Source organism: Alligator mississippiensis, chromosome 1 (assembly GCF_030867095.1).
Source record: "Alligator mississippiensis isolate rAllMis1 chromosome 1, rAllMis1, whole genome shotgun sequence".
In the NCBI taxonomy this organism is placed as follows: domain Eukaryota; kingdom Metazoa; phylum Chordata; order Crocodylia; family Alligatoridae; genus Alligator; species Alligator mississippiensis.
The window spans coordinates 154,094,363-154,202,209 of record NC_081824.1 but is presented as its reverse complement, the minus strand read 5'-3'; the positions used below and the strand labels follow the sequence as shown (position 1 = coordinate 154,202,209).

At 41.8% G+C, this 107,847-nt stretch overlaps 1 protein-coding gene and 1 long non-coding RNA gene across 7 annotated transcripts; both read right to left on the bottom strand.

The window, feature by feature from the left end:
• Window positions 1-369: 369 nt before the first annotated feature.
• LOC132244489 (uncharacterized) lies at window positions 370-20,383 on the bottom strand. Its single transcript, XR_009455951.1, has 2 exons — window positions 9,888-20,383; window positions 370-5,804 (listed from the first exon to the last, which is right to left on the bottom strand). It is a non-coding gene; the product is annotated as an uncharacterized LOC132244489 (long non-coding RNA).
• Window positions 20,384-29,871: 9,488 nt separating this feature from the next.
• Window positions 29,872-105,166, bottom strand: MTR (5-methyltetrahydrofolate-homocysteine methyltransferase). Of its 6 annotated transcripts, none has more exons than XM_019479749.2 (33): window positions 105,059-105,166; window positions 98,606-98,817; window positions 95,488-95,577; window positions 94,420-94,489; window positions 93,374-93,466; window positions 93,165-93,271; window positions 92,223-92,282; window positions 90,687-90,781; window positions 83,238-83,338; window positions 81,509-81,570; window positions 79,908-79,975; window positions 78,532-78,611; window positions 76,131-76,243; window positions 73,441-73,581; window positions 72,440-72,625; window positions 66,326-66,505; window positions 63,376-63,492; window positions 63,155-63,295; window positions 58,657-58,746; window positions 57,909-58,061; window positions 56,064-56,165; window positions 53,304-53,404; window positions 50,615-50,682; window positions 49,530-49,650; window positions 45,366-45,447; window positions 41,983-42,081; window positions 40,132-40,207; window positions 37,763-37,918; window positions 35,599-35,795; window positions 33,751-33,951; window positions 32,878-33,070; window positions 31,663-31,775; window positions 29,872-31,508 (listed from the first exon to the last, which is right to left on the bottom strand). In XM_019479749.2, the coding sequence occupies exons 1-33, from the start codon at window positions 105,093-105,095 to the stop codon at window positions 31,422-31,424; spliced, it is 3,792 nt and encodes a 1,263-aa protein (XP_019335294.1). In that variant the 5' UTR covers window positions 105,096-105,166; the 3' UTR covers window positions 29,872-31,421. The 6 variants fall into 6 exon arrangements, with proteins under 6 accessions (XP_019335294.1, XP_019335293.1, XP_059571667.1 ...); XM_019479748.2 differs by having other exon boundaries at window positions 98,606-98,820; window positions 105,059-105,164; XM_059715684.1 differs by lacking the exon at window positions 105,059-105,166 and adding an exon at window positions 99,630-99,768 and having other exon boundaries at window positions 98,606-98,820.
• Window positions 105,167-107,847: the final 2,681 nt, after the last annotated feature.

Sequence of the window (107,847 nt, the reverse complement as noted above, 5' to 3'; positions counted from 1 at the left end):
TAAATACAGCTCTACACAACTCCTTCCAGAAAACACTATCTGATGAATTGTGATATCATACCATGACTCTCCTAGGGCGGGAGTCAGGAAACCGAGGAAGCAGTACACAGCTCAGGTGTGGAAGGATTATGCATTTCTTCCCATCTGAGAGTTAGTGTGAATTTCCACATTTTAGAAAGGGGCTAAAGAGCACAAAAATAAGGATTGTTTGGGGATCCAGAAGGAAGGCAAATTGGACTGGGTAAATTATGAGGGGGGGAGGAGGGGCTTTAGTAAAGAAAGTTAAGTTTAGGACAAGAATGTACAAACAGATATACAGGGACCAAAACAGTACTGTAGGTATATTAAACACACCAAGCACAATCTACACATGCTTTATTTTTTATTTTCTTATATTATAGAGCTGAAGGCAGTTCTAGCTGGTATGTGCCTGTATGTGTATATAAGTGTGTTTTTATATGTATATATAGTCACCAACCAGTAAGCCAGTGTTTCTAGCCAGCTTATTCAAATATTAATGAATGTCATATTTACATATATAAATATTATATTGATAGCACAAATGAAAAGTTATAAGAATTCATGTCATTTTTTATAAATCTGTAATAACTCCAACTGTATACAATTCCTGTGTATTATTCCAGTGTTGTAGCTGTTTTTACATTTGCCCGAATGGAAAAATTATTCAAATACTTTGCCAAAGGTCACAGAGCATAGCCATTAAAACATTATAAATTTCACGAGCCTCTGGCTAGTACAGCATACAGCTGCTTCTAAGATGCACAAAGTACTACATTCGTGCCCAAGTCCAACTTCATTTGTAGCTGGGTAAGTAGCCTTTACTTAGCTAAGTTAGCTGTGTAAGTGGCATTTTGTCTACTTATGCAGATACATACTCTCCAAGAAGGTATATAAGTCTGTGTAAATCACAACATAGCAGAGGAAAAGGAAGAACTCATCCCATGTTTCAACCCAGTATGCTAGTAGTTAGGCATTTGCCCAGTGAGTGAAAGACCAGGTTCTAAATCCTCTTTAGCTGAAGAGCCTGTCACATTTCCAGCAAAGTACTGTAACCTTAGACAGAGCATTGCCAAGAGTACCCTCCATGCCACCACCTGAAGCTTGCCCTCCAGACAGCTGCTAGGGAAGGACAGAGATGACAGTGAGATAGTTTCATTTAATATGTTGGTTGCCACTGGCTCATTCAGTTGGACCAGCAAAATTCAGGCCAGGTATCATAACTTCTACAGACCTGCTTATCTGACTTTCCATTAAGGCTGAATAGATCCTCACTGGTGCCTCTCTTAGATTATGAGTAACATTTTCTTTTTCTATTTGCCTGGTAGCAGTTGATTGCTTTGTTTTCAGGTGTTGTGTTGCATCCTGTGGAAAGTAACTGCAGATTTCTGTGCACAGTGAGCAAAGTGCTTTTTTCATTTACTTATGGTATCATTCTCAAAACGCACACTTAATCAAGCACAAAATATAGAAAAGGGAAAATATTCAACAACTTCATTAGCCATAGTGAAGGAAAGCAACGCGCTGCTAGGTTTAATAGGAGGCTGGCATAACCTGATCTCAAGTGTGGAGGACTGAAACATATGGATGAAGGTTTTTTTGCAACTTTTTCCTCCATCACTAACTCCTTTTTTTCCTGTTTATCTTTCCATTTTGTTTTGGCAGGAGCTTTCCTGTTCTTCTCACACTACAGGTTCCTTCAATCTCTGAAACATTCTTCTCTCCCAGGGAAATAAAAATCAAACCAGAAACTAAACACGCACTTAATTTCACAGTTCCAGTTTGTAGTGATGTTTTTTCCTTGCATAACCTCCCTCTCTAAGCTCTGCTTATTACAAGTAATGGTAAACAGGAATAGAAACATACACAGCTTTATTTTTTGCCAAGTGAAAAAGCAGTTACAGGGATTTATGTATACCACCTGAAGCATGTTCTTAGGTATAGACCTAGATACAGCCCTGGATCATGAAAGGCCATTGTTTTGCTTCCTTATCCTAGAAGTAGTCTAATCCCCATTATACTTCAGAGCAACCTTGACAGGGCTGTAAGAGATGTCCTGGTCCTCAGCTGGGCCTGGGAGAGACTGGATATAGATATATCTATACAATATACAATATTTAGAAATTTGAAAAATTAAAATTAAAATTTAATTTAGTTACAAAATATTAGCTTCCACCATACACATGAAGCTAACTGTAGACTATAGCTGTAGTCCACAGTCAGCCACTCCTCAGGCAGAAACTTGCCATAATCCTGGCCCTAAAAGATTGGCAAAAATCTGGCTCTGCCAAGATTGTCTAAGCTGTATCATGTTTATAAACAGGCCAAAAAAGTCAAAGCTGATAGCACTGCTACTATGCAAAAACAACAGAAAAGTTTGGAGTTTTGAATACAAAGAGGAGCATCTTGCCTAACGCATCATATAGCCTAACACATCAAGCTAATGTTCGACTGCTGCATGGAGGAAATAAGATTAGGAGACACTGGTGCAGTGCCAAAGCTGGGGCTGGCAAAGAGATGTTTGTTGGACCTAGCCTCAGTCATGCACTGAAACCAGTTCATGACTCCAGTATGGGTGTCTGCCCTCCCACCACACTGCAGTCTTGCACAGCTGGGTGGGGGAACAGACTGGAACTGACAATTGACATTCCCAGCCCCTGCAGCACACCATAGACTTCAAAGGCTCTGGTGCTTGGGATACATTTTACTTAGATTGTGGTAAACATTACTGTGCAACTGCCCAGAGAAAAATTAACTTGTAGTAATGCTTACTACAATCTACCTAAGACGCACCCTAAGTGGAAAGCGTGACAAGGCACACACAAAAGATAGACAAAAGAACAGCAAAGATTTTTAAAAAATGAAGCTCCCATTTCTCTTATTGCTGCTGGAAAAAGAAAGGCAATCAGGCACTCAAATAGTCTTATTATTCACTCCAAGATTTGGCTAATTTGTACCAGTTTTCAGTAGAGGTGATCACATCATCTGATTCCTCTTACTGGTCTCAGTTATGACATCTCTCAGGATAAGGATGATGAAAACCCAACAGAGTAATGGTAGATATCAGGAGCCCAGGAAACAGTAGCAGTGACAGCCTATCAGTCTAGGCATCATTTTAGCATCAGTATCAAATTTTTGCTTGTGAAACTAAGGACCCCAGAAAGACATGATGGGTGGAATAGCTCATCTTTTCATCGTTTTGGCCACTAATTCATTCCAAATTCCAGCAAACCCATTTTCATCCATCGATTGGAGGCAAAAATGTAGGGGATAGGTAGACCTGATCTTAACACAGTCTTTGGGGTTGTACTAGTGGGTCTTTTTGTTCGGATGAATTCAGTCTTTTATTAATATTTATAAACAATTTTACACAAACAGTCAGAGTTGGCCTTTTGTTATGCTGAACAACTATTAGAGAATATATTTGCACCCAAGCTGTAGTCCAGAGTCAAGGATCTTGCACTAAGAATGCCCCTTCTTCAGACTTCAGAAATGTGTATATAGGACTTGTTAGCAAATATTGATTTCACAGGTAACATAGATGAATGCATGCTATTGAGACTCAGTGGTAGCAGAAGTGAAAAAAAAATTCTGTCAGGTTTGCAGGGAGAAAAAAAACCAAGTGTGGCCATCATGTTTGATTCTATTACAAATCTATCAATATTTGGGCCTTTCCTTATAGGGCTAGCTTCTGTAGTCATGTAATTATCCAAGAATTTCATCTCTCATTTAAAAAAAAATTCTGATCCTGAGAGTTCCAGTCAAAACGTGACCCAAGCTCACCCTAAAAGCTCAGTAACAAGAAAGCAATGAAAGCTTAAAAACTCAAATGTTGTTATTTAAAAATAAAATATGAACGGGTATGTTTTTTATTTGTTGGTGATATTTTGAGTCCCAGCTCCAGAATTTTTAAATTTTATGGGAGATCCATAAGAATCTGGTCTGCTTCTTAAATCAAATAAAAATGAATGACTACTTCTTTTTAGCAATAAATCCTGGGGCAGAAACAACTTTAGTCCTTTCTGAGTTACAGTGCAAACATTCATCCTACATACACACAGGGGAACCAGGTTAGAGAGGTCTGAGATCTAAGGTAGAGGTGCGGAAAAAGATGCCTCCATCAGAACAAATAACAGAATATTCCTGCCTCTGGAAGCCCAGCAAGTCAGTGAAAGGAAAACAAATTATTGATTTACTTGGTATAGCAGATCACTTAAAAAGGAACACATAACCTGGTACATAGTTTTGTTTTCATGCAAGAAAGTATTTTCTGTTTATTAATTATTCTAGCAGTAAAGCATATTATAGTGCTAATGTGATAGGTCAATGAGAACTTGAAAGGACTAATGGAATAAGTTACTGTTAGACTAGAAGAATATTTTCACTTAAAATGGAGATAAATGGGTAATTTCCTTTGAGTAGATAACAATCTCAGTAACTGAATCTTTCAGAAAATGTGAAAAGTCAATTTATCTTGGCTCTTTCAGTCAGACTTGCTTCTTTCTTGCATAAGAGATGCTATTTAAAGTTCTTTGGAGATGTTCTGGGTCTACGCTGCAGCCTACGGAACCTAGAGAGTCGAGAGCTAGTAAGTGACCCATTCCATTCTCTGCTAATACAGTATTAGAGCCTCCTGGGTTTATATTAGTGTTTTGTTGCAACTCAGGTTTTGCCAATCACCTTCCTTTGGGTATTTATTTTACAGCCTAACAAATTACACCATAGGACCATCTTTTAAACTGTTATTTAGCCCATGCTCTACTAATTTCCATTTCTGTATGCTAAATATAATCTATTTCTGTTTTGAAGCTTACACCGTTCAGATAGTGTGGCTGATTCTCCAGGATGTGCATTATTATTTGTTTCTACAAAGGGCTGCATCTTGTGTCTCTTACTCCTTTCAGTGACACTACTATGAGCAAACGCTGAAAAAACTAAGGTCTTTATGGACATGGAAAGTCCAAATTATTTATGGATAATAAGCCTACATTTTATATGCAAATCAAGATACAGAAGGGGATGAATTTACATGCACACGCAGGCCAGACTATGGACCATTTCACTGAGCATGCATCTGTACCACAAGATAAATTAATGTTAAACATCGCACACACTATGATAAAAGTTATATTCCCAAGTGTGTAATTTCCCAAAACATAAAACTCTAGCTGCAAATGAAATATTTCCAAAGTGCTTTCTCTCTAAATAATATTTCCCAACCTAAGATGACATTAGCAAAATAAGTACCCCTTGATGGACTTGAGTTTTTTTAAAAAGAGAAATCAGATTCAGGGGCTGTAAAATAACTGTGAGGCAGAAAAAAGAGACACAATGCAGCAGCTACATGCAGCCATCAACTAGTCTGTCTGGAAGCAATCTGTGTGATAGGAGCTTGGCAGAAAGCTGGATGTCAGTCATTTGCTGTAAGTTTTCTCTCTTAAAAATATATTTCTGGCTTTCATTTCTTCAACGGGAAACAAATATTCCTACTAGATGAAGGAGACATGAGATAGACACTCACCACTCTGCTCAAGCTTTGAATTTTTCTTCTCTAATCTTGCAAGGGAAATGCTCTTTAAGATATTCTTTATGTCCAGTTCAATTTAGAGCACACTTCAGCCTTATAGCTAATACTTCAGCAGATGTGCTTCAGGCCCAGTGATGCTCAAGGTTACTTAGGCTATCTGTTTTCTCAGAAAACTCCAGCTGCCATAGAGAGGGATAAGGCTTTCTGTTTTTACTGGGTTCTTATGGTGTGCTCTTCAGTGTGGTAGCTGAGTGCCCTGCTGAAGAAAGAACATAAACAGGGAAAGGAACATGTAACAACTTTGGCCCCTCTTTCCCTCCCACCCTACAAAAAATTGTATGCTTATGAGGTTGGAGATACCAACACCTGTGTGCTACTCTTGGCAGGCTTGTACAACCACACCTAATGAATTAGCTAAGCAGAAACTTGCCATTGCCATCTACCGTTCTCCTAGCTGACCTGTGACTCCCCATGTGGGCACACAGACACATCCCTTCCCACATAGGTGGAGAGAATAGAAAGGTCCTGACTCATGTAATCTTCTTGCTCTTGGGGGAAAAGTTGACTGAAAACCCTGTGTGGGACAGGCTGCGACTGCAGGATTAGGTCAGAAGAGAACCTGTAGGGAAGCAGCAGCAAAGACCGGACGTAGCTCTCGGGCAAAGGTGCAAGAAGTGATCCTAGCCTGGAAACATGCAAACTGTAATAAATGATTAGTAGAGGACTGGGTCCTTTCCCCTAAGATCCCTGCCTCTGCATTGGATTGCCCCATATCGTCCAAAAAGAAATGTCAATTAAAAAAACCCCATAAATTGCAGACATTTCTTTATGCTGCCGTACCAATGATGTTCTCAAAGACTCTCTTTCTGCCTGTTCTAACAGGAGAGTCTCTTATGGACCTTCATCTCAGGCCCTGGACAAATGAACACAGACATATGCCTGCCACTGGAGGTAGTCACGGGCAGCGGAAATAAGAAGAGGGAAAAGAAGTGTGAAGACTGGCTTGCTTATTGCAACCAGAGCAATACAGGGAACAGCATCCAGGTAAGAGCCTAGGGGCCACAACTTAATCCCTGGCAGGCAGCTTGCAGCCCCCAGACTGCGAGTTGGACAGCCCTGGTCTAGTCTTTCACCCTTTTGTTTTTGATTCTGTCTTGTTCTCTGTTCATTCTAGCCAATACATTTCAACCCTAATCCTGAAACAGAGTTCACCTAAGGGCCATCCTATGATACAGTCAAGTGTAACCTGACCCTATTACACAAAACAATATGGTTGATGATGCTGTTCACCTTCTACACGATACCTATGTTTGCAAACTGAACCCTTCAAATGATGGTTTATTCAGTTACCAGATTAAACAGTGTTATCATCAGCCAATTGTCCAGGATACAGATGTATTAGATAGGAAGATGCAGTAACAGATTCCATAAACACTTTAATTTAAGGAGCCCCAAATCCATTTTTTCAATTACTATACAAACCTATATACCATACTCTCATAAGTAAAAATATGAAGGATCTAGAAGCTTTGCATACCGAATCAACAAACGTAGCAAAGAAAATTGGGCTAGAAGTGACCATGGATAAAACATAATAGCTGCTAGTAAATAGGACAACAGTAAATCAGTGATTTCATGTAACAATAAATAATACAAATTTTAAGCCAAGAGAGTTACTTAAAGTATTTAGGCACTAAGTTAGCACAAGGCGGCAACATTAAGGAAGAAATTAAAGGAAGAATGGGAGCAAGAAATAAAACCTACTTAGCACTGCACAAGCTCCTGTCATCCAAGTTCATCTCCAGGAAAACTAAGCCTCAAGTTTGTCAGGCCATATATAACTGATGGCAGTCAAACCTAGGTTGTCTTTCAAGCCAAAAAGATACTACTAGAGCATTTTGAAAAGAAGATTTTATGGAAACTCTTTGGTGCACATAACATGAGAATATTGCATAAAAAACAAAGAGTTTTATCAACTGTACAGTGAACCAACCCTGACACAGGAAATCAGAGCACAATGACTACAATGCCTAGGCCACATCAAAAGAATGGAAGCAATCCAGATACACTGTGCTCTTCAAGATGCTGAAGAAAAGAAGGCCACCTAGATGATCAAGCTGAAGATGGGTATGGGGGGGGTATACACACACGAACCTACCCATATCCTTCCTCTATGTTTTCTTCTCAGATGGCATGTTTTCATATACTGCATACTTTAGAGTCCCCCATTCCCCTAATCAGTATTAATTTGGGTCATATTAGGAATAAGTTTTATTCCACATCTGCTTGGAATATTTGTCAGGCTCATATTTTAAAGAAATCAAAGGCCTAACAATGCCTTTACATTTCTGACTGTTCTTTATCGAAAATGCAAGAATCAAAACATCTAGACTGACATCTAGTAAAACTCACCTGCACAAGATTGAATTTTTTATTAAGTAGCTTTTCCCACTGGGATCACTGTCCAGTTATGGGCAGAATGGTAAGGATCTGATTCTGTCCCCAGTGATGCCAATGGAAAAAGCTACCAGTGAGTTCTGTGGTAGTAAGTAGGAAAGAGATGTGTTGAGAATAGAGTGAAAAAGCTGGACAGAAACACTTTGTGGGTAATATAAAGATTCTTCTCTGTGAGTGATACTCAGGCAAAATTATTTTAAAGATACTTTGAGGTATCCTACTTCCAAGGTGGCCATGGTAAACTGAACAATGTGATGAACACATTGATCATAGGAACTAAGCTGTCCTGAGCTTGGATGGGAGATTACTGTGGAATCCAAGGTGCTGCAGATACAAGCCAAAGAGCTGTGGTCAAACACTTGACAATAATTGATCAAGAAACTGAATGAACAACAAGACTTAATTCAGCCCTATCATTGCTGTAGAACTGAGGACTCTATACATTCCTCTTCAAGGCAAAAATAGTCATCCCCAAGTTAATTTTCAAATCAGTTTTCTAAATTACTTGAATGTGTATTTGAATATGTACAAATTGAAATTTGCTCAGTTACTATCTTTTAATAGGCTTTGACCTATTCATGAGCAATATTAGAAAGCAAAGGGGTCCAGTGAACCAGAGTGGAAAAAATGAGCACTTCTGGCCTCATCTCTGACAAATCACTGGCATCAGCAGCTCACTACTTTGATCCTAAATCATCCTGTTCTTCCTTTTTTGTTTTTGAGGAGTGAAAATAAAATCCAAATTTACAAAAATGCATTGTATTCAAACAAGCAAAACCCAATGAACAATATTTTTCTACTTGTAGCCCAGCAGATGGAATTGGATAGTTTGATGCTTCTCTCACACTGGTATAAAAATAAACTTTATCAACTTAGTGAACATTTTCTAAATTTATATTGGCCTAAGCAATATGAGCAAAATGAGGCACAGTGTGTGTAAAGTATTGTCAACAATTTTAAATATGGTCCTTCAGTACCTGATAGGTTTATAGCCCTCTCTTGAATGTGCTGTGCTCTCAACTCCCAATAAAGTAGAAGATACTTGCTATCCATCAGGGTGAGGTATCCAGACTTACCATATTTTCTCACACATAACACACCCCAGATAAAACTACCTTGCTTTTGGAGGAAGAATGTAGAAAAGATTTTTTCAGAGTCATGGCCAACAATGCGACAGAGTAAGATCTTGTGGAAACACAGTGTCCAGGAAGGGTAGCATCCCAGGGTAGCATCCTGGGTAAAGCAGCAAGAACTTCCTAGCATAGCAGAAAGGCACTGTGGACAGCAGTATTCTTCACGCTGACACAGTTTAGCTTTCGTATTAGCCCCTCCTATTATTTTGTCAGCTGCTTTTGTATTGATCAGGATAGCAGGAGCTATATAAAAATTGTCTTGAAGGAAATACTACCCTTTGACTTTGCAGCTCTCTCTGTTTGTTATATAATCACACTTAGTTTCTCTTGGATCATAAAAAGGAACTATTAGAATGGCAACCTATTCTTTATCTTTATTCTCAAAATACAATCATTTCAATTATTTGTGAGACGAAAAACTTGATACCACCTCATTTTCTCTGGTATCATGCTGTGGTTGAAAGTAGAAAAGCAAATAACACTTTAATAAAAAGTTTTAATTTTACATTCTTCCCACCATGACCCCTTAAAAAGATTCAAAATCACATTAAACAGATTAAAGTAGCTGGAAAGGAGTAATGGCCCTTCACCTTTCTGTATAATTGAGCAAGAATTGCCATGAATTAGACCTCTTCAAGGTATGTGAGACCTCTTATAGCAATTATTCCTTTATGGCTTTTGGTGTGTCCTTTTTTATTAGGCTGAATGGAAGAGACTTTAAAGAAAGAGTTCTCGCAGCTACCAAAATTTACCTTTATAATTCCAGCCCCATTTTAGTGGTAAAACAGCACTGACTTGTAGGCAGGTTTCTGTCCATTTACCACAGCTAGACCTTAATGTAGCTCTAGAAAGTGAGGAATACAAAATAGCAAAGTTGTTATCATCTTCAGGTGAATTCATGAAGATAAAAATCTTTGATAAAACTCTCTGTATATACTATACTTCACATGCACACAAAACTAAGCAAACGTTTTTATTTTCTGACATTTGACACAAACTGTGGAATTCAGATGCTTGATATGGTGGCAGTGCTCTGCAGTCAACTGCCAGGATGTTGGGTCTGAAACAAAGCATTTTCACTGTTGTGGCCCTACTTAGCTATTTGAAATGACCTGCGTGGGAGTGCTGTGTGGGAGGGGGAGAGAATTGCAGTGCACAGATGCTGGAGTCAGCTCAAATAGTAACAAATCAATATTCCTGAATGTATCTATTTATTCCAATTCTAATCACACACTTAAAGGAAGAACAGAAAATATATTTGGTTATATGCAATGCCATGGGAAATTTTTGTTGTAGTATCCCAGCTGGCAAACCCTTACTAAGGATTTCCCTTCTTTTCTGTGCTCGATGTAACATTTATTCATTTAATCCAAGCATGTGTATCTACTCCATCTTTAGCAGGCATTAGATATCACAATATTTATCTAGGGACCAAATGCAACTTTAAGGTAAGCTCAACAGTCATGGAACTGAACTCTGCTTTAGCTGTCCTAAATTTCAGCTACTGAAACCTGCATTTCCCCTGCTCTTCTTTATGCTTCCTTTCCTTCCATTTCTATTAATTGTAGGCAGGTGTCCTAAAAAATGGAACTGCATTCTGAAAGCTCACAGACTAGAGCTCAACATGATCTCCTTCAGCAAGTTGCTCCATTGATTAAGACCTGATACAACATCTCATCTCCAGCTCCTGAATCTAAGTTGATAGTACTTTCAATCTACGTGTTTTCCTGTGAGTACTGCTGTGTTCTGGATGGTGGATAGGGAGGGAGGTACTCTAAATTAATCAGGTCAAAGGCTATTGAGAACCTTGAAGATAAGCATCAGCTTCTTGTCTGAAATTAGACAGTGTTGATGGTGCCTGAGCAGAGCAGTATGCCAGTTCTGTTAAATTCATGGACTTTTAAGACCAAGTATGATCATTTTTAGTGAAATGCCTGCTTGAAAACTGGTGGTTGAAACAGAATGCATTTTCTACCAAGATATTCATACTTGCTTTAAAGACATCAGCTGAGAACTTGTGAGCTGTTCAAGTAGTTAATTAATTTTGCTGCTCAAAATCTGCATCCTGTTTCTAATTTGAATCTTACTGACTTTGGCTATATCTCTGCAACACAATTCTTTTGGCACTTCTGTGTATGCCAGGATGGTGAAGTGGTATGATTCTTCACAGACACAGTGGCACTGGCAGACGCTCATTGTATAGATGTAGGTGTAACAGCGAAACCATCTTTTTCCCCATTGTTTTACTATACAGGCAACTCCCGCTTAGCGCTCTTAATTGGTTCCTGAAAAACTGAGCGTTAAGCGAAACGAATGTTAAGCGAAACCGAAACTATTTGATGGCCCAAGATGGCGACCACAATTGTTTTTAACGACCCAAGATGGTGACCGTGAGTGTTATAACAAAACTCACTGAGTGCTAAGTGAAATCAGGTATCAATTTTAAATGAGTGTTATAGAGAAATAGTGCTAAGTGAAACAGTGTTAAGCAGGGGTTGCCTGTAACAGTTCCAATCACAGACTTGTTGATATGACTATACTGTGCTAGGAGTGCTTTGCTGGCATAGCATGTCGGTGTTCCTATGCCAGAAAAACACTCCTGGTAGACATGGCCTCCTTCTTCCCGATGTGTTTACACAGTCCAGACTTACCTCAAAGAACGATAAAAACCATTGGTACAATATAGCAATAATTTAGAACAACAATGAAGTACAGCCTCTCTGTGGCTGAACATGGTGGCAGTGGTTTAACAGTCCAAAAAATCACTGCGTAGTAGTAGTTTAGGAGAGGAACTAAATAATAACATATCAAATTAAACTCAGGAGGGTAGCAGGGAAAATTTGGGAAGGGCTAATATAATTAACTCTGAGTAGAATTTGGCCAGGAAACTGGTATGAACATTCCTGTTCTTGTGAAAGCATTGTGGGCTTCTTAATGACAACAGTTGGTCAGGAGCTTGCTTTCATATGTCATCAAAAAAGCATCTTTCCCTGCAGGAGAAGAATTTTACAAACTACTGATTTTTATCATCCCTATAGTTTGCCCTGCAACTTGTTTAGCAATTTTCAAGCCTTTTGTTTTTACTGCTTGGGACAAACTGAATGTGACACAGAAGCAAAAGTTTTAGCAACCCCAACATTCCAATTTATGAAGTATTTTTTCTTTTAATTTTACGATTTCCCATATGTATTTCTATTGCATTTCTAATTCACTGGAGACCGTAATGTAAAATCCATCCTTTAGCTCCCTGTTATAATACTGAATAAATACTTAATTCATGGGATAAGGATAGATGAAACATCAATTGATCTTTCAATCAAAAGTCTAATTTTAAACTCTTGACTTTTGATCCAAGAGATATGGCCTCATTCCCTCAGGTTTCAAACAAGTATTTCTAAAAACTTTAGCAGTCGGTAGAAAATTTATTTAGTTCAAGATCAGTTTACCCATCCTGTTGACATCAATTCATCCTGAAGTCTCTACAAAAAACAAGATAGCGAATTTCAGTGCTCATGAAGATGATTCTTCCATAGCTCAGCTAAACCAAGCAAACTGGGCCTTTCCTGAAACCTCCCGTTTTGAGTGAGGGTTTTTCCCAACAAGTCAAAATGCACTAAAAAAAGCAGTTAACTGGATTTATTCTACATGTGTTCTAAACAAGATTTAAAAATAGGCCTCTGCTGGTGAGAATCCACTGGATGAATCCACAAACACTACATCTTCCTCAGTCTATCTTGTGCAGCAGTACAGGGTTGTAATACAGTACGCTACTATCAATATAAACCCCTCCACCTTCCACTCCCGGCAGCAGTTTGTGGGACCTAGTAAGCATTACGACGGAGTGCAAAATGTACTCATCTATGTTTCAGAAGTCAGATCCTATTTGCTTATTGGGCACTTCAGTGGATTTAGGCAACTAAATGCAATTCTGTTCTATCATGTTCAAGCACCTGAAAACCTGTTAGTTTGTTGTGACAGGTACCTAACAGCTCACAAAAACACTATGTGCTTTCATAACATACCATCATCTGGTCTTTAAGATTGAGTCATAAAGACTGAATCACCCAATTTTTGCATTAAGTTTTTCAAGGACCAAGCAGGTTGGAATAGGATTGCATTTAGGTGCCTAAATCCACTTTTTATTCCATCCAGGAAGAGCACACACCAACTGCTGAAGCTTCCTTAGCCTGACGAAGGGTTTTTGAACCCGAAAGCTTGCTTAATAACTATTCTCCAACTATTTGGGTTCGTCTAATAAAAGATATCAAATTCACCCAAGGAACCTTGTCTGCCTAAATCCACTTAAGGCACATATAGGTGAAATAGAATCTGGCCCTAAGTTTACTCAGATATAGCGTTATCTATAGAGCAGCAGGCACGTGCCTATCCAGAAAGCCCAGCTCTTTCCCAAATACTGTTTTCATTTTTACTCCTCCACAGGGGCAGAAGGTCCCATGGGCTAGATCAAGGTAAAGTGAATGAGACCACTTGAGGTACAAACAAAATACTGCTTACACTCCCATATATGCAGGGGAGTGAAGACAAGCCTGCTGTAAGAATTAATCAACCATAAGAAATTACAGGGTTTGGTTTTAGTTCCCTTATGGGGAGAAACGAGGGGGCAGAGGGAGCTGTGCTTAGGTAAGCCCTGCTCAAAAATCCCAAATTTGCAACTAGACCCCTATTCTACACTCCCATGAGGAAAATAGTTTTAACATAATCACAATAAGTTCATGGGTTTTTTCACACCAAAAAAAGCCTTTAAACAGGAGGTGATTCTTAACCCTACCTGTATTGGAGCTGCCATTCTGCTACTCTATAGGTTGGTAACTCCTAAAGAGTAAGCTGATAAAAATATAACCTGCATAAATACATTTTGTCATAAGAGCATCTCTCTTCCGCATGTCCCAATTTGTCACTCTTAATTCTCTGCTAAATTCAGTTGAGTCCAAATAGAAAAAAAAGACCCAGGAGGCAGTTTTGTATCAGGGTTAGGTCAGGGTAAGGTCTCAGTTCAAGGATGCGGTTGGGATTCAATGAGATCAACATGATTTCAGGGGCTGTTTTTGCAAGTTTCCTTTAGTAGAATGAAAAAAAGGAAAATAAATAGTATGATCAGCTCAACTTAGGGGCTTTCTATCATTTTGGGCAGAAATTACATGAGAATGGTTGCACTGAATAAATATCAACCTCATTTAGAATGGATTTGGACAATGGGTCCCTTCTAGTTTTGGATTTAACCTGAAAACAATACCAGAACGGTCAAGTTTGGATCCATGGCTCTTAATAATTCTACAGCCTGAAATTCAAAGGGTGCATTATTCGGTACTCAAGGGGTTCCTGAGTGCATTATTGTTTTAATGCACTGTTAAATAATAAAACTACAGAACAAAATATATCTTTATGGTAATTTCATTTGAATTAATGGTATTACTTCAGGGATTAGTCTGGCCAACTAAGGCACCGAAAAAGCATGTATAGTTTACAATTCTGTATGGAGAGAGCCAATTAACAACCTATTATTATAACATACTTAGCATTAGACAGAAATTAACATACACCACCTCTAATATTGAACAAACTCACGATTTAAAGAGAAAAAATGTTGTGCAGCATTGTGCTCAAATTATATTTCGAGGTGAGTACCAATTTAAAATTAAATGGAATTCGAAATACACATCAGAGAATAAGCATTGAAGAGAGACTGTAAAGATGATGAGATGTGTGTGTGGAGATAGGTTATGCAGTTGGTAAGCTATATATTGATTCTTTTCCTGCAACACCTTCATACTCTCAAAGATCCTTTCTGCTGACTAGGTTCAGAGGTTCAGTCTGTATATGGAAAATACATGCAGTGGTACATGCATTAATGTATTAGCTTACATATCTACCTGATTTAAACGCATCACATTAGGTGGCAGGTACTTTTGAAGATAAAACATGGGGTTTGCATTATCCACTGCAACTCCAAGAAATACAGGGATAACGAAACAAGATGCAGAAAAACAGGAGTAGTTCTTAACTAAAAAAATACTTTAAACGGATGGAGGATAAACTGTCACCACTCAGGGTATGAAGCTGACCTGTTATGCCCCTGATTATATGATTAGTACCTTAGTGATTAAGATATGGACCAGAGTTAGTGTCCTGATAAATATCTCCCATTAATTACCCCTTTTCATATAGCATTCAAATCCTTCAGACAATCAGAAACTGTAGAATTTAGTTCACACCTCAGTAGAAGACAAATCATCCTAATTAGCTTTTCTGTTATAACAGAAGCTGGTATTTGCTCCTGTTTCACAAGCAATACTGGAGCAATTGGGAAAGATACAGAATCCCAGCAAAGCACATAAAGACTTATAAATTGTGCATGCGTGAATGGAACAGCACATAAAAGCTACAAACTTGAAAGTTCAAAATTGATTTTCTCTCTACATTTAAAAGAATATTCATGCTGAAAGCATTCGCTTGGGGCAATTAATAATACAGTGTTCTTCCAGCCATTTGTAACTAAGCACGAGGATATGGCTATCACAAAGGCATGCCTGTAAAATAGATATTTATGAAATAAATTTCAAGACTATTTTCCAAGGGAAGCAGAAATCCATTACCCAGATGCTGATTATATGTATGAAGGAAATGTGGGGTTATGAAGCCATAAGTTTGCATGCCTTTTGAACTGCCTTTTGATAAGTTGACTGAGGTGCTCTAGGTTTTATATTCAAAGCTAACACCTTATACAATGAAATACATGTTAAAAATACTTTTTAAAAAATGTTATCCAGTAACCTGGGTACTGTAGATGTATAGAATCTAGCCATATACACACAACATGCTTTTTTTTGCATGTTTTTTTTCCCTCGGGTTTTATTATTTGAAGTACCTTACCTTTTAGCAACCTTTCAGAGCCACCTTTTAGCAACCTTACAGATACCTAAAGTATCTTTTAGAGATACTCAGCTATGCTTTGTGTCTAGTAACTCCCTACCGTTTTAACAGCACATGTTCATAGATTATAAACCAAAAATATGTCACGTACACAGAACCATTGGAATTCTCTGCCACATGAATATTAATTTATCTAGCAAGAAAAACATGTCTGTAGTTTAGGTATTATTCTGGCACCTCCAGTCTAACTAGGTCTCTGGATAAGTAACTGATTACATTTTCCTTTTCATGGCTGTATTCCTCTACAAATGAAATATATGTAAACTTTTCTGTAAACATGGATGGACAACACAAGCTGAAATCCAACTCAAGAAGCAGCTCTACATTTCTATTGCATAAAGGAACAGTGCTAAAGTAAAGTGTGAAGTGTTAAGTGCTCTATATGGGGATGAACAATCCCTAACATACACGCTTGGTGGTGCCAAACTGACTAGCACCATGACTGAAAGGGACCTAGGCATAATAGACCATAGTATGAATATGAGCCATCAGTATAATGCTGTAGCCAGCAAGGCAAATAGTACTCTGGCATGCATCAACCGTTGCATCTTAAGCAAAACCAAGGAAGTGATTCTTCCGCTTTACTCGGCATTGGTGAGACCATAGCTGGAGTACTGCATCTGGTTCCAGGCACCACACTTCAACAAGGACATGGAAAAGCTGGAGAGAGTCTAGAGAAGGGCACCTGTATAATCAGAGACTTGCAAGGCAAGCCATACAAGGAAAGGCTGAGGGACTTTGGTCTCTTCAGCCTAAAAAAGAGAAGGCTGAGAGGGGACTTGGTAGCAGCTTAACACTACATCAGGGGAATACATCAAGGGTTCGGCAAACAATTGTTCACCAAGGCACCTTTAGGGAAAACCAGGAGTAATGGCCACAAACTCCTGGAAGATAGTTTCAGGCTTAACATTAGAAAAAACTTTTTTACAGTTCGAGTGCTCAGACTGGAATAAACTCCCTCCAGAGGTGGTGCAATCGTCTACCCTGGAAATCTTCACGAGTGTCACAACCCAGTGATTTTGGTGCCTCGGCACGGTGGAATTTTCCCGCCACATGAGAGCCTCTTGCAAAATAGAGGTTTTCTGTTGCAGCAGAAAACCCCCGGTGCAAGAGAGTTCCCGCCATTCGAATGCAAATTTGTGTCCCGCTATTGGCCAGCTCTAAATTATGCACACGTGGCGGCTAGTAATTGGCTTGCTAGCTGTTTCAAAATTCACGTGACTTCTGCCCAAGTTGGAGAACTTTGAGCACACTGCAGAGTGCCTCTGAAGAGATCTGACTCGTGGCTGAGCTGATCGATAGACTGATCACCTATCGATTCTTCTCCCCGTCGCCGAGCGCAATCCCAGACGTATCCTTTTCCCTGCCGGCCTGATTTGTAGATGGACGTGCTGGCCTGAGCCCTGCCAGCTGGAACAGCTAACGTAGTTGTTCAGATGACCGGACCGTTTTTGTTGCAACCGCAAGCGACGTAAGTAAAGTTTTACAACCATAAAGCTTTCTCGGCCTCTCTATTCACCAGCCCACCCGACGGACGAGTAATTATTAAATCACCTCGAGTCGGCTTAGGCCGTCCGAGACAACGAGGAGACTGGATGGTCACCTAGCTGGGATCACATGACCCCAGTTGTCTTTCCTGCTTGGTGCAGGGGGCTGGACTGATGATCCTACGATGGCCCTTCCAGCCCCTTACAAGCTATGAATCTGCTTTTCCTCCTTCTACTGAATTCCTGAAATAGATCTATTTTTAATTTTTTTAAATAGTGATAACCAATTTATATGAAATGGAACAGACTTCTCAGAAATCTGTAAGGGTTTCTCAGTTCATTTTACTATTAGGTTTTCATCTCATGTCAGCATTAGGAAGGAGATCAGACATTTGGAGGTGGGCCCAGAAAATGGAGTTCCAAGTTTAGATTACAAACTCAGGAACCTAACAGCATACTGGGAGTACACTGTTAACAGGAGTATCATATGTAAGCCACAGGAAGTGATTCTTCTGCTCAATTCAGCACTGGTCCAGCTTCACCTGGACTACTGCAAGTTTTGGGCACTGTACTTCAAGAAAGACATGAACAAATTAGAAGCCCAGTAGACAGCATCAACAATAAATAGATATCTAAAAAACATGCAACATATAAAGTAAGAAAGGGATAATTTAGCGTAAGAAACAGAAGACTGAGGGGGGGATTTGATAAAAATCTTCAAATATGAAGTTTTAAAAATAACAGTGATCAATTATTCTGTGGCCACAGAGGATAGAATAAGCAATAACAGTTGTAAATGGCAACAAGGGAGGTTTATGAAGAATTCTGTAACTATGAAGGTGGTTAAGCGCTATAATAAGCTACAGAAAAGCTGTGGAATCTTCAGCACTGGAAGTTTTTTAAAAGCAGGTCAGGCAAACGCTTAGTGAGATGGTTTAGATATGGACAGGCCTGCCTTCAGCAAGGATTTGGATTAGACAATCTCTTGCTCAGGCTAGACATCAGGAGGCACTACTTCACAGTCAGGGCAGCCAAGATCTGGAACCAGCTTCCAAGGGAAGTGGTGCTGGCGCCTACCTTAGAGGTCTTTAAAAGGAGGCTTGATAACTACCTAGCTGGGGTCATTTGAGCTTAAACTTAGTAGGGGTCATAAGAGCCCTATGTTCATTCATGCCCCAGGCAGGGGGTCAGACTAGATGATCTGCTCAAGTCTCCTCCGACCCTACTTTTTTGATTTTATGATGAGGTACCTTCCAGCCTTGTTTTCTATGATCCTAAGGCCTTGGGTTTGGATTAAGTCAAGCAAGCTGCTCTGACTGGAATGCTGGCCTTATCTTGATTGGATATAAAATATATTCCTTTCTACATTGGAGCAAAGGGTAGTAGATTTTTTTTTATTCTTGCCAAGGTGTGCAAGTCTATTGAGTCCTGTGCTCCCGAAGCTAGATTACTACTAGCACCCAAGATAACTAATTGAAAATTAGCTTTGTGTCTCTGCACGACACTGCGGTCACTTCTGTGGTGTGTAGACATATTCTAAGTGCTGGCTGCATCCACCTTGTCCCAAACACCCTCATCTATGGTGGCTGCAGGTACAAACAGATGTTACTATTCAGTATGTTCTTGTTGCCAAAAAAAAAAAAGCCAGCAGCATACTGAGTTGTATTAACAGAAGTACCATTTACTGATCAAGAGAATCTATCCTTCCCCTCCTTTGCAGCACCAGTGAGGCCTGGAGTACTGCAGCCAGTTTTGGGCTCCACACTTCAAGAGAGCCTAGTGGAGAGTATAAACACATTTTACAAGGCTGAAAAAACTATGATTATTTAGTCGGAGAAAAGATAACTAAGCAGTGGTGTAACTAGGGTGAGATGACAGGGGCAATATCCCTGGGTGCTGACAGGCATGGTGGGGGCAGGGGAGCACAAAAAAGGTGATTATTATCATGGCAACAGTGGCAAACAAAAGCTGCCACTACCCCAGGTGCCCCGCCACGTTGTTATGCTGCTGCAACGAGGTAGGGAGGGGGGGATTTGATAACAGCCTTCAAACACCTCAAGGGTGGTTATAAAGAGGCTGGAGATGCCCTGTTGTGGCCACAGATAAGTCTTAGAATCTCAGTGGGGTTAAATTGCAGCGGAGGAAATTTAAGCGGAAATTTAGGAAGAACTTTCACACTGCGATGGTGGTTAAGCATTGGAACAGGCTACTCAGAGGTTGTGGAATGGAGAGCCCACATCTGTAACAAGGTGGTCTGTCCCTTTAAGAGAGAACAGTCAGCCCTGCAGGGAAAGCCCAGCTGTGGGGCACTGACTAGGCAGGGAGCATCCTGCTAGGAGATTAAAGCTCCCAGAAGAGCAAGCAAAGGAGGAGGAAACAAGCTGTGAGCAGAACAGCTTGCTACAGGAAGGGGCCAAGCTGCTGTGCTGGGGCCAGAGCCCAAGTGCCCAGGACCAAGCACAAAGGCTGTTTAGTTTATTTGGTTGTTGGCTGCTTAAATACTATGCTTTATTTGGGAGGACTGGTGGAGGAGCTCTTCAAGAAACACAACCCCAAACCTGGAGAACCCACCAGGCTAGGCAACCCTAACATCATTGTAAATCTTTAAGAGCAAGATAGACAAACTCTTACTGGTTGTCAGGGCTGACGCTGCTAGATGACCTCCTGAGGTGCCTTCCAGCCTTGCTTTTCTGATGCTAAAAGGTATGTGCATGGGGAACACGTGCACAAAACCAGAATCTGTGGGAACAGTCACACAGAACTAGGGACTTGCTCAGGAGATCTGTGCCTAATTTATCAGGAACCTCAAAAAGCATAGTGATGCTGCCTTGGAATTTAGTTCTACTTGTCGCCACCTGCCTCAAGCAGTCATTCAGTCATGTAAATCAAAGGAGGCTTCCTCAAAATTGTCTTTTGTCCCTCGCTGCAAAGATGAGCACGGCCGTTGAGATCAAACTCGAAATCATTTATTTGATAGATTCTCAAGCAGGGGAGAATTTTGCAACTTTGTGGCCACCATTTTGCTGCAGGAAAGAATGCAACAGCGTACAGGGAGAAGCTCAGTTTTGCTTGACCAGGCAGTTCAAGACCCGCTGCTACATGTGGGACAAGCATAGGCACTATAGCTACTGTAATTTAACTAGCTTTGCTTTTGTAGATTCTCCCTTGGATCCTGAAAGCAGAGCTTCGTAATGGAGGTAAGAAAGCATCTTTCAATCCTAACAGGTGAGGGGCACAGCAACAAAAAGTAGAGGAGGCTGACAGAGAAAAATGGCAGTCTAAAGGTAGTGCATGAATAGCCCCAGAAGGTGCCCTCTGGGAATGATCCATTTCAGAGTCTGATGTTTGGGAATCCCCAAGTGTTGAAGTTCCCCCAGCAGAGAGATCACAGCAGTAATCTGACTTGCAAAGTGTTCAAGCACAAACCGCTCCTGAAATGGAAGGGATGAATGACAGCTGGAATCCCAGCAAGTGCAAATGTCTGGTCAAGGTGCGGTGCAGCAGGGGCAGAAGGGAACAACAGAGAAGGATGAATGTATGTTACAGCTCTTGAGGAATAAACAACCTCTTTCAAGACAGGAGAACTACTCCTGCACCTTGTTATATTTGTTTGTGACCAAGTTTTATCTACAGGCAAGTGACAGACACACTGGGGAGAACTCAAAGCAGCACTACAGGTTTGGTTGGAACAGGGAAAGGAAGAGATGATACCTGAAACTATCTTTAACATTTTAACCTGATTACCGTCTTTAATATTTGTTACAGCAATCATGCCCCAATCAAGTGTCAAGACTTCATTGTGCTCAATGTTGTGCATGTACCCATACATTCCCCACCCTCAAGAGCTCAGGCTCAGATCGTCAGCTGTGATGTGTATAGGCTCAGCTGTTTGCCCTCATGGAGCAAGATGTATGCTTTGGGCGGATCATACAACAAAGGACAACTGCAGAAACAACAGAGATGTGAGGAATCCGAGATAAAGAGGAAGAAAGTTGCAATAAGTCACAGTTGGAGCACACTGGTTGTCCAGCCACTGCTGGGAGTACTGTGGACATCATAACAGATCTAAGCTTGGAGGAGACAGTTAAAGGATGAACTGCTTCTGCTGACATTCACACTTAAAGGATGATGCTGGATAAGACACAGTGGAGCATGTTAGGATGTGTGGGTGGAGCAGTGGCAGAACTGATACTTCAGAAGCATGTAAGTGGTAAGAATAATGGATCTTTGGAAGACTATACACTGTGGACATGAAATGAATCTGGGAAACGCTGCAGATCTTTGAATCAGGTTTTTGCTCTAGTTTAGAATCCAGGTAATGGCTGATCCTGAGCAAGGTTTTTATTTAAACTAAGGGGTGTTTTAAAACTAGATCAGAGAGGTTGACTCATGGCAGTGTTTTCAGTCTGATCTTGACTTTCTGCATCTGTAAATCCTTCTGTCGAATCAGGAGGCTTCTACACTTTCATCAATCAGGCTACAAACAGAATCAATAGCTGTGCTACTGGTTTGTATTAGGAAATCACTCCCAATCTCTCATTAGATGGATGGTTAGAATTGATCATACTGGGCCTGCGGTTGGAAAGTCACATCTGCTATAGGCTTGATAGGATACCACTTTCTGCCAGATAAGAGTTTCAGGATAAGAAGAAAAATTACTTTTATAGCTCTAGCCTTCCATTTTGAATAAAACAGAACTGCTGTGAGAGGCTTAAAGGCACAGTGTGTGAGTTTACTAGCTGCATTTATACGTTTTGATAGCTGGACTTTCTATGCAGCTCCAAATATTAGGATTAGGCTTGATCCAGCTCCTGTTAAAATTAATGGTAATTTTTTTCATTTGCTTTAAATGGGAACTGCCATGAAATTAGAGCAACCTGCTACATGCCAAGAAGAATATAGTGCTCTGAAACCAAGGTGACAAACTAAGGTGAGATTAGACAGATAAGCTCATCAGGACGTAAATCAGAGGTGAAAACAGTCATTTAGAAATATGCAAAAATACCTATGATCTAAAGGTGACTTACCCAAGTGGTAGGCTTACCACCTAGTGTACTCAGAGAAGTGCAACACAAGTGAAGTTCAAAATATTCATGTTCCATTATCACATGGTGCCTTATAACTTTGTTAAAAAAAATAACTTTAAAAGTATATATTTGAATCCAGTTAGTACTAACATGCAACACACACATTTTAAAACTTACTAAAAAAACTGTCAAAAGTCTGGAAATGAACAGTTTGACTACAAGCTGTGTGGAGCAGGGTCATCTTTTCATTGTGCAATTGTAGGGTGCCTCCTCAGACACGTCTCTAGTTCTCCTACTTGGTATTACAGTTCTAATATCCTAATAAATGTAAGAACCTAATCAGTGCTCCGCTGTCCCAGTATTTCCTCATTTGCTCTCACCACCTGATTTACCTGGCTCATTAAAACCTAGTATTACCTCCTAAAGTTTGCAAAAGAAGATAAAAATAAATAAATGAGATTCCAAACATCTCATTTCTCACCCCAAAAATTCTTAGCACCATGACAGCTAAGTAAATTGTGTGGTGCTCCATAAAATAAATGAAAAAGCAGCATCTATGGAGTCTTGTGAGAGGTGACAGCCGTCTTGGAAAAAAAAGAACATGTGGGGTGGAACCAGCAGGGATATAGAAAGCCAGAGATAAAGGAACCTCAACCAACTTCATTGTAAAATATATTCTTTTTGTGGAGGGAGGTAGGACTTGAGGAGAGTAGAAGACCAGCTGGGAAGAAAGATAGTTTGTTGGTGGGGGAAACGAGTCAGTGTTTGAATGGAGCTAATCTACCATCCGTACAAAATCTTCACTTAATATTTATCTGATGAGAGGAGACAGCATTCAATGAGGTCTTGGTAGAATTCTTTTTTTTGTATTACATTAAGTTTGCTTCTCTTGCTGTGCATTTAGTAAAACCCAGTATTTCTCATCAACACCAACTGCTGAAGTGAACATGCAAGTCGTACATCTTCCTCTGCCCTTCAATAATGGGATACAAGTCCTTGAAGCAAGTACGTATATTACAGAAATTAAGTAGGATTCACTCATTTTTTGCATGCATATTTATTTAATACAGGACTGTCCAACTTCTGGGCAGCTGGGGGCCACACATGGCACAAACAGGAATCCCAGGGGCTGTTTGCTGCATGAGCAGCCCCCCTCCCCACCTCCTGGTTTTCCCCTGCCACATGGGCAGCACTGTGCATTCCCTCCTCCAACTATCCCTATGTGCCAAGCAGGCAGCCCAGCTCCCTGCCAGCTGTGCAGAAAGCCTTGCTCTCCCCCCTCCCTGACCCCCACCCCACTGCACATGCTGCCCACCTGCATTATGAGCAGCCCAGCTACTGCCTTTTTCATGTGCACAGCACAAACAACCTTGCCCCTCTGCGGTGTACACAGCTTAGGCAACCTGGCTGGCCTCATCCTTGCGGTGCCACCTTACCCTGCCCCCAGGAATGGCGGCAGAAACTAGGAGGGTGGGGAAGCCCAACTACTCTGGAAAGCCCAAACAACAGTTGTAATACTTGGATTTAATATGTAGACATGGTAACACTTCCGTGGGTCACAAGATTATTGACTATTGGGTTGATTCCTCCTGTCATTTAAGGGTCTGGAATATGACTATTCACCAGTTCCTGCTATTTTGAGTAACGTGGTTTCTGTGTTTTGGTTAGATAAATGATTATGAAAGACAAAATGTAATTGATAGCTACTGCATAACCATAAATTATAAAGCCCTAATTGGGTGAAGCAGCTTTTGTGCTGTATTTAGCAAAGCATCTTAGGAACAGTTATTTCCTGAAATCAAAGCAGCTGGGCACAGGCAAGACTTAGGCAATGGTTTAAAACCCAACATGATTTATGACAATAGCTAGAGTACACGTTGTACTGGCGTATCTGTGAAGAGCAGTTTGTTAAATGAGTTCTTTCTTTCCCTGTCATCTGCAGTTTTTTTCTTATCTGCTTTCTGCAACACCACTTCCATGAATTGCAGAAAGATATGTACATGTTTGTTCTCACACAAGGTCAGAATAGATACAACATGTGGAAGGAATCCATCAGCCACAATGAACTTTAATTCACCTCTTTAGAATCAGTATTACACTTCTCAGGCACTGCAGTTCAGCATAGATTTACAATTAGACATGCACAAGTTAACAAGAAAAACTCTAGCACATTTTATAGGCATCTGGACATTTGCTAAGCACTTTGCTGGGGCACAATTACATTTTATTTCATTGTTTGCAGGGTAAAAACTAAAAAAATATTGACAACAGGTGGCACTCAAAGGCTGCCATAGAGCTTTGCATAACATCTGCTCACCTGAACGTAGGTTTATGGCGGGGGAGGAATATACAGACTCTCATATACAATGTATAACACAAGAAAAGTAAAAAACTGAGAGAGTGAAGAAGTTCATGTGGGGCAAAAAATAAAACAGAAACACATTATGCTTTCACTCCATTGAAACGTTATACCAGAAGTCATTTAGTTGGTCTTTGGGTCTAAAATTGTTATCTCAATCTTGCCTGCACTCAGCTATTTTGATTTCAGCAAAAGTTGTATTTCTATACATAAAGAGCAAAGTATATTTTTAGCTGACAGTGACCTATTTTAGGCTACGAAAAACAAATAGTGACACCCATGAGAGTCCATTTGCATCTGGTTCAGGATACTCAGTTTCAGATAAAATGCCTGCTGAACACTGCACACTGCTTTGTTGCACACACAATTTGCACTCACATGGAGTTCTGGGAAATTTAAAGGTGAAATTATGTTTGCACAGCTACAATCACATTTAGTGATTCAAAGCTACTTAAATGTATTTGATAATGTTAGAGAGATGTTGTAGGTGGGATGGCTCAGGAATTATGTGAGACAAGGATTTCTTATGGTGATATATCTTATTGGACCAACTGCATAGATGAGACAGAATCAGACAAGCTTTCAAATGCAAGATCTGTAACCTACTTTAAGCTTACAACAAGCTAAATATGAAAAATACTTGAAAAGGCACATTTTTATACGGCTGAAGTTTAAGCTTTTATCTCCCTGACTGCCAGTTTTTGTGAAATCACAAATCACGGTTTTTGAGATCAAGGTATTCCTGCTTTCATTTGTTGCATGTAAGCAGAATTTCCTTGAGGAGCAATGCTGTATTGAACTAACAATGAAAATTTTCCAGCCCCAGTTCTAAAACTTTATTGACTATATATCTATCCACTAAGAATAAAACATGTTAGTTAAACATAACAATTAAGTCATTGGTGGCCTTCTTATAACTCCAGACTGCACTTAAAGAGAAAATGTCATCATAGAATAACTAAATTATCACCTGTCTAGAGAGGTTTTTAGAATGTTTATTAATTAGTAAACTAGCCATATAAATGAATACTTCAGCTAAATAAGACAGTTTGCAATAGCTGGGCTCTCAAGAAGTTAGAAAGGTTCAGTTCAAGGTGATGCTGGCTACATTCTCATCTGGAATCGATGTGGAATTCACAGAAGAATCTGTGCATTTAGGAAAATCTTTCCAGTCAAGCAAGAAGCTAAAGAAACTGTTCTTGCTCTCACCCTATTTCACTCCTATGAGCTTGTGGCAAGTGGCATGTTGATACTAGGTTTTTTTTATTTAGCTCTGATCAGCACGCCCTTGGAAGACTGACTGTGGACCAAACAATCCATCCTTTATATGGAACTGCACTGATTCCATCCAAATCAAATCAGGCTACTACTCTCAGTGTGAAGTCAAGCATGAATATACCTGTGCAGGTCTGGAACCTCATTTTGTTAAAAGGAGCAGCAGGACTGAAGCCCTGAGGCAACAAGGCACTTACACCCATGCTTCAGTCCCACCAGTTTGAACAGGAATTAAGCACGCACTTAAGTGCTTTGCTGAATAGGCACGAGATATTTATTTTAAAAGTAAGTACTGACAAGATGATGCATTGACCTGGCAACCTGACAAGAAGGGAAGCCCATTTCCAAAATGCCTCAGCCCTGGCAATGGGATTTTACCATGAATTGAGACCTGTGGAAATAATTACCTCTGGAAACAGCTGAGAGTGGTTTTGCAACATTGCTTACTTTGCACAAGCAGCACCAGATGTAATGGTGGATGTGACTGAGACTCAGCATCATTAAGCCTTGTCAGTACTTTGTTAAGTGACAAAATTTAAATGTATTGCTTAATTAAATCTCATTACTGCATGTTATTAAACATGAACAGTCACCAGGTACTTTCTTACCAGGATGAGTGTGCTGTCTTATTACTGTTTAATAAACTCTGATTCCATTTAAATGCAAGTGTAGTTATAACACATCCTTCACCTAGCCAACCAGACAAGACAGCTAAGCAAAGCAAATATAAGAAGTGCTAACAGGAAGATAAACTCCCAAAAGCAGACTTATCATCAGGGCCGGCAGAACCACTTATTCTTCAGGTTGCATAACACTTCCTATTAGAAGACTTTATTTTCAGCTGCTTGTAACTTAGCTAAATTTGAACAATGCTTGCTAATTTTTCCCAAGCAGGATTCCATGTATTTTTAGAAAAATGTGAGCTAATAATGGAAATGATATGTTGTTTCCCACTGCTTAAAAACATTCTAGATATCTTCTCTGTGGGGTTTGGTTTGGAGCAGGGTCTTAAAACATACCTAAAAAGCAGGTGGATTTGGCTGCCTATATACATGCTTGGGGCAGGGGGTTAATTAAAGCGGTTCCCATACAGCTACTCTAATTAAAACGGCTCACTGTCACATGTATTAGTTTCTCACGTGTTTCAAAAAGGCTACAAGGACACTTTATTTGAAACTCATTTGACGAGGTTTAGATAAAGTGCCCCCGTGACTATTTTGAAATGCATGAGGGACTTAATATATGCAAAGATGAGGCAGCACTGGAGCATTCCAATTAGAAAGAAGAACAGACTCATTTAATCAAGTCTGATCCAATGTTTCATAGTTCCATAGTTATTAGGGGCTAGAACGGACTTTACAGATCATTGGGTCCAGTCCTCCTGTACATGGGCAGGAAAGAATGCTGAGATCAAATGACCCCAGCAAGATGGGCGTCAAGATGTTTTTTGAAGATCGCCAGAGTGGATGACTGTACAGTACCACCTCTGGGGGGAATCTGTTCCAAACCCTTGGCACTCAGCTTGTAAAGAACCTTTTCCTTATGTCTAGCCTGAAGCGATCCTCAATCAGCTTGTGCCCATTATTTCTTGTTCTCCCCTGGGGGGCCTTGGTAAACAGATGGCTCCATCAAGCCCTAATGTACGCCTCTGATATACTTATACGATGCAATTAAGTTCCTACCTGTTTCTCTTCTCCAGGCTGAACAATCCCAAGTCCCTCAGCCTCTCCTCATATGTCTTCGTCTCCAGGCCTCTAATCATGAGTGTGGACTCTCATCTGGTCTCTCTCAAGCTTCTCCACATCCTTCCTGAAGTGCAGTGCCCAGAACTAGATGTAGTACTCCAGTTGCAGTCTCAACAAGGCCAAATAGAGCAGGATGACATCCTTTGCCTTGCTCAAGATGCCTCAGTGGATGCATGCCAGTGTTTGGTTCGCTCTGCTAGCTACAGCATTGCATTGGTGGCTCATATTCATTCAGTTGTCAGTCATGACACCCAACTCTCATTCGGTTGTGGTGCTGGCTGGATTAAATTATAGCAGGTTGAGGTCTGCCCAATTCATGAGCCTGTCCAGTTGTGTTCAATTGAAATGCATCGGAGCACATCTATAGGCACCCTTTATTTCCACAACGTTCACCGATATTCTTGTCAAGATCTACCACAATTTGGCCAAGTTTTAAGCCATAAGGGGGGAAAGAAATATATGAAACAAGATGCCACCTAGTCCCAGAAGTGTGGGAAGAGCACCAGCCCCAGAGGCCAATGTAGAGGGTGCCAGAATGATGCCATCTTCCCCACAGTCTCTGCTGCATCTGGATCAGACCTGCCCACTCTGGTCAAAGTAGCCCAGCTGGAGAAGCTCTATGCCTCCCACCTATAAGAGCTGTGTGCTGGGACACAACAGGAGCAGCCCTGTACCACCCAGTCCTAGAAACCAAGCTGCAGCAGCCCTGCACTGCCCAGTCATAGGAGCTGGGTACAGGGTCTCATTAGGAGCAGCAGGAGTCTTTGAGTCCTTGGGGCAGGTAAGACTCTCCTGTGGCTGGGCAGTTCAGGGTTGCTCCAGCTGAGTGTCTAGGGGCAGGCAGTGCAGAGTTAGTCTGGCTGTGTGGTAGCACCCAACTCCTACAGCTGGGCAGTATGGGATTTCTCCAGCCAGGATCCTATAGTTGGGGGAGAAGCGCTAGTCCAGAGGTGGTCCCCTTCCCTACCAGCATTTTGCCCAGGGTACCTGAATTTATAGTTGCACCTCTGACCTGACCTGTGCAAGCCAGCACTAGGCATGCTGCAACCCAAGGTGACAGTAGCAGTCAGGCTCTCCCTGTCAGGACTGTTCCAGGCTAAGATGGGGCCAGGTGCTGAAACAGAGAGCAGCGACTCTGTTGGCAGGCATGCCTTGATTCAGAACCAATTTTCCAAGTTCAGGATAAAATTCCATTGGAGGAGCTTTTTTTGAGGACACAGCCCTGAAATTTAAGACAACTGGTCACTTCAATTCCAGGAGGCTTTGCCTCTTCATCCTAGCACTGTAACCCCTTAATTACTCCTTCTTGGGGCTCCTCCAGAGCTACCTATTTGGCCCAAGTCAGACCCCAACCCTCTCCCCCATCACTTCTTTGTCCCACTTTTAACACATTGCACTTCATTCAGGTCAACATTTCGGCTCTTTCTACAGGAGACTGGGAGTCATGGTAAAGGGGAGAAATCTTGATACTTGGTGAGGTCTTTAGTGGGAAATAAATGGGGAACAAGCATGGGTGAAAAGCAAAACTGGGGAAGTGGACAACTGGAGACCAGCTGACGAGCCAGGGAGGGAAAATTGGGATTAGGTGGGATAAAAAGCCTGCAGAATGGTATTGGAACAAGGAGCCAGGACAGGGAAAAGACAAATCCAGACTGGATGGGACAGGGTTGAAGGGGTCAAACTGAAGGTAATGGGGGGAGGAAGGGGGAAGGACTCTTCAAAGTAGAGCACACTCCCTTACTGAGACTCACCTGTCCTCTGATGTCAAAAACTTGTGAGCCGCACTGGATGAGCATATGTTCAGAGCAAACTTCCTTGCGTGCTTTTGAAAATACCAGGGGGCTAGCTATGCCTTTTAAAATTCAAATTCAAATCTCATGAGGTAACGGGCATGACATATTACACACTTTGTTTTATTTTACAAAAGCTTGAGATTTGACAAGGATATTGCAATGGGTGAGCTTAGTATTTATTTTCTAAAATTCACATATACATCATTTTTTGAGGTCTTTTTAAAAATTAGATGAGGACAGATATGGGAAGTCTCTAGATTAATACGAACATGTTATGAACAATGTACTTAGAGAAGGGCATTTTCCTTTACAATACAGGCTGTTTCTTGACGGTTAAAAAAAACAAACAAACCCAGAAATGCAGAACTCCATTTTCCATGTTTCATTGAAGTTAGCAATTAGACACACAGCCCTAAGCTAGACTAATGCCGATGCCGAACATTATTAAAAACAATTTATAAACAGTTAGCTTATTCAACGTTCAAAACGTATCTGGAGACTAAGTTTGTAGCCTTAACCGTTGTCTACATTTGCAAGGTAGAAATAAGCACAGTAATTAGATCCAGTACCTTGCCAGGTAACACTTTTTGGCCTATTTGTTTACAAAAGCAGTAACGGAGGAAAAAAATGGCAGTCTTTTCAAAAGGCCTTTTGTTCTTTATCAGTGCAGAATGGTATGGTTACCACTATTTTGAAATCCATGCCCCCAACAACTTAACCATTAATAGGACATTGAAGTCAACAGCTTATTTTGTGTGTGTCCTAAGCAATGCTTCACATTTATCTCGTGCTCTTCAGCTCCAAAGGGTTGTATGAGCACTAAGCAAGCCTCACATCATGTGAAGTAAAAAGTTTTATCCCCATTTTACAAACCTGGAGGCAGACAGGTTACTTGGTTTGCTAAGTCACAGCAGAAATGAGCTAGAATGTGAAACCAGGAAGATTACCAGACCACCAGTTCTGTGCTCAGTCACTTTATGTAATTCTCTGTAATTATGAAGTGGCTTTGAGATTGTTGCAGAACATCATGTTACTCTGGTAGGTATAGTAACAAACACAATCAAAATAGCTTATTCAGTACTGGTTTTAGGAATCAGGTATACTCCTGCATACAGGGGAAAAATAAGTCTAAACAGAAGCAAAATAAGTTCCAAGTTGTTCCTTACCCATTAATGCAAGTTGTCTGTTATTTGTTATATACTCTTTACCCCATTTTTGCATTTTGACTCAATTAAACCCATTTAAAGGCCAAAAGCCAAATTCTGTGCTACTTATAGCCAGTAAGAGGATCATAAATACTTATCCCAAGCTTAATTTGCAAGTCAGTTTTTAAAACCTTCACCATGGTATCCCTTCTCTCTCATGCCACACCTTGCCCAGTTACAGTGCTCAGCAAAGAAATATATATATATTATGTCCTTTGATAGGGTATTTCAGTATCAGCCCATCAACAGAGGGCATATTTAAATATTAAACTTCTTTGTCAGAAATTAACAAAATCATAGATAAGCCACCAATACAACAAAGCCAACAACTTCAAAGAACATTGGGAATATCCACAAAATGGATGCAGGACTGTAAGCCCAGCTCAACACTTTTCTGGAAAACAAGCCAGCTGGAACGAGACAGATGCTTGCTGCAAAACATTGTTAACCTAAATCATATCCCAGAATGGGTCCAAGCCATTTTTCAACCTCAGTCACAGACAAGTTTTTCCTCAATGCATAATCTTCAACCTACAAAGGAACAAACAGGAGGAAGATTTTAACACACTGGGTGTTAAATCTCCAGATTTCAGTGTTTTCAAAATATTCCAGAAACAGCCCGTCCCAAATGTTTCATTTAAATCAAACAGTTAGTAGCTCAGCCATACAGTGGGATCCAAATTACCTGATCTTTACATATTTTCCCAACTGCAAAGTATTTGGATTTGGGGTTGGCGAAGTAGAGACCAGAAATGGCAGATGCAGGTGTCATTGCAAGCGATTCAGTTAACCCAATATCTGAGAGCGAGAACAACATTTTGTTTAGTCACCAATAATGGCAGGCCTATTTTCTGCAGTCTTCTTTTTCAGCAGATTGGAAATTCTACAACAGCTTTAGGCAAATTAAAAAAAACAGGGTTTTTAACAGAATTCAACTGTGAGGTGAACACCACAGTTGGTTCCATATTCCTTGTGGGGGGTTTTTTACCTCACTCCCAAACATTTGCTTTTCAATATGCTGCAGATTTCTGTATCAGTAATGCATACCTGCAGTACAGAAGCTAATTCTTTTTCCTCTATTTTTTTTTTTGGGGGGGGGGGGGGGGAAATAATGATCTTGGATATTTTGACAATTAGGAAGGAAACAGCTGGGGCTCTGGGAACCTGAGAGGGTAGCTTGGGATTTTGTGTCTAGCAGCAACCCTGCCCTAGCATTTAAAATATCAACATGAAATCTAAGACTTATTTGCAGACTGGGGCTACGTCTACACTGAGTTGGACAGCAGCCAACACTAGCAGGTCACTGCTATACACACTTCAGTCAGGTCTAATATGATCAACTATGGTGCCAGAATACAAAATGTACTTTTGAGAAGGAAGTCACTGCCGACGAAACTATGACAGCCAGTGGAAGGTATAGGAGTGTTGATGCTGACTGATGACAGAAGCCTTACTCTACTCAGCAGAGGTGGAGCAACTGTTGACAGACTAAAAAGTGTTCTTCCACTGCAGAGGGGCTTTCAGTGTGAGCGCACTCAAAACTCTGTTGGCAGAATTTAGTAGTGCAGACTGTGTGTCACTTGCATTAGTTTATTTGGAAGGTTTGCTTACAACCATAAAGATATTAAAAACATGTTTAAATGCAAACTGAATTCTGCTGACAAATCTGCTGCTGCACCACAGGAAAAATATTCCACTGATAATCTTACAGGGGAACCCCTTCTCCCCACCCCCAAAAACCCTCTGTGCCTGTGATTAAGCAACCTATAAGGAAAAATAAGTGACAGCAATCCTGGCAACTAACACCTTGATTTTTGTTTTATGAATATCTGCACTGGATACTGTCACTGCTCTAACTCTCCGTTTACATATAAAGATGACAAAAATATGTTGGTGGTACCTGTTGCTTCTTTAATACTTGCAAGTTTCCACATGGTGAGTTTTTCAGTGTGGTCAGGCTGGCTGGGATACCCAGGGGCTGGGCGGATTCCCTCATACCTGATCCTGCGCAGATCTGCAATATCCAGCTGTTCATCGTTGCAGTAAGCCCATAATTCTTTTCGGACCCTTTCATGGAGCTCCTCTGCAAACGCCTTGGGAAACAAGGCAACCTTTTTTAATTTGCAGAAGCTATTAACAGCAACTTGCTCCAGGCTAACAAGAGCATGGTCTGTTTTTACTGCTTTATAACTTGTAATGGAAGTTACTATTCTATCAAGAAGAGAGCTAAGCTGTAAATTGGACTAATGTAAATCTCATCTTTTCTTGCACAACCTGTAGCATCCAATTAGCCATGGCTGGACTCAGGACAAATTCCCAGTGGAGAGAAGGCCTTAGATTCAGTAGGTCAAATGGTACCCCTTCAGTATGCTCGTACAAGTACTAATATAAACGAAAGCCCTGCAAGTGTGCTGAATGGTGGAACTATTGAGTCCTGTGAGGGCACAAAAAAGATAGTCCGATTCAAAGTTCCTGATTCACAGATACTTTTAAAAAGGTAAGGCAAGGAGTTTAAAAATTGTCAAACCAACCAAAATAGTTTTGAGATATGTGAACCTAAGAAGCCTTTGTGATGACAAGGTCTAGAAAGCTGTACTGTATCTCTAGTACTGCTGTCTATGTGGATTCTTCCCATGACATTCACGTTTTCAGATTTAATGCACAGCATAAACTGTAGGTCTTGTAACATTTGGCTTTACAGAAGAAGGTGAAGCATTCACTTGTCAAATGAGCTTCATACAAAGTGCACATATGATTTGTAATAAAATGTTACCTCTGCTAATCGGTCTCCCAGGGCTTTCACCATGATGCTGTTATAGTCATCACACTGTTTCTCAAACTCTTTGCACAGTTCATCTACCCCAAAACAGGCCACAGCAAACAGGCCTAAATAGTCATGAACTCCAGAATCCAAGGGGGCGATGAAGTCAGAGAGACAGTAATATGGATCTGTGCAGGCAGAGTCCTTTTCTGCCTAAAGTAATAAAAATATTGAATAAGAAAAGAGAATTCCTTTTAAGTCAATTCTCCATCAAATACAAGAAATATGTCACTTTACATTCCTTAAACAGAAGGGAGATAATGTTTTAAACTGCAAGTACTTCTAGATACAAGATAATCCTGTCAGCTTTAGGAGAAAAGTATTATATTCCAGTCCTAGATGCCTGATGTCTTTCAGCTGTTTGAATCAGAGATAAAAAAAAAAAAATCTCTTTTTCAGATCTGTGCTGTGGATCCCAAATCAGATATTGGTATTCTCCTTCCAACAAAGGAGTTTTGCTCATTGAGGAAGAACATAAAGCAGAGGAGAGAGATGCTGTGCTGGGCAGATCTCAGGAGAATGTTGACCTCAACTTGAAACTAGCAATCATGAATACTTCCTATTGGGAATAAAAAGCTATAAAACAAGAACAATCCGGCCCCTGTGAGATTAGAGGGATAGGCTGATAGAGCTAGTCCACCTCTCACATGTAAGATTCTGTATGAGAGATGCTGATATGGGACATACTCCAAAAGGGTGCTGACCATGCTTTTGAAACAATTCAAGCCTTAGTCACTACAAAACATGTTCAAAATGAGTATACCGTTTAAGTTTTTGTAAGAATTTTATAAAGTGTTCTTGAGGAAAGGAAACAGCATTGTACCTTTCCCAGAATACCAATAGAAAAACCATGGAAAGAGGAAGAACACCAGAATAACAATCATCCCAAGGGCTACAAGAGGCACAAATTGCATACCAAGGCCTTCAATTAGCATATCACACACAGCAAAGGAATTGGCTTGTAAATAGACACATGCATCTTGGAAATGTACTCAATTAAGGGAAGGAGTAATTTTATGTATACCAGTTTATAATCTCTGCCTCCAGTAGTCATTTCACAACAATATTTTCAAATTTTTAAGACCACCTTTGCCTATTACTAATCTAAAACTAGAGTAAAATCAATGACAGCATATGGGGAAGAGCAAAACAGGTTATAAATGAAGTGCTGTCAAGGCACAAGATAAAATAAAATAAACAAAAATAATTTCTCCCCTTCCACACAAAAATATCAGATACACGCTTGGTTTTCAGGTGGAAAGTGTCTATCAAGCTCCAATACAATGGAGAGAACCCTGTGATTTACCAGAAATGTTGAATGGAAGTCATGGGAGATAAGTATTCTGTTCTACTCTGCACTAATGAGACTTCAGCTGAAGCATGGTGTTCATTCCAAATATTTAAGTTATGAAAAATATAAGTTTTTAATTTCAACTGACAAAATTTCTAGTACAATGCAGAATCCAGGGACCCCAATACAGACATTATATTTTAAAGATTCACAGCATCAGAATGCCTTAGACTACATATTGAAGCATAAACAGAAAACATCACCTCAAATCGGAAAAGATCAAATCTAAGGATTGTTCTGGAACAAAATAAAAAAAACCCAACACAAAATTGTTTTACCATTTACAGATCTAATTATTAAAGCAAAGAATAAAAATAAAGGAAACAGAAGCATTAGGAAGCAATTACCCCATCAAATAATAGCAAACTTCATTTTCAACATGTCCTATCTACAACACAAATTAGTGCAACAAACTTTACATTTAGTCAGCACATACTTCATCTTCCTACCTGTTGTCTTAAGCCATAAAATTTAGCTATTGGTTCTGCAAACTGCACTGCCTCTTCTGATGCATATAAATAAACATCATCTTGAACACTTTGAGCAGGCCAGAACCCTACCAGGCCTCTGGCTCGTAATTTCTTTTGATTAATCAAAGTTTTTAGCAGATTCTGAGCATCATTATAGACTCTTTTGGCTTCTTCACCTACAGAAAAATAAACCCAAAACAAAAACAAGAACAAAAAACCCAACACAATTTAGGAGCAATATAGAATCACAGACCACAGGAAGGCATCTAGTCCAACCCCACCACTCAAAGCAGGACCGGCCCCAACTAGATCATCCTAGCCAGAGCTTAGTCTAGCCAGATTTTGAAAACCCCCAAAGATGGAGCTTCCATCACATCTCTGGGTAGCCTGTTCCAGTATTTTCCTACCCTCCAAGTGAGAAAATTCTTCCTAATATCTAACCTAAACTTCCCTTGTTGCAACTTGAGACCATTGCTCCTTGTTCTGTCATCTGCCACCACTGAGAACAGTCCAGCTCTATCCTCTTTTGAAGCCCCCTTCAGGTAGTTGAAGGCTGCTATTAAGTCCCCTCTTCCCTAGACTAAATAAGCCCAGGTGCCTCAGTCTTTCCTCATAAATCATGTCCCCCAGCCTCCTACACTTACTATAACTAAGTTATAGTACAACTTCATACTATACTTATAGTATGCTTACTATATAACCAAGTTATAGTACAACTTAAATGCAGCTTCCAATCTCTTTTTCTGTTGATGAACATATTTTTGACAGAACTCTCCTCCTCTTATATTCGTCTATGTTGCTAACAAAAGGTGTCCAGTGTGGTGCATTTATTAGGGCTGTGCGAAGCTTCGGTCACTAATTTGATTCAGCAGAGATTCAGTCAAATCTGGTGGCCGAACCTCCGAATCGAATCAGGAGACCCTTTAATCTCTCCAAATCGAATCAAGAGAGATTCAAAAAGATTCAACAATTCGGACACAGACACAGCTGTGTACATTTTTCCTACATACCTCAAGGTACCAGGCGACTAGTGAATGCTGAGGCAGATGGAGCATCCCACAGGAGTGCAAGGGGGGGGGGGGGGGGGGTCTGCAGCTTGCTCAGCAGCAGTCCCGGAAGTGAACCAGAAGCACTTCCAGTCCACTTCTGGGTCTGCCAGGGAGCTCACCGGGGGGCCCCCGCAGGCTTGGTGACTAGTGCCTCTGGGGTTTTGGGGGGGGGGGGGGGGGGGGGGGGGGGATATCCTTCCACGGCTGATCACCGAAGCAGGGAAGGCTTTCCAGTGTGCTCAGTGGCAGACCTGGAAATGGACTGGAAGTACTTCCGGGTCTGCTGCCAAGCATGCAGGGAGTCCCCCTGCGCTCCCGTGGAACGCTCCATCTGCCCCAGCATCCCAACATTCACGAGCCACACCTGGTACCTCGAGGTATATAGAAAAAATCTTTTAAAGCTGTGTCTATGGCCGAATTACTAATTCTCTGAATCAACATCAAATCTTCAGATTTGGATTTAGCCGAATTGAATTGGGACAGTGATCTGAATCAACAAATCGAATCACTGTCCTCGATTAGGGCTGAATCCGAACTGAATACGGCCTGTTTTGCACGCCTCTGGCATTTATGTAGTTGTGACATTCACATTATGTACAAGAGATGCAGATGCCAAAATACTCGTACAGGCAAGAATGGTAAAGCTGAGTGATGGCAAGAGGCTGTAGTGACAGCACTTGCATAACCAGTGTAGCAGAAAAAGAACACCAAGTTTCAGAAGTTCCATATACGCTTGAAGCTTTATGACATATTTCAAAGTACTTTGGAGATCATACCTATTAGCAGTCATGGCTAATAGTATTCTCCAGCAATGAATACAGATATATTATGGCCTCTAATATTTTTCCACCATCAAAAATGTTTCCTTTATTTTGACACAGGGGCCAACTCTTTAGATGGATGTCAAAAAATTCTCACCAACTTTCCTGGGCCACCATTTTAAGATTCAAAATATTGCTGCTATATGTTACAACATTTCTCAAATTTAAGTTGCCCACATACTTTTTTTTTTTAAAAATCTGTGTATTTCTATACAGTTAGAAAAATATCTAATATCTGTCTGCATTTCCCTTTGTGAGTATTTCAGTACTTACCTACTACTTTATCATTAAAGATTTTAGGAAATCCTCTATTGGGGTATTTGCCCCGAAGTTGCCACACATCAAAAAAAGGCTTCCAGTCAATATATTCAACCAGCTTATGCAGATCATAATCTTCAAATACTTGAGTGCCAATGAATCTAGGTTTAACTGTAGGAATTCAAAATACCATTTGTCATTAAAAAAATGGTATACTTTTTTGTGCGTCTTTTGCCTATGCAATGCAACAAGTGAACACAATTTACCGTTTTATGTAACCTAGTTTTCCCTTTCCCAAAACTGCACCGTTGAACCCTTACTACCACAGGAATGCTACAACAAAATAATGACAAGTGTCATCCTTGTAAGACTGTCACGATAAACTGACGTCAGTCTAAGCACTGCACAGAACAGAGGTTGGCAGTCTATGGCCCACAGGCTGGATGCAGCATGTGAAATGCTGGGTTTGGCCCACAGCAGCATGGGGTATTGGTAGTATGCAGCTTGGCCCAGTGCATCACCCACTCCTCTCACTCCATGCATTGCCACCGATTCCCTCCTACCCCCACAGTAATGCTTCACAATGACCCACTCCCTATGTCATGTGCTACTTATGGTTGCTGTCAAGTTTGACCCTCCCCACTGCCACTGGGGACAGAAATCTGCTAAGTGTGATGGAGACAGTGGAGGTGGCAGCAGGTAGGCCTGGGCATTGTAAGGGCAGCAAATGGTGGAAGAGTGGAAGCCCATGGTGTGGTGGCTAGGTTGCAAGCAGTGGCCTGCTGCTCTAAATGGTTGCCAACCCCTGGCCTAGAAGATCATGAGGCAGTAGTATAACTGGGGGTAAGCAAGCAAGGCACCCACTCCAGGCACCATCTTTGAAGGGGTGCAAGAAGGGCAGCTGCCACAGCTACTGCCATCACCCAAGGCACAAAGCTTCTAGTTATGTCTTTGTTATCAGGCATTAAAATCCACTTATGAATCAGGTTTCTGTATTGGTCTGTCCCAAACAGTATTGATTTGCACTTAAATTGTGCTGGGCTTGAAGTCATTTTGTTGACTGCAAGAACTAGCAGAAGGTAATGGATGAATTACTGCTGCTTCTGATTTATTGCAAGTGCTTTTTATATTCATGGTCATGGGGCCTAAACCTATACTTATACAGAGCCCTGACTGTCATTAGCACTGAGTGCTGCTAAGTTTCAGGACAATTACAAAAGTGGTCAGGAAGCTATAGAACTTTTTGAATTTCCACACACCTGTACTGGATTGGGTATATGTAAGAGCAGAAAGGGGAACTGCCATGGTAGAACCAATGGCTATACAACTGCTTCTTTCTTACCCTTCCTGCTACTGATACTGGGATGTTTACAGAGATTAGTTAATGAAAATTAAGTACTGCATTTCAGCAGCATAATTTACTTGTGAAAGGAAAACCTATTATGAGGCATGGTATTTCTGGGAGAAAAAAGAAAAAAACAATGCCATGATATGAGGCACTGGTGGGACCCTCATCGGGAATACCATGTTCAATACTGGTCATCCAGTCAAGAAAGATTCATTTGAAAATAGAACAGGTACAGAGATGAATTATTGGGATGTTTGGAGGAAAAATGGAGAGCCATACAAGAGGAGTCTACAAGAGCTTACTGTTTGAAGTAAAAAAACAAAGACCTAAAGGCATTATGACTGCTCTCTATGAAAATATTATGGGGTATACACCACACAGAGAAAAATAAATATTTGGATTAAAGAACAAACATTGGTACTATCACCAAGCAGTTATAAACTGTTGATGAACAAATTTAGGCTGAAAATTAGAAGGAACCTAATCAAAGTCATGAGGTTTTGCAACCACATTAGAAAAGAAATACATGGGGCAAAAAGCTCACATGTTAAAACGGGGGTGTAGGCTGTAGTCGTGTTGGCCTAAGGACATAGGCATATAAAGTTCTTTGGGTGGATCGGTATCCTTTATTAGACCAACTTAAATGTTACATGTTAAAATGGAGCTCAATCAATTTATGAAAAGGATTATAGTTGCTTGCAATATCAAGCTCCAATGGTACAAGCAAGTTCCTGCCTGTCAGTTCTATCTATCTTATAAAAGTAGGTACTGTTTCAGGTACTATAATGGACACTTGTGAAGAACTTATGTTTTTTTCCACTGATGCACAGCAATAGAGAAAAAAAAATCAAAAATTAAATATAATGGGACAACTACACAGTTGCAGGAGAGAAAAAGGGGACACTTCATTTGTGCAACAGAAAAACCCTTCAAATTCAAAAGAAACCAATGTATTTTCAAGTTGTTTCACAGAAAAGACATTGCCACTTTGTGAGTTTATGAAGCTTAGAGTTCAATTTAAAAATTGCATACTGACCTGGTTTACAATCTGACAGCCAGTCATTATGGAAACCTTTTCTCCGGGCTTGTTCCAAAGACAAGTATTTCCTTTCCTGTACAGAAATATAGGGTACATATATATAGAACCTCTCAGCTTTAAACCTTTAATGACTCTCCTACATGTTTATGTAAGGCCTAATAGGCCTATAGAATAAAGCTATTGAGGAGAGCTTGAATTCCAGTCAATAAAACTACTGCATTATCTTCTGGTAGATAGTTCTAGTTCCTCTGGTTGTAAAGGTTTTGAGTATTAATGTCCATACCTGAACTTTAGGCTCCCTTATTAGTTCAACAAAATGCATATAGATGTACAACACAGTGTTGTACATGCAAATGCTCACAATGACTCAGGGAAAGAAGGGGGTATGGCTACAGCACGCCTCCCTGCTCTGCTGGAGCAGATAGCTTAGGCCAAGGCTAGCCTGCCCACCCCACCAGAGGGGCTTTGCAGGAGATGTACAAAGCATCCTGGGATGCTGGGGTACAGAGTTAATTTGAATCTGGAAGGGATCTGGAAGTCCAATAAACTGATTTAACCCAAATCAGTTGAGACTGATACTACATCCATCCAGGTTCATCTTAAACCAGTTTCGGCCATTTTGAAAGCAATTTATGTGTACTCAACTTCTCGTTTTACTGATCTGAACCAGTTTCCTATCACTTATACTGGTTTGTGTGTACTTTCTGTACCTAGCTAGTAAATTTAGAATAATCAATAATAAAATAAAGAGTCACTGTCAACACCTGGGACAAATTCCTTGCTCCAGTTAAAACAGAAAATTTGCTATTCATCTCAATGGAGCCAGGAAGTCACTCCTAGTCATTCCTACAATTCCCAAAGTTGCCTTTTGTTGGAGGAGTTGCTCCTTTAGGAATACAACCATAGGAAACTTTAAGGAAAAAAGCAGTAGAAAAGGCATTAGGCATGGCCTTTCTCCTACAAGTCCCCACACCGAATGTCTAGGATGCTTCTTCTCAAACATCTCAGGTTTGAAGTCCAAAGAGAAGTCTGAAAGCAGGGATGTTCTTAGCAAGAAGAGTTCATCTTTGGAATTACCTGACTAGACTTTCAACATGTTTCTCAATGGACTTCTTACCATGTCTATTCAAACAGAAGACCTGCATTTCTTACTTTTTTCCTGTACATTTGTTTCTTCTGTCTCCCAATGTGAACATTACTTCATCTTTCATTCCCAACATTTAAAAAATTGGACCTTAAATTTCTGTTTAGATACCTTGCCTGGCTTTCATTCCTCATCTCCTTTATTGTGCAAGACCCCATACTACAGTATATACCCCATTCTATAGACCCCATACTACAGGAGGGTATTACAGTATAAACACTGGACAATGACAACCAGGACTTTCCTGAGAAAGTGACTGTAAGAGTAGGGTAGGATTTTGTTTTGAGCCAGGTGCAGACACTACACTTCTACTGATATACGTAATCAGAAATTGGTCTACACACATAACAGAACTGCAGTATGGGGCACACAGACTGGCTTAAAAATGGCAGAACTTGATATAAGATTAGCCCCTCCCCCCACACGCACCAAAGGGTAAATGCGTTCTGCTCACTGCTGATCTAAACTATACCGCTTACAGAAAACCACATACATTTGATTCCATCTCAGGCTTCTTGAATGTCTGTACCTAGCTTTAGAGGTCAATTCACATTGACTTTTATAAATTAATTTCTCTGTGTAAATATGCTGAATATCAATACAGAATCTGTCTGAGGATTAATAGTGATACAAGGATTCCTTAGTTTAGAAGGGAAAAGTTGTGGGTGTGAGTGCATACACATACAATGGACAGATTTATTTACCTTAAGAGATTCATAGTGCTCTTGCCTAATGTCATCATATTCTTCCAGTACTTCTTCAAAGAAGTCCTCCTTTTGATTTTCATCTAACAGTTGAGAGCACTGGAGGGGGGAAAAAGGGAGTTTACACAATAGGAAGGTTGCAACACGGGTGAGTGAGCCCCGGGCAAACTTCAAACTACATCCTTTCCTACTCTAGTTTCCACAGGTATTATTATCTTGCTAAGCATGCCAGATGTAATGCCATTACTAACTTGAAGGCTAGCTTTCAAAGCTTTATAATATGTTAATTTCTGCAACCATCAACAGTGCCTGTATGATGCCATGAGGATACAGTCTGACACAAGGAAAAGCTGAGGGGTGGAAACTAAAACTGGAAGCTCAAACGGGCCTATGAACCAGACCAAGACTTGGATGGACAATTCTCTAGTCTTCTCACAGTAACATTTTCCTGCTTGGATTACATCTCCCTTCTGAGGCCCTGCATGTACTTCATAGCAGTACTGTTGGTACTTTGAGTGTACCAATATTTGTCCCTCTGTCGTTTATTTCTAATAGAGTTAAAAGGTAGAAGGCAATGAATCTATAACTAACTTTACTAAAATTACATAGCTGTAAAATGCCTGGTGCTACAATCAGCGTTTGTTAAAAGATTCATGAAGTCACTATAGTGTTGGAAATAGGCATTTAGGATAATAGTGGGTTAGCCAAAATGAGCAATTAAAAACAAGCCAAGAGACAACTAGGAAATGGCAGAAACGCCCCTCAATGAGCTATCACAATTTGGAAACTGGAGTCTCTGGTGGCATCTTACTCAGTTCTTCAATTTAATTTTAAACTTGGGTAATTTCATTGCTATTATAAAGTCATTCCTTCTCTGTCCCCTCCACCCTACCATGCCCATAAAAAAGCCCCTGCATCTTATCAACTGCAGGTTAATTCTGCACAGGAGCTTTCAAAACTCCATAGATAAAAATCACTTAAGTCACTGAGACTTCTGTCACAGATTTAAGTGGGGCCAGCATTTCACATCATGAGCTTGGGGTGCTGATGTTTCCTTCAAACCATTCTTTAGGTCTGTGTTGGGAGGCTGCCCGTAGAATATGCTTATCTCCAGCAGAACTGGCAGGAGGTTGGTGTACAAAACCTATGCTTCTCACACTGAAATCTTTGTGCACCACAAAGACAAGCTTTGGTTTAAGGCAATCTACAAAGGCTTTATGTTTCTGCATAGTCTGTCTTCCATACCAGGAGTTGCTTTCCCTAGAAATGTCTCCATGCAGGTAATGTCAGATGTAATCCAAGAAGATAATGGAGACCCTTATTAACCTTAACTTTAATGGGATGTCACTGAGACTGGGGAGTAGGTGCAGACCACCACCAACAGAAAGCAGCTGTCCTATATCTGCCAGCACGTGGAATACCTCCTTGCCAAATGCAGATTCTGAAACCTGCAGAGGGGTACCCATAGGGTTGGGAGGATATGGAAAATAAATGAAGATGCCATCAAGTCAGCAATCTTCTTTTCCCCTTTCTTGGGGTTTTCATCTCCTTTACCCACACATGGAAGAATCAGTTCCTTTAAATACCCGTCTTCTCTTACCACTCAACATTTTTCAAAGCAACACTTTACTACTGTCCTTCAAATTTCAAGCCTGTGGTCTTAACCCCCGCCCCCGATCCTTGGGAAAATTATTCTTTATCATGTGATCTTGTCGTCTTAAGTCCACATTAAAAGCATTTTTTTCAAGTTTAAATTCTCAAAGCTTCAGAATTACTGACTTATCAGTAAGTACTAACTACTGACTTAGTTTGAAGATCTACAGTTTGAGAATGAAAGGGTTTTTAAAAAATCTAACATAAGCAAACCCCAGTATTCAAAATTCACTGTGTAGTTTTTGAGATCTCAATTATTCACATCAGCCTGTTCTTCAAAGATTTAAGTCCATGACTTCTTTAAGCATTCGAAAGCACCCTAACAGCCACTGAGATACTAACAGGAAATTCTCAGATATTCATTTTCATCAATGTGTGTTTCCTTATCTAAGTCAGGAATCGCCCAGACTGAATTCATGCTGGTACACTGTATTTATTCCTAGCTATCATAAATATTAGGCATTTTACAAAAAATTTAAATGTTTTTTTTTTTTAAAGACATTACAATCAACTGCAAAATGCACAAAAATACTGTATCTAGGGAACAAATCTTGCTTTGCATCACCAAATGGCCAGATTTTGTGTCAAATTTAACAAAATCCTATGGGCTACTTTTCCAAGTCCTTCTTTTCATTTCATATCTGGGCCACCTACTCTAAGAGCATCAGTTAGAAAGTAATGCCCCCTAATTTTATCTCCTAAGCAAGACAGGGATGCGGAGGGTGTTCTTGTTGACTTCTTGCTTAAGGGAGCCACAGGAAATACAGCTATATTAGAACCCTCAAGAAGCTGAAACATCATATGTAAAAAGCCTGACCGAGACGTGTCTGAGGTGCTGCTTTGGCACAAGGGTGTCTGCCCACATACTAGCCTGTGCATCACAGAGTCAATCTCATTGTTTGGATAGACTGTGCTGCCCCATTAAATGCAGCCCAGAGGATGAAGAATAGATTACGAGGGTAACAAACTTCAGCAACCAACTCACCTATCTTAGGAACTAAAGACACAAAATAAGTCACAGGCTTACACCATCACAGAGTGGTTATAGAGTGCCCTGATCTCACTCATAAGGACTAGGCTAGCTGGTGAAATTGTTTTTTCAGTAACCTGAAAGAGGCTTATAGGTGGCATTCAATTTAGAGGTTAGGGCAAATGGATTGGAATAGGAGTTCTGCATTGATATAGTATTTTCTTGCATACAAAATGCCTTGGAAGATAGTAAGCACCTAGTTTTTGAAAGATGGAACAAGGGGAAAAAAAAAAAAAAAAAGAGATCTTTCCACATAGTAAGAAATTAAGTAGCAGCATTTAGGGACAGCATAACCACCTTTTCAAAATGCAAAAGTGGGACACATGCCTGTCTTGGTTCTGGGCAGCATGGCTGGACCAGACCCAAGCAGAGCCCATGGGGGGCAGGGGAAGGTGTGAACTGCTCAGGGTGCCCAGCCCTGCTGCCCTCCTCCTGGGGGCCTCTTTGGGCAGGACCCAACATGACTTATGACTCATACACCACCTTGCTCCTTCAATATAGTACTTTAAATGATACAGAGGTCTTGATCTAGCCTTCTGTAAGTTATTGCATTTTACCAAGAGAGAGAGCTTTCAGAACCAGGCCCTAGAGGAGCACATTTGTTTTGTTGCAAATAAAAATACTGTTAAAGGGAAGGGATAAAGGATATGTGTAATGGGAGGAGAGGGAGATGGTAGGAAATGCATAACCCAGAACTTACAACTACAACACTTTTGGATGCATCAAGGACATGAATGACTGGTGCACTGTATCGCGGGGCAATTTTGACAGCTGTATGTGTTCTGAAATAGGAACAGATCAAGAGTAAATGTTTCAAAACAAAGTACAAACTTTTCAAAACCCAGGCACTCTGAGACATTACCTAGTCAAGTAAATATCAAGCTACATTTTTATAAATAAAAATAGATATTTAGGGAAAAAAATTCTGCAGGTATACAAATGTAAAATTCATGGTTGGAAAAAATGTTCAGGAGAAAAAAAAAAGCCATGTTTGATATACATGGATTACTATACACAGGTAGATTTATGTATGCAGCATTTTCCTTCCAAAAAGATACTGAAATGATTATTTGGACCACATTCTGCATCAACTTCTCTGTGACAGCATACAGTCCTTCAGCATTGTAAGATAAAAAAAGAATTCAACCTGTTACTTGACTGAGTCTTATGATAGCGTAGTGAGATGTGTTCAAGGTTAAATCCTCTAGAAAAAAAAAAATAGTCCCTTCTTACAAATGCCTCAGGTTAAGTATGCCTGTGGCCTTCAGACTTTCACCAACTTTTCCAAATGATGAACTATGACTGACTGTTCATAACATGTTTTACAGTAGTTGCATACAAAACGTGGTCTTCAAAACCTAAAGCGTAAGCACCTCCACTCTTGAGATGAAAGAGGAACTCTTTGCAATCATTAAGTAGAAAGATCTTGCCCTCACTAGAAAGTCACCACAAACTAAGACCTCAGTTCAGCAAAGTGTTTAAAACACATAATTCCATTTGTGTCCATAAAGCACTTAAAGAACATGTTTGGAGCCTGTTGATTGTTTAGCACTTGCTAAAGTGCTTTGCTGAATAGAGACTGAGTGCTAAATTAAGGCTTAAACTAATGCATTACCTGCAGCTGACTATTTCAGCAGCTATTTGTCCTGACAAATGGTATGAAAGCATGTGCAAGTAAGCATGCTTGCCAGGAAGCAATACCTCACTTGTTCATTTTGCTACTTTGAGACAGCATGTCTGCTGTGACTTGACGCAAGTTGGTCAGGAAATGGATATACATGGGGAAAACAACAGGTCATGAACTGACCAGGCATTCTGTGGTCCTGAAAAAGAACTAGCAGAATAGTGCAAGATGCAAAATGGAAGAAAATGTCCATTTAGTTTTAGTTCAACCACCTTATCCCAGTCTACTTCCTTAATATAAAAAGATACACTCAGTTGCACAGTGACAAAATGACAAATAATTAGTGTTGACATATTTACTCGAATTCAAGACAAGGTTCCCATCCTTCCCAGTCCCCGTCCCCACCCCCCCAAAAAAAATCTGCACGGAAAAAAAAGCCTTGTCTTAGATTTGAGTCATGGCCTTAAGCAGGTAGCAGGTCATCTCCAGCTTTGGCCCCAAATTCAGGGCTGAAGTCAGAGCTGAGGCACTGCCTACCCTGGGCCAAAAGAGCTCATTTGGTGGGAGAAGGGGCATGCAGCTGAGCGGTGAGCACAGGGGAGAGGGAACCTGCAGCTTGTCCCTCCACCACCTGCAACTCTAACTCAGCTGCCTTCCCCCTCATCTTCTGAGAGGGAGGGTCATCTTAAATTCAAAGTTGTTTAAGATTTGCATAAATATGGTACTTCATCACTTTTACAATGAATGTATATCTACCATGTAACTGCACATAATTTAAGCCATCACAGGATTTTTGTTGTTTTAGCTTCCAAGGTAATTGCATCCGATTCCTCCCACATAGATTTACTAATGTGACAAGATCTGAAGGGTACTTTCTTTTGCAAGAACAAACTTACCTGCTTCAGGGCTTCAACATCCTTAAACCTGTTGCTTTCAGCACCACCATGTTTACATTCATATTTTGCTTTGAAAGACAGGTGCAGCAAAGCAATGATTAAGAAGCTGTAAAAATTAAATGTGCAAAAACTATCACACATTCAGACAGTGTGACAGGGGGGGAAAAAAGTGTCCTATCAGGCCATTAGTTTTATAAAATGGGTGTCCCTTTTTCTTTAGGCTCTGGCAAGTATGTGCATCTGTTTTGGATGTATAAGTTACAGCTAACTCTGAAAAATAATTATATAAATTACCTTTTTGGGAACTTTTAAATTTGTTCCTTCCTTGATGATGTACTTGGGCTTCATCTTAGACAATATATTTGTTCAAGCAAGATATTATATTTGCTTAAGGCTTAACCCTTTTATAAGCAAAAGGGAGAAAAGTGATAGATAGGCAGCATAAGTAATATAGTGGGATTGAATATTTTTACATATATTTTTAATCATCTTTCATAAAAAACACTGTTTGATACACTACCACTATTACTTGCCTAGTTCTAACATTACCAAAACATTTTAGTAAAACAAATATGCATTATAACTAAGCTAAAGATATCCTACTAGAGAAATCTTGTGTGCAAAGTCATGCATCCCCTCCCTCAGCTCACCTACAGAAAGGAAAAAAACAGAAGTGGGGAACTATTACAGAGCCAAAGCGCAAAGAACTCCGTAAACAGTTTTTTAAAAGTATTTATTTAAACTTTCAAAGCAGGACGGTCAAACCTATGGCCCCGAGGCCAGATCTGACCCACAGAACGATGTCATTGGGTCTATACAGATCCCACAGGGGCAAGACATTTTTGGGCAAGGCCCCAAGTCAGTGGTGCGGGGACAAGTGATGGCCGCATTAACTGTTGCAGCTGCTCATCCCAACACCACATCCAGATCTGGCCTGGGAGTGGGGCAAATTTGACATTCCTGTTTTAAAGTAAATGTATATACTATTAAGTACTCTCCAAAGTCTGAGGTGTATATAAAAAGAAAATTACCAGTCTCCATTAAGTCTCTGGTTTTAATATTTAAGTAAATACCTTTTATATGTGTGTGTTTGCATGTTTCACAAACACCTTATGTAAATTTGTTTGTTTATTTTCACAACAAAACTGTATGCTGATTATTCAGTCTGAAAAGCCAGGGGTAAAGCATATGGGCTTTGCATTTACTCTTTCCAAAGGCATTTGTCTCCATAATGGTGAATTATGCAAGTTGTCTCAAAATGACAACACGTTGAGGACCACAAAGGACTATCACGGCAGATGATCAGCTTTTTTAAGCCCTCCTCTAATTAGAACAAATATGTTTTGCAGACAAATTCTCTGTATTCCATCACTTTTGTTTGTTTTCAGTGTCATAGAAGATGAACCCAGACAAGCAGGAAAAATAAAAAAAAAGGTAAGGACACATCATAATGTGGGGTAGATTGCTGGGCCAGTAGACATGGCAGTCATCCTAATCAACTCAGTGCTTGTTATCTTATTGACCATTTTGCCAACACCAGCTGATTCAAGAGGCAGGGAGCTGTAGGATGCTGATCACAAAAATGCATAAGCTTCTGGGAAGAAAAGAAGCAATGCTCAAACTTTTATATATGCAAGAACTGACCTCTTCAGTCTCCTGAGCTGTCACCTGCTCAAAATATTGGACATAAAGTAGTTAGCAAAGTGTGACTCAAGCCACCACTCAAAGCAGGTTTGCAGAAAGGTTAATACCAGATGTCAGCCAGCTGTCAATATTATTCTCTAGAATAATCAGAGCAGTGACATGACTTTATTTGAATACATTTACAAGAATGAGATCCGAAGCTGAGAAATTCCAATTCAGAAGTAAGTATCCTATAAACACGTGATCTGTCCTGTTTCAGCAGATTAGAAATCCACTCTTGCACAGCACTGTGGCCTGGACCCACCAATGACAGGCTTATCTTTAAGCACATGAACAGTCCCATTCCTACACTGCAAGTTGAGTAGGTTCAGAAGAGCTCTGCTGAATCAGAGCCTGAATTGTTCAGCCCCTGCCCAGGGACACAGTTCCATTTGTAGCAACTGTGTGTAGGATCAGGCCCATAGCATTTAAAGCATTTGACATTTAGATAGCTAAAGCATTGTGCATGTCCATTATTAGTGGGAACCCAGAGCTACTGAGTTAGAGACAGTAGCAAGTTAAGCCTTTTATCTTCTAAAAAACCAGGGGGGACAGGGGCAGAGAAAGTTACACTTCACATACACAGATTTTACTTATTTATTTATTTGCATTTAGCAGGACCTTGCATATGCTTTTGTCCCCTCAAGATTATTTTACTCACTTAGAAGTGGTTGCTCCTCCAATCAGCAATGGAATCTTTATCTCTAATCTCTGCATTTCCTTGGCAACAAAAATCATTTCATCCAAAGAAGGTGTAATAAGACCAGAAAGACCAATTATATCTATTGCCCAACAAATGGGGGGGGGGAAAAAAAGACTTTAGAAGGGGTAGAACTACTACACAATGTATTTTTAAACTGTAAATAATTGAATAAGTCAGCTTTGTGCCTCAAACATCAAAGAGAAACCATACTGTATAAACATATCAGTTACATGATAGCAATAGCATCCCAGAAGTACTGGATGCTTGGTTTGACTGAGTTGGAAGGGACAACGTTTTTAAGAGCAGCAAATGATTTGGTGTGCCCCACTTCACAAGCTCGTCTTAGATGCCAGCAGTGCTGAGCATCTGCAGCTACCAAGGACTTCACTTGAAGTTGCAGGTGTTCCATACTTATGAGTTGGCCCTAAAAGCATCTCAAACGTTAGGCATCCAAAGGCAGAGGACACTGATACCGGAAGCCACTTCTGAAAATGTTGGCCAAGGGGCTCAGTTTCAGAGTTTAAGTATGCCATTGGCTTTACTTACATGTGTTGAACTGCTAAGTGCATAATGCTTGGGTATCCTTGGCTACTATACTGGCATTTTCACAGCTCTAAGCCGCAACACTTAATTTGGAAGCAGCTAGCATTTGTTCTAGAGAAACCTTATTGCCCTACAACCATGAATTCCAGCTTTTACTGTCACTGGTTTGGCAAGGCTCAGAATGGAACTAAAAGCCAAGTTGGACTAATTGATATGGCCTTTGACTGATTATTTAACCTTTCTAAGCCTCAGCTTATTCTTGTGTAAAATGTAATAAGATGTACCTATTCCACAGAGCTATTCTTTTCTAAAATATTTCACACCTTAGGAAAATGTTTTTATAGTGTGCGCCAAACATTAGCAGCAACAATAAAAAGGTAAGTTCTGTCAATAAAAAGCTGCCCATGAGCCTCTTAATCTTCCAGAATTCATTAGCAAGATAATTCAAGTTCATGTTTAAATTCAAACAAATGAAGATTATAGATCAAGTGTTTCTATACCTGCTTTGTTTTCAATAGCAGCTCTCAATATCTTATCGCATGGAGTCATGACTCCTAAATCAATAACCCTGTGAAAAGAAATAAGATGGTACACAATTCTTTTTAAGGTAACAAAACATGTTTTGAAGGGGTGATCATGTCATTTATTTTAAACCACTAGCATGAAGTGTTATATTTTAAAGAAAGACCACAAAAATCTAATTTTGAAGGAAATAAGTGGATACCTTTGGTTATAAGTGATCTCGCAAAAACACTGGCAACCTTGGAGAATTTTTAGCTCCTGAAGGAATTTCACATGATACAGTACCATGAGTAGAGAAAACTTAGAAATTTTACCATGGGAATTTTTAAAAAATAAACAAACTTAACATGAATTTATCTATTAGGCAGGCATAAAGAAACAGCAGACCTGAATACAACCAATTCAGTATGAGTGTAGTACTGGATCCATAAAAATAAGTTTGGTGGCTAACAAATGTATTTTTAACTATGTACCAATGACAATTCTATGCTGGTAAATTTTACTGTGCCTACAAATTACCCGATGAAAACAAATACAAAAAACCCTAACAACTGGGGCTTGAAAAATCCACATGCTCTGGGAAGGAAGGTAACCCATCCCATTAACTGCAGCATCTATGCTTTCCTTTAAGAAAAGGAACTTTCAGTCCCCTACAGCTACACAAATAACCTTCCAAATAAATACAGCATCAGCTCTTTGAGTCTGCAGGCAGGCAGCTCAAGTGTCTTTTTGCTACTGCTCATAACTTTGCAAAGTAGAGGAGTGAAGCCGACAAGTCTCCAGTCAGCTCCACAGTTGCCATTCAAAATCTTGGCAGTGGTGAATCTGACAAGAATGATGTCAGTTCTCTATTACCACTGCTTCTTACAAAGCTATGCAGCAGTAGAAGGCAGACTTATTTATGGAGGGGAAAGGAGCCAAATAAAGGCTCAGGAAAGTGGAAAGTATCCAGGTACTCTGCTCCCTACACCTTCTACGGCAGCTCTGAATCAAGAACAAGAGACAAAGCTTAATTACTTTCACACAACTAGAGAAATTTCAGATTTATAGTCTGCCAGTTAACCAGAGACTGGGATTTCACAGACATTAGGGCTGGAAGGGACCTTGGAAGATCGAGTCCAGCCCCCTGCCCCAGGGGCAGGAAGTCAGCAGGGGTCATAGGATCCCAGCAAGATAAGGTATGAAAGATGGACAATATGTCTCCTCTTTTCTAGCAGCTAGAGGCAGAGAAGCTGCTTTTCTCATCAAGATACTTCCCCTGGATCTTTATGGTGAGGAACCAACCATTTAGTCTTTTGCAACTGCTCCTGAGCCAACATTTAATCACCAAGCTAACCAGTATAAAGAATAAATTTAATCCCATCCAGCATTACACACCAGGCAAAATATAAAAAGGAGAAAACTATTAGAAAGAGAAAAAAAAATAACTGTTCTGCAGCAGTAACTCAGAGTTAGAATGGAGTATTCACACACATACTATAAAAACTCTTTGAAACCTATATGCAGTACTAGTCCTACTATCAAAGTAACATACAAGACACAAGATACAAGACTGTCCCTTGCTTAATGATTGCTTACATACAAATACACAAACAGATCAATGAAACTGATGAAAAGTGGCTCAGAGCTGTCAGTAAATACCAAAAGTTTCAGTACAAAATGCATCTTGAGCAAGGCTTATAATTACATTCACATTTAGTTTTTCTATGCATTATTAAATGCTTCAAAACCAAAGCCACGTTTGGGAAAATAAAAGAAAATTGCTAACATTAAATTGTGTCATAATCTAATGTCCTATTCTCATTATTACTAACCATTACCAAAGCACTTGTACAAGTAAGCACTTATTTTTTAGCCAGCTGCCTCAGCCTGCTGGCTTCATTCAGCATCACTTCCACTCGTTGTGACAGAATACACTGACTTCAGTTCACTAAATAGTTCAGCCTAAATAAAGCATGAGAAAGCCCAAAGTAAATCAATAAAAGTTCATGAGAAAAGGTAATTTAAAATGCTGTTATATGCATTAAAACAGCTTTACCCAAGTTCAGAAATGTAACCTTTTTTAAATGAAACCTATTCTGTTAAACATTTTCCTTTCTGGTTGTAGTCTCTTCCAAAGAGAGGCCAAAAAACAATAAAATTTATCCTAAATGTTGGAGGTGTGAGCAAGTAGGGTATAGATTTGAACCAGGTTTGACTGTGTGCACCACCCGAAGGTCTCCTGACTAAGCAGGTTTACAAGTCTATAACTGTGCCTTCATGATTGCCAGTTCCCATTGGTACAGACCTTGCAAGATTTGACATTTTCTTAAAGCTCCAGATTTTAGAATTGTGTGATAAGTTGAGGTTCTCAGCCTAATGGGACAGAACACAAATATACCTCTATACCACCCTTTTTGTTACTGAGTGGAGGGCAGCGAAGAGGGGGAAAGAGGAGTAGGTGAAAACAAGAGAAGACAAATTAAAGTAACCCAACATTTAAAACAAATCATCATTTTAAAACAAGACCCTGCTTGTTTTTTTAATGCTTGGGATTAGCAATCCTGCCTTTGCTTATGCCCTATTTTAACTTTAATTATTAAGGTTGAACATGGAATATCTATCTGCAATTCAGATGGGAACATTATACTGTGATAAAGACCAAGAAATGACGACTAGCCCTATTACCTGAAATTATTGCAACCTAGGACCACTCCCACAATGTTCTTGCCAATATCATGCACATCTCCTTTTACAGTAGCAAGCACTATTGTGCCATGATAAGGGTCCTGCAAAAGAAAAAAAAAACCCCAATCTTTAGAATTATGATGAAAGTTCAACTTATTTGTACAGCTCTTAACAGTGGAATCCTAATCCCTGGCTCTGGTTCACAGAAGCTACTACATCATTATTTTATACAAATGATCATGATAAATGACGTTACTAATATAATTCATAAAACCAATACTGCTAGTAAACCAACTGAAGAACAAGTTTCACTTGTTCACTTGTAAGGAATGAGGTAGCTCACTGCCTTCATAAGTCTGGTCAACTTAGCTTCTATGTGCCAGGCTGCCCAATCCTGGTCAGAGAGCACATTTAATAGCGGACACAGTGGAACTTCTTCAACTCCAGTGGGACAAAAATCTTACAGGTTGCTTTCATGTCACGAGTAAGAGCAGGTTGCTGTAACAGACTTGCAAAGCTGAGAAGAAACTTGGGTTTACTTGTACGCTGAAATCCAAAATGTTCATTTGAGTATTTTATCTCCTTTACAAATCTAGGAACAGAGAAACTGTTTCGTCCTTGTGCAGCATGTTCTCTTTTCTAGGCCTGTTAGACCATCATGCATCTCCCTCATATTCAGCAGCCAGTACTGCTCTCAGTCACAGCAAGTCTTTTACTGGCACCTGCGATCTCAAACTGAATGAATTTAAAAAAAATGGGGATCCCCAGAGATAACCCTGTTTACTAAAATGACTAGATCTTCTAGTAGCGCTCCAGTATTTCCATTTTCAGATAGTGAACAATGGAAAACACTTGTTCATGAGGTGCCATGTTAGAGGGAGGTGCTATCGATGACAAGGAAGACTAGAAAAGCGTATGTTATGGGGAACCACAAAAATTAAAATGCCAAATCAAACAGAAAAAAAACCCACTGATATGTAAAGTTCCATTGTCTACTAACTACTGTTGACTCAATTGGTGATGGATGCCCTAGGGAAAAAAATAACAGATTGAGTGGAACACAGAAAAAAAGTCTATGCCAGACGGCAAGCAATATGGGCCAGAGTACATACTTCAGTGTAGCTGTATTTTATTTTAGAACACAATGTTTTCATCTGTTTTAAATGAGCTGGCATACTGATTCTGGGCACAGGCCCAACTGGTTCTTTTCTTATTCTGTTCCAGGTCTGCAACCACAGTCATTCATCCTCAGATGTAAATGAAGAGACTGCATTCCCTGCAGGTCTGTGACTGAAATGGTGCTGAAGGTCACAGTGCCCCAGGATAAAAGCTTGCTGGTGTGCAAGTGTGTTTTCAGAGGGTCAGCAGCTATTCTACGGGACAGACACTACTAGCCTCTCTCTTTCCTCCTCCAAGAAGGAGTGGTATTTACCAAGCCCCTCATAGTCTGCAGAAGGTAGCACTGAGTCTAGTTGATTCTTCGTCTAACACCTCTATCAAGATAGGATGACATTTGTAAAAGTTGACATCTCTGCAGACAGCTTGTGCTTATTTTACATCTTATTCTCCACAGTGAGAAACAGCTATGTCACAAAAGCCTTAAGGCTGAGAATACGATCCAATCCATAGAAATGATTCTCAACAGTCTCCAGTGGACATTAGATGAGGCCCAAGAAGCTTATCAGCAGTCATTTGTGCAGTTAGTTAAAAACAGACAGGTGTTGGTTCAGGACAGGAGGCAGCAGAAGAAAAAAAAATGTATCTTACCACTGGAATTGAGGAAGAGAGGAAGGGAAACAGACTGTACTCCCCTTGGAGAGGAGACACAAATTTACAAGAGATAGCTAAGGGGGTGCTTTTCCCCATACCATAGCGAGTATAGGGAAGGAGAAACAGGACATGCTCCTTTTCTCATTAAATTAAATTTTGCACAGGATGGAGAACAAATGAAAATAAGTTCTGGAGTAATTTACCTTGATGTCTGTAGCACAGAAATAAGAAATTAATTTGAATGTGTTCAAGTAAGGAACACCCAAGAAAATTTTTAAAATTTAGATTTACGACTTGAGGGTTCCATCTCATATTTAAAAATTAATCCTTAATATTGTTACAATTTCAGAAGCACCTAACAATTACCTTTAAGAAGTTATGGAGCATAATGGAAAGTCTCAGAGGACTAGAGAAGGGCAAACATAGTACCTGTCTCTAAGAGGAGTATCTGGGGAATTATAGAGCAGGCAGCCAAACTTCTGTACCTGGAAATATACTGGAATAAATAATTTAAATTGTCAATTTATATAATTATAGGGGATAATAAGCTGATAATAGCTAATATGGATGTGTCAACTACAGATCACGTCAAAGCAATGTGACTGGGAAACAGGCCTAGTGAAAAGGGGAAGCAGGTATATCTTGACTTCAGTAAGGCTTTTAAACACAGTGCCATTAGTAAACTAGTGAAAGAAAGACCAAATTAAATAACTTCAGGATTGAGACAACTGGTGTGGGGGTACTGTTAAATAATAATTACCAATGGTAAACTGTCTAGGAAGACAGTTAACTGTTAACAGACTTTTAACTGTCTAGGAAGACATTAAGTAGGATCTAAGGATCTCTTGGGCAGTGTCACTTAATGTTTTCTTTAAGGGTTTGGAAAGAGGAGAGAGAGAGAGAGAGAGAACACTTTTCAAACCTGCAAACAACCCCAAGGTGGAAGAGGTTACAAGAATTTTGGAGTTTTAGGGTGAGAAATTAACTTGCCTCTTCTTCTATAGTGCCAGATCTCATTTCCTCTCTTTCCTTTTCCATGTAAGGAATGAGGTGGCCCACTGCTTTCTTCATAACTCGAGCAGATTTTATCACCTGAATTGACAAATAAAGGAAAAAAAATTGTCAGACACAGAGAAACAACAACAGCCCTTCAATGACTGATTTTTTTAATCCCAATTAGAGAAAACAAGCAAATCAAACCAAGTATTTCCAAAGATCCCAGTCTGTTAGCGAACTCTGTACTGCTAGTTCCCAGGCCCATCGAGTTCAGTGGGGTTCTGTTCATATAGATCTCACTGTAGAACCAGGATCTTCAGGTGTGACCATGAGAGGTGTGTTTAAGGACCACAAAACAAAAAGACGGCAATGCGAGCTCTGGGTCCTTAGCACTTTCTAAGATCAGAAACTTCAATAAAAACTCATTAAAAATAAAATTATACATTCCTTAAATAGGCATAGGAGGTGCACAATATGCAGCAATCAAAAGAGGCCCTAAAAGAAAGGATGGGGGGCTGAAGCAACAAGAGGCAAAAAAATAATAAAACCGTAGCCACATAGAAAGGCCAAGTGAAATGAAAAAAAAATTATTTTCAAATAGGTGCACCTAAACTGTCTAAATTCAAGAATTCTAGCTCATTTGAAGAAGAAAGCCAGAACAGAATCATTTATGGACACATTTTATATGGCATAACTCAGGGCTGGAGGGCCACAACTGTAGCCCCAACCCTTGACAAGTGCCCTACCCCCTGGTCACCATTTTGGGGACTGGAAATCCTTCCCCCTAACACGTGACCTTTGCCATGAAGTCCCTCTCCCCCTCTGAAGTATTCCTTAAAATTCTGCTTTTCTGATGTGGAACATGACCCTGGGATGGCATCAGAGAGCACTTTAAGTACCAGAAAGCTGAGTCTTAGGGTATAAGTTCAATTAAGGACCCTCTGTGCAGATATGAAATATCTACTCTGTGTTCAAAGATTTTAGCCATTTGCTATAATCTTGGATTGCCATCCTGGAACCAGAATAAAAAAAAACAAATCAGATACTAAAAATCAAACATCTACTATAAAATATCTTATTTTTAAAAATATTTTTGTCCTGATTTATGTATGTTTGTGTAGTCTATATAGAAGTGATTGTATAAAAGCTCAAAAATAAAATCTTACTTGTGTGTGGGAGGGGGTGTATGCGCGCATGTATGGTGTGTTGTGTAGAGTGTGTGGGGGGTTGTAGGGTATGGGGGGGCATGAGGGGGTGTGTGTGTGTGTGTGTGTGTGTGTGTGTGTGTGAGAGTGAGTTAATGGAGGGGAGGGGGTTGAGGGAGGGTTGGAGGGGTGTGGGGACTGCTCCCTAGCAGCAGCTGCAGGCCCTCAGGGTGCTCATGGCTGATGCACACACAGCTGCCAGGCAGTGCGTGGCTCCAGCCAGTACCAGGAGTTGCAAAATGATGGCAAGGAGTGGAGCCAGGTCAGCCCATCTCTATCACACAGGGCTCACGTGTAGCTCCCAGGACTTGCACACCACCAGGGGGGAAGCCCTGTGTGATGGGAGCCAGTGGCCTGGCCCTGCTCCCTGCCACCACATGCAGCTCCCCTGGCAGCTGCAGCCGTGGGGGCAGCAGCTCCACCCGGAAGCCGTGTGTGCTGGCCAGGGCTATCCCGTGCAGGAGGGTGGGAGAGAAGCACACAGGTTTGGCAGAGTACAATTAATTGGTGAGCATCTGCAGGCTGGATGAAAATTGCCTGGCAGGCCACATTTTGCCTGTCCTTGGCTTAACTGGAGAGATAGATGGGCTAGGTGTGAGGAAGTGGGACTCAAAGAAATTATTCTCCTTTTTACCTGAGGCAGAAACATCTTTCCAGCACCAAAAAGATCACCAACAACTTGCATGCCACTCATCAGAGGTCCTTCAATTATATTCAGAGGTCTGGGGTATTTTTCATGGTTTAACCTTGCCTCTTCTGTGTCCTCAATAACATATTTTTCAATGCCCTAAAAAAACCAAACAAAATAAAAACAAAAAAATCCCCACACAACTTTTCCTTATGTTTTCCATTATATTATATTATATATCTGTTTCCCTACACCTCAAAAATCTTTTACTTAGCAATAAGCACAACAACAGTACAAATAGATCAATTGTCTAAAGCAATGTTTACACATCTGCACATTTACTAATTGTAAAGTCAAATAAAACCTGGCCTGCTAGATGTCTCCATCAGCAGCAGATATTCCTAAAGTTTGAATGAATTTTTTCCCCCTCATATTTGTAACTCAACCATCTTATCCTCCTGTTAATGGAAAGTGAAATGAATTAGTAAGCAACCTAAGGCATGTGAGACTGACCAAATCTAAAATTCTACTGACCCTGGCTACGTAAAATACAAAAGCAGCCAGTTGTGAAGTACCGTTATCACATTTCTCTTTGTTTCAAAGATTTAAAAGCGTTATCAGTAGTACAGGTACAGCAGTTTATGACTTTTATGATAAAAAGCTTTTAATGGCTGCATTGCAATCTTTATAACGATAATGAACCCTTCACGCTACACACTTTGATTAGGCAAAGCAGTTTTTTATAGCAAGCTACCTTGATAAGTGCATATTCTAGCCTTTCTTCCACTGGGCTGTTCCGCCATTCATCAGTCTGTACCACCTTCTTTCCTCCTTGGGTGTGAGTCTGAAAGAGGGAGTGAGCAAGCAAGCACTGAAATTCCTGGGCGTTTGGCAGGACCAATAACAATATCAGAATTTGGTGTTTTATATCTTTAAGAATAAAAATAAGAACTGCATTTGTACATACATCACACACTACTAATTTTATATTACATTGAGGATATCTACACAAGACATTTACTGTGGAACTACCTAATTAGCTCCACAGTAAATGTCTTGGTGTCTACACATGCGGCCCTATTAGGGCACAGGAAATGAATTAACTCTGCAGCAGGATAGTACCTGCTGCAGGGTTTTTTGTGTGCAGCAGCACTTGTGTAGATGCTGACCCATCTGGCAGGGCCATGAGGGTGCTTCAGTGTGGGAGCTGCCTTCTGGCTAGCCCCACACAAACACCTTTATGCTCCAGCCAGCCCCTCCACAGCACACTTAGATCAGGTCAGAGCAGCCCCAAGCTGGCAGGCTGACCCCCTGGGTCCCCTACCAGCTGGGGCTGCTCTGACGCAACTCAATGCGCTGCACTCCCAAGCGCACATTTAAATGGCGTACCCAGAGCAATAAACTCCAGGGCGATAAGCATGTGTAGACATGCCTATTGATATTAAAATTTAAAACTTTACTACATATTTACACAGTGCAGCATGCGTGATATTGTACATACCAGCAGAACTGACAGGTCCCTGACCTGAGGAGTTAATGATATAATGAAAATGTAGACAAAGGAAACGGGGGGGGGGGGTGTTACTTCTGGGCATGTAACAAATTGATTCTTGGCCAGCAGAGTGCCATGACATTTTAAAATCCTAACTAATTAATTTGGCATTGGTTCAGTTCCTGCTGGGCTACAGTTTATGTTATGTCACGTTCCAGATGGCTTTTGAAGCCAAGGGCTTCCAGAACTATTTCAAGCTAAGACGTTTTACGTCCTCAGAAGAGCACATATACACAACGGGCTGTTTCACTCGCCCTGTTCAAAGGCATTTTCAGGTTTTACTCTACTAGCAGGGGTAGTATTCAAAAGCACCAAAACTTCTACCATCCAAGTGCACAGTTAAGGATTCAGTCTCTCTCGCCCATTGTTGGTTTGGTTTTGGCAGACTGTTTCTGTGGTGCAATCTGACAGAGAAAAGTTGCCCTTATCATGGTTCCCCCTGCTTTACCTGTGGCAGGTTAGGGTGTTGTGTGTTAGGGTTGTGTTCAGAATGACTGTAGTTTAGACGATAGATTTGTACAGGATAGTTTGGATGGAGATAATCCTGCCTCGGGCAGGGAGATGGATGAGATAACCTCTACGTTTTTATGATTCTATGATTCCGAACAGCAAAGATAAAACCCTGACTCCACTGAAGCCAATGGCAAAAATTCCCAACAACTTCAATGTGATCATCATTTTACTCAAGAGCATCCATTAGGGGAACAAGTACGAGGGCCTTCTTTTCTCTGCATTTGTCAACTGGCAAGGTGCTTTATGGCTTGGCTTATGGCTGCCAGGAGATGTCCAGGGAAATGGGTAAGGGGCCCCATTTTGGAGCAGTGAGGGAGGCAGGATGCTCCAGATGGACTATCCATCAGATTTAGTATGGCAGTTTCTTTACTAATGTGATTATTAGATACAACTGCAAATATTCTCACACCACAATGAAGAAAATATATGGGCTGCTGATTGCAGCACCCCATATTCATTACAAAAAATAAAAATAGCCAATACAACAAAAAATCAAAACATTTAAATGCACAGCACCAAGTCAGTGAAAAAAAACCTACACTTATATAAGCGACTTGATAGGCAAAATTCACCCTAGTGAAAAGGTCCTGCACAAAACCTTATGTACTAAAAAAGATGCATACAAGGCTTTAGCAAAATCTCCCAGAATTTGCCTGGATACATCCAACTTTTAATCGTGCATAATACAAAACTTGAGCAAAACGTCCATACAAAAAAACCTAACTCACAATTCTTATCTCCAATGAAGGACACATGGATTTTCTACAGACAATTTGCTAAAACGTTATGCTGAGTTTTAGTACAGCTTTTAAAGACACTGGGGATAAGTAGATGCTTTCTCTTTTAGAGACTAGGATAGGACTACAGTAAGGCAGCCAACTGGAGAAGAAGGTAGCCAATAAAGTAACAACAATGACTTCCTGTACACTTTGGGAAAGAATGAAAATATTTGTTTTACCCATTCATGTTTCTACTTTTCATGCCCTGTTTGTATTCAAAATCTTCCTCCTGCACAAGAACAGCTTAAACAATCCATCTCCAGGGTTGTAGAACTATATTTAAGTGGCTTATCAATTGCCTTTAAAAATTAAGAAAAATCTTAAATCAAGGTGACTTTTAACCTACCTGACACAGATTAGGGTTGATTTATAAGTGTATTTAGCATTTTAATTTGTCCGGAAGTTTTTGGAAGTCCTATCTAGCAGCTATTTGTATTTTTTAGGAACCTAGACTGGAAAAATGGAATCAATCAATCTGCAACCAATCAGATAAAATTCAGCAAGGTCAAATGCAAAGTCCTGCATTTGGAATGGAATAATTTAATGGAGAAAGGCTGCAGTACTGCAAAGAAGGACCTAGAGGTTATAGAAGACCACAAGATGAATATGAGCCAAAAAAAGCAAAAGCATACTGGGTTGTAATAACAGAAGTGTCGCTTTAAAAATCAAGCGAAGTGAATTTTCCACTCTGTTCCGCACTGGTGAGACCTCATCTGGAATGCTTTGTCCAGTTTTGGGCCTCACAATTCAAGATGGATATGGACAGTTTGGAAAGATTTCAGTGCAGAGGAACCAAACTGATTACTAGGCAATACTGAGGAGGATAGGCTAAAAGAACTAGGATTATTTTATCTGAAGAAGAGAAGATGGAAGGGTTGGGGGGGAAGGGATTTGATAACCACCTTCAAATACCTGAAGGGCAATTAGAAGATGGTGATGGGCTTTTCTCTGTGGCATTAGGGGACAGGATTAGAAGCAATGGACTCAAGGTGCAGCAAAGAAAATTTATTTTGGAGATTAGGAAAACCTTTCTGATTATGAGGACGTCCAAACACTGGAGCAGGCTACCTAAAATAGGTGTGGAATCTTCATCCCTGGAAACTTTCAAGAGAGGCTTAGATACAGTCGGCTAGGATGGTTTAGTCAGGGATACTCCCACCTGCAAAAGAAAGCTGGACGAGATGACCCTTTCAGCCCTGCTTTCCTTTGACCCCTAAGATCTTATGATCCGAAATACTTTTGTGAATCTGTCATTTCAACTATTTCTCTTTTTACTCACATCTGCATGTTTGCTTTTATTTTTAGGTTCTGATTTTTTCTCTAGGAAATTCTAGATGCTGTAAATATTTGAATGATCTTATATAGCAAAGGGAAATTATAAATGAACTCGTATTAGAAGAATAAATTCACAGTAAGAATGCAACTAAAGGTTACTTTCAGTCTCACAGAAAGCAAAGGCAAGGGATAATGTGGAAATAAGAAGGTCTGCCTGTTATTAGTTTTAGATTTTTTGCCCTTGTTCTTACACAGGCATGTCTACAGTATGGCTTATAGGCCATAAAGAACACATGCACTTTAATACCACAGGCAATTGTGTCTGGACCTGCCCCCTCCCCTATCCTTATAAGAGGAGAGAGGAGGATGCAGCATGCAGTTGAATGGGGAGGGGAGAGAGAAGCAACTGCAATCAAACTATGAAATCTTGACCTCACTGAAATCAGCAGGAATTTTGCCATTTGTTTCTATGCCCACACAGTCCATCTTCTATTTAGGTTCCTTTACAATTGCCACCCATCATCAGAACATCTCACAAATATTAAAGTATGTCTTTCCAAAACACCCTTTCAAAAAAAGAGTAGTTTAGGGAGTATTTTTACATACACACAGTTAGCCTAAACCAAAAACCTGAACAAACAGGATGACTATGGTACAACTGAGAACTGAATCCAGGACTGAATTTAATTTTAGTGCTTTAACCAAAGGCGTTCCTTTCAGCAGATAAGATGTTATCTCCCCCCCCCCAAAAAAAAAAAAACTTTCTGTTGTTGGCACAACAAAACCTGCCCTCTTCATCTAGCAGGTAGCTTCTACCCTCCTTCCCCCAAACTACAGTATAATTTTGCAGCAATATTCCTTTAGAAGGTGCCTTTGCAACAAACTCTCCTTAGCAGCTGGAAGGATAGTTTTGTGGACCTTCAGTATATGATGTAATATGGTGCAATCCATTGGGGTGCCTGGCTCGCTTCTTTTGGTTTCCTTTGGTAACTGGGCTGCTTGCAACAACAGTGGTGTTTTTTCTTATCACCCTTGAAAGCTTTACGTAGTTTGTGTGTTTCAATTTATCTGGTGGTCAGTGCTTAAATGTCACAATCTAACTGGTATACAAAAGACAGAAAAGTGAAAGTTACCTGGGCATAACGCAATAGCTTCTCTGTGCCATCTGGGTCTTTATTCCATATAAGATTGTCACACAAAGTTAGAAGATCCTTAGGGATATCGTCATATACTGGAAGATTCCCTGCATTCACTATTCCCATGTCCATGCCATACTGAAAGAAACCCCCAGATTTTTATGAATAAAAGACCACAAGACTGCAGAGCACAAGTAAGACCAACAGAAAGCACATACCTTAATTGCATGATAAAGGAAAACTCCATGCATTGCTTCTCGAATGGCATCCATCCCCCGAAAAGAGAAGGACAGATTGGAAAGTCCTCCACTAACTCTGGCTCCTGGCAACATTTCCTAGCAACAGAATGAAAACTTCAGCAAGCTCAAAATTTACCAAAATAGTTTTCAAAGAGAGGGGACAAATTATACACCAAGCACTGTGCACTTGGGTTGTGGAGTGCCAGGAATTCATGGGACAACAATAATTCAGTTTCTCTCATTGGTTCAAGTCACTTTCACAGTTAATCAGACTCTTCCACACAGATAAGAAACTAAGGCTCCTTCTACACAGGCAGGTAAAGGCACAACGGGATCTAACAGCTGAGCAATCTACACAATCGCACCTCCTTCCATGCCACACGTGCATGGCAGGAGATGTAATTGTGGGATCCTGAATTAGATCCCATTGCATCTGAGTGCTGGTGCAAGAAGAACCCAATCCTGGCTTTACCCTGCACCAGAAAGAAGCAAGTTCCCACATCTGGGAACCCCCTCAGCTGGGAGCTACCAGGCTTGGGGGTATACATGGGCCCCCCACATCTGGGAGCTCTGATCAGCTGACAGGAGCACAGGTTACATGTGCAAATTAAAGCTGGATAGAAACCAGCTATAAAAGTTATTACATATTTTCCAGCAATAACTTTGTAGCTGGTTGACCTTTTTTAAGATGCCAAAGTTAATATGCATGTGCAGCCAGTCTAAATTAATTGCGCAATTAACCAGGCAACTGCATACATAATACATGCAATGAGTAGAGGGGGCCTCAGAGTCAGCCTAGGCACACACAGGCAAAGCTTCCCAAGAAGTCTCCAAAAAGACAGGTGCTACGGTGAATGAGTGACTGGAAAAAGGAGACTTTAAAGCAAATGGGAACAGAGCTGCTGCAGTAGACGGTTGGCCTTTTGCAATGGGGCTCACACTCTGAAAAAAGTTTAACAGCTTCTGCTTTATAAAAAAAAGAGAGAGAGAAAAAATAAATTGGCTAAAATGCAGTAAAGAAGGATCCAACATGTTAACACCTGAAGATGGAGTTTGAGCTGTTTACCACAGAGATGAGACAGTGGCCTGCAACAGCAGGAAGCTAGTCTCAGACTCAGGAAGTGCCTGCCAATCCTATGTTTTGGCAAAGTCCCAATTCAACATTTGCCCCCCGCTTTTTTTTTTTTTTTTTGGCTACAAAGAGTCTTAAATCATCATGGTCATGGACATACTAACTAAATCCTATTTTTGAGCTGGAGGGAAGAGATTATTATTGGGCTAAAAGCATCTGCAAAGCTGAAGGCTTGATAATGGGAAGCAGAAAAGCAGCAGACTCTGAATGAGGATTCTGCTGCCTTCACCTATGGGAGAGAAATTTTAGTGGATACCCTTCATGACTCACAAAGGAAGACAGGGGGAAGACAGAACCACAACTGGTAGACTGAATACAGTGGCCGCATCTACATGAGTGGCGGACTGTGCATTTGTTACTGCACCGTCATTTAGCACTTGCATAAGCAAGTACTAAATGACTGCGCAGCACCAGGTACACCAGTTACTGCGCAGCACCATCGTTGCATGTTTTTTTCCCCCCAATGCTGCTGCACAGTAGCTTGTTACTACTGCGCAGTAGCTCATTACTACTATGCGGTATCATTGCCGCACAGTTAGTGCCAGGCCATGCTATTGCACAGTAACAGTGAGCTACTGTGCAGTAGCGTCTTGTGTACATGTGCCCTGTGAGGTGCTAAAAGTCCCATGCACTGCTTTTCTCCATTGTCCCCTGTAGCAACAAAGGCCTGCTTGTAATTAATACAATGGAATACCTTCCCCTGACCCCACCTCAGTTATTCCCATGCAGTTCTCAGCACTCCAAATCTTTTCACTGGATGCTTGCCGGTGAGATTACTGCTTGGGATGGAGTCATTCAGATAAACTGCTTTTCTGGACGTAAACTGCAGTTTGGGTATTAAGGAGGAGGCAATTCCACAAAAATCTCTCTTCTGTCAGACATTCTTATTGGCTACCAAATTTTTCAAAACTACAAAATGTCCTAACATCCTTTTACTGCTCCCACACAAATCAATGTGATGCACTGCCTCTCCAGCACCTCAGCTGCCCAGGTCTGATGTCCTACCACCTATTTAATTTGATTTGCCTCCCTTTCAGAGAGCAGCTTATTGGTCCATTCCTCTCTAACAGACCCCCAACTAAGATAAGAAACAGCCCCAGTCCACGTCCCTATAACAAGGCTTGAAATGGTTCCTCCATGCTCACTACTACCATAGGCAGCTTCATTTTGTTTGGACTGTTTCTATACGCACAGGGTTGGAGATTTCTCATAAAAGAACACTAAGCCAGTCTACATTCCCCAAATCTGCTGGTCCCTCAGCTACATGGTGGAGATTGGATAGCTCTGTGTACCCACTCCCTCCATTTGTTTGGACTGGCAATAAGTGGACCCATCATGTTACCCCTTTAAATATAAAACGCAGAATGGGTAACATGGCTGTATTCAAGCAATGCCCTTCATTACTGTACTTCCCGGCCAATGCACTTTAACTAAATATAAAGATAAGTTATAACAGACTTCAAAGGGATGTAGTCCATTCACAATAACTGAACTTACATTAATTAAATGAGGCAGCATTCACATGTCCTGAGAGAGGTCTTTTGGCCACAACTGCTGAATGTGGTTGTTGCCCGATTTAATTAATGTAAGTATATTTACAGTACAGTTAATGGATTGGGTTATATTTAGAGCATTGTATCATTTTGTTCTACTGGAAACACAGCAATGTTGAGAAGCTTATACAGTACACAAAAATAGCTCTTTGTGAATTAATTTAGGCCGTCAATTCTTTTGGAGCACTGGGGATTTTTAAAGGAGTTCTGATAAATAAAATGAAAATTACCAAAAAACTCTTACTTTTATAGTTTTTGTTGCCTTCATAAAGTTAACTGCATACAGGTTATGTTCTTCCATTCCAGTACCTATAGTCAGAATATTTGGGTCAAATATTATATCATTTGGATTGAAGCCCACTTTTTCCACAAGGAGATGGTAAGCCCTGGTGCACACTGCAACTTTGGTTTCTGTTTCTGTGGCCTGGAAAGAGAGAAGAATAAAAAAATTCTATTAGCACCAGAGCTGGGATGAAAACAAAGCCCTAGAGATCCAAGCTTGCAGGTCAGGTCGAAGTCTGAATTTGTGAGAGGGTACAAGAAGGAACCAGATTTTTGAGTTCAAAGAGAAATTAAACAACTAAACAGTTTTGAGATGTGTTCCCCATGTGTACAATACAGCTACAACCTGGATACCTGACACATGTACCTCAAGCACTCCTAACAATACTCCATCATGTATGCACCCTACATCACCTCATGTGTTAACGACTGGTTCCTACCCCGTTATTTCCTCTCAACCACAAAATCCAGAGACTCGGAGAAAGAGGAACAGGAGAGCAAAATGTGCAATATGCCCATAGACAACAAGAGCTCAAAGAACTCCAGTTACTGACTAGTAACTTCTTTCACCATCTAGCGCTAGATACACATTCTCTCATAGGTGAATTCACCTGAAGTCTGGAGTCCGAAACAAAATTATTGCAGGACTCCTTTACCAAACACAACTTCTGCTCTGGAAGACTCCATAATGGTATAGGCATCTGTCTCATGAGATAACAGAACTGCACCATGGTATCAGCATATTGAACATCTGTGAGTGTGGCTGCAGTCCAATCCTTGAATGGTAGTTCCTTCTGCACTTATCATGTGTGACGTTTGTATCTAACAGTCCTGGACCTGGTGTGGAGTTCTTCTTGAGGTTTCTTCTTTCCCCTGCAGGCTTGGCTCTTCTTTCTGCAAAAGCCTTTATTCTATGCTTAACAAACTGTTTACAAGTGCCTTGATCCTTGGCAATCTCCTCCTGGTTGCTTGACTCTATGTTCATTGCCTTCATCTCTCTCTCTTGCAAGCATCTTTGAAACAGAGATATGGACACCTGCATGGTCTTCTTCCTATAAAAAGTTCTCCATACAAAAGATCCTTAGGTATAAAGCCACCATCCTTTCTCTGCATATGACCAAGCCATTGAAGCTGATGCTGACGGGGAAGAGAAGGGATGCTCAGGATGTTGGCATGTTCCAAGACCTCAGCGTCGGCAACTTTGTCCTGCCAGCAAATTCCGAGAATGTGACAAAGTCAACATAAGCAGAAACTTCTGAGGTGCTTTTCTGGATAGAATTCATAGTCCAGGATTCGCTACCATACAAAAGAACGTTGATGATGCAAGCATGGTATACTTTGACCCTGTCTATCAGCTTGTTGTTGATCCATACTTTTTTACTCAACGTGGTCAGGATACCTGATGCTTTGCCAGTAGGGCTATTCAGTTTAGCCTCAAGTGACAGGTTGTTAGTAACAACAGAGCCAAGGTACATAAATTTACTTGCAACAGCCAGTACATTTTCACCTATTATGAACTTTCTGGCCCACAGCATTTGTCTTCTTGGTGCTTAATGTAAGACCAAACTCGTGGCAAGCATTGCCCTTCTCCTAAGCTAGCTGACATCCGTGGGTTCTCCAACCCTGCCGGTCTCCAGCTGTGGCCCTTCTTGACCTTCAGCCTCTTTAAGGGGTGAAGGAAGTAGCAGGTTAGAGACTGAAAGCCCCTCCCATCCTGGACACTGTTTCTAGATAATTATTCCAGGGTTGGGGAAGCTATAATGTTACAGCATTGAAATGCTATTCCAGCTACTGAGCCATATCTCTGGAATGTCCCTATAAACAATAACCTACGGACAAAATGGTCACATCAAAATTTAGGGAAAAGCCTCCAAGACCAATGAATTGGAAACCAGGAAACACGAGACAGCAGCTTCTCTCCAAAAGTGTTGCCACTGTTATGAAAGAAAGTGAGAGGATAAGCATGGCTAGAATCCTGAGCATCACAGGAAGAGTCTGATGAAAACACATCAACTGGTGGCTTGAACAAGCCTGGAAAAGGGGACTGGACTGGTTCCCCCTTGCAGACCTGACAGATCTGATACTGGTGTCAGCAAGACTACAGAAAGCAAGTCCAGGCCTCCAGGTCTGGCTGGACAGTCAAAAAATGTTCCGTATAATGAAACAAAGCAACACCTCTGGAGATATCAGCACTACTGGATGGCATGGGAAAGCTGATGGCTGCTGAGGGAGTGAAGTAGCCACTGCAGGTACTGAAGCATCTGATCCGTGATGAATAAATGGCAAAGGAGAGGTCACAGTAGTGCTTCATGCACTTGTTCTTGTGCTTCCCAGGTAGTGATGAGGTAAAATGGACTCTCTAAAACCAGACATCAGTGCTAGGACTTCGGTGCCAGGATGTTTCTGAGCTTCATCAAAATCCACAAGTGGCCACAAGAAGAATGAGACCCAGTAAAAGTGAAAAAATGGGGACACAGAGCCTCACTTATCTAGAGAAGCTGTATGGTGTGTAGACCATGGGAACCTTATGTCTTACTAAAGGATGAAGCAAACTGGGGGGGGGAAGAGAAATCACGTAACTAACTGAAGTTGATCCAAAAATTAAGGGGAATCACAGAATCATAGAAAGCTGGAAGGGACCTCAGGAGGTCATGCAGTCCAACCCCCTGCTCAAAGCAGGACCATCCCCAGCTAGATCTTCCCAGCCCAAGTTTTATCTAGCTGGGTTTTGAAAATCTCCCAGGATGGAGCTTCCACCACCTCTCTGGGTAACCTGTTCCAGTGTTTTACTACCCTCCTAGTGAGAAAATTCTTCTTAATATCTAACCTAAACTTCCCTTGCTGCAACTTGAGACCACTGCTCCTTGTTCTGTCATCTGCCACCACTGAGTATAGGCTAGAAGTAAAGCATCAGCAGATTCTGAGAGCAGCTGCTGGGCAAGAACCAGTCTGGATCGGACTGGTAAAGCACTGTCTGGGGACAAGGCAGACAAAGGGAACTGAGGGGTCAAAAGCACACATCACCCTTTGTGTCCTGGGGACAGAGGATGAGGAGAGGCAGGGCACATGCATCCTGTACGAGTGCTGCTAGAGTGAAAAAAAATAAAGGGAGAATGTGCATATGGACAAGCACTCAAAGGAAAAGTCTGAGAAGAGATCAAATCTGAAGGTTTTAATTCAGTCGATTTGAACAATTAAGTTAGAGAGAGACAGAGAGACACTCTGGGATTCTGGCATGAACCCAATTTCCAACGTACAAGCAAATGTCCTGTTGGACCTGGTCCTGGCCACAGGCAATGATCTGGTAAGGGGGCTCCAGGTCCTTGACCACCTGGGTGACAGCGATCATCGCTTGCAGGAATTCTTCATCCAGCGCAGGGTGTCAAGGGCCTGCAGCAAGGCAGTAGCCCTAAACTTCAAGAGGGCCAACTTCAACGAGTTGAGGAGATTGGTGGCAGAGGTGCTGGGGCTCTCGAGGGCAGGGGAACTCAGTGCCCAAGATGAGTAGTCGTTCCTTAAGGAGACGATACTCAGGGCCCAAGGGGTGACAATCCCAACAGGAAGCAAGGGGGACAAGAGTGCCCGAAAGCTTCCCTGGCTCACCGAGGACATCCGGGAATGCCTGGTTGCCAAAAAGGCAGCGTACACCCGGTGGAAGGGGGGGGGCTATCTCCAAAGAAGAGCATACCTCCACTGCTCGGGCCTGTAGGGGGGCTGTTAGGAAAGCTAAGGCGGACATAGAGCTAGGACTAGCGTCTAAGATGAAAAATAATAAAAAGTCCTTTTTCAAATATATAGGGAGGGTGAAGAAGGCACTGGAAAATGTGGGGCCCCTGCAAGAGGCACTGGGCAATCTGGTGGTTGCGCCAGAGGAGAAGGCAGACCTCTTTAACAAATTCTTCACCTCCATTTTCTTGTGCAGGGACCGGGACTCCCCCACAGTGTTTAAAGACGGACTTGAGGGAAAAGCCTTAAGGCCTAAGGTTGAGGAGGACCGGGTTAGAGTGCTTCTGGAGGGGCTGGATGTGTTCAAGTCAGCAGGTTCAGATGCTCTCCACCCCAGGGTGTTGAGGGAGCTAGCAGAGGTTATTGCTGGGCCCTTGGCATGGCTTTACAAGCGCTCATGGTGCTCAGGCCAGGTGCCAGATGATTGGAAGATAGCCAATGTGGTCCCCATCTTTAAGAAAGGGAGGAAGGAGGACCTGGGCAACTATAGGCCCGTCAGTCTTACCTCAATCCTGGGGAAACTCTTTGAGATCAACAAGGAGCACATCTGTGATGGGCCGGCATCGGGGATGATGCTCAAGGGAAACCAGCACGGTTTCATTAGGGGCAGGTCATGTCAGACCAACCTGATTGCCTTTTACGATCAGGTCACAAAAGCATTGGATGCAGGTGTCGCCGTGGATGTAGTCTTTCTGGACTTCAGCAAGGCCTTTGACACTGTCTCCCACCCCACCCTCACTAAAAAACTAGGCGACTGTGGCATCGATGCCTACAGAGTCAGATGGATTGCTAATTGGCTAAAGGGTCATACTCAGAGGATGGTGGTGGACGGGTCATATTCGACCTGGGGGGAAGTGGGCAGCGGAGTCCCCCAGGGCTCGGTCCTTGGTTCCGCACTGTTCAATTTCTTTATCAGCGATTTGGACGACGGGGTGAAAAGCAACCTGTTCAAATTTGCTGATGATACCAAAATCTGGGGTGAGGTGGGCACGCTAGTAGGGAGGGAAAGACTGCAGAAAGACCTGGATAGGTTGCAAGGGTGGGCTAACAAAAACAGGATGCGTTTCAATACGGACAAGTGCAGGGTGCTGCAGCAGTAACTGGCAGCACACTTCTAAGATGGGAAACTCCCTTCTTGAGAGCACGGAGGCAGAAAGGGATCTTGGAGTCATCATTGACTCCAAGATGAACATGGGCCGACAATGCGAGGTCACAGTCGGCAGGGCTAACCAGACCCTATCGTGCATCCAAAGGTGCATCTCAAGTAGGGCCAAAGGGGTGATCCTCCCCCTCTACGTGACACTGGTCAGGCCACAGCTGGAGTACTATGTCCAGTTCTGGGCGCCCCACTTCAAGAGGGATGTGGACAACAGTGAGAGGGTCCAGAGGAGGGCCACCCACATGATCCGGGGACAGCAGGGCAGACCCTACAATGAGAGGCTACGGGACCTGAACCTGTTCAGCCTTCACAAGAGAAGGCTGAGGGGGGACCTTGTGACCATCTATAAACTCACTAGGGGGGACCAGAAGGGTTTGGGGGAGACCTTGTTTCCCCTAGCGCCCCCCGGGATAACAAGGAATAACGGCCACAAGTTGTTGGAGAGTAGGTTTAGATTAGACATCTGTAGGAACTACTTCACAGTTAGGGCAGCTAGGATCTGGAACCAACTTCCAAGGGAAGTGGTGCTGGCTCCTACTCTGGGGGTCTTTAAGAAGCAGCTTGATGCCAACCTGGCTGGGGTCACTTGAGCCCAGTTTTCTTCCTGCCCAGGCAGGGGGTCAGACTTGAAGATCTACAAGGTCCCTTCCAACCCTACTTCTATGATTCTATGAAAACATACAACTTTCGGAACAACTACGTAAATTCAGACCCAAGCCCAGGTTTCCTTCTGATCCAAATGCCAATCAGATTCTGAACCAGAAAATGGAAAAGTCCAACAGAATTTAAAAGGAAAACTGTCCCTGCTGTAAAATTCCTGTCCACCCAACTGCTGTGCTGGTTATCTAGAGAAGGAGAGTAGCCTTATGGTCCACCAAATCCAACATGGCTTCTACAATCAGCAGACCTTGGTTTTCTACAATGGAGCAAGGTTAAAGCTGTTCTTCTACCACCCTTATTCACACAAAAGCCCTCATTACCTCAATCTAGTGGCTTCAAGGAAACAGTAGATCTGTATAAAGTATTAACATGATATAAATCAGGGTGTCTCTAACTGCAGAGAAAATTAAGACTACACAGACTTCTTTGATCATATTTGGCTAGGAACACAAGGCCACTTTGCCTCCCACAGGAGTGAGGGGCCTTTAATTTCAATGATGAACTCTGTCCGATAGGAAAAGCAACACTCACTTGACCCACTTCATCGAAAGCCATAACAACAACAGCTCCTCCATATAACTTAATTTTTCTTCCTTTCTCTAGAAAGTCCTCTTCACCTTCCTTCAGGCTGATGCTGTTCACAATGCATTTCCCTTGACAGCACTTCAAGCCAGCCTCAATCACAGAGAAATTTGAAGAGTCAATACATAATGGCACCTATAACCAGCAGAAAGGTAAACAAAGAATGTAAATGCAAATGAAAAGTAAATGTTCCAAGCACCATTCACCAACTTCACCAGAAAGATTATAAAAGCAAGCCTCCGAATGTATCAGCTTTTCAAGTCCAAAAATAAAAAATAGAAGTTATCCACAAACAAAATAGCATCCAGAACCCATCCTTCAAGTACAAATCTAAAAGCATTTTAACTCGCACACAAACAGCAACTCCATAACACACACCACACAACATATAGGATATTTTGTCTTATGTAGAGATATTTTTACTTCTATATCCTCTTCCTTCATAATGCAAATACTTATTTTTAGAAAGTTTAATTTCTTGGCATTAAAACTACCTTATATCCCAGCTATTTATGAACCCCTGAACTTCAAAAAGCTTGAGGAAAGATTTCAGAAGGAAATCTATACAAGGAAAGATTGCTAAACACAGCCTTATACTTCCCATATATAGACTGTTGATCAGTAGGAGAAGACCACATTTTATTTAGCCAAATGAAAGAAAAGCAAAGGAAAGGGAAGAGCATAATAAAAACCTGATTCTTCAGAAGTCCATTCTGCTATATGCCATCCCCCATTTAACATGTATGACTCCTCTCTGAAAGGAAGGGAAGAGCCACAGTCCAATACTTGTAGCTTTCCCACCACAAAACTAGCAGAGGGCAACTAAATACACACACACACTCCTCCAGTATGCAAGACAATGGGTATCAACATTTTCCTGAAATTAGGATTCAGAGTACAACAACAACAACAACAACAAAATCTGCGCTCTGGGCTGAATCTGGTACAACCTTGGCTATGTCAGGTTCGGAAGCAATTAACTTGCAAAATCTGGCCATCGCATTTGGGCCATCCAGCATTCCATCATCCATGTTGATATCCAAAATCTGGGCTCCCATCTCAACTTGTGCCTTGGCTACACTCAGAGCCTCCTAGAGGAGAAATTAAAAAAAAGAAAGAGTGATTAGCACCACAAATGGAAGCCTTTCCCTTTCACTAATTCACATAACAGTGTCATTTTCCTATAGTCCTAATAAGAGTTCCTTCCTTGTTGCAAGTCAGTGATTCTCAACAGGGGGTTCTGCAGCAGTCTGGGGTGACCTGAGATCATTTCAAGGCTGCTGCAGGGTGCCACAAAATGTTGGCACTATTAGGTGTGCAAACATGATTCATAAGACAAACCCATAGATTTCAAATAGGAATTCACTGAGATAAAAAGATTCTGACCTGTTGTGGAGGTCCTTGAGATTTTTGCAGCACAAGGATTAATCTATTATTTTTCTGTAGTCAAAAAAATGACTGTGTAACAGAGAACCCCTGCCCTGTTACTGGGAGGCTAAGGGAGAAGCAAAACCTGCAAGGTCCTTTTAAGAGTAAAGTCTTTGTGCTCCAAAGGGTAAGAATGCAGACAATGCCACTTGGGAAAATCCCTTGGAAACCATTCCAAGGGTGGCCTTGGGTCACTCTAGCCCTGGCTGGGAAAGAATAAGGATCCAGGCAGGCCATCAGAGCCCAGTTATGGTAAAGGGGTTGCAGGTATGCAAAGGCAAAGAAGCCTCTTCTTTGTGTTCTCAGTTCAGCCAGAGTAGGGATGATTTAATTCAGGTTATTCTTTGTATTGTGCATACCCGGACAGGCTGCATTTTTGTTGTGATCAGGATAGTAACATCCAGAGGACCAGTTTGTGGCTGTAGAGGTTGTTAGGAGGCCACACAGGAATGGCAGAAAGGCACTCCAAGTCTGGCCCTGCCAGAGAGAGAGCGAGAGAGAGACTGGGGCAAGGGGGCTAGAGCCTAAGCCTTGAAAAGGAAACAAGCTGAGACCAAGAAGACGAGTCAGAGCAAGCAGCCCCAAGTTAGAGGCCTACAGCCAGAGTAACATGCGAGCTAAAGCCAAGAGGACTAGAGCCTGCACAGGACTGTCTTCACCTGTCTGACAGACATGGGCATGGCTGCAGGGGATGACAGAGGTGATGACTAAAGCCCTTATGGCTTACGTTTGGGCCAGTAGGGTCATGAGTTGCGACTGCCAAGGTACAGTCATGCCACCAGGGTACAAGTAATTTTGACTGGGTACATGAGCTGCCTGCAGAGAAGCCAGCAAGGGCGTGGTAGTGGACAGAGGGCCCAGAAATCAAATGAGTCCACTAGGCACCAAGAAGCCCACTCCAGGACTCAGGGGCAGCCTCCCAATCAACAGAAAAGGAACATTAAGGCATGGCAAGAGAGACGGAAAGGAGGGACTAGGCTGGTCCACAGCGGGCATCACAGCAGCCCTTAGGGTTATAGAGTGACAATTAAGAATTGACATTTTCCAAGGGGTGCCTTGAGTCCAAAAAGTTGAGATGCCCCCACTTCTGAGTTCCTAAGGAGCTAGGTGCTCCAAGGGGCTGCCTAAGGTTGCCTCTTCAAGCTGCATCTTTAAAAGGACTTTCCCTCCAAAGCCACTCAATTACTTCCATTGTCTAAAATCCACCTTGGTCTGTGGCCTCCCAACATGATTTGCAGGATGGTGAGGGGTGGGTTACATGAAAGCAGGTCAAGTATTATGCATTGCCAGCAACTGCATAGAGATGTATGTGCAGGGTAGAATATGGAGGGAAGTGAACTGATATTAAGTGATTTTCTAGGGAAAGTCATCTTAAAGTTGAAACATGAGGCAGAGACCTTGGGCAGCCTCTAGAATATCCAACCTCCAATCAACAGAAGCAGGAGACTAGGCAGCCCCAGCCCTACCCAACCAAATTGAGGACTCCAGGCACTTGCTGCTACAAGGCATACTGGGTCACAGCACTGAAATGCATTAAAGGTGACTGTTCTATTGAGAACCGTTGGCGGTGTATATGTGGACGCCTCGAAACCGCAACACTTGTGAACTGGCTCCCAGTGACATTCTTCAAACAGTTCAATTGTTGCATGTGTCCACATCTTAATTTAGATGGTGTGAGGCAGCACAACAGGCTCTAGTATAACAGATCCTCTGCTGCTGTAAACTGTCACATCTGAAACGAACAATGCTGTAACAATTTACACCAACTGAGGATCTTATCCATGGTCTTTTTATACTGATCCAGAACTGTTCCAAGCTGCAGTGGAAAGGTTTTCTGGGGCACTTTTCCTGTCTTCCCCAGTTCAACCCTTGACTCCAAACTGCTGAAAAAACAGCACAGATCAAGACAGCACCCTCAGCTGTGCAGCTAGAATCAAACAAGGAACAGATTTTTCAGTAACACTAGTTATACAGCTAATAAAGCCCCAGTTAAACCCTCCCTGGCATTAACCAACTGCTACTAAATACAGCAGGGAACAAAGAAAGAAAGAACATTTAGAAAGCCAGGAAACAGAATTCAAATTCTTGCAAATGGACTGAGTAAGATGTCCAGACATGATGGCTGAAAAGCAATGCAATGCCATAAGAAATGCTATAAAACTATATGGTTTAATTTGTACACCATCTAAAAAAACTGGTATTAGCAATTCACCTCATAGTTGTCTTTCATGATGAGCTTAGCAAACTTCCTGGATCCTGCAACATTGCAACGTTCACCAATGTTAACAAAGTTGGTGTATGGCCCAATCCTGAAGGGCTCTAAACCTAAAAAAGACATTATAATTACAAAACAAAACAAAAACAACCCCCCATAAATATATAGAAAAAGAATGGAAAACACTGTATGAGAAAAACAAGTTTACCCCCAATCCAAGCAATGAAGCCCCTATTAATCTCGGGGGATACAGTACATCAGGCTGGAATTGAAAATGTGTACTTTCTCCTGTTAATTATTATAGTCATGTACAAACTCTCGCTCACTGACAACATTCTTAACTGCAAGGTCTAGCAGCTGTATCTCATTTGCAGGAGAAGGAAAAAGACAGAACTAGCCACATTATACCAACCTAAAAAGGGCAATGCACAGGCATGCTAATGGGAGACATTCTCTAGAGAAAAGTAACTGTATACCATCATACCAATATGCAAGCATTAATCATCCTGATCTGTTTTGCTCATGGTACCCTCCATCAACACCAATGGGATTTTGTATGTGGAATGGCTGCAAGACCAGGCACAAAAGACAATGGTTTCTTTATTCACCATATGTAATAAAATTCAGTCCTAGTTGTTTGAAGTTGATGAGTAATTTGTTCAATCCTCCCTGCCCTCAAAGGGTGAGCAAATGCAAGTTGCATAGAAGTTAGAGGTACTGAGTTAAAATGAGGCCACTCTATCCATTAAGGCAACCACAACTGAAAGTTAGCCTAAGTTATTAATGACATAAGAGAAGTAGCTTAAAATAGTGATGCTTTGAGAAGATTATTGAATAATGCTAGAGGGCAGCACTTACTTCTAACCATGTAAAACACTTAATGTTACTTAGAAATTGTGACAGTCCCTTCTGCTATCCAATTCGAAAAAATACCCCACAAAGGCTGTGGAGGGACTAAAAATAATACTTCTTTGGAGGGGAAAGACATGCTGTTCACTAACACATATCAGCTGAATCTGTTGCAACTGTTTTGTCTATCCATTCCTAACCTGCAGCAAGTGAAGCTAAACAACAATAATTTACCCCAAATGAAACAGATGAGGTAAGAGAGAGATGCAATAATTACAACAGATTCAGCTGAACTACAGGTAAGTCCCTCCCCTATTTAAAGCAGTATAATTGTTTGGTCTACCCACACTCTAGGTTTCTACATATCTGCAAGGATAACCCATTTACTTACTGGCACTCAAAGGGCAATTCTTTTAACAACCAGAACTTTCCCAGTTCACTGAAAACATATTCAGACCCTCCAAACACAGTAACGCTGGCCTCACAGAAGCTTTTAAGAACCACACCAAATAAACATCTAATATTTAACTGGGATCCCAGTTAAAGTAACTGCCACAGAGTGAAGACAGCTTTTTTCAGGGAGATGAACTTACCACCCCTAATTCCCACCTGAGGCTGAGCTCAGAAATGAGCCCAGGGACTGTAGCTATCTTTTATTTAAAGCTCAAGCCAACCAGCTACTTGTGTAAAAATTGAAACATGGGGAACAAGTAAGTTACCGTTGGTCCAGACACAATTTGTTGAATTTACATCAGACTATTTTTGGTAAATAAAAAAGCCATCCTGAATAAGGGAATGAAATCTTGCCATTGTTTTGATACACTGACTGTCAAGGTGACCCACAGATAATCATAATTAGGGGTCTACCCAACTGGAAGAGACAGCAGCTAGCTTGCATGCTCACCTTCATGCCATCAACCTCCCTCTGCCCTTCCCCCAGGTGGGCTGCCTAGCCAGAAGGATTGCTGGCTTCCAATAGAGAACCAGCATTTCATTTTCAGTAAGATTCCCTCTTCCCATGGATTTTGTGGAGATTATCCCATTTCCACAAAATCTGAGCAACCATGATTTCAGTAGGTCCCTAATCGTAACATTTGGCTGGATGCTGTGTTTTCAGGGCACTTGCCTAGAATCAGGATGCCTGGGTTCAACTTCCAGCTTTGCCACTGACCTTACACATTACTTTGGGCAGTCCAGTTTATCCCATGTGTCAAACTTTCCCCGCCTGCCATATGGGGATAAGTAAACCAACCTTTCTTTGTAAAGCACTTTGAGAAACAGCAACTGAAAGACTGCAAGAGTTAAACTTTGCTATTAAACAAGCTGTGAAGCCAGTGTTGATAGGAATGTCTCTCAGGCCTCACTGACTGGGCACCCAATAGTTTCAATAACCCTTACAATGTTACTAGGGATTAATGCAAACTGTTACATTTTCAGAAGTTTGTGTGTGGTGATGGAGTTCTGGTTCTTGCCCACCCCAATCTGGTCCTCAGAGTGCCATGGAAGAAGAGCGAGTGAAATGTAAAGTTCCTGTTCTGCTCCGTCATACCTGATAGCAGCATGTAGCCGTCTGAAAAGGAGGATGGCGGGACGCGAGGTTTACATGCTTTCACGGCTTCTGCAATCTCCCTGGATTACAAGAGGAGAGAAAAAGCCCTGGTGTTTTAAGAGTGTAAGTTTTTAATTGAAACCAAATTCCCCTATGTAAAACTGAAGTGAAAGTACAAGACAAACACTCGCAGTCCTAATCCAGCCCTGCATGAAAAGGGTAATTAACGCATTCAATGTTGTGCAGCCAAAGGCAAAAAAGAAAAAACCCCAAAAATAAAAAAAGACGAATCAAACTCTTCAAGAAGATTTTATAATCGTTATTGTTGGTGAGTGTAAGTAGCCGTGGATTTCCAACAGACACAGACAGGGAAAACACTGCTGCAGTATACCCATTTACTAACAGGGACAAAGATATTCTGCACCCTGCACAGTCAAGAATTCACAACTTTGGCTGTGATTATGTACTGCAGTGCAGCAGCAACAAAGGACAGATTTCACCCATTCTTTCAGCTGAAATGCTTCTCCTAACAACTGCCATGTGAATCATGATGAGTGTGGCTACTACGATAGCCAGAAAGCAGGGTAAAGATGCACCTTACAGATGAACTGAATCAGAGATGCATAAGCTTTCATGATCATGAGCTCACTTTATCAGCTATGCTTTATGCTAACTACTGTCTCTGTATTATGACAGCATAATCATCTCTCTTCTGTTGGCTTCAGAATCAGCTCAGGAAAACATGCCATGCCCCCATGCACTTTCACTCATTCCCCACACAAAACATCAGAGTAATGATGGACCAGAAGGGTCCCTACCTGTGCATTCACAGGGACTGGTTTCTGTGAACACAGAAGAAATAATGGTTGTTTTCCATGTACCATTTTCAGTAGGACTATCATGAAACAGTTCTGACTGTCTGGGCTAACGGGCTTTCTAAAGTTTTCAGATTCTCCACTTGGCTTTTTATCTGTTTCTTTCTCCTCCCTTCAAAGCAATTCTGCTGTATTGCTACACAAAATGCTAGAAAAAGCAGCAGCATGGAAGACAAGACAGAGTAGAAGAAATGAAAGGGAAGTCTGCTGTCTACAACTGATAAGCAGGAGACAGGAAAAAGGCACTTCATTCCAAATCAGCTCCTTCAGAGACAAAGGACTATGTCTTGCTTGTACCACATTACTTTCATCCCTACAAGAAGCCAAAAGTAAAGAGCCAAACTATTCCTGGGTTGCTGCAAGTTACAATCAAGTGTTTTTTGTCTATTATTTTTGTGAAGATATCCTAATTTGGATCATAGGACTCTGAAACTGAGGAAAGGATAAGGGATACTTTCCTTTCCTCAGTATCTGCATAGTTGATATGGCCCATGAAGTTACCTGATATGTGCTGGAGTAGTACCACAACAGCCTCCAACTATGTTGACCAAACCATCCAAAGCAAAACTCTGTAAGTAGGAAAAAGGCAATTTAGTTTCAAGTTGATGACAGCATTAAAAAACTACCTAATAAAAACAAAGACAAGAAAATCTACATGCTTCAAATACCAAACAAGTTAAGGCTCCCTGAACAAGATAAAAAGAAGACATATTACTAAACGAAATTAAATTAAATATGGGCAATGACTGGTGGCCCTCTGGTTTTCATGCTGCTTCTACCATGTTATGAGGAAGGTTGAGAGTCACTGACTTAGATTAGTCTGGTCTGTATCTCCTTTTTGAGAACTTAGAAAAAATATCAAATATCTGTTCATAATTAATCATACGAGAGCAAGCTAATTATTCCCAAAAAATGCAAACACATGAGGACCTACAGCATACAAGAGACAGCTCTACAAGCTAAACAAGCCTTTCTACAACCCAACAAGGGAGAAAAGGCCAAAAACCACTTGGCTTTTCAAATATTATGAAATAAAAGTTTCGTTTGAAATGAATCTTTAAGCACTACCTTTCAGCAAAAGTGTTATAAACCCCTGGAGAAAAAAATTGTTTCAGACTTGACAGAAAGGTGACAGTCATCCAAAACCAAACTATAGCAGGGGTGGGCAATTATTTGTGATGGTGGGCCACGTAAGGAGTTTTGGCGAGCTGTTGCAGGCTGGGTCACCATCACCCCCTCCCCCACCCCACCCCAAACAACCACACTGAGTCAGCACCTGCCCCGCACCTCCCCCCCTTCCCTATCTCCATCCCCATCCCACAACAGCTAACCAAAACTTCCTAAGTGACTGGATTACTAGACTGGTCTGGGGGGTACCATACAGAAAGGGCAGGTGGGGTCTCCATTGAAAACAGTCCAGGACCTGTGCAGGCAGTGTGCATTTGGCTGGGTGGATAGGATGGGGATGCAGGCAGCAGCATCTAGGAGCAGGACAGGGGGCGGGGAGTAGCATCTTGGAGTGGGATGGGTGGCTGGAGCTAGGACTGGGATCACAGGGTGGTGAAAGCACAGGGCTGGGACAGGGAATGGCTTGATGCAAAACGGTAGTGGTGGAGGGCACGCCTGTGGCCTGCCCCCTACCCCGGCACAGGCAGGCAACCCCAGTACAGTACAGCTGTGGAGTGGCACAGCCTGTCAGCACAAGGCAGGCTGATCTGATCACAGTCCATTAGGGCTGCCCCATGCTGCCAGGCCCCACAGATCCACAGCCACACTGTGCTGGGCTTGGTCAAGGGTGTGTGCTCCGCCTCACTGGGCTGCTAGGAAGCAGAGTCCGGCTGCCACACTATCCCAGCCCCGCTGCATGCCCAGGGGCAGCAGGACTGAGCTGTAGGCTCCATGGCCTGGGATGGCCCCCAAACCTGGGCTGGGTGGGACTGAGAGACCAGCTGAGGGCTAGATAAAGTCCCTTGGCGAGACGTATTTTGCCCACTCCTGAACTACAGCAATGCTGTAGTAAACATACAAAACATGAATAAAGTACACACAGAAAAAAAATGTATTAACTATTACCAAGGATGGTTTTGAGAAATATTCCATACCTTAATGTGCTCAGCAGTCATTTCAGGTGTTTCATCATAACCTCCAAAGGTGTTGGGAAGACCTGGTGGAATATTTTCAGTAATGTATTACAATTTGTTTAAACCCCACAAAGAAATAACGTTTAAAATCAGCTGCATGTGTAAAAAGGACTAAAATGCTTCATCACACTTGCAATCGCCATTCACTGAGGGATTATGATTTGTTTTTTCAGAAAGAATTCAGAATACGTCTGAAGAAAGAAAATATTTTTCAAAAACTTCAACAGAATTTAAATGTTTCTTATCCATAGTAACAATGATTGTTTTCCCTGAGGAGTTTTAAAGGGAAATGTAGTAAAGCTTTATTGAAGTTCTGGGTTCTGTTTTTAAATTAAAAGAATTATTTCATTTAAGCTAAAAGCTGAACTAGTGTAGCTACAGAGCAGTGTTTCTGGCTATACATTAACAAATATCTGCTACATTGCTAATAAATAAAAAGCTCATTAGTGTTAGATTTCCCCAATTAGTCATTTTACCTAGCCCCAAAGTATTTGCTTTTCAGCCTTATTACACTTTTCCAACCTTCACTTCCTGTCTCTATGGGGGAAATAAACCCAGGTTATTAAAGACATATAAACTGTGTTTAGTAGAAAATCCTTCCCTGCTTCTCTGCCTCCCAGAAAACATTTCCTTGTACTGGTACTGGGTCAGTGAGAGCCTCATCCTGCATCTTTATACATTTATTGTCATGAGTAATAGTTTATTTATTTTCATTTATAATAGTCTCTTAGTCTCTCAAACTGCTTACGGGTAAAAAGGTTTTAGGGATCTACCCTGCATCAGAAACTTCCAAATGAGGCCAATTTCCTGCCCAACATGGATATGAATTTTGATGAAGACTTGGAAAGAAGTAAAAATGTGGCAATGCTATGTTAAGCAAAAATAAGCCTGGAGGGAGAAGGAAGGGTGGGAAAAATCCCCAAATCCAAAAATCTGGGAAAAGAGTAATTATATGGGGAGCTCTAGAAAATAATCTTCTTAACTTTAGTAAATTTTACAAATATAACTTAAGTCAGATTTTGTCATTTGGGCTGTTTTTCAGAGCTACTTATACTTTTCATAAAACAATGTAAATTAGCAGGTTTAACATAATAGGCAAATAGTTAATGAGAATAGAATTGTATAACAAAGGGTGTTATTTTGAGATAAGAGCCTTCAACTCAAAGTGTATCTGGACACTGCTAGAGTCCAATCCCTTTGCTGGTGAACTGCTTGATTACCAAGTTATATGTTATTTTTTAGATTGATCTTTTATTATTTTGCCATAATCATCATCATTATAGGAATTTTAAACTTAGCAATTAAATGTTTTCTGATAAAGATTTCTTGAGAGTTCTTGAAATGTCAATATTATTTCAAGTCTTTCAGGGTCCTCAATACAGACATTATTTTTTTTTTTTTAATCTGAGGTCAATTTGGAGGCTGAACCCAGGAAAGAAAAGACAGAAAATAAATCAAACTGGCAGCACACTGAATATCAATACTCAAGTCCACTTTTTGCTGGGCAAGGTCAAATTACTGTGGGACCCAAACCTTTAAGTGAAAAGAAAAAAAAGGGGAGTTTTCAAAATGATGAGGTACTGCAATCTGTTTATATACTCTGCCTGTAAATTATCTAGTTAGCATATAAATTGTAGGAATACAGAATAGCTGAAGTAATTTCCATTGTATACTCAAACATGACACACACCTGCATTGGGATAACAGATGATGAAAGCTGTTGTACATTTCCCAATTGTTTCAATGAAGGGCCGCATTTCTATTGCTCCTAAGGCACAGTTTAATCCAATACTGAAAAATAAATATTTACATTAATTCCCAGTTTAAAGAAAAGACAGCCAAATAAAAAGCAAAGTGGCAGTACTGGTACTTTCCCAATTATCTGGCAGCTCTCTTCCCATCCCACAGGAAGTCCATTAAACCATAAGTGTATGGGTTAAGAGAAGGATGCTTTATCTGCAGAAGGAAGAACATTTCCAGGAGAGGAAATGGACCTTGAGAGATTGCCTCCTGATCTTCTGATGTAAGGTAATCAGCCAGAAAAACTCCAAAAATCTTAGTTCTTAGTTGCCAATCTTTTATTTGCTATTTATTCTAGCAGGTAATCAAATCCATAGGAAGTTGCCACCCAATATCCACACTCTGGGCTGCAAGGGTCCTCACCATTCAAGTCAACATGTGGAAAAACAAGCCACAATAGGCTGCCTTCCCTACCCGCTTGGCTACAGCAGAGCCTGGCGATTCATGCCAAACCTGCATATACAAATTCTTAGTATACCACCAATACTGTGCTCCAGTCAAGCACTGCTCACTTTCCCACGGGAAGATATAAAGGCTTGGTGATGTTCTGAAACGTCAGTTTGTCTAACATCACTTCCAACTATACAGCTGGTCCAATAAGAGATATCGCCCCAAAATCCTTGCCTGTATGCATACTTCCTTTTTTTTTTTTTTTTTTATAATTCCTTTTTTCTTAAAAGCACAAGGACTGGTAAAGCAAGGCTTGGTGTGTAAGTTGAGTGGAAAAGTGACAGTCTACCTTGAGAACATTTGTACTTACTTCTGCTTTCCACACCATAGGTGTGAGAGAATAAGTGGATAGGACATAGTGAAAAAGAACTTGCAAAAAAAATTATAAGGTTGAAAGAGCAAAGAACTGTCTGAAGCCACTAAGTTAGATATTATATTTGCCAAAAAAACCTGAAATTTCAAAGAAACTGAGTGCATCAATTAAGATGTCTAGTGGCAATGTTAAATTAGCACAATCTAATTTACTCAGCAGATTATCCTGTGTCTCTCTGACTAAGACATCATTACAGCAGAGATCTTTTCAGATTAATGAACTTTTTGAACAATTTCACCAGCACGTTAGGCACAAACATGTTTTCTTTCAACACCAGACATGCAAATACAACTTTGCTGGAGGCCTTATCCTGAATTCCACATTTACCGAACTTTCTGCACTGATATCCAAGAGAAATTTTGCATGCATAACTGCTTCTCTGCCAAAGGGTACAAGCTACACCAGAAGGATGGGAGACAGGAAGAGCAATGGCATAGTGCACTGTGCATACTTCCACTAAGCTATCAAGAGATAAGCAGTTTAGCACTGAATGAAATGGGGTGGGGATGCTGAGATCTCAATGCAATCATATTCCAATGGGCACGTTTGGGGACTGTGCAAGTGACAGCACATCCCTACACTTGAATTCACCTGCTAACGACAAACCCAGTATACAAACTGTGGGTTCCAAATAGCTTCTGGTGGTCTACATAGCAGAGGGCACCTCCCTAGTCTTATCAAAATACAAATTCAGAGTGTATGTACAGACATTTGGGGAGGTCATTGAAGGTTAGATCAAGTTAAAAATGGTCACCCAATCTAAGTCAGGATAGGAGGGCTAGTGGGGAGGCTGGGAAGATTGGGGTGGACAGCAGCCAAGGTCCACGAGGAAGGGAGGTTGATGGGAATCAGGAGAGTTTGGCAGGATCAGGGGGGAGGGGATAAAGCAGGGTCCAAGAAGGTTTGGCAGGATCAGAGGGCTACTGGGGTCTGCAGGACAGCTTGAAGGAATGAGGCAGTGGACCAGGGGCTATTTTTAGCCCTCCACCACTGCCCACCTCCAGATGAACACCCCCTCTCCCTCCCACCCCAATTTACTTCAAATCAGCTCCCAGCACTGGCAAACACTGGTAAAACTGGCAGTGGGAATGGCTTGCAGGATGGGGTTTGGGTGGGCTCAGGGACGGACTCGTCTACAGGAGAAGGGGGGGCCATCTGGGGGAGGGACAAGGGGCCTAAAAGTAGCCCAGTGCCATGGGGCGGGTAAAAAAAAAAGGAGTGCAGCCCCAGAGCTGGGTCCAGCAACTGGGCTTTCCCATCCCCAGGGCTGTGCTGGGAACCATATAGAAGTTCTGTTAGATCCGTCTCACCTGACCCATTCTAAGTTAGACAGACTTGAAAGTACACTTAACTTAGATCAGGTCATCCATTTGGAAACCAATCTAAACTTCCTGAACTTATACAGAGTTTGCATTTAGCTCCCTAGTTAGGTTAATGCAAGTGTACGATCTGCACCTGGATAAACTAAGTTAGATCGGGTGGCCTTTTTTATTGCAACCTCTCCCTAACCTCCCCAAACGTCTGCACCTAGCCTGAGGGTGATGGTCTTAAGAATAGAGTCTGTAACTTTACAGCATTTCCAAAGTAGTTGACATGGAACTTTTAAAACAGGCATTTTACCCTCAATTTCATGTTTACAAATGTACGGACTATGCTTACATAAAACACTTACAAATACACCACACCCACACACACACACACGCTTACAATTCATCTCAAGCATGTACTGCACAGAGACAAAGATACCGCGTTTATTTTCATAAGTGTAAACTCATCATTCAAGATTATTGCAACAAAACAAAGAACAGGTGATATGACCATTTATATGAAATGTAGATAAATGCAATATACTCTGTCATATTGCATGTTTGATTTATAAACTTCCATTTTATACCTTTTTTTAATTTTCTCTTTTTGATTTAAATGGCTGCATTTCTCTCCGCCTCATCTCAGCTCCATTTGTCTCTGTCTCTCAACACAGACTTATCTGTCGATTTCTGACCCACCGCAGCAAGATATGCTATATCCAAGTGGTATAATCAGTGAATGAGAATGTTTTGACGCTCACTGGACTCACCACACACTGGATACCTAAAACCATTTATTCAGATTACTTGAGGGATATACTGTCACAAGACAAGTTGATGAACAGGCCTGCAAGGCTGGCACAATTTAGGTTTTGCAAATGTGCTCATTAAAAACTGGAAGCGCACACACCCAATTCAAAAGCTGAATGCTGTATTTCCTGGTCGATGTCACCTTCAAATAAATGCAGTACCATCACAGCCACCAAAAACTAACATTTGAGGAAATACATGAGCATTTTACTGTGCACTCTTAAAACAAGCAGCCTTGTGTTAGGCGAGTAATAAGCATGACTGTACCCTAAACTTTGTGCTCCAATTCCCTAAGCCAAAGTATTCGGTGTAGCAACTGTCATCTATCACATGCCAAGACTATAAGAGCTCTTTGGTGCAAAGTAGCGTGTAAAGCAGAAAGCATAACAGAACTTAAATCCCCTTCCTCCTGCCCCTGTCCCCTAGCCCAGCAAGGGTTCTAGGTACTATCACAAAATAAGTCAGGAGTGGCCAACCTGTGCCACATAAGTGGCATGGGCAGCTTCTGCATGTGGCACACAGCAGACCAGGGGGGAGACAGGCAGCAGAGTAACGGATGGAGCAGAAAGCAGAGCAGCAGATTGGCCAGGGAGTGAGAGCAAGGGACAGAAAGCAAAGCAGCAAGTGAAGGGGATCAGAGTGGCACTCAAGGAGGGTGTACAGCTAGTTTGTGACATGCCTGCCAAAAAAGCTGGCCCCTAAAGATAATGATGACAACAACAGCAGGGCTCAAATGTATATAGGGGAAAAGCTAAGCTCATGCACAAGGAGTACAATTACCACCCATCCTAGAAATTCAAAGCTAAGAACTGTTAGTGAGAAGCTCCTCAGTTAGTTGCAATCAAGTTGACGGTCCACAGTGGGAAGGTTTGTAAGATCCCTAGATAAGGGCCAAACTCAGACTTATTTAAAGATTAGACCAAGAATTGTGACAGCAGAGTGAAGTAGCCTTGGCAATGAGATCAGACACAGAAATCTGAGAGTTTTTTTTATGGAATACTGTTTAATACATTCTGTATTTCAGCTTCACTGCCCCCTCTATCCTCTTTATAGAGAAATTAATGTCCTGTGCAGACTAATCTAGTACTCCAATCTATAGAAAGTATCGATCTCTAGGCTGGGATGCTATATACACAAGTCAATTAGCACCGTTTCAATAGGCTCCGTATGTTACTTCTGCAGTACAGTCTGGCCTGGGAAAGTAGAGTCTCAAGGGCAGTCAGACAAGCCGAGTTTCTGTAAGTGAAATCTCATGCTTCTGCATCACTGCAAAGGGTAACTTGCCAGTTTTAAAAGGGATTTTGCTGAAAAACAAAACTATCTTGCCATAACATATGCTGTGTATGTGTCTAATAGCAAACTACATATTTAAAACAGTAGGAAAACAGACAGGTAACCGTTTTCCTTTGGTGTGAATCTTCATATAATGAGAATCTCAACAGAGAAATCCACAGAAAAAGATATTGGAAAAAAGGAGGGGGGGGGGGGGGGGAGGAGGACAGAAAAACAAAGGGAAAGCAAGATTCATGCAGGGTTTTACATATTATGTCCTGAACTCTGACACATTGCCTGTGCCAACTGCTTCTTGAAGCCCAAAAGTGCAGGCAGAGTGAGGTAGACGGTAGCCATCAAATTTGCCAATTTTTGTTTTCAACATAATTTTTCATTAAAAAACCCCTCCAACATCTATACCTGAACAGGTTAAGAATATGTGTCTATTCAATTATCAGCTGTCAGGGTCACCTCTCAAAGTACTTTTCAGTACCCCTTTGAACTGAAACCAAAAATCACAAAAAATAGGGCTAAAACCAATGGCATAACATGGGGTGGGCAGCCGGGCACATGTCCTAGATACAACCTAAAGAGAAAGGAACCAGGACACAGAAAGGATGCCTCACCCTGGAGCTACTGTCTACCTCACTCTGCCTGCACTTTTGGGCTTCAAAAAGCAGTTGGCACAAGCAATGTGTCAGAGTTCAGGACATTCAGGGAACTGTAGTTCTGCAGAATGGCATGGACTTCACTGATGCTAGGAAATGAATTGATCCCACTTTTTGCTGCCAAAAATCAGCATTTTTTTGTTTTCTGGACATGTGCTTCAGCACAAAAAGTAAGATAAAAGTTCCCCCTCCTGCCAGTAGCAGCAAATTCCACTGCCTTTTTAAAGAATAAGTCCCTGCACATCTTGCATCAGCTGCTGGCTGCTGTTCCTACACCTACAAGTCAGAAGGTAGGAGAGGAGACAGGGGAGGATGAGAGAAGACTGCTCAGGGTGCATTTTTTTCATGCTATGCCTCTGGCTTAAACAACTACAAAAAGCCACCTAGTCCAGCTGCCTGTTCAAGGAAGCAACTTCCCTGTTTGAACCATCCTACATAAATGTATGTCTAACCTGCTCTTGAAAACTTCCAGCCGTGGTGATTCCACCATCTCTCTATGTAGTCTGTGTACCTAGGGGACAGATCATAACCAACCTCTTTACAATAATCCTTCAAGTGTTTCAAGACTGTTAACAAACCCTCCCCCTCATTCTTCTCTAAATTAAAAAATCCCAATTTTTTCAATTTTTCCTTAGCATGTTTCCTATGCCTCTAATTATTTTTGCTGCTCTCTAGTAGACATTTTCCATTTTGTCCATACCTTTCTTGAAATGTGGTCACCCAAACTGGGCAGATGAAGCCCCATCTGAATAGCATGAAAGAATCATGTCCTGTGATTTGCACATGATATTCCTGTCAGTGTACCTGTCATTGGCTTTTTGGGGGGCAGGGGTTCAACAATAACACACTAGCTACTCATTCAGCTTGGGCTCCAACATAAGCCTCAGGCCCTTTTCTTCTAGTATGACATCCTAGCCAGTTGCCCCCCAATATGTATTACGTGACTGTTCTGTCCTAAGCACAAAACTCTGAACTCGTCTTTTCCTGAATTTCACACAATTTATTCAGGCCACTTTTCCAAGTATTTTGAAGCAGCATGAAGTAGTTTTGAATCCTAATTCTGTTCTCCAAAGCATCTGCTACTGCACCCAGCATAGTATCATCTGCAAATGTACTAAGTGTGCACTCAATTCCATCTTCCAAGTCATTAAAGATACAAATACTTGTGGTTCTACTGTATCTGGATGGTTACTTGGCTTACGCTGCTTACTAGGCAAAGGTTGCCAAATTAAGAAGGACCTACTCCACTGCCTTCTGCAGCTTTTACTTCAAAGGGTGCTGTTTTTCCATTCAGCCTGAGCTCATCAACAGCCCCACACAGATGATTGGAGAAGTGGTGCCCTTTGAAATAAAAACAGCAGCAAACACCTAGACCACCTTAGGGGCCTTGACATGTGTTTGCTGTGGCTCTGTATCCCCGTTACTTCATAGCCTCTCATTTTTGCAAGGGGATCAGGAACCCTAAACCCCCAAAGTATTCAAGTTCTTTGGTATTAAAGTACCAGACCTACAACAGACCCCTGCACAAACCCCACTTAATCCCTCTCCTCACTTAGAAATCACACCTTTTAGTCTCTAAGCAAGATAATCTAACCAGCTATGAACCCACTTTACAGTACTTTCATCTAAACCAGAGCTGTCCAACTTCAGTGTGGTCAGTTGCCACATGCAACCACACTCCAGGATCCCCACAGCTGCACAGTCTGCATCAGCAGCATATGGCACCTTCCCCACATCCTGTATGCAAGTTCTGCCAGTGGCATACGACTCCCCCTCACCTCCTGCTGCACAGGCAGTACATGGACCCCTGGGCCCTCCCCCACCATGTGGCAGTGGGAGAGGCAGCCATCAGGGCCCATGGGCTGCAGCTTAAGTGCTCGATGGCTGCAAGCAGCCCGCAAGCCACCAGTTGGACAGCCATGATCTAGACTGGATTGTGTTAGCTTACCTAGGAGAACATCATGGGAGACCATATAGAAGGCCTTTACTGAAGTCAAGGTATTTCACATCCCCTGCTCTCCCCATCCTCAAAACCAGTCACCTGATGACGTTTTATAAATAATAATACTTTACTATTCTTTTTATCAGCCAAAACCATTTAGTCCCTGTTTACTCCAGGTCTTAAGTCTCCATGAATCTGAAAGTCTGTGTTTCAGATCCAAGCATGATTTCATGAAAGTTGTTTTAAAAACAGTCTGGCTTTGTCTCTACCAATCAAATTAATCATGATTAAAATAAAGTTAGTTGAAACCATATATTGTAACAGAATTCACTACTACAGACAGGAAAAGTAATTCCTGTCTCTACTAGATAAGGAAACCAAGCTAAAACATGCTAACAATGTTCAGAATTAGCAATGGCTGCAGGTAACGTTGTTCTCAACTTACTATAGAAATAGACTTTAAAAAAAACATACCATTTCTATACAACCTTATGGACTCCAGAAAGTATTCTCTTACCAAAGTGGCTCACAGTGGGATATGCTGATGACAAATGCCTCTCCTGTCTGGCCAGAAAGTGTGCGTCCACTCTTATCTATAATGGTTCCAGAAACCTAAATACCAAAAGGAGTGGAAGGGGGAGGGGAAGAAACAGGATTAAAAATTAAAGCATGTTAAAAAATTCTGCACTCAAAAAGCAAACAAAAATATCAAATAGCACTCTACTCAAAACCAGAGCAAGCCAAACTTCTCTCCCGTACAGCCCCCAACACTTCCCCCTATGCAACCTCTAATGGAGATAAACCTATGACCAAACAGCTCAACAAACTTGTGGTTATCAGCCAAGAATCCTAACAATAAGTCTTCCACACCCTCTGCCTTAGGTATGATTGTAAGCCCCAACTTTGCAAAGCACTTTACATGAATAGATCCTTAGGACCAAACAGAACCTCATTTAAGCCATAAAATATTAGGGGGCTTGGACTATAAACTCTTTGGCTCTGGAATCTGGCTCTCTCCCTACCTGCCATCCATGGAGTCTACAGGCTCACGAAGAGTTGTGTAAAGAAAAATAACACTTAGATTTCAAGTACACTCTCCGACTAAAACAAAGCGCTATGGCATTTATACACATACATTTTCATGCCCAGATGCACCCAAGTTGGAGCACACTCAATTAATCAAGTCTGTTCTGCATATAAGCAGATGCGCATGGCGCTGCATTGCTTGCAGTTGTATAAGCAACGAAATGCGCATCACTACAGAGAAAATGGCAGTGGTGCGCTTTTGAACTAAAACACTTGCTATGTGTTTTAGTTCTAAAGTGGACCACTGCCATTTTCTGTGCGTTGACATGCATTTTGCCACTTATACAATTGTAAACAATGCAGCACCAGGCACTTTTCAACGCTGCAGCACTTGCATGTGTAAAAATGCCCTATGATTATCCAGTCTGAGCTCTTGTATACAAAGGCCACAGAATTTCTCCCAGAAGCTGGACTGAAGTGCAGTCTTTTAGGAGGATATCTAATTGTATCTTAAAGACTCCAAATGAGAACAAGTTTATCATTGTTATTGGTATGCTTTTCCTGTGTTTAAATGAACCTAACCTCCAGAAAATTGCAGGTTGAAGGTACAATGCAGACAGATTGAAGGTAGAACATGTCTAACTGAATGTCTAACTTGCAGCTTGTCTGTCTTCGTAATAAGTCTAAGAACATCCCCACCACCACCCCGTCAGATCCCTTTTCCACGCTAGTGCCTACACACAAATGACAGTCACATTCCAGGCTTCTCTTCAGTGAACCGAATAGATTGAGCCCATTAAGCTTCACATTGTAAGGATCAACACAGTCTGTACGACAAATGCTTCATATTTCCTAAGGATATTAAGATAAGTTTGGCAGTTCAAAACAGTCCATTGTAAAAAGACAAGCTGCCTTTGCTGCATGTGTTATACTGCATATGTTTTTCTATTAAATAAAAATAACACTACATTCCATCCCATACCAGTTATGAATCCTCAGTAATTAAAGTAAAATGTCTTGTGCTTACAAATATTGGCTTGGGTTTATATTCTTCTTTGAACAGTTTCCGGAGAGCAAAGAGAGCTGCCTGTGAAATAACAATATCACAAAAAGTTACCAGAACTTCTTTTTTGCTTCTTTTTCTTTTCCCTCAATAGCTTTTTTACAACCTACTGTAAAAAGCTGCACTACATTATTCTGGAATTTCTTTCATGAAGGCCAGCACCACAGGTAGATGGGGGGAAATATGTCAGAGTAACTAGGAGGTCTAAGGCTGTTTACTCTTGCAGGCTGACAGAGTTCCAGCCTGTTTTGGGTTGGGGGAACAGGACTTAGGGGGTGTCATGCATGCACACACATGCACATGGCCAGCAATATGGGGGTGGGGGGGGGCAGAGGTAGCCAGCAGCTGAACCTGTGGCCTGGTGAGCAAAGGGGGCAGGGGGAGCTCTGATTTTCCATGATTTAAAAAAAACCAAAATCCACAGAGCCAGATTTTGTGCTGCAAGAGGAGTGGCAGCTGCCATGGTTCCAGGAGGCAAATAATATTTCTGTCAACAAATGTGTGGCCCCACAGACAGCCCTGAAGGCCGGATGATACAGTTTCACGCACTGGCCTGTGAGCTGGCTCCATGAAACTCATCCAGCCTATGGACCAGAAGAATTGACAGCCCTGATCAAGAAAACTTTGATCATTTTAAAAACAGAACTGGCAAATAAAAGACATGAAGAAGAACTTCTTTCAGATTATGTGTTATGATCTACAAACTGTCATTAAATATTACAAGGACAATAATACAAACAGAAGAGTAAAGATCTTTTTTATGTGTTTAATAACTAATGTCTGCTAAGCTCTTTCTGGCCACTGCTGTCCTTCTTTCTGCTGAAATGTCCTTCCTTCTGCTTAAATTTTACCTATGCATTTCACAAAACTGTGAAATTACCTAAGAAGTATTCTCCAAAATCTCACCTTTGCATTGGCTGTATCAAATATAGTTTCCACTAACAAGATATCAACTCCTCCATCCAAAAGTCCTTTGGCTTGTTCTTGGTAAGCTTCAACCAGCTCATCAAAAGCTGTAAAATGAAATAAGCATTATTTGATGTAGCTTTAGCTGGAGGAGCCTTCTGTATGTGGCTATTATGAAAATTACAACAAAACTAAGTTACGGTACTTACTAATGTTCCTATAGTCCGGTCTCTCCACTGAGGGGGACAGTGATAGTGTCCTGTTTGTAGGACCCATAGCTCCAGCCACATATCTCTTACACCCTAAAAAGATGAGGAGAAGGTATGGGGAGAAGGAAGAAAGAAAGAAATTAGACTCATTTCTGGTCAGATAATCATATCACTGTAACACACAACATCAATGCAAAATAGTGGATTGACTTCAGCACCTCCTGTTCCAAAAGCATAGGTCCCCTGCTTTTGAGGTAAAGGTGGTTCTTATTTAACACCGGGCAGAAGATAGTTAGCACCACACATGTAAGTAGATTTGATTTTTACCATGTAAGAGAGGAAATGTTACATACTCATACACAGTACCATAGCAAGTGGGGTGCCAGTGGCACCCTTGCACCATCCTGGGGTAGGTGGGCCATAAAAAAAAGCAGCTGCTCCTGAAGCCACACAATAGCAATCGCAATAGCAATCGTGTCAGCACCACAAGTCACTGCTGCTGCTGTGCTCTGGGTGCCTGGCTGCATTCCTATGCTGCTACTCAGGCATTGGTACACCATACAACAGTGAGCCATCACATCAGTGCATTCTTAAGTCTCAGTTAATTATTTTTACATGCGCAGCACAGACCTATACAGAGAAATTCTAAAGCAAAGTGACACTTATTTTATTCATACCTGTCTGCAAGACAGAGAAAAGCTGTAAAAATTATAGATTAAATTAGGAAACAATTATCTAGACAATCCAATGACTGGCTAATAAGCAGGGGACAGTTTGGTGTTAGAAGGTGATAATTAGCACCCTGCTGATTCAGCCCTTTACTACAGGAACTAGAGTAGCATCTTACAAATCTAGATAGCACGCAATGAAAAAAAAAAAAATCACTGCTGCTTTTGGATTCTCAGAGAACAACCAGGAGCATCGCTGCTCCCAGATGCAGTCAAGCACAACACCCACAGTAACAAGTGTTCCAGGGCTTGTAAAGAGACAAACAAACATGGAAAGGAAGCATTTGAATTAAAAAGAAAAAAGTCCATGCTGTTCACCTGTAAGAGTAGTTACATCATCAGCCGCTTTTCTGGCCACCTGCGCTGAGATTCTGTTTAACCGATAAACCTGAAACAGTGAGAGCCAGTTACTTTGTGCTAACAGAAAAGGTCAATCCCATATATTATGGCTCTTCTTCAAAGAAAACTAGCAAAGCAGCTTACTGCAATAACGCTCCCCTAAACAAGCATGCAGTGCATTCTAAGCATACTTTAGGCAAGACAAATACATGCAAGCGCTACAGAAAACCTTAAGCATCAGAAAAGTGCTTTGTTATATGAAGCTCTAAAGGGCACTGCAGGGATGCGATTATATGAGATGAATCCCACTCCACCACGCATCTCTGGTTAAAACTAGTTTATGGGGAAGTGACTGAGGGCTCCTTCTGTAAACTACTAAACATTCTTCACTCCCACTAAGACTGGAAAGAACTGAAGATCAGCTGGAATGATGGGAGGTCCAAAGAGGATAAATGTCAGCTTATTTAAAAAGGGGGGAAAAAAATCAACTCATTTTAATACATATTTCCAAGTGTTACTCAGCTGCTAAAATAAAGTTAAAAATGAAACAACCTCAAGGAAAATCATGATAAACCTGAGCTCAAAAGAATCCTATGTACTGCTGTAATAATGTTCTGTCCTACTTGTAATGTACAAAGGCAATATTCAAGTACACCACACATTTCCACTGTGGCACCTAATGAAATTGGAAACACTGAAGCAGAATGTTCCTGTTTGCAGAACAAGACCCTTCTGTATATATTCAAATAAACTATGACAAATGGTTACTGCCTGTGCCTCTATCGACAGCTGTCACAGTGCAGCTGTCACACAACCTCCTTTGCAACAATGGAAGTAGGCTACAAATAATTTGTGATATTTCTCTCCCAAGTAGCAAAGACCTCAAGAACCTTATCTGTACACCCAGGTTCTGTACATCTGTACACAGCGTGCACTTAGCAGTCAACATGAACCTGATGGACTTTGGGACTAGGGTAACCTTAGCTGCTGGGACAAAAAAGAAATTTTTATTAACATCTTGATGCACAAGTAGTATAAAATTTTTACCAAATCCTCCAGCCCATAGTCAGCCTGCGCAACTCTGGTGCTGCTGAAAGTGTTTGTTTCAATGATATCAGCACCTGACAGCAAATACTCCTGCAAACAAACAAGCAAATAAATAAATAAATTAATAAATAAATAAATAAATAAAACAAAAATAGAGTCTTAAGGACCCAGAATAAGGATAAGGAGACTGGATTCCCCAACACTATTTCCTTCTAACATTTGTCTAATTTCGTTGAAAGCTATGAAGTAAAATTCCTTTTTCATTCATGGCATGCCAAATCCTGCAGTCCCAACTCAAATACTACTCCTACTGTTTTGAGAATGTGTTGCACACAGTGAGGACTGCTACATATGTGCAATGCTTTAATATCAGAATTATACTTCATATTAAGATTATGTAATTAAGTCCCTGATCCAGGTATGTAGACAAGTATAAACCTAACTTTAAGCATGCAAACTGTCTCCTTGAAGTGCCTAAAGTTACACATGTACTTAGGTATCTGAAAAAAAAAAAAAAAAGAACCAAGAACTATTCAAGTTTTATACAAGTTATAAAACACAGGTGCAAAAATCAAATTGAATTGAGAGCCACTTGCAAGGTATACTGTCCAATGCAGGGCTGCCTCTTGGCATCCACTATGATTGGATGCAAGCCCTCAGCCCTTTGCAAGTGGCAAATTGAAGAGCACATGCACTTATATGGTCAGACTAAGGAGCTGTGACACTGCAAGGACACAGCATGTGCCATGTTGGTTTTAAAAACCTTTTTAATGTAATAAAGTAGTTTAAGAAGAATTAAAGCAAATTACTGACACTGTCCATCTGTGACCCAGGAACTGATGTTACGCATCCATTATGGATGGTCATAAGCAATCTACTAAATCATATATTGCTTTAATAGACATTATTAGCCTGTTATAAACTAATACAAAATGTACCAGAGCAGTGTTTACCAGCTGAAACTGAAATTCTGGTCTACTTGAAGTGAATGGGAACTTTGCCCCAGCTTACAACAGAACCAGAAGTTCAGTCTGAATTTTCAAGCAGTGACATGGTGGGAAAAGGCTAATTGCCAGAGGCAAAAAAATATTAGTAGAACTTGCCAGAAGAAACAAGAAAAAGCAGTGTTTAGGTGGTGAGAGAGGTTTAAAAAGTTCAGTAGTGAAGGGAAATCTAGAAACAGTGAAAACAGAGTAGAATGCAGTGGAATAGAATTCCAGGAGGATTTGTGTTTATTAAGGATCATGTCTAAACTAGCAATTACGGCCCAAAACCATGAAGGTATTTAGCCACCTAACTCCTGAAATCAATGAAAGCAGGGTGAAAAATTCCTTTCATGGCCTACAACTTTCTTTAGCTGCTTGAATTTTTATTTCTCCATTTACTTATTGTGTCACAACAACCGTTACCAAGAAAGCTCTCTGGTGCACAGATGATGCCATCATGCTTTTAGAACATACATCTTGCACATTTGGGACGCAACTAAAATAAATGAACAATTATTCACTCAGAGATGTAAGCATACAAAACTATGCATACAAATATGACTGGCAACAACTGCATTTAGCACTTTTGCTCCTTTAACCTAATGCACACCAGCTATTCATGCACTGGACAGACAAACAGGGAAGATTATTTCATTGGCTTCATTGAGATGTTTGCTACCACAGTTGATCACAATATTAACAAATTAAAAAATTAATCTCTCTAATCTCTCATTTACCATGACTTCAGGTATGATTTGTAACAATGACTAGAGGGGGGGGGGGGGGGTGTTAAGACAGAAGCATGTTTTTTCCTCCTATTCTGAGAGTGTCCTCATTAACGACAAACATACTTTATTAGAGGAAAAGATGCATATTGTATGATAAAAGGTACACTTAAACCTCCTTTTAGAGCATTTCTTAAATACATGCATACTATTTTATATTTAAAGATTTATGCATTTCAAGCTCTTTTTTTTAAGTGCTTAAAATTACTATATACCAGAACAGTATTAAAATGATAATTTGCTCTAACTGGGAAATCAGTTTTGACTTTTGAAAAATGGCATCTTCCTTTTAGATCTCACTTATCAACCAAAGCACAGGTAAAAACTACTTAGTAAAAACTAGAGTGCCTATTTAAAGGACTCCACTTTTCAAGCAGAGAGAGACAGAGAGACAGAGCACTAAAGGGGCATTTTTCAAGTTACTGTCCATAAATACGTTATCCTCCAAGGATTTTGTGAAGCTCTAACATCTTTATAGATCATGCCAAGCCTGCAAATTTCACCAGCTTTCAACCTAGATGGGTTGAAAAAGATTAAGAAATCTGAAGCCCAACATGGAGAATTTCCAGGGTTTGGTGTCAAGTCAGCTCACCTGATAGAGCTTTGACCATTTCCTAGGAACAGCTTCAAACAGCTTTTTTCCTTAACCTCCTCCACAGCACTAGAAAGTTCCCGATTCTCTAAAAAGTGTTACGTTACCAAACAAGTCTTAAGAGACTGAGCATTAAAATAAAACTAAAATACTTAAAAAGGTATCGTTAAAATACTTAAAAGATGACAGGGAATCAGAAATAAAAAACCCCAATGAACAGGTTTGAGGTCATATGCAAATATCAATTAGTTATAACACTACCTGAGTACTGCAGCTAGGGAGAATTAAGTTTTGCTATAACTTGGAAAAATTTGGATAATGTAGTGATTTAACAACCATTGGTTACTGCCTTTGACAACTCGCAGATGTCAAGGAAGGTACTAGAAGGTAGGATAAGGGGAAATATAGTGCCCATGGTTTCGTTTTGTTTTTCAGAAGAGGACCCAAGAAACCAGACAGTGGGCAGTAACCACACAGGAAGACACTGGACCATATATACCATCCATCAATTTGTAGCGCACTAGCAAAGGAGCCTCTTGAATAAGTAACATGCTTTTTACTGGCCTGCCACAGGTCAGGTCACCTGACAATTCTTTGGTTCACAATATACAAGTGATACAACCTTCAAATTATTATTTTTTCATTTAAATGAGACAATCAGTATTAGTCAAACCCCCCAAAAGTACAGTAATACATACAAGGAATAGATTATTTTTTCCCTCTTTAAATCAAGAGATTTAGAAATCATGTAATACCTTGTGAATTTTGTAGATGATGTCAGGCTGAGTTATACTCAGAAGATCATTGTTGCCTTTTAGAGGTTTGGGATGGTCTTGAAATTCTTGCCCTCGGAAGTCCTCTTCTGACAGCGCGTGCTGCTGAATCATGGTTCCCATTCCTCCATCCAAAACCATAATCCGCTCCAGCAAAACAGACTCAATTTCATCTTTTAGGCTTTTTGTGGTATCTACTTGAAAAACAAAGCCAAACAAACTGTAAGGAATTTTGATATTTCTATATATAGCTTTCATAACTAAGTACTTTTAAGATAAAGAAGCCCAACAATCTCAGTAAAAGATTTGTTACTTTATTCTAAACTAACAGAAATCAGCCGTTGTGCTATGCCTAAAATATGCAATAATTTAACATGAGTGAGAACAGCCTGTGCCTGCAGCTGCATTTAGATGAGCAGGAGACTGCACCCAGGAGGAGCCCCAGGAAACCAGCAAGGAGTTAGTAATAGGGGCAGAGGGAAGGTTGAGGAGCCTCTAGGGTAGCCTCTGCTTCCTTTTCCATAAAGTAAACTGGCAAATCAGTGAAATAATTCATGCTGTTTATCCCCCCCATAGACATTCCCTCAAGAGGCCTACTCCTTTGATTTTTACTGCTGCAGAAATCCATTGAAGTGGGAGTTTCAGGGCTGCAGATTTAGCTCGCGCCACAGATTCTGGCACAGTCGGATGCAAACGTGTCTCATGACTATTTGTTTGCTGTCAGTAATCTAGCCCAACAGTGACCCTGCAGCATTGAAAAGGCCTCCCTGCTTCTTCAAGGCAAAATTAGCTTTTTATTTTGTAACGCTTCCAACCTAAAGCATTCCTTTATACAGGTTTCCCTCACTATGCTGTACATGCATTCCTGGAAAACGGCACATAACTCAAATTCGCATAAAGAGAACCCACTTTACAATGTAACAAATAGGGATACGTTCCAAGACCTCGACAGTACTGACCCCCAGACCTATTTCTACCACTTTTACAGTACAATTTTGGTACTCACCAACAGCAGACAGTACACACAAGCACAAGGCACCATCACAATGGGGGTGGCAATTACAGAAACACGTGTCACAGACAACGAGCGAGGAACACAGATCCACACAGGAGACTATATTTTGGTGCATGTCACTCCCACAATGCACCACACAAAGCAGCTGACTGTGGGCTTCCTTCACACAGATCACATAGGAGTGAATTTACCTCACATATAACAACATTTTTGGTATAAAATGGGTCATCGTATAAGAACAAATTCACACATACAGAACCCGCATAAAGTGAGGGAAACCTGTACACAGAAAAATTACCTATCACTGAAATACAAGGTGAAGCTAGAGCAATACACCTATTTGCGATGCTTAAAGAATGACAAAAGCAATTGAGGGTCTGGATCTACACCTCATTACTCAGGAGAGAAGAAAGATCCACATTTACTTCAGTGACTCTGGATAAAAGGTTTTCAACCTCAAATGTAGGTTCTATTAAAAATAAAGGTTGGGGCATGGGAGAAGAATAGAAGACGAGTTAAGAGCACATAAATTAAACAGAAACATGTTGGGAACTCAGGTAAAAATAAAGTGAAAATAATCACTCCAGCTTTTCACAGCTACACTTGAGAAAAAATGCAATATTAAGTAAAAAGAAATTCAGTTTTTCCTACTTTGAGTATATAAACAGGTTATTAGTAATACCAAACACCAAAGGTTTCTCTTAATAGTGTCTCTAACCACAGCTACCTTCCCTGCATTCAGACTCTATACTAGGCTTGAAGACAGGAAATAAAGACAATTTCCTACCCCCAAAACATGTCAAACACTACCTACACATCTGCACTTTCATTAATAAGCAAAAGCCAACAGGTACTATGAGATCTGCACCGCTCTAAAGCTTCTAACATTTTTTTTTTGCACAAGAGAAAAAATAGTTTTGTCCCTCTTTATCAACACAGAATGTCCTGGCTCTTCTAATCACTTTCCAACACCCCCAAAATGCAAGCCACTTGGCAGCATGCTAGCACTCCTCAGGGCCTGCTGCATCTTCTTCCTAGCTCTGAAATCCTGCAAGACAAGCTTTCATGTGGGGATGGCCAGATCTTCTGACTGGTGGCAGATGAGACAGAGTCACAGGAACAAACTCTACAATAGATCACAATGCAGGAACAGGCTACAAGGAGAGACAGACTGTCCATATTCTGACAAACAATCCAAGGAACAGCCCAGAGAGGAAGCAGCACTGGATTTGGAGCCACAGATGGATAAAGGACTATCATCATCCTTTTTTGCTGTTCTGGGGAAAACTGTGGCATAACTGGGAGGTATTTCACGTTATGAACAATACAATTATTATGTAAGCAGTGAGATGGCTTTAGTTTCAGTGTGGCTACTGCCCTTAGTTCTGGCTCCCATTCCCCTCCCAACTATACATAATCTTAATCAGATTCCAGGCTAAGGGGACACAAACCATACACCAGTGGTTCCCAAATCCCCGATTGGGGAACCTATTTAAGTCAATCCTGGGCTGGTGGGGGATGGGGAGGGATGGGGCAGGGGCCAGATTGAGGCCCCCGTGGTGAGGAAGGGACAGTGTGGTCATCCAGGAGCAGAGGAAGGTAAGTGGGGCCCCAGCCCAGCCTGGTGGTGGGAGGATTGGAGCCTCAGAGGTCCTCTAGGGGCAGGGGGGCTCCCACAGCACACATGCCCCCCATCTCTGTGCGGGGCAGAGGCAACTGCGGCTGGCCACATGAGGGCACGGCTCAGCCCAGTGGCGGGATGCACATGGTGTCTGGCCGCTCCCAGGCCAGCTGCAGCAGGGCTTGGGGCACAAAGTCCAGCCTGAAACAGCAGCTGCCTCTGCCACATAGATTGGGGGGGCCCAAATGAGGGGCAGCTGCAGCAGCGGTGAGGGAGGGATTGGGGTTGGAGCAGGAGCAGTTCCTGCAGCCTGGATGGGGTGGGATGGAGCCAGGAGCAGCTCAGCCAGGGGGCACAAGGAGGGGGAGGCATGCACCCCAGGAGGGCACAGGAGGCACGTGCCCCTGGATCTGCACACAGGATGAGGCACACTGCAGCTGCCGCCTAGGGCCAGGCTGTTCCCAGTGGCTGATCTATGCTACGCTCAGGCCAGGCACTGGGAGCAGCCACCTGAAAATTCGCTGTAGCTCCCCGCAATCCCCACTCCCAGTGCCACCACAGCCCATCCCGAGTGCAGTACGGCCCAGCCTCCACCAGGAACAGCCCAGCACACCATCCCAGCCCCAGCCCACAGCTGCAGCTCAGTGCAGATCCTGGGCACACAGCCTCCATGCCCTTGGGGAGTGGGGGGCAGGAGGAGAGGAAGGCTGCACTGGGCTGTTCCCAGCAGAGGCTGGGCTGCACTGTGCTTGGGGCAGCAGCAGCACTGGGAGCGGGAGGGGTCGATGGGGGGTGCTACAGAGAAATTTTGGGTGGCTGTAGCCCCTCCCTCCGCCCCCCAGCCCCGCTCCCAGCCTGGTCCATGCACAGCACGGGCCAGCCCCCCCATTGGGAACAGCCCAGCCTGCAGCTGCAGCCTGCCCCGTGTGCAGATCCAGGGGCATGCACCTTCCCATTCCCTCTTGGGGTGTGTGCCTCCCCCTTCTCACGCCCCCCGGACAAGATGCTCATGGCTCCATCCCACCCACCCCAGCTACAGGGCCTGCCCCTGCTCCAGCCCTACTCCCTCCCTCACAGCCATTGAGGGGGTAGGGACAAATTGAGGCCCCAGCAGTGAGGGAGGGAGTGGGGCTAGGGCTGGGGCCTCAATATGCCCCTGCCCCTTCCCCCACAGACTTACCTGTTGGGGAGGTGCATCCCCAAATAATTTTTTCCCTTCTCCCTTGATCTGCCCCCCTTTCTTCCCAACAGATTTACCTGCAGGGCTGGGGGGAAGGGGAGATGGCGGTAGATCTTGGGTTGCTTTTAAATTCCAAAAGTGATCTCCTACTTAAAAAGGCTGGAGACCACTGCCATATACCCACAACTGGCAAGTTAATCATACTAGTTTTGCATTTCTTATTAAGAGAGAGAAAATGAACCACAGCTAGGATTACAGCATTAGCAACCATTAGTTCGTATTTCATCATGAAGTGCACTCCTGTTAACTGTCAGATCAGTGAACTGATAGTTAAATCATTACTGCTACTAAACCACTACTACTATTCCCACAGCCTAGCTCGTTAACCCCAGTGATCACATTAAATGAAAAAGTCACTGGAGGACAGCAGTTTTTGGCTTCCTGGTCCCATCAATCCAAAACAAATTGTCCTTAGGAGGTCGGGGACAGCAGCGGGAGTGAGAAAAAACAATTCTGTTAATAAACCTCTACACCCAGTGCAGGATTCATTGACTTTTCACCCAAATTGTCCTCAAGGTGCTGCTTGAGACTATTGTCATTTAGGAAAAACTAACGCTAGTGTGAGACCTCTTCAGGTCACTGAAACTACTCTCTTTCTGTCATAGGCATCCACATCATATAATCCCAGTCCAAGGATCCCCAAGTAAATACAGCACCAACACCAGCATAAATTGCACGTTACTCTGCAGAAGGGATGCTCTCAGGCCAGCTTGAGGAGCCATATCATGAACACCTGGGAGTCTGGCTCCAAGCACACCCTTCAGTTTAAGTATTTTTTCCCAGAAACTGAGCAAGGGACTGAATGGGAGCCCCACAAGAAGCAGGATGAATTCCTGCAAAAAAGGGAAAAAATATTTATAATGGGCACTTTCCATGTGCTCTGATGCATCGGAGCAGATTCGATTAATCGAGTTTGGGAGCGTAGTAATCAGAACGCTCCGGTGTGCTGCAGTGTCTCGTATTCAGCATCCTTGTGTTTCAAAATGGTGGCGGGGCACTTTAACTAAAGCTGGTCGAACAAGCCTTAGTTAAAGCACCCCCGCTGCCATTTTGAAATGCGGGATACTGAATACACAAGACACTGCGTGCATTTCAATTAGAGTGGCTCCTGAGCTGCTCCTATTAAAATGCCCCCTACTGCAGAGTACACGTACAGATGCCCTTAGATTCTGCTGATAAAGTTTTAACTCAGTTGCTGCCACCATTGCCGCCCCACCTCCAACATCTTTTGGACTATTACTGTTTGCCCCAGAGGAAGAACCTTTGGCTTGGCTGGAAGGCTAAACCATCCAACCAACAAGGGAAGCCAAGGGACTGGCCAATTCGAACAGCTACAACACCGCAGTCAAACAACAAATCTGTTTTGGGGTCTGTTTTCCTGCCTGTTTACTTTCTCTGGCAACACTTCAGAGTCACCTTCTTGGTTGCGTGTGCCTCTTGTAACCATGATAAGATAAGACATCTAACAAGGTAGTTGCGAACTATTAAAACTGATAGATGGCCTCAAGAAGCATCCCTGAAATTATTTTTGATTTTCAGGTGGATATCGGCCTTTGAAAATCTGTGAAATCTAAGAGATCGGCCTTTAAAACGTGTGCTTCCAAGTCTGCTTAAGCCCCAACACAGGTATTATAACAGATTCGTGAACCAACACAACAAAAGTTTCTCCGTTTGTTAAAACAAAGCAAAACCTGTTTGGAATTGGATTTGACCTGCGGGCAAGACAGCAAATAAAACAGAGCAAGAAACTCTTGTTGTGCAAGGGAAAACCCACGTGTAACTAACGCAAACAAGAGATCTGTCTCTCACACACACACACACACACACACACACACACATACACGTGTATATTTATGCACATGCTGGCACACATGCAAGCATACAGGGTGTACAAATGTACATGCAAGTAAGTAGCATGTACACAAGCACACACTAGCACAGCATACACACACGGAAAGAACATATACACGTGCAAAGAACACAAGCAGCAATACACTATGCACACTAGCAGTTTGTGTACACATGCACACAGTGGCAGCGTGTGTGCACACACGCTAGCATCACACACATGCACACTAGCAGCTTGTACACACACGTGCAGCTGCACTCACGCACACACAGCAGCCGTGCATGCACAGGACTCCAAATGCACAGGCACGCATTAACAGCATGCACACACATGCAAAGCGCACACATTAGCAGCCTGTACACACACATGCAGGCATGCACACACAAAGCACATACATGCACGCACTAGCAGCCTACACACGCAAACGCACGGGCACAGCAGCAATGCGCACACACACACACCGCATGCATGGACCCCAAGCCGGCGCACGTGAGTTAAGCCGCAGCCCGGATTGCATCATTGTCCCTGGGCCCCGCAGGTGCCCGCGTCTCGCCCGGGCCAGGCCGGCTGCGATGCGGGACAGGGGCGGAGCACGTGGGCGCCGCGCCGCTCTCCCCCAGTGGCAAAAGTTGGCGGGAAAGGCGCAACCGGCCCAGCCCGCCCCGCCCCGGAGCTCGCCCGGCCCGGCCCGTGGCGGCGCGGTGCATTACCCGGCTGATCCCTGAGCCCGTGGCTGGTCGGCGACATGCTGGCGACCGTAGCTGGTGCCAGCGTGCGGGGCAGCGCGGGCGGGCGGGCGGGCAGCTGGGCCCTCCCCCCGCGACTCCGCCCCCGCCGGGCAGGGCAGGGCAGGGCGCTTGCGCGGGAAGGGGGCGGCTTGATCCCAGCCGGCTCTGCTGCACCGCAGCGCTGGGGTGGGGGAGCCTCCTTGGGACATCCGTGGAGGAGGGGCAATGTCCCGGAGGGGATGTGTGCGCCGTGGTCCCTCCGGACTTAAACATCTTGTAGGGCACAGGGCAGTGTGTTTGTTAGAGCGGCTGGGATAAAGGGAGACGAGCTTCCCCGTGTCAGACATCACAAGCCCTCAGGTGAGGGGTGAGGAAGGATGCCCCTGGCACGCCAGAACTTTGCTTTATCCCAGCTCTGCAGTGGATGCCATACAAGAGGCCGCCCTGCAAAATCCTTGTCTCTGGTGTTGTTTCTGAGGTAGACATCACTGTAGTCCCTGGCGAGGCAGCAAGTCGCTTCGCAATTGGGGGCCCCTGACAGGCCTGTTGCACTTGGAGGATGTGGGCCTAGACCCACCGTGAACTATACCACTTCCCCCCCTTGGATCATACTCAGCTTATGGCCCACTGTGACCCCCAGGTCCTTCTCTGCAGTACCAAGTCTCACTGGCCCCAGTCTAAAAAGGCTATATTGTCAGACAGCAGTTTTGCTGGTCCCCCACCCCCAGAATAGGATTGGCATCTTGTCCTCTAGACCAGCAGTTCTCAACCCTTTTTTGTGCCGGGACCCATTTGTAAACATTGATGGCCAGTCCTGACTCTGCCCCTCCTCACTCCGGACCGGCTGCTCCCAGTCCCCGAGTGTGTGGGGCATGAAGGGCCCCAAGCAGCCCCTCATAGGGTCGAGCTCTGCCAGCCTGCAAGGGGAAAGCCATGGTTTCCCACATTTTTCTCCTTTAAAGGAGAATCCATTTTTAAAGTTTGCTTGCAACACTTTCGTATGTAGTTGCCTCCCACTATTGGGTCGGGACCCATGGGTTGAGAAACGCTGCTCTAGATCAGTGGTTCTCAACCTTTTTTGTACCAGGACCCATTTGTAAACATCAGTGGCCAGTCCCGACCCAGAGCCCCTCACTCTGGACCCACTCCCCCAAGCCTTGCCGTGTGTGGAGCAGGGGGTAGGTGTGTGCGGCGGGGGGGGGCCCCAAGCAGCCCCTCACAGGCTGGAGCTCTGCCAGCCTGCAAGGGAAAAGCCACAGCTTCCCATGTTTTTCTCCTTTAAAGGAGAATCCATTTTTAAAGTTTGTTCACGACCCTTTCATATATTCTTGTGACTCACTTTTGGGTCATGTTCCATGGCTTGAGAAACGCTGCTCTAGATTCCCTGCTCGTTTAAAAAAAAAATGAAAGCCTCTAGCTGTTATGCTTGCAGAGAAACTCTTCAGGACTTGAGGTGAAGATAGCTAATGCAGAGTCAGCAAAGTCAGAAACAACAGCTGAGGCAGGAATTACCCTGTTCCTATAAATGGCTGCTCACAGTCATGGCTAGTATCTGAATTAGCTATGTTAATATTGCACCTATGTCACTGTTTGAAGAGAATAAAAGAAGTACATTAGGAGAATATATGCTGCCTTTCTTGAACAAGGAAGAACGAAGCAAGGGGTCAGTTAAGTGAGCAAGAAAAATCCACAAGTTAAGATGAGCAGGCCTGGTATAGGGGAACATTTTATTTCATTTTCCAGCTGTCAGGATTTTGGGACTCAGCTCTATACAGGGGTTTCAAAACCTATGCTAAACTAAGAATGTATAAAAGCACTTGAGGAATATTGCCAGGCATGTTACTAAGGAAACAAATCACCCTGCTCTAGTCATGTTTTTATTGCATCTATGTGTACAGCATTTGATAAGCATCATCTTAGCCACCGCAACGATAGTCATAGCAAAAAGAACAAGAAAAGGCTCATATACTTGCTTTTGCCTCTGCGGGTCCAACAAGATTTTTTTATTTTGTTGAAATGGTCTTTTCTGAAATTTATTGTTACAGCATTATTTATTTGGTATGAGTTTATCGCAAATGCTGAATTTAATTACACAATTGCCACTCATATAGCAGGTCAACTATTGTTACCTCTTGAATCAACTCTTGTGCTACAAGTAGCTTGAAAGACATTGTTATCCCGAAGTTAGGCAAAAAGCAGGGCAGGGTGGAACCTTAAGCTAAGTACAGACATTCAAAAACCCCAAGTCTGAACTGATTCAATCTGCAGGTTTGTTTTACTGATTTGCAAGTGAACAGACATTCACTTTTGACTCCAGAAATGCAGGCACATGCCTGCAGTGGCTCAGGCCGGAAGCCAGGGGATGCTACAGCAGCCTTCCTTTCCCTTCTGCAGTGGCCAAGGGAAGCTAAACTGAGAGGGGGTGGCCAGGCCCCAGCAAGCCTGAATATGATTGGGGAGGGGGTTAAACCACCTGCAGGGAACCCAGCCCAGGTGTGCTTGGAGGGGGAAGGGGGAAGCAGCCCTTGCAGGCTTGTCCCTAAGGCATGGCCAGACACCAGCCAGGGCAACGCCTCAAGCAAAAATGGGGCAGGGAGGGGGATTAAACTCTCCTGTCTCCCCTCTTTCCCATGGGCATGGGGAGCCTGTCGGAGAGGCACAGTGATTAGACTCTGCCCACAGCCCATTTTCTCATCTGCCACAACTTGATGGAATTTTCTCTTTGGGAGGTGTTGTTCTGGTGAGAGTCAATCATTAAGACATAAAGCTTG

Coding starts and splice junctions, on each gene's coding strand:
- MTR (XM_059715684.1), bottom strand. CDS start 99,753: ATGCACCAAAATATAGTCTCCTGTGTGGATCTGTGTTCCTCGCTCGTT. Junction 94,490..95,487: donor ACTATGGGCTGGAGGATTTG/GTAAAAATTTTA, acceptor TCACTGTTTCAG/GTTTATCGGTTAAACAGAAT. Junction 83,339..90,686: donor TCCCACTGTGAGCCACTTTG/GTAAGAGAATAC, acceptor TTTATTTTTCAG/TATTGGATTAAACTGTGCCT.